Consider the following 143,807-nt stretch of genomic DNA (forward strand, 5'->3'; position numbering starts at 1 on the left):
CGTAAACTGCAACATAAACTACAAATACTGTAGAAATTTAGATATTAAGTACATAGATTACGCTCAATTTTCTATCTACACTAAATATCCTCTGATGCATGTTTATCCCAATTACTTTTCACTTTGCATAGTGATATCTCCAGAACCATGGGGACATTCCCTGAGCTCCTCAGGGATTTTTCGAGAATTCATGAAGTAATCTTAACCTGAAACAGACATACATTTCGCCCGCCTTAAAATTTGCAGGGAGACGTAAAGGCCGACACAGACCGGACGCGATGCGGCAACGCGACGCGAATTTTGATTTTTGATGGACGCTAGAGTAGTCAAAATGTTTTATTGTTATGTAATCTACAAGAATATTATGATAGTTTAAAGTTCAGTGTTTGCAAGGGGTAAGTCACAGGGTATTTATTCTTCATGTTATCTAATACATTTATTTGTTTTTACCTAAATGCCTTTTCAGAGTCATAATGAAAATATATTCGTCTCATTCGAGTCACCGACTTAAAAGTTACGAGACCATTGTCTTCACTCTTCACCACTGGACTAAGACTGATAGGACAAGCATTTGACCATTAAAACAGCGTGCAGATTAACAATATAACCAAAGCATGGTTATATTGTCAATGTTCGTATGTGGGCACGAAACATGCTTGCAACTTTACATAGGACAAGCATTTGATCTTTAAAACAGCGTGATCATAACCAAAGCATGGTTATATTGTTTAACGTTTTTATATGAGCGCCAAACATGCTGCAAACTTTACATAGGACCAGAATTTGACCATTTATAGCCTTCCACTGCGACCACCATTTCTAGTGGCGTATATTGAACTACAGTATTAAAACCGGTAATTAAAGAAACACAGAATGCGGCAGAGATTGCAGCACATAACTTACAACTTTGTATTATATTTTAAAAGTTTCTAAAAGTTTCAAAGTTTGTGGCCATTAGGCATTAGTATTGCTTAATTAAATATAAAATTCCAACCCTCCAAGATGAAACAGAAACAAACTTAACAAAGTAAATTGTAATCGCAATCCCAAAAAGTCTCGATCTTTATGTCTTGGTCTTCCCAAAAAGTCTCGATCTTTATGTCTGAGCTCTTCGCTCATGTGAGTCATGTCATAGCAATGTCGAGGTCATTCCGACTCTTCGATCACGTTATGAGTACAGTCTTAACAACAAGGTCTGTAAGAGCTTGCACACTCCCTATCACCATGGTAAAACAGAGTCTAAGGCTTTACAACCCAGAATTAACTTTTGATTAGGGGGCGTGTTCAATGTTCACGTCTTACCACGTGCTGGGCACAATCACGGGGATAAATGAGAGTATGATGTATACGTTAAGATAGCGCATGATCATTGTATACGCATACAGGATACATGTGGATGAGGAAACAATGTATACGTAGACGACGCTGATGTGATTTCTACGCTAACATATTGCGTCAGCTGAAGAAAATGTTGAAAGTTCTATTGAATAAGTTTTCATGAAGAATTTCCAAAAAAATTCCATTTCACTTGCCTTTATATCAAAATTTCCATAAAATCATAAAATATGGAAATTTCCATCAAAGTGGAAACCCTGTAAATATTTGCATATGACCCATTGACCCAGTGAAATATGACCTAATCTGTGATATGACTGTCCTCATAGGGGGATGGCAACATGACAATGACAAAACAACTTTTTAAAAGAATGCATAAAATATTCTATTAGGGTCTAATCCCACGTGCGCTTCTTCTTGGCGAAATGCGAAATATTTCGCCTGTTTCTTTTGAATTTCGACCACTTGAATAAATTAATTCTGCTTCATTGCTCACAATTCAAAAGAAGCAGGCGAAATATTTCGCATTTCGCTTGAAAATTTAGCCCGTGGAATTAGGGCTTTAGAACAGACTTCTCTCTCCGTCATGTCAGAGGCTAGACGTAGGCTACGCTCTGGGAGAGAGGCTTTGGGATAATGGAATTATCAATACCCAAACCGGAAAACCAGAAATTCTGGTTTCCTGTTGGTAACAGTTTTTATGATTCATGATTATCAGATTATTCATGATTCCAAGAATCACAACTTGCACTTCTTTGAATTCGTATGAAATTCAACAAAGAAAAACCGTTTGAACCAAAATAGGAAGGCGTGTTTAATAGTTGGACAGTCATAGAAGACCCATGCTGTCTGAATTTTAAAGTAAAAAGCATTGTCATTTCAATGGCAAGTGCTTCGACAGACAGCACAAGTGTTGTTGATCATGAAGTCAAAGATCTTCTCACTTGCACATTGTGCTCTAGATATTTAAATGATCCAAGGAGTTTGACTTGTCTTCATCATTTCTGTAAAGGATGTTTAGGTAGGTAATGTTAAGTGTTAACATGTTTGGTTTTGATTTACTAAGAATCATGTACAACCATAGGGGACGGAATAACGTAAAGCGTACATCTGCATAGTAAATTTTAAGCTCAAATTTTGGCTTTTTCCATCATGTTTATAACAACGTGCTAGAAATGGTTTCGACTTTCGATTTTAAATCGACAACAATACTAATGTGCAAGTTAGGCATAACACCTAGGGGGGGTGGGCTGTGGGACTCCAAATATTTTACTAGGTTAGTTTTATTGGGCAAAATTGGCCAAAGAAAAGTGATTAGATATTGAGTTCCAACCTTAATCAACAATAATTTGATGTAGCTTTTTTGGCTTGGATCCTAGGTTCCAGATATAATATGTATTAATCATCATGCACGAATTTATCAAATAGTTTTGTTGCTTTAAAACGAAGTATATGGCATGTAATTGCTTTATAGTACAACAGTATTAACATCAAATGTGGTATAACAACTGCCTAAAATAGACAAAACACTTCTCGATGTTTCGACCTGGGGGCCTTCGTCATGAGAGTTAGTTACCCTGCCACGCTGCTCCCTGGTTATATAATTGGAACTTATGTACAACAGTATTGTATTACTTTACCTGTGCAGCTAACTGCAAATATGCAGTGCAAAGGTTATTTTTGTTGAGCAAATTCAAATATGCCCCACATACATGTAATTTTACCATGCTAAGCCAATTGTTTTATAACCATATAATACATAGTACTTCCTGTTCCTCAAACTAGAACATAATTTTAAAGGTTTTTTGAAATTAATCTATTTGCCATCTACCTAATTTAATATACAATGTTGGTTAAGATGTAAATTGAAACTAAGATGCTGGAAAATGGATGATATTGCTAATAATTGATATTATATGCACAATGCATGCAATCACCTGCCAGTCTCTATTTTATCAAGTATCAATTTTACTTATTTTAGTTAATTATTTTACTAACAAGAAGAATAAATCTAAACCATGTAGATCGACTTCTTTAAAGCTTAATCTTTCTCCTGCAGTCAGCAAAATACTAACTGAAATGAATTTTATGTATTTTGTATTCTGTATTTTATTAGCTAATTGAAGGCAAAGAAGGATATGCCTCTTATGCTTTTCTTTGCAAGTTTAGAGAATATATTGTTTTTTCAACTATTTTTCACAAAATATCCTGCTTTAGATGCATGCTGTGTTTTTTATTGTTGTTCAGGAAAGTATGTTAAACGTCTACGTGGAGGTGACAAGAATATCGAAATATTCCCTTGCCCAACATGTCACTCAGAGTTTACACTTAAGCCAGATCAAGATGTCGCTGAGGTGCAAACTAATCAATTTCTAAAGAATATCCTGGAAATTATGGAAATTCAGCAAAAAGCTAAAGCGTCTACTGCATGTTCGCGCTGTCATAACCCTGCCATCAATCTCTGCGTGTCATGCGAAATACGCATGTGCAAAAAGTGCTCCGAGGCCCATGACAACTGGTTCACTAAGAAGAATCACGAGGTGTTGTCCATTCAGGAACTGAGCATGCCCGAGGGTCAGGCAAAGGTAAAAAGCAAGCCTTACTGCAAGCAACATAAGGAAAATGTACTCGAAGTTTATTGTGAAACGTGCAAGGAACTCTGTTGTATACACTGCATGTTGTTAAGTCATCAGAGGCCAGACCATTCCTGCGTGGCTGTGAGCGAGATTGCAAAGAGCCAAAGAGAAACTTTGCAATCGAACTGTGCAACACTGGTCGAGAAATTATCCGAAGGGAAAGTGGCATTGAAAAACATCGCTCAAGTGATGAAATCTCTCGGGGATAATGCTAAAACAGCGAAAGAACAAATCAGGGAACACAAGAAAAGTATCTTAAAAGTTGTGGCGGAGAAACTTGACGAGAGAGAAAAGAAAATGAACGAAGAAGTGGACAAGATTTATGATGAATTATGCAATGAACTGTGCGAACAAAATGATGAAATTAAAGGTTATCTTAGAAAAGTCCAGGTCTCAATCTCCTTTCCGAAAAAACTGCTGAAAGAGGGGTCTATCGAAGAAATTCTCTCAGCACGGAAACTGATTGATGAGAATATTGAGAAGCTACAGAAAGAGCAACCGTATGATCTCACCCCAGCGAATGATGGTGATATTCAGTATGTACCTGGGGATATTAGCCAAGTCAGTGCTGATGGAATTGTTGATAAATTTGGACAAGTAAAAGGTATGTGCGAACGACCCCAATAAGCTTGCGAGGTTTTCAATTTTAACTATCTCACTGAAAATTAAGCCTTTGCTGCATATAGAGTTATTACATCTTTTCACACTAAACAAATATATATTTCCCAGATGATGCCCTCATCCCCGCTAATCTAAAAACGTCCTCAAGTATTTTGGAAGGAAAGGTAGCCTTCATGAGACGGTTACACAAGTGGGTGGGAGATAAATGTAAATGGAATCTCTGTTACCGGGCTTCAAGAGATGGCTGGAGCGCCCAAACGTTTCATTCACGTTGTGACAATAAAGGACGGACTGTGGTTTTGGTGAAAGCCAATAATTGTATCTTTGGCGGATACACTGACCAAAGTTGGTCTACAGGTACGTATGACGAGATTTCTAAATGATGATTTTCCCTTATTGAATAAGCTATATAATAGTTCTTTTGTGCACTGTTATTCAAACTAAATATTTGTACTTTTTCCTTTTATAGGCGGTAATTGGAGAAACTCAAGTTCGTCATTTCTATTCTCACTACAGAACAAAGACAACCTTGCCCTTGGTCCATTCATTGCCAACATCAAACAAGGTCAGCAGCAGCATGCAATCTGCTGTTCGTCTTCATATGGGCCAAACTTTGGTTCAGGTCCTGACCTGCGCATTTGTGGCAGTCCTAACGTAAATCAGTCATCCAGCAATTTTGGAAACACCTACCAACTCCCTCCTGGCTATGATTGTGGCAGCGAACAAGCATATAAACTTCTCGCAGGTCAAAAGAGTTTTATAACAACAGAAATTGAAGTTTTCAACTGACTTTTACCTAATAAGGTAATGAAAACGGCATAAGAGTACATTATCAGAAATAATATTTGTAGTCATGAAAATATGGTCATAAAAGTGTGGCTCGAGGAAAGAGGAACGTGGTAAAAAGACAAGTTCCAACTTTACTGACTCTGTCAGACACAAGTGTAGAGCTTACACGTTTACTTTATGAATATTTACCAGGCCGGCCGTTATACTTATAGCTAGGCCATGCTAATTAATTTGTTAAATATTCTTTTACATATACTGTCATTTTAATACGTTCATTCTCTTTGAAAAAATCTATTATGTAATTTGCTTTATGTAATATTGTCATTGTTGTGCTGTCTTTCCTATCGATTCAGTAGCCATCAGATTTCAGGTCGACGACACAAGCCGGCCGAACGCGATATGTCAATGCGACGCGAATTTTCAGTCAGTTCTATATAGAAGCATAAAAATTTCGTTCAGGAAGCAAAATTTGGAATATACGGTACACCAGAACAGTCAAAAGTTAAGTAATCTATAAGAATATTATGATTGATTAAAATTAAAAAGCGTTAAAAATTCGCGCCGCGTTGCCAAATCGCGTCCTGTCTGTGTGGGCCTTTAGAAATACTTTCTAATTTAGGAATGCCGAGGTTTAATCTGGGTTATACCAAACAAAAGCCTAAAGGCAATTTGCATACAAATTTGTGTTCCGGTGGTCGGTGGATAGAGCGAGCGTGTGTTGTCGATGCAACCTTTCCACAACAGGTGTAATATCAGCCTTGTACCCCGGCGCTTTAATAGTAAAAAAATAATGTTGTGTTCAGTTATTGTATACAGGTCAGCTGAAAATGCGAGCGCGCGGAGGTGCTTGGGTGGCTGTGTATATTTCAAATCAACCCAGTGAACTCTAAAAAGACTGGAACGATAACTCAACAATAAAGACTAGTCATTGGATGAAGCCGATTTGAATATAATTTGCTGATTAAGGCGGGAGCCGCGCGACCAAATCAAGCCTTCAAAAGAACTGGGGAGAGTGAGAATTCCGTAAAAATCGTATTTTTTGGCAAAAAATTGCCAGAAAAGTGCAATTTTTATTTGACCACTTCAACTTTAAACAACGAATTTACCCTTTTTGGATAGACCTAAGTAATTCGCATCATCTTACTGTAAAAACCGGCGAGGTACCAGCTTTGTACTTGAAATATTTAAAGAATTTGAACGAGCCGAAAAAAACTTCGCCTTCAACTCGCAAAAAAAATAGCTTTGCACCTTCTCATGTTCGTAAAACTTGTTTTTTAGTAAAATCTAAGTGTCAATGCTTGTTTTAAGCTTTTCTTCATGATCAGATGAGATGGATTTGTGTATAAAAACCGGCGTTGTTTTGGTGGGGTAATTTCAACTCTTGGCCTTCATGGCGGCCATCAGTGCTGGCTTCAAAGATGGCGGCCAGGTTATCGTTCCAGTCTTTTTAGAGTTCACTGAATCAACCTTATCGCCTAATCGCAGGCTAAAATAGAGCTCCACTCTCCAGTCTCCACTCAGTCCATTGGAATCTGGATTCCAAGAATCAAATTTCCGTGAACAAACTCAACCACAACTTTATACTTTGATTTTATAATGCGATCGTTTCGTTGAATTTACTAAGCCAAGGTGCAAGTGAAGCTGAAGCGAGAAAGGCAATGGCGAATGTTTCACCTGACAGTGGTTCTTTTGATGAAATCAAAGATCTTCTCACTTGCTCGTTGTGCTCAAATATTTTACATGATCCAAAAAGCTTGACTTGTCTTCATAATTTCTGTAAAGGGTGCTTAGGTGCGTATATGATATTACTTTGAAATTATAGTTGTTGTATTACGACGCGTGGTTATAATGGTTATAAGTAGTACTCGCTCAAAATTTGTGTGTATAGCTTCGTCAACATGTAGTAATTTCTTCAGGGCAGCGTGGTTTCGATTTCGTGGTGACGCTTCTGACAATTATACTGCCAAAAGATATATTTAAGAATTGCTTAATTATGTCACTTGTCAGTTTTCATACACTACAAGGTAGCTTTGAGTGCAGTGTATTACAATGATATAAATGAATTCACCCACTAGGGGGCTTATATATACATACTCCCCTGCAATAAAACTAATAGTAACACAATGAAAAAATATAATTGAAACCTAGCTCCTTTTGCTTCAAATTACAGCAGGTCAGTCAATCTGCTGTGTGGCAGTAGAGTTGTTGTCTGTAAAATATCACTGTGAACTAATATGTTTTGGTAATTATACCCGACTTGTCTATTACAAATCCTACATTCTGATTGGCTACTGAACTATTGTCAATTTGTGATGGTGAACATTTGGGAAAAATTCGCTTGCTCTACCGTATAAAATTGAGTTAATTAAATTATTTTTCGGTGTAATTGCAGTGTATCGATTATTTTCTCGAAATTAATATATCTAGGTACAGGGTGTATACTAAAACAATTAGACAACTCGCCTCTGTTGTCTATGAGCGAATAGTCAACTCAGGCTTCGCCTTTGTTGACTATTCGCTCATAGACAACTTGGACTCATTGTCTAATTGTTAAATACTAGCTAGTTGACTAAATTAAAGGCGAGTAAGGGCTGTTTACATGATCAAAGTGTGAGATGACTTTGAGGTATTGAAAGAAGTCTTTATGACATCAAACAAGCACATGCTATTGTACATAGGGGTGATAAATTACACAAATAACATGATTGCCTGGATCGCAATGTTATATGCTCATATCAATACCTCAAAGACTTCATGTCGTGTGTTGTAATATTCATTTAGAAAAGTATGTTGAACGTCTTCGTGGTGGTGACCAAAACATTGAGACATTTCCATGCCCTAAATGTCGCCTAGAGTTTACCTTTAAATCACATCAAGATTTGGCTGAAATGTCAAGTAATTGCTTCATCAACAATATGCTGGAAATTATGGCGATTCAACAAAAGGCCAAATGTTCCACTGAATGTTTTCGCTGCAAAGATCCTGCCATCAAACACTGCTCATCATGCGAAATCTTCATGTGTGAGAAATGTTCACAATTGCATGACATCTGGCCAGCTCATAACAACCATGATGTCTTATCAGTACAACAACTAAGTGACCCTGAAAGTCAAATGAAAATGAGAAGGAAGCTTCACTGCATGAAACACAAGGACAAAGTGCTGGATTATTTCTGTGAAAATTGCAAGGAACTTTGCTGTATTGACTGTGTCGTGTTAAATCATCAGAAACCAGACCATTCATGCGTGGCTATGAGTGAAGTTGCGCAGAAACAAAAAGAAATATTGCAATCAAGCTGCTCAACGCTTGATAAGAAATTATCAGAAGCAACCGAAGCTTTGAATAATATTGAAAGTGTAATGAAGTCTCTTGAAGAGAATGCTAAAACTGCAAAAGATCAGATCAAAGAACAGAAGGAAAAAGTTTTGAAGATTGTGGCAAAAAAAGTTGATGAGAGAACAAAAGATTTGAATGAAGAAGTTGACAAGGCTTATGATGAATTACACAGTGAACTAAACAAACAACATGATGAAATTAAAGATTATCGTGACAAACTAAAAGCTTCAGTGACCTTACCTAAAAGTCTCCTGAAGAGGGGAAGCATTGAAGAAATTCTTTCCTTGCAAAAACAGATTGATGAAAGTATTAAAAAGTTGCAAAAAGAAAAGCCGGAGGATCTAACAGCAGTCAATGATGGCAATATTCAGCATGTACCTGGTGATATTCATAATATCAATGTTGATGAAGTTGTTGATAAATTGGGACATATTGAAGGTATTTTTCAGTATAATTAGCTTAGGCAGCATTTCTGCATCTTTAAAAAACTTCCTATATTTGAAATGTGGTATAATAATAGATCGACCTATTCAATAATTACATCACAACATTATAGTTTTAAATTTAGGACCACCTTAAATGAGATGAATTGCAAGTTTTACTCTTATGAGCCACAAGCAAAGATTCAAAGCACCCTCTTCTATACATACATGAAATAGAATTTTTTTAATTTTGACAAAAAAATGTGGAAATACGAGAATGAGGCTCAGGGGCATGACTGGGAGCCTCGTTCTCGTGTTATAGCTTATTTCTACACTTATTTGTCAAAATGTGTTGAAGTTAGAGTATTTTTGCACATGGTTTGTGCGAAATCCATTTCATTTAATTAAGGTGGTTCTAAATTTGGTGTGACATAATGGTGTGACATAATTATCGAAAATGTCTATTACTGCCTTTAGTATACCAAAAACCCTCTTGACTTGGCTTTGAGCTTGATCGGTCCTTTGTGAGGCCTTTCGTTATACCAAATTTCCTGGAAAGGCACTTAGGTAGAAACTCTGAGGCAGATATTTTTATCGGTTTAAGCAGTTGTTTTACTACGTACATTTCACAAGACGTTTATCATTATATGACAACAAATTTCACCAAATAAGGTCATCAGAAAACGTAAAAATATACTGTATTATGCGCGGGAAAATGCCGTATTACACCTTTCTGACCGTTTTCTAACTGATTTCCATGATTAATTTTTAGGACATAGTGGACATTTCAAATTACGAAATTCGTCCAGTATTTTGAAAGGAGAGATAGCCTTCATTAAACAACTTCAGGAATGGTTGGGAAAGAAATGTTATTGGAATCTTTGTTACCGTGCTTCAAGAGATGGTTGGAGAGCCCAAGATTTTCACAGCCTTTGTGACAATAAAGGACCGACCGTGGTTTTGGTGAAGGCCAATAATTGTATCTTTGGTGGATACACTGACGTAAGCTGGCAAGGTATGTGAAATTATAAAATAAGAATTACGGCGCTTAGTTAATTTTTTTCGATAAAATACAGGGGCCGGTTGTATAAAACCCTTTAACTACATTTTGCATAGTTAAATCCTGGTTGACTCAGAAATGCACGACTCTGATTGGTCAATTCTGCTCTTAACTATACAGTTAAGAATTAACTAGTCTTTTACAACTGGCCCCAGAACATCAAAAAGTCTGTAAAGTGTAAAAATTTTTGGAATCATGATCTGTCATGGTTATAGAACTTAAATACACTTATCATCATTAAATTACTTATGGTAGTTATATGTAATTCAGTCGACCAAGCCATAGACATGAATAATTTAGGCTCTATAAGAATTATCTACTCGCTGGACGAAGGATGGATGGTTTCGACATTGTTTAGATAGAAATCCCGACTTTGTTTGTTTGAGAACTGTTCTTATATGACCTTTATTTTATTTTCAATTAAGGTAATGTTGGGTGGAAAAATTCCATCTCTTCATTTATTTTTTCACTACGAAACAAGGACAATCTTGCTCCATTTATTGCTAACATCAAGCAAGGCGAGGAGTCGAATTCAATCTACTGTATGTCTAATTATGGACCAACCTTTGGCGGAGGTCATGATCTGCATATTAAGGACAATCCTCAAGTTAATCAGTCATACACCTATTTTGGATGCACGTATCAACTTCCTCCGGGCTATATCTATCCTAGTGAAGAAGCAAATAACTTTCTTGCTGGTCAGTACCAATTTTTAACCACAGAAATAGAAGTCTTTATCTGAGAACTGTCATGTATACTAGTGGCAGACTGCCCCACAGTCAATGATTAGAATTAGAAAGATCTGCAAAGAAATTAGGTACATATAGTAATGTGGATTAAACGGATTAAAATTAGTAGAGTTAGACACGTGTTAACATTGTTAGGATCAGGTGACTGAATTCTATTGTCAGAGTTGCAAAAAAGCTGCGGGTACGCGGGTACCACCCGTGTGGAAGGTTTGCTTTGAATGAGGTTTGTGAGGAAGGTTCAAAGTTGAAAACTCTAATTGATCGCATGCATGTACCAAAAAACCAAATATTTCTTTATGCTGGTTGCCACTTGACTCAGTGACGTAACGTCATTTTGAGGAAGGTTTCGCAATTTGAAATCCCACCTTTTTGCAACTGTTTCCTCACAACTCTAAAGTCTTCATACAGTAGTTGTATTTGAAATAAATTTCTCCCTCAATACTTCCACAATCACGAGACTTGTCCATTGTCGACGTGTTATTCAGGTTGATTTAGGCTGCGTGCCTGGCACTGGTACCAAAAGTCAAAGCTGCTTCATAAAACATGCTTTAATAGTAAAAGAATAATGTTGCGTTCAGTTATTCTATAGAGGTCAGCTGAAAAAAATGCGAGCGCACGGGGGTGCTTGGGTGGCTGTGAATATTTCAATTTTCAAATCAACCTTATCGCCTAATCGCAGGCTAAAATATAGCTCCACTCTCCAGTCTCCACTCAGTCCATTGGAATCTGGATTCCAAGAATCAAATTTCCGTGAACAAACTCAACCACAACTTTATACTTTAATTTTATAATGCGATCGTTTCGTTGAATTTACTAAGCCAAGGTGCAAGAGAAGCTGAAGCGAGAAAGGCAATGGCGAATTTTCCCCCCGACAGTGGTTCTGTTGATGAAATCACAGATCTTCTCACTTGCTCGTTGTGCTCAAATATTTTACATGATCCAAAAAGCTTGACTTGTCTTCATAATTTCTGTAAAGGATGCTTAGGTACGTATATGATATTACTTTGAAATTATAGTTGTTGTATTACGACGCGTGGTTATAATGGTTATAAGTGGTACCATAGGTAGCCCAACACTCGTGTTTCGCGCGCGTACACGCTACTCAGTGATTAGCATATTATTCTAATTTATCCTAAGGTTGGCAACTTTATCACCAATTATCAATAATATATCACATACATACATGTCAAACTTCGATAAAAACTGAAAAACTACCACAAAATACTGCAAAATTAATAAATATAAATGAACTTAGATATATTTTCTAAATTCCGACATAGTTTTTAGCTTCAAAATGTATTGGGAATACGGAAATTTGTTTATTTAAAATAAAGTTTTTGAAAATACATTGTCGAAATTTTCTTGTCGATAGGCGGGATCCAATTTACTAGACATACGTCACCTTCGGAGATATTCGGAGTCAATCCTATTGGCTGCTCCAGTGAACTATAATAAATAACTGGAGGTACTCGCTCGAAATTTGTGTGTATAGCATCGCCATTTGTAGTAATTTCATCAGGGCAGCGTGGTTTCGATTTCAAAATAAATTTAGGAACACTATTCTAAAGCTTTGATTGGCTAATCATAGCGAAGAACAAAATTCGTAGCCTTGTTGTCTTTACTTGTCTATTACGTGATTGAAATTGCTTAGATATTAGCAAGTTTCCATGGAATAGGTTTAATTTTCTTTGCATATTCGCTTTTATAAACTGGTTAGAAGTATATAATAAATTTACCGCCTGTTATCATTGTGAGGATGTCCAGAAAAACGCCGCTCGGAACGGAATGTGTAAACAAAATGAAATGCTGCTGCGACAAATATAACAATGGCTGGATTTCACTTCGAAAACAGTTTTAATAGTGAGTACAATCATGTACATTAGTTTGTTGAAACACAGTAATAGGAAACTTGCTTTTTTGTCCTCTTTCATCGTAAATGTTTACAGTTTTATCTTGTATCTTCGAGTTTATCCACTGGATAGTGGATTTAAACTACCTCCGGACCTTGGATAACTTTATCCAACGGATAGGGGTTTTTATCCGTTGGATAAATTTATCCAAGCTTCGTGCAACGCAAATTTCACGCTGGATAAAAGTTATCCGTTGGATAGCGACTTATCCGTTGGATAGCGACTTATCCACCTTTCGTACAACCGGCCCCAGAACATCAAAAAGTCCGTAGAATGTAAAAATTTTTGGTATCATGATTTCTCATGGTTATTGGAAAGTCTTGAAATTGTCACTTATCGTCATTAAATTACTGATAATAGTTATTACGTAGTTCAGTCGAACAAACCATAGACATTCAAAGGAATGAATACGCTCTCCCGTCGCGTCCTCCCCAAGCACCCCTGCGCGCTCGCACATCTCAGCCACAGATCTCTATAATACGCTTAATGCTGCCTTTATGTTTTCCAATAAAGCGCCTGGATACGAGGCTGTGTTTAAGGGCCTGTTTACATGGGGCGAGTTATCCCGGCTATAGCGGGCTAGGTCGAAACTGCATATAATAAAAGACTAATCAGGTAAGCCTTTGATCTGATGCGCTTTTTACCTCGCCTAGCCAGGATAACCCTACCTCCTCCGCAGCCATATTTGCCCGAAAAAAGCCTGCGGAGGAGGTTAACCCACTCCATTTAAACAGGCCTTAATAGACCCTTTGCATGTTAAACTACTTTTTGATCGGTGCAAAATAATCCAATCAAATCACCACAGCTAAAAAGAGCGTACCAAAATTAGTAAAAATGCAAAGTTTGGTTGCGAAATGTCGTAAAATACGGAAAATATAGCCTTGCAAAGTTTGCAAATTTGTATACTTTAGTTTAACGCACGCAAAAAGTTACCATTTTGGATTATTTTGCACAGATCAAAAAGTAGTCTAACATGCAAAGAGTCTATTAAATGCACTAATCTACGACGCGGACGTTGTAATATGCCTTGATCGCAATAAATTAACACAGATTGCTTTGGATTTAAAAGGTTTAATTTTTCTTGACACAACTATTCGCCATCATGGTTTTAGCACAGATTAACACCCAGATGTCTCACTTCTGACTCAAAAGCGTAAGGGATTCGTCACTGCGCATCGCTTTCTGCGCACGCTTAGCAAGTGACTAGAGGTATTCACCCCCCCGAAATAAAATTTCAAAATAGAAACGAACTGAATTGAAGTGAAAAACTGCACGATGTGTCAAATGAGTCGGAATATATTATGTACATTTATTGATTTGTACAGGAAGTTCCATTCAATGTAAAGATATTCAAACACTTTTTAAAAGAAATATGTTTGAAATTATGGAGGTTTCTACTGCTTATAATTTTCCGCTCCTACGACAATCGAAAAAAGATAAAACACTCGTACAATATTGAAAACGAGGTACTCTAAACTCACTTTTTCAAAGCGCGTATAGATGATGATGGATTCAGACACAAACTTAACTACACAGTCTCCTTCTTTAGCAAATGAGAGGAGGTTTTTTCCCATGTATAAAATAGTTCGGCTCCATTTTGAAATTTTCGGGGGGTGAATACCTCTAGTCACTTGCTGAGCAAGCGCTTACGTTTTTTTAATCAGAAGTGAGACATCTGTGTAATCTGCGGTTTTAGCTACTCCTCATTTAAAAACCATACATCAGAAGGTGCTAAATCACATACACTACAGACATGACATACACTACAGACGTACAAACTGCTACCAGTGTGAGGAGACCAGTAAAAATTTGTTTTACATCGCAGCTTTGACTTCGTTTATCAAAAGGAGTCAAATAGGAGTGATTTTTATCCCTGTTGGGAAACTGTGGAAATTAGAGCCGTTTTATTTTACGTCCGCGTCGTAGATTTGGTGAATCTTAATTTGGGATCAACTGACTGAACCCTATTGTTTGTGTTTCCTCACAACTCTAAAGTTCTTCTTACTTGTGTTTGAAATAACTTCCTACCTCCATACTTCCAAAATACTTCCACATTGTCGACGTATAATAGTTTAAAAAATATTTGGAGAAGACAAAGCGACTATCGCTATGAATAATCACATTAAATATGGTTTTCTGTACAAAATGTTATGATCGCCCCGTCATAAGATTGTTGCATATGGAAAAATTTTCGAACTGATTAGTCTCAGCGAATAATGCCTCTCACGGAATTCTGAGCATAAGCTATTGCTAATTGCATTATTTTCAAAATAGTTTTGTCTAGGTACAAGGCGTCCCATGCTATGGTCGATTTATTTATCAGAAGTGATCAGCTGAAAATGTATTTCATTTTGACCGAATTTAAGGCGGAAAGGCAAAAAATGCTAAAATTGTATGATAATGCTGAATCAACAAAAGGCCCGTGTGCTCGTTTGTGCTGCTGCGTTTAAACTTTTTTTTAATTTGCTGATTTGCACTCATCCGTCAGTCGACCTTTGACTTCTTTTCCGTTTTTTTTGTAACACCTAGTGCTAAGTTCTTATGCAAATTACAGTAGTTCCTTTCTCACTCAGCGACTACGTGCTAAGTCCTGATTTTAAACCACAGTGGATCAAATGTCAGGAAAGCAACAAAGTTTTGGAACTAGTCAAGCAGGGCCTCTCTTAACATATAGACTGGGGACCAGGCCCCAATTTTGGTCCCCCAGTTAGGTATTTTGCCCCCCAGTTACAAATGAAAAATCCCCTGTTTAAAGGAAACATTGATAAAAATAAGGATTGCATTAATAGTTCCCGACAATGTATTAGCATGGGATTCTGTAAGCCAACCTTTGCTGAATGTAATTTCACTAATATCATCTATCGAGTGTTAAAACATAATATTTTGCATCAGTATTATTTGAAAATCAGGCAACTGATGTCAAAAAATTTCCAAGCACCCCCTTCGGCCAAGATCAACCTTTATACTTTGCTGCGCCAGAGAGAGCTCCTTTTTTGCAATGCACCCTCCCCCAGTCGGTGAGTCTAGCAGCAAACTCCACGCTGTATTGATCAAGATATTGAAAATAACAGTAGAATGCTTCATATAATATTCGTGGGAATATTAATCAGAGGCAAATAGCATTCATAATAACCTGCTTGATGTCAACTAGGCACTCGTAATAAGGCGCATGAAGTCATCTATTCAGACAGCATTTGTCATTGTTACCCGCTACAACCCGCTACATGCGTCATGTTTACCGGTTCCTTTTAAACCATGACGTGTAAGGATCTTTATCCATGCTCAGCACTTCCGATCCGCGACTAGTAATTATGCATCATTCCATTATTAAATCTCTCAAAAACCGAATGCGCTGAAGCAAAGGAAAGCGCCATGCTTTTGTTTGTTTTGCGGTTAATTGACTCACCGTCATTGTTTAATTTGTTTTCAACTGACGAAGTCTCCGACCTACTTTTAACGTATGCAAAAGAATGTGTCTTGCTGTCTCGCGCTGGATTGTAGTATAAACAAAGTATAATGGCGGGGGTTTTGCTTTACGTAAATTAGAAAATTATACGTACATCCTTTATGTTTATTGTTACATTGTTACCATGCTGTATAAGAAAGGCTTCCATGTTTGAAATAGCATTTTCAAACACAGCTACAAACAAGTTTCATAAGTTCATATTCAAAGGAGTGGACGTCTGGTGGACTCGTCGAGTGATCTCGGCTGCGATCAGTGTAGACTGATTTTTTTGCATCATACATTTTCGGGGGGAGTATGCAAGGATTGAAAGCAATGACTATGGTTTTTATGTGCGTTTTTGCGGCATTTTTATTCGCTGTCCAAGGTATTGTTCCATGACGTTCTTCTCGAAGACGTTTGTTGATTTCTTACTATAATTTTATAATCATATGAACCATATTGAAACATAATAAACGCAATGAATATTGCATTTATTAATACCAAATTTCACATCAAATGTTAAAAATGTAAACACTTCAGTACATGTATTGACCTCGGAAGCACTCGCAGCACATAGCAGTAGGTATATGTGTAGTGGTTGTGATGTTTAAAACCTTGAAAATTGCTGTAGCTATTAGCTAGAGTAAGCTGGGCAAGGACAAGTGGAAAAGGCTTGAGTGTTTAGCTAATATGTAGACATATACCAAAGTATGATGACATACAATTTTTGACATACAAAGAAAGTATGATGGGTTTAACAACATGGTTTAACAATGCATTTTTTATGATTTAGCTGCAGCAAAGCCAGTTTCTCTTGATGCATTTTTCTTTGAACAAATACAAGATGATAAAAATGTTACTGGTGCTTCCAAAATTTACACCATTGAGGTATTTAAAAACTAAAAAGTCCTGCAATTGTAATCTGCGCTCCCTCTATTTAATTTCACTTAATATACCAGTGTTGCCAAAAAATCAGTCTGGCAATTTAGGCATGGCTATCACTGAAAACTGGTATATATTTTGCTCATCTGCTCCAGACCAGCTTATTCCTTAGTCATTTGGATGCCTATGTGCATATCAGATTTAAACCTTCACTCAGTCTATCTAATTATATAAGCCTATCATACATTATCTTGCCAATTATTTAAACCATATCCACTATCCCAATTAATGCTCACCTCAATTAATCCTCATAACCATGAGTCATGAAAATAGAAACTCTCTGTTGATGATGTCATGTTATATATGCAGTGTATATACTGAAGAACTTTGTGACCAGTAATGATGGCCATGCCCTAACATTAGTTAATTATGTGTAGTGAGTGACGTACATCCAATACATGGAATTGCAAAGCTTTTCTCTACCAATAATATAGGCAATACAATTAACCTAAAAAATATCACAAGAGTATCACAAGATTCTACATTCCTACCTGTAAATAACCTATTTTAATTGTTACTTCATCTTGCAGACTAGTGATTTAACAAATACAACAAGAAGTGATAATATACTTCAGCTCTCTTTTTTACAACATAATTTGTTTCCTGGAGACAAGGTGACCTTCTATGATGGCAACTTTACCAGTGTTCTGCAAGAGTACACATCATCAACAGAAACTCCTACACTGTCATTCTTTACAACCTCACCTGATGCACAAGTTGTGTTTACTGCAAACAAATATGATGTCACAACAAGCAGAAGTTTGATATTTCTCTACCGAACTTTCCCTAGAGGTGCAATGAAATTACTTTCACTAATATAAGGGCTGTGGGTATAAATGTATATTATTTAATTTCCTCTCTGCAAACCGTTTTTTACGTGATCAATTTCTATGTATAGTCAATCATCATATTCTTCTTTGCAGGGTATAAAATTTTGTGGCAACTGTATATACTGAAAATAACCTAGCTAGCTAGCATAATAAAGCTGTCCCTTTAGTTACAGTATATACTGCACATGCATATGTGATTATTAGATATCGAAATACATTTTTATCACCCTTCAGATGTTGATGGAGAATGTAATCAACTGTTTTATGGAAGATGGGGAAGTATAGACTCTAGTGAGGTAATTATAATCTAATAAAGTTTTAAAGCTTCTAAGAACACCAAGACATTTGGTATTCTCTATTTTATCTCAGTGCCAGGTAGATTAGGTTCATAGCACATTCGAAAAAGTTGATAAGTCAATTCAATACATGATCAACATTGACTTATCATTAAATGGTATTAATGAACAAAGCAATTTGACTTTATAGGATTGAAATTTTTGGGCTCCACTGCCCAAAGTGAAATCAATTTGGAGAGCCTTTTCCTTAAAACCACAGTAGTTGTATCTTGCATCTTATCAACCTTATCATTAATTTGCATGATCTGGCCAATAATATTGCAAAAGGTCTATTATTAGTACCCTTGTTTTAATTTTTAAGTAAGGAACATTCGATTCGTTTTAGCATGACCGACGTTCGAAGCACTGTAGGTATACAGTCACGCTTCCTACGTTGGGTGGAGGTACAATCTCAATTCTCTTTGACAATCTGACGATACCAGTAGGCGAGAAACTAACAATTTGGAAGGTCGCCGGTACAAAGAATTACTCTCGATATTTTGAACCACACGGCAGCCCTCTGAAGGTGTTCACTCATGCGGATAGCGGCAGCCGATTTCACTACATCGCGCCTGGAGTTTTGAGGACCCTCGTTTTGGATTTTAATTCAACAACACAGTTTAAAATCCGTTTCTACAAGTATAGCTATCAAAATGGTAATGATTTTTTTTTAAATTTTATGTTCTCATCTAGTTGGGCTGTTGGGCTAAATCGAAATATTGTGTATCACAAGTCACTATTTTTAACGACCGTTTTTTTAAATTCAACTAAATTTTTTGAACTGTGAGAATTCATTAGTAATACAGTATGAAGTTTGGCTGTAAAAGATTGTTAAATGTAATGAATATTGCTTATGGCCCAAGCGAACATACCACGTTCTTATATAGTAATGCTTATTTTGAATAAATCTTTAATTTCAATTACTATCCGGACTTCTGGTTTTTTAACTAGTTATCAACGAAATCGGCGAATCAGGAGAGATAAGCATTCCTATAACTCCATATCCAAACGATCTTTCCTTGATATACCGAATTACTGTACCAAGAGGATATGCAAAAATCACAGTCCATGGTAAGATTCGTTTGATTGCTACGGGCCCGGGATAAATTAGTGCCGTTATCGGGGGTGAAGTTACTTACTTTCGCATTCAAGATTGTCTGTAATGTTTTGCTGTTTTTCGCAATAGTTCTTGCACTTCACCCGCCTCCGCCCTCCGGGTATTTCCCCCGCGTTCCAGACCTCCCCACCGACCATAAATTATTAACCCAACAATTGGTACAATACGTAACTACCTTCGTGCTGTAACGGCCGGGGGAATTAAGAATAATGTCAAGTGTATATCAATGTACTATTTCAGACCTATATTTGCCTAAGTATGATAGACTCGACGTAGCTAGATTCAATGGAAAGTCATGGGACTTCGTAAGAAGCTTCAAAAACGACAGTGACCTAAGTAAAAACACTGTAGTGTCAGACAGCAGTTCAATCGAAGTAATCTACAACAAGCTGAGCGGAAATTCAGCCAGCAGATATAGGATCACGTATTCGATGATAGAAACTAGTAAGTTTGCATGTACGCATTTGCAGTACAATATATGAATACCTTTTAAAAGTATACCAATAACACAATATGTAACTGTTTATATTTAGTTATGGGTATGCATTTATTGTTAGTATATTCACGATTTTCGATCATACCACCAGATAATCTATTTCCCTTCCAGCACCGAAGACGTGCAAAACGTTCCAACACGTGAAAAAATCGCAGTTCACAAAATTTACAGAACTTTATGAAGGTATGTTGTAGCTAGCTTACAGTAATTCGTATGTATTAATAACTGTCTTTTTAACAAAATTGATAGACAGCAAATAGAGGTTACTATTCGTTTTCAGATAACCAGAACGAGTTGTGTAATTATTTTAGTATAATCTACTGGTAGGACAAAGGAATATTTGAAAAGAAACGAACAAATGAAATGTTAACAGTACCTGCACGTTTTATTCCTTGGCACTTTGCTTGTTGCGTTTTTAAAACGCGTTAACGATCGAATTTTATGCAAAAAAATTAAATAACTCTTTGTCAAAATCTTCTTTACCTTTAGTCTGCTCTATCTAAACCGATATAACCGATGACAGTTCATATGTTTATGGTTAAGGGCTTTACCTTAGGCTACTTTTTATAGGTTTTCAGATTAGAAACGAAGTTCGCTATTTTAAGAAATATTTTCGCGCCAGTTAGTCGTTGATATTTAAAAAACATACATCAAAAGGCTAAATCCGAGAATGGAATGGGTAGACTGACTGCATGGCGCAAAGTCCTTAATTTGAAGTTTATTTTCATCATGAAACTTCTCAAGGTTGGGAAGGGTCCTTCACTTGCGCTGATGGCTTTGGCAACAAAAGAGTTCTTAACCATGATGTCACCATATTATGCCAGGCCAATGGCGAATGGAAATATGGGAAAAAAAAACCGAAGAGTGTCGCAAATTATGCCCTCCGTTAGGTAGGACAACTTAATTCTTTTTTAGCCCAGTTGAACTATTAAGACGGGAGAGGGTGTGATACGGGGGGAGTATTTCTATACTTTCGATCAACATGTCAACTTTCATACTATTTTCAGTCATAATTTATTTATGATAGTATAGCATTAGAATTGCTTTTTGACTAGAGAAAACTGTTCTCCCCCCCCCGTTATCTTCAAAGGCTAAGGCGAAGTCGTATACTTTCTAGCTTCCCTTTACAATATATCTTCACGTGGTTTGTTTCGAACATTTGGTGTTACACAAGAGCACCTGAGTGGTGATAATGTGACATTTACATGCAAGGCAATATATACGAGGTTGACCTACAAGACTGTCACGTGTACATCAACTGGTGCCTACTCCGCACCTCCGCCGTTCTGCAAAGAGCTAGACAAATCCAGTATGTATCAAAATAGCCATATATAGCTATATAATAGCCGTGTTGATATTTTGACTTTTGTATGATATTTTGACTTTTGAGTTGTTCTGAATGCATTTCTTTGAATTTTAGATGGTTCAGATTTGGCTCTTGTGTTGTCCTTGTCGCTAAGCGTCCCACTTGTTTTTGTGATGATGCTTGGTCTGGGTTATATTATCTTGCGTTATACGACTTTCCTGAGTGCAGAATATCATAGAAAATTATTCGGTCCGTCGAACAGGCAAGAACAAAGACAGACAGTCCATCTGCAAGAAAACGTAGCGCTGGGCAATGGCGCAGGACTTTCAAACGATAACAGTCCTCAAAAAATGGCCGCGAATGAAGTTGGAATATGCTAATGGTAGTTGTGGCAATGTTGTAGGCCAATATTGCAATGTTAATCTCGATTGAACGCTGGTTTCGTTTTTACTCGATGTAAATAAAACAAATAAAGGAATATTTACCACTCGAAAAACTAATTTAATACCATTTCTTGTGTTCACTACTCTGTCTACTCCATGTAGGAAGTTCAGGCGTATTCCACTAACAGGAATTATATTCGCATAATGTTGCAGAAATTAAATTAGTTTTGTGTGACTGCATCAAAATATGCTTTGGATGAGTTAGGTCTTAGACTCAGCACATTGGCTGTATGAACGCAGACAAAATTTAACAAGACGCCTGTTCTGCCGTTAACTCCGGCGCACGTGCCAGTCTTTAATATAGAGCTTCTGAACATAAACAATACACCTGCAATACAGTTCATATTCGCATTGAACCTAAATGTTCGATCGCGAAATTCAGAAGCACATCGTACTTTAAAAAGTATAGTAGTTCAATTGTTCAAAAATGTAAATAAACCGCATGATACATTCGCTTTGTCTTACACTTTGCCTTTGGAATTCGCGCTTATATATTAAATCTTCAAACTACTTCTGTGCAAATTAACTACGACGTGTCAACGCGCCAATACACGACCACATCATCTTGTTAAACGGCGAAATAGCAGCGATATTTTTAAAATAGGACCAGAATCTACATGTATTGAATATATTCTTACCCCAATTCAATCTAAACTTAATCGAACAGCATGAAAAGAACGGTTTATTTGTTCCTCTTGGAGGAATTGCCGTATCATGCGAGCGAAATCGAATCGCGCATCGGAAAATTAAGCCAAAGCTGTGCACCACAACTCTTGGGAGATAAGACTGAGACCTAGATAAATACGGTCACATATACATTGTAAATACTAGAATTTTTCGCGCCATTTCAGACTTGCGACGACGAAAAGTAAAAAAAAAAACGACAAAACAAAACCGAGGCGAATTTTCAATTCCGTCGCTGGCGCCGGAGTAACTAGTGAACAAAAAGAGAGAGAAGAGGAAGTTTCAAATTCCACATTTAAGAACGATTTAATTATTTGTAATTCATGTAAATTTTTAACTCTAAAGAAGCGATATTACTCAGTAAATTTGGCATGTTGTAGAATGCGGACTGGACTGGTCAGGAAAAGTGTGGACTTGTAAATAACGGACTTGTAAATAACGGACTCAGTCCGTGATATAAAACGCGGACTTGTATAAACGCATCGTTATTATGTAACGCACACAAATTTGTGTTCCGGTGGATAGAGCGAGCGTGTGCTGTCGATGCAACCTTTCCACAACAGGTGTATATATCAGCCTTGTACCCCGGCGCTTTAATAGTAAAAAAATAATGTTGCGTTCAGTTATTGTATAGAGGTCAGCTGGAAAGAATGCGAGCGCGCGGGGGTGCTTGGGTGCCTTGGGTGGCTGTGAATATTTCCAGGCTGGAATATTTCAATTTTCAAATCAACCTTATCGCAGGCTAAAATAGAGCTCCACTCAGTCCACTGGAATCTGGATTCCAAGACTATGTGCACACGAGCGTCGTTTTCGCGCGTTTTCAAAATCGTTTTTATCTAGTCTATCGCTTTGACGCCCTGTCCACACTATCCAAAGGAAAATATTCTCAATATGTTAAATTAGCTTCAACTTCTATGGTTTTTTGACGATGTTTGAAACCGTTTTGGCATGAAAACGAAAATGAAAACGCTCGAAAACGTTACCGTGTGCACATAGTCCAAGAATCAAATTTCCGTGAACAAAGTGAACCACAGCTTAATACTTTAATTTTATAATGCGATCGTTTCGTTGAATTTATTAAGCCAAGGTGCAAGAGAAGCTGAAGCGAGAAAAGCAATGGCGAATGTTTCACCTGACAGTGGTTCTGTTGATGAAATCAAAGATCTTCTCACTTGCTCATTGTGCTCAAATATTTTACATGATCCAAAAAGCTTGACTTGTCTTCATAATTTCTGTAAAGGATGCTTAGGTGCGTATATGATATTACTTTGAAATTATAGTTGTTGTATTACGACGCGTGGTTATAATGGTTATAAGTGGTACTCGCTCGAAATTTGTGTGTATAGCACTATAGCTTCGCCAACTTTAGTAATTTAATCAGGGCAACGTGGTTTCGATTTCGTGGTGACGCTTCTGACACTTATACTGCTAAAAGATATATTTAAGAATTGCTTAATTATGTCACATGTCAGTTTTCATACACTACAGTACAAGGTAGCTTTGAGTGCAGTGTATTACAATGATATAAATGAATTCACCCACTAGGGGCCTTATATATACATACTCCCCTGCAATAAAACTAATAGTAACATAATAAAAAAATATAATTGAACCTAGCTCCTTTTGCTTCAAATCACAGTAGGTCAATCAATCTGCTGTGTGGCAGTAGAGTAGTTGTCTGTCAAATATCACTGTGAACTAATATGTTTTGGTATGTACCGACTATTGTCTATTACAAATCCTACATTCTGATTGGCTACTGAACCATTGTCTATTCGTGATGGTGAACATTTGGGAAAAATTCGCTCGCGCTACCGTATAAGATTGAATTAATTAAATTATTTTTCGGTGTAATTGCAGTGTATCGATTATTTTCTCGAAATTAATATATCTTGCCTTTGTTGTCTATAAGCGAATAGTCAACTCAGGCTTCGCCTTTGTTGACTATTCGCTCATAGACAACTTGGATTCTAATAGTCTAATTGTTAAATAGTAGCTAGTTGACTAAATTAAAGGCGAGTAAGGGCTGTTTACATGATCGAAGTGTGAGATATGACTTTGAGGTATTGAAAGAAGTCTTTATGACATCAAACAAGCACATGCTATTGTACATAGAGGTGATAAATTACACAAATAACATGATTGCCTGGATCCCAATGTTATATACTCATTTCAGTACCTCAAAGACTTCATGTCATGTGTTGTAATATTCATTTAGAAAAGTATGTTGAACGTCTTCGTGGTGGTGACCAAAACATTGAGACATTTCCATGCCCTAAATGTCGCTTAGAGTTTACCTTTAAATCACATCAAGATTTGGCTGAAATGACAAGTAATTGTTTCATCAAGAATTTGCTGGATATTTTGGAGATTCAACAGAGAGCCAAAAGTTCTACTGAATGTTTCCGCTGCAAAGATCCTGCCATCAAACACTGTTCATCATGCAAAATCTTCATGTGTGACAAATGTTCAGAATCGCATGACATATGGCCAGCTCATAAACACCACAATGTACTATCTGTAAAAGAACTAAGTTGTCCTAAAAGTCAAATAAAAATGAGAAGGAAGCCTCACTGCATAAAACATACAGATAAAGTGCTGGATTATTTCTGTAAAAGTTGTAAGGAACTTTGCTGTATTGACTGTGTTGTATTAAATCATCAGAAATCCAATCATTTGTGCGTGGCTATGAGTGAAGTTGCACAGAAACAAAAAGAAACATTGCAATCAAGCTGCTCGACGCTTGATAAGAAATTATCAGAAGCAACCGAAGCTTTGACTAATATTGAAAGTGCAATCAGGTCTCTTGAAGAAAATGCAAAAACTGCAAAAGATAAGATCAAAGAACAGAAGGAAAAAGTTTTGAAGATTGTGACCAAAAAAGTTGATGAGAGAACAAAGAAAATGAATGAAGAAGTGGACAAGACTTATGATGAATTACACAGTGAACTAAACAAACAACATGATGAAATTAAAGATTATCGTGACAAACTACAAGCTTCAATGCCCTTGCCTAAAAGTCTCCTGAAGAGGGGGAGTATTGAAGAAATTCTTTCCTTGCAAAAATTGATTGATGGAAGTATTGAAAAGTTGCGAAAAGAAAAGCCTGAGGATCTAACAGCAGTCAATGATGGCGATATTCAGCATGTACCTGGTGATATTAATAATATCAATGTTGATGAAGTTGTTGATAAGTTGGGACATATTGAAGGTATTTTTCAACATAATTCGCCTAGGTAGCATTTCAGTATCTTTATTTCAATGTCTTCCTATCAAATGTGGTATAACAATAGACCTATTCATTATTCAATGATTATGTCGCAGCATTATAGTTTTAGTTACATTAAAGTTTTATTCTTATGAACCATGAGCAAAGCTGCAAAGCATCTTCCTGAACAGTCAACACATGCATTAAATAAAAGTTTTAATTTTGGTCAAAAATGTGGAAATAAACTATAACACGAGAATGAAAGGCCAAGACCGGGAGCCTCTTTCTCGTGTGGCTTATATGAAGCCTTAAGGATGTTTTGTATCTTTGCATTAGCCTGTGCACAGACCTATATATCTGTGCACAGGCTATCTTTGCATGTGCCTCATTATTAATATATGATATGACGACAAATTTCACCTAATAAGATCACCAGAAAACGTAAAATACAAATACTATACTGTATTATGCGCGGGAAAATGCCGTATTATACCTTTTTAACCGGTTTTTCCCGTTTTCTGACCGATCTCCATGATTAATTTTTAGGATATACACGTAGTGTACATTTCAATTTAACAAATTCGTCCAGTATTTTGAAAGGAGAGATTGTCTGCATTAAACAACTTCAGAAATGGTTGGGAAAGAAATGCAACTGGAATCTTTGTTACCGTGCTTCAAGAGATGGTTGGAGAGCCAAAGATTTTCACAGTCATTGTGACAATAAAAGACGGACTGTGGTTTTGGTGAAGGCCAATAATTGTATCTTTGGTGGATACGCTGACGTAAGCTGGCAAGGTGTGTAAAATTATGTTTAATAAGAATTACGGCGTTTTTGTATTTTTTTCAATAAAATACAAGGCCCGATTGTATAAAACCCTTTAACTACATTTTGCATAGTTAAATCCTGGTTGACTCAGAAATGCACGTCTCTGATTGGCCAATTCTGTCCTTAACTACAGTTAAGAGTTCAGAACATCTGGCCATTAAGGCCCCAGAACATCAAAAAGTCCGCAGTGTAAAAATTTTTGGTATCATGATCTGTCATGGTTATTGGAAAGTCTTGAAATTGTCACTTATCATCATTAAACTACTGATAATAGTCATCACGTAGTTCAGTCGAACAAACCATAGGCATTCAAAGGAATGAATACCTTTGATTGTCTATGGTCCAACGTAGAAATTAATCTTCAAAAATGTTTACTTATTTCGGAGTTTCTATTGTTCTTTATGTAAGATAAGAAATTCTTCTTGACTCATCTGAATAATGTAGGTATCGATGGTTTTGATGTTATTTCGGTAAAAAATCCTGACTACATGACAAACTGTTCTTGTATGACTTTTATTTCATTTTTAATTAAGGTAATGTTGGGTGGAAAAATTCCCACTCTTCATTTATTTTTTCACTACGAAACAAAGACAACCTTGCTCCATTTATTGCTAACATCAAGCAAGGCCAGGAGGGAAGGGCAATCTACTGTGAGTCTAGTTATGGACCAACTTTTGGCGGGGGTTTTGATTTGCGCATTGTGAACAATCCTCAAGTTAATCAGTCATACAGTGATATTGGATGCTCATACCAACTTCCTTCTGGTTATATGGCTGGTAATGTACGAGCAAATAACCTTCTTGCTGGTCAGTACGAATTTTTAACCACAGAAATAGAAGTCTTTAACTGAGAACTGTCATACTGTATATACTGGTGGCAGCCGGCCCTGACAGTCGCTGATTACTATTGCAAAGATCTGGAAAGAAGTTAAGTAGTAATATGGATTGAACGGATTCAATTAGACACATGTTAACATTAACGTGTTTAAGGCAGCCTCGTACCCAGGCGCTTTATTGGAAAACATAAAGGCTGCATTCAGCGTAATATAGAGATCTGTGGCTTAGATGTGCGAGCGCGCAGGGGTGCGTGTAAGGGCCTGTTTACATGGAGCGAGTTATCCCGGCTATAGCGAGCTAGGTCAAAACTGCATATAATAAAAGACAAATCAGGTAAGCCTTTGATCTGATGCGCTTTTTACCTCGCCTAGCCAGGATAACCCTACCTCCTCCGCAGTCATATTTACCCGAAAAGGGCCTGCGGAGGAGGTAAGGGATAACCCACTCCATTTAAACAGGCCTTAATTAGATGCACTAATCTACGACGCGGACGTTGTAAATTGCCTTGCTCGCAATCAATTAACACAGATTGCCTTGGATTTAAAAGGTTTAATTTTTCTTGACACAACTATTCGTCATCATGGTTTTAGCTACTCCTCATTAAAAAACATACATCAGAAGGTGCTAAATCACATACACTACAGACGTACAAACTGCTACTAGTGTGAGGAGACCAGTAATAATTTGTTTTACATCGCAGCTTTGACTTCGTTTATCAAAAGGAGTCAAATAGGAGTAATTTTCATCCCTGTTGGGAAACTGTGGAAATTAGAGCCGTTTTATTTTACGTCCGCGTCGTAGATTTGGTGAATCTTAATTTGGGATCAACTGACTGAACCCTATTGTTAATTGTTTGTGTTTCCTCACAACTCTAAAGTTCTTCATAGTTGTGTTTGAAATAACTTTCTACCTCGATACTTCTAAAATACTTCCACATTGTCGACGTATAATAGTAAAAATTATTCCGAGAAGACGAAGCGACTATCGCTAAAACTAATCACATTAAATATGGTTTTCTCTACTAAAGGGCATAAAACTAGATCGCGCTGTCATAAGATTGTTGAATTTGGAAAAATTTTCAAACCGATTAGTCTCAGCGACTAATACCTCTCAGAATTCTTACAATAATGGAATTTGCTTAGTTGCATTATTTTCAAAATAGTTTTGTTTCGTTACAATGCGTCCTATGTCATGGTCGATTTATTTATCAGAAGTGTGATTAGCTGAAAATGTATTTCATTTTGACCGAATTTAAGGCGGACAGACAAAAAATGCTAAATTGTATGATAATCAACAAAAGGCCCGTGTACTCGTTTGTGCTGTTGCGTTTAAACTTTTCCCACAAATTTGCTGATTTGCATTCATCCGTCAGTCCTTTGATTTCTGTTCCGTTTTTTTTTGTAACATCTAGCGCTAAGTTCTTATGTCAATTACAGTAGTTCCTTTCTCACTCAACGACTTACGTTATGATTTTAAACTACAGTGGGTCAAATGTCAGCAAAGCAACAGAGTTTAGGGGTAAGTCAAGCAGGGCCTCTCTAATCATATAGACTGGGGATCCAGGCCCCAATGTTGGTCCCCCAGTTAAGTATTTTGCCCCTCAGTAAAGATCCTCTGTTTAAAGGAAACATTGATAAAAAGTAAAGATTGCATTAGTTCCCGACAATATACTAGCATTGTATTCTATAAGCTAACCTTTGCTGGATGTAATTACTCCGGCGTCAGCGACGGAGTTGAAAATTCGCCCTGGTTTTGTTTAGTTGTTTTTTTTTTTTTTTTTCGTCGTCGCAAGTCTGAATGGCGCGAAACATTGTAGTATTTAAAATGTGTATGTAACCGTATTTATCTACGTCCCAGTCTTATCTGCTAAGAGTTGTGGTGCACAGCTTTGGCTAATTTTCCGATGCGCGATTCGATTTCGCTCGCATGATACGGCAATTCCTCCAAGATGAACAAATAAACCGTTCTTTTCACGCTTTTCGACTAAGTTTAGATTGAATTGGGTTAAGAATATATTTAATACATGTAGATTTTGGTCCTATTTTAATAATATCGCTGCTATTTCGCCGTTTGACAAGATGATCAATGATGTGGTCGTGTATGGGCGCGTTGAACGTCGTAGTTTGCACAGGATTGAACATTTAATATAACTATATAAGCGCGAATTCCAAAGGCAAAGTGTAAGACAAAGCGAATATATCATGCGGTTTATTTACATTTTTGAACAATTGAACTTCTATACTTTTTAAAGTACGATGTGCTTCTGAATTTCGCAATCTAACATTTATAGGTTCGCAAGGTATCTAAATGCGAATATGAACTGTATTGTTTATGTTCAGAAGCTATTAAAGACTGGCACGTGCGCCGGAGTTAACGCCAGAACAGGCGTCTTGTTTCACTAATAGGGAGATTTAGCATGAAGACGTGAACGTCAAAGATGACGTGAAAATGGCGAGTAAATGGCGTGGCATGTTCATATTTGGGCGCATCACGCCATTTATTCGCCATTTTCACGTTGTCTTTGACGTTCACGTCCTCATGCTAAATCATCTATAGAGCGTGAAAGCATAATATTTTGCATATTATTTTAAAATCAGGCAACTGATGTCAAAAAATTTCCAAGTACCCCCGATCAACCTTTGTACTTTGCAATGCACCCTCCCCCATTCATAACAACCTGCTTGATGTCAAATAGGCGCTCGTAATAAGGCGCATGAAGTCATCTATTCGGACAGCATTCGTCATTGTTACCGGCTACAATCCGCTACATGCGTCATGTTTACCGGTTCCTTTTAAACCATGACGTGTAAGGATCTTTATCCATGCTCAGCACTTCCGCGACTAGTAATTATGCATCATTCCATTATTTGATTAAAATCTCTCGAAAACCGAATGCGCTCAAGCAAAGGAAAGCGCCATGCTTTTGTTTGTTTTTTTTTTGGTTAATTAATTGACACACCGTCATTGTTTTCAACTGACGAAGTCTCCGACCTACTTTTAACGTATGCAAAAGAATGTGTGTCTTGCTGTCTTGCGCTAGATTTGTAGGATAAATGGCGGGGGTTTTGATTTACGTCAATTAGAAAATTATACGTACATCCTTTATGTTTATTAATACATTGTTACCATGCTGTATAAGAAAGGCTTCCATGTTTGAATTTACATTTTCAAACACAGCTACAAACAAGTTTCATAAGTTCATATTCAAAGGAGTGGACGTCTGGTGGCTGCGATCAGTGTAGACTGATTTTTTTGCATCATACATTTTCGGGGGGAGTATGGAAATGTTGAAAGCAATGACTATGGTTTTTATGTGCGTTTTTGCGGCATTTTTATTCGCTGTTCAAGGTATTGTTCCATGACGTTCTTCTCGAAGACGTTTGTTGATTTCTTACTGTAATTTTATAATCATATGAACCATATTGCAACATAATAAACGCAATGAATATTGCATTTATTAATACCAAATTTCACATCAAATGTTAAAAATGTAAACACTTCAGTACATGTATTGATCTGGGAAGATCTGGGAAGCACTCGCAGCACAAAGCAGTAGGTATATGTGTAGTGGTTGTGATGTTTAAAACCTTGAAAATCGCTGTAGCTATTAGAGTAAGCTGGGCAAGAACAAGTGGAAATATTCTATACTATTAAACCTGACCTTAGACCTAATCTATATTAGGCCTAATCAAGACGAAGGCTTGAGTGTTTAGCTAATATGTAGACATATACCAAAGTATGATGACATACAATTTTTGACATACAAAGAAAGTATGATGGGTTTAACAACATGGTTTAACAATGCATTTTTTATGATTTAGCTGCAGCAAAGCCAGTTTCTCTTGATGCATTTTTCTTTGAACAAATACAAGATGATAAAAATGTTACTGGTGCTTCCAAAATTTACACCATTGAGGTATTTAAAAAGTCCTGCAATTGTAATCTGCGCTCCCGCTATTTAATTTCCCTTAATATACCAGTGTTGCCAAAAAATCAGCCTGGCAATTTAGGCATTGCTATCACTGAAAACTGGTATATATTTTGCTCATCTGCTCCAGACCAGCTTATTCCTTAGTCATTTGGATGCCTATGTGCATATCAGATTTAAACCTTCACCGTCTATCTAATTAAGCCTATCATACATGATCTTGCCAATTATTTAAACCATATCCACTATCCCAATTAATGCTCACCTCAATTAATCCTCATAACCATGAGTCATCAAAATAGAAACTCTCTGTTGATGATGTCATGTTATATATGCAGTGTATATACTGAAGAACTTTGTGACCAGTAATGATGACCATGCCCTAACATTAGTTAATTATGTGTAGTGAGTGACGTACATCCAATACATGGAATTGCAAAGCTTTTCTCTACCAATAATATAGGCAATACAACCTAGAAAATATCACAAGAAGCCAAGATTCTATATTCCTACCTGTAAATAACCTATTCTGTTACTTCATCTTGCAGACTAGTGATCTAACAAATACAACAAGAAGTGAAAATGTACTTCAGCTCTCTTTTTTACAACATAATTTGTTACCTGGAGACAAGGTGACCTTCTATGATGGCAACTTTACCAGTATCCTGCAAGAGTACACATCATCAACAGAAACTCCTACACTATCATTCTTTACAACATCACCTGATGCACAAGTTGTGTTTACTGCAAACAAATCTGATGTCACAACAAGCAGAAGTTTTATTTTTCTCTACCGAACTATCCCTAAAGGTATATATAAATATTGTTAATGATTTAAACATTCTCTCCTAGAGGTGCAATGAAATTACTTTCACTAATATAAGGGCTGCAGGTATTGTATGTGATTTAATATCCTCTATGTCAACAGTTTTTTATATGATCAATTCTATGTATTGTCATCATATTCTTCTTTGCAGGGTATAATAGAATTTTGTGACAACTGTATATACTGAAAATAACCTAGCTAGCTAGCAATAAAGCTGTCCCTTTAGTTACAGTATATACTGCACATGCATATGTGATTATTAGATATCGAAATACATTTTTATCACCCTTTAGATGTTGATAGAGAATGTAATCAACTGTTTTATGGAAGATGGGGAAGTATAGACTCTAGTGAGGTAATTATAATCTAATAAAGTTTAAAGCTTCTAAGAACACCAAGACATTTGGTATTCTCTATTTTATCTCAGTGCCAGGTAGATTAGGTTAACAGCACATTCGAAAAAGTTGATAAGTCAATTCTAGACATGATCAACATTGACTTATCATTAAATGGTTTTAATAAACAAAGAAATTTGACTTTATAGGATTGAAATTTTTGGGCTCCACTGCCCAAAGTGAAATCAATTTGGAGAGCCTTTTCCTTAAAAGCACAGTAGTTGTATATTGCATCTTATCAACCTTATCATTAATTTGCATGGTCTGGCTAATAATATTGCAAAAGGTCTATTATTAGTACCCTTGTTTTAATTTTTACTTAAGGAACATTCGATTCGTTTTAGTATGACCGACGTTCGAAGCACTGTAGGTATACAGTAACGCTTCCTACGTTGGGTGGAGGTACAGTCTCAATTCTCTTTGACAATCTGACGATACCAGTAGGCGAGAAACTAACAATTTGGAAGGTCGCCGGTACAAAGAATTACTCTCGATATTTTGAACCACACGGCAGCCCTCTAAAGGTGTTCACTCATGCGGATAGCGGCAGATTTCACTACATCGCGCCTGGAGTTTTGAGGACCCTCGTTTTGGATTTTAATTCAACAACACAGTTTAAAATCCGTTTCTACAAGTATAGCTACCAAAATGGTAATGATTTTTTTAAAATTTTATGTTCTCATCTAGTTGGGCTGTTGGGCTTAATCGAAATATTGTGTATCACAAGTCACTATTTTTAACGACCGTTTTTTTAAATTCGACTAAATTTTTTGAACTGTGAGAATTCATTAGTAATACAGTATGAAGTTTGGCTGTGAAAGATTGTGAAATGTAATGAATATTGCTGATGGACCAAGCGAACATACCACGTTCTTATATAGTAACGCTTATTTTGAATAAATCTTTAATTTCAATTACTATCCGGACTTCTGGTTTTTTAACTAGTTATCAACGAAATCGGCGAATCAGGAGAGATAAGCATTCCTATAACTCCATATCCAAACGATCTTTCCTTGATATACCGAATTACTGTACCAAGAGGATATGCAAAAATCACAGTCCATGGTAAGATTCGTTTGATTGCTACGGGCCCGGGATAAATTAGTGCCGTTATCGGGGGTGAAGTTACTTTCGCATTCAAGATTGTCTGTAATGTTTTGCTGTTTCTCGCAATAGTTCTTGCACTTCACCCGCCTCCGCCCTCCAGGTATTTCCCCCGCGTTCCAGACCTTCCCACCGACCATAAATTATTAACCCAACAATTGGTACAATACGTAACTACCTTCGACTTCGTGCTGTAACGGCCGGAGGAATTAAGAATGACGTCAAGTGTATATCAATGTACTATTTCAGACCTATATTTGCCTAAGTATGATAGACTCGACGTAGCCAGATTCAATGGAAAGTCATGGGACTTCGTACGAAGCTTCAAAAACGACAGTGACCTAAGTACAAACACTGTAGTGTCAGACAGCAGTTCAATCGAAGTAATCTACAACAAGCTTAGCGGAAATTCAGCCTGCAGATATAGGATCACGTATTCGATGATAGAAACTAGTAAGTTTGCATGTACGCATTTGCAGTACAATATATGAATACCTTTTAAAAGTATGCCAATAATACAATATGTAACTGTTTATATTTAGTTATGGGTATGCATTTATTATTAGTATATTCACGATTTTCGATCATACCACAAGCTTTTCTATTACCCTTCCAGCGCTTAAGACGTGCAAAACGTTCCAACACATGAAAAAATCGCAGTTCACAAAATTTACAGAACTTTATGAAGGTATGTTGTAGCTAGCTTACAGTAATTCATATGTATTAACTGTCTTTTTAACAAAATTGATAGACAGCAAATAGAGGTTACTATTCCGCGTTTTCAGATAACCAGAACGAGTTGTGTAATTATTTTAGTATAATCTACTGGTAGTACAAAGGAATATTTGAAAAGAAACGAACAAATGAAATGTTAACAGTACCTGCACGTTTTATTCCTTGGCACTTTGCTTCTTGCGTTTTTAAAACGCGTTGACGATCGAAATTTATGCAAAAATATTCAAATAACTCTTCGTCAAAATCTTTTTCACCTTTAGTCCGCTCTATCTTAGAATGTAACCGATAAGAGTTCATATGATTATTGTTAAAGGCTTTACTTTAGGCTACTTTTTACAGGTTTTCAGATTAGAAACGAAGTTCGCCATTTTAAGAAATATTTTCGCGCCAGCTAGTGGTTGATATTTAAAAAACATACATCAAAAGGCTAAATCCGAGAATGGAATGGGTAGACTGACTGCATGGCGCGAAGTCCTTAATTTGAAGTTTATTTTCATCATGAAACTTCTCAAGGTTGGGAAGAGTCCTTCACTTGCGCTGATGGCTTTGGCAACGAAAGAGTTCTTAACCATGATGTCACCATATTATGCCAGGCCAATGGCGAATGGAAATATGGGAAAAAAACCGAAGAGTGTCGCAAATTATGCCCTCCGTTAGGTAGGACAACTTAATTCTTTTTTAGCCCTGTTGAACTATTAAGACGGGAGAGGGTGTGATAAGGGGGGAGTATTTCTATACTTTCGATCAGCATGTCAACTTTCATACTTTTTCAGTCATAATTTATTTATGATAGTATAGCATTAGAATTGCTTTTTTTGACTAGAGAAAACTGTCCTCATTTGCAAGAAAACAAACGTATCTCTTCTTCCCCGTCAACCCCCCCCCCCCCGGAATGGTTATCTTCAAAGGCTAAGGCGAAGTCGTATACTTTCTAGCTTCCCTTTACAATATATCTTCACGTGGTTTGTTTCGAACATTTGGTGTTACACAAGAGCACCTCAGTGGCGATAATGTGACATTTACATGCAAGGCAATATATACGAGGTTGACCTACAAGACTGTCACGTGTACATCAACTGGTGCCTACTCCGCACCTCCGCCGTTCTGCGAAGAGCTAGATAAATCCAGTATGTGTAAAAAATAGCCATATATATAGCTATATAATAGCCGTGTTGATATTTTGACTTTTGTATGATATTTTGACTTTTGAGTTGTTCTGAATGCATTTATTCGAATTTTAGATGGTTCAGATTTGGCTCTTGTGTTGTCCTTGTCGCTAAGCGTCCCAATTGTTTTTGTTATGATGCTGGGTCTGGGTTATATTATCTTGCGTTATACGACTTTCCTTAGTGCAGAATATCATAGGAAATTATTCGGTCCGTCGAACAGGCAAGATCAAAGACAGACAGTCCATCTGCAAGAAAACGTAGCGCTAGGCAACGGCGCAGGACTTTCAAACGATAACAGTTCTCAAAAAATGGGCGCGAATGAAGTTGGAATATGCTAACGTGAAGTTGGCAATATTGCAGGCCAATATTGCACTGTTAATCTCGATTGAACGCTGGTTTCGTTTTTACTCGATGTAAATAGAACAAATAAAGGAATATTTACCACTCGAAAAACTAATTTAATACCATTTCTTGTGTCTACTACTCTGTCTACTCCATGCAGGAAGTTCAGGCGTATTCCACTAGCAGGAATTATATTCGCGTAATATTGCATAAATTAAATTAGTTCTTTGTGACTGCATCAAAATATGCTTTGGAAGAATTAGGTCTTAGATTCAGCACATTGGCTTATTGGCTGTATGTGCGCATACAAAATTTAACTAGTGAACTTTTTAACTCTAAAGAAGCGATATTACTCAGTAAATTTGGCATGTTGTAGAATGCGGACTGGACTGGTCAGGAAAAGTGCGGACTGTATAAACACATCGTTATTATGTAAACTGTAAAACTAGAGTTGAGAATTGTTCGGAAAATTTGAAGGATCGTGAGTATTAAATAAACCTTTTTTATTCAAATTTGTCATTGTCTCATTATCAATAAACTTTGGGAGTCTTGCCTTTTGGGAATTTTCTTCGAAAGGGAAAAGTAGTGGAGAGATTTAAGGAAAATATTATTATTCGTCCGTTATTTACAAGTCCGTCATTTGTGTCCGTGATTAACAAGTCAGCGCTTTTCCGATCCATCCAGTCCGCATACAAATTTCCGATGGATAAAACGAGCGTGTGCTGTCGATGCAACCTTTCCACAACAGGTGTACATATCAGCCTTGTACCCCGGCGCTTTAATAGTAAAAAAATAATGTTGCGCTCAGTTATTGTATAGAGGTCAGCTGAAAAAAATGCGAGCGCGCGGGGGTGCTTGGGTGGCTGGGTATATTTCAAATCAACCTTCTCGCAGGCCAGCCTCGTACCCAGGCGCTTTATTGGAAAACATAAAGGCTGCATTCGGCGTAATATAGAGATCTGTGGCTGAGATGTGCGAGCGCGCAGGGGTGCTTGGGGAGGACGCGACAAATGAAGCTTCGTTCTCCCGTCGCGTCCTCCCCAAGCACCCCTGCGCGCTCGCACATCTCAGCCACAGATCTCTATATTACGCTGAATGCAACCTTTATGTTTTCCAATAAAGCGCCTGGGTACGAGGCTGCTCGCAGGCTAAAATAGAGCTCCACTGGAATCTGGATTCCAAGAATCAAATTTTCGTGAACAAACTTTACCACAACTTTATACTTTAATTTTATAATGCGATCGTTTCGTTGAATTTATTTAGCCAAGGTGCAAGTGAAGCTGAAGCGAGAAAGGCAATGGCGAATGTTTCACCCGACAGTGGTTCTGTTGATGAAATCACAGATCTTCTCACTTGCTCATTGTGCTCAAATATTTTACATGATCCAAAAAGCTTGACTTGTCTTCATAATTTCTGTAAAGGATGCTTAGGTGCGTATATTATATTACTTTGAAATTATAGTTGTTGTATTACGACGCGTGGTTATAATGGTTATAAGCGGATACTCGCTCGAGATTTGTGTGTATAGCTTCGCCAACTTGTAGTAATTTAATCAGGGCAACGTGGTTTCGATTTCGTGGTGACGCTTCTGACAATTATACTGCCAAAAGATATATTTAAGAATTGCTTAATTATGTCACATGTCAGTTTTCATACACTACAAGGTAGCTTTGGGTGCAGTGTATTACAATGATGTAAATGAATTCACCCACTAGGGGCCTTATATATACATACTCCCCTGCAATAAAACTAATAGTAACATAATAAAAAAATATAATTGAAACCTAGCTTCTTTTCCTTCAAATTACAGCAGGTCAGTCAATCTGCTGTGTGGCAGTAGAGTAGTTGTCTGTCAAATATCACTGTGAACTAATATGTTTTGGTATATATACCCGTCTATTACAAATCCTACATTCTGATGGGCTACTGAACCATTGTCTATTTGTGATGGTGAACATTTAGGAAAAATTCGCTCGCGTGACCGTATAAAATTGAATTAATTAAATTATTTTTTGGTGTAATTGCAGTGTATCGATTATTTTCTCGAAATTAATATATCTAGGTACAGGGTGTATACTAAAACAATTAGACAACTCGCCTCTGTTGTCTATTAGTGAATAGTCAACTCAGGCTTCGCCTTTGTTGACTATTCCCTCATAGACAACTTGGACTCATTGTCTAATTGTTAAATACTAGCTAGTTGACTAAATTAAAGGTGAGTAAGGGCTGTTTACATGATCAAAGTGTGAGATATGACTTTGAGGTATTGAAAGAAGTCTTTATGACATCAAACAAGCACATGCTATTGTACATAGGGGTCATAAATTACACAAATAACATGATTGCCTGGATCGCAATGTTATATGCTCATATCGATACCTCAAAGACTTCATGTCGTGTGTTGTAATATTCATTTAGAAAAGTATGTTGAACGTCTTCATGGTGGTGACCAAAACATTGAGACATTTCCATGCCCTAAATGTCGCTTAGAGTTTACCTTTAAATCACATCAAGATTTGGCTGAAATGTCAAGTAATTGCTTCATCAAGAATTTGCTGGATATTTTGGAGATTCAACAGAGAGCCAAAAGTTCTACTGAATGTTTCCGCTGCAAAGATCCTGCCATCAAACACTGTTCATCATGTGAAATCTTCATGTGTGACAAATGTTCAGAATCGCATGACATATGGCCAGCTCATAAGAATCACAATGTTCTATCAGTACAACAACTAAGTGATCCTGAGAGTCAAATGAAAATGAGAAGGAAGCTTCACTGCATGAAACACAAGGACAAAGTGCTGGATTATTTCTGTGAAAGTTGCAAAGAACTTTGCTGTATTGACTGTGTTGTATTAAATCATCAGAAATCCAATCATTTGTGCATGGCTATGAGTGAAGTTGCACAGAAACAAAAAGAAACATTGCAATTAAGCTGCTCAACGCTTGATAAGAAATTATCGGAAGCAACTGAAGCTTTGACTAATATTGAAAGTGTAATGAAGTCTCTTGAAGAAAATGCCAAAACTGCAAAAGATCAGATCAAAGAACAGAAAGAAAAAGTTTTGAAGATTGGGAAAGTTGATGAGAGAACAAAGGAAATGAATGAAGAAGTGGACAAGGCTTATGATGAATTACACAGTGAACTAAACAAACAGCATGGTGAAATTAAAGATTATCGTGACAAACTAGAAGCTTCAAGGCTGTTGCCTAAAAGTCTCCTGAAGAGGGGAAGTATTGAAGAAATCCTTTCCTTGCAAAAACAGATTGATGAAAGTATTGAAAAGTTGCAGGAAGAAAAGCCAGAGGATCTAACAGCTGTCAATGATGGCAATATTCAGCATGTACCTGGTGATATTAATAATATCAATGTTGATGAAGTTGTTGATAAATTGGGACATATTGAAGGTATATTTTTCAACATAATTTGCCTAAGTAACATTTCGGCATTTTTAGAAAACTTCCTATCAAATGTGGTATAACAATAGACCAATTTAATAATTAAATCACAACATTATAGTTTTAAATTTAGGACCACCTTAAATTAGATCGATGGATTGCAGTTTTACTCTTATGAGCCAGGAGCAAAGATGCAAAGCATCTTTCTCAACACATGCATGAAATATAGATTTTAATTTTGGTAAAAAAAGATGTGGAAATAAGCTATAACATGATAATGATGCTCAGGGGCTAAGACCGAGAGCCTCGTTCTCATGTTATGGCTGATTGCCACACTTCAAAATGAAAAATTCTTTGCACATGGCTTGTGAGAGTAACTTTAAATCCATTGCATTTAAGGTGGTTCTGTAAATTAAAAGGACAACCTAATTATCGAAAAGGTCTATTACTTCCTTTAAGAGACCAAAAACCCTCTTGACTTGGCTTCAACCTTCATTAGTTCTTAGGCCTTTCGTTATAGTCAATATTTTTATTGTATGAAAGGGACTTGACCGGAGTGGCAATAACAGGCATTCATTCAATGATTCATGCTTATCTATATTGCACCCGGTTTTGCCAAAAAACAAACATACAGATACGTACCATTTCATAATTATAACTTTCAAATCCATAATAATTTACATTCCACAATTCCTATAAAGGAATCATATCAAATGTTACCAATCATCAACCCTGCCACATTGCCAATCATCTCATCTTCGAAAGGCACCCTTCAACACCCCTGCAATGAAGGCATAGCCATCTCTACAGGATCTGAATCCCTGCAGCCACATATAAAATAAGAATATTGACTAAAAACGTTGTATTCATAAGAAGTCTATTATCATATGATGACAAAAAAATTCACCAAATAAGGTCATGAGAAAACTTAAAATACTATACGGTATTATGCACAAGAAAATGCCGTATTACACCTTTTTAACAGTTTTTTCCCTTTTTTTGACTGATCTCCATGATTAATTTTTAGGACATGCATGTAGTGGACTTTTCAATTTAAGAAATTCGTCCAGTATTTTAAAAGGAGAAATTGCCTTCATTAAACAACTTCAGAAATGGTTGGGAAAGAAATGTAATTGGAATCTTTGTTACCGTGCTTCAAGAGATGGTTGGGGAGCCCAAGATTTTCACGCCAATTGTGACAATAAAGGACCGACCGTGGTTTTGGTGAAAGCCAATAATTGTATCTTTGGTGGATACACTGATCAAAACTGGCATTGCCAGGTTTATTGTTATGAGGAGGATGACTATTATGAGGAGGATGTCTATTATGAGGGGGATGACTATTATGAGGGGGATGTCTATTATGAGGAGGATGACTATTATGAGGAGGATGACTATTATGAGGAGGATGTCTATTATGAGGAGGATGACTATTATGAGGAGGATGACTATTATGAGGAGGATGACTATTATGAGGGGGATGACTATTATGAGGAGGATGACTATTATGAGGAGGAGTCTATTATGAGGGGGATGACTATTATGAGGGGGATGACTATTATGAGGAGGATGACTATTATGAGGGGATGACTATTATGAGGAGGATGACTATTATGAGGAGGATGACTATTATGAGGGGGATGACTATTATGAGGAGGATGACTATTATGAGGAGGATGACTATTATGAGGGGGATGACTATTATGAGGGGGATGACTATTATGAGGAGGATGACTATTATGAGGGGGATGACTATTATGAGGAGGACTATTATGAGGAGGATGACTATTATGAGGAGGATGACTATTATGAGGAGGATGACTATTATGAGGGGATGACTATTATGAGGAGGATGACTATTATGAGGAGGATGTCTATTATGAGGAGGATGACTATTATGAGGAGGATGACTATTATGAGGAGGATGACTATTATGAGGAGGATGACTATTATGAGGAGGATGACTATTATGAGAGGATGACTATTATGAGGAGGATGATATGAGGAGGATGAGATGACTATTATGAGGAGGATGACTATTATGAGGAGGATGACTATTATGAGGAGGATGACTATATGAGGGAGGATGACTATTATGAGGAGGATGACTATTATGAGGAGGATGACTATTATGAGGAGGATGACTATTATGAGGAGGATGACTATTATGAGGAGGATGACTATTATGAGGGATGACTATTATGAGGAGGATGACTATTATGAGGAGGATGACTATTATGAGGAGGATGACTATTATGAGGAGGATGACTATTATGAGGGGGATGACTATTATGAGGAGGATGACTATTATGAGGAGGATGACTATTATGAGGAGGATGACTATTAATGAGAGGATGACTATTATGAGGGGGATGTCTATTATGAGGGGGATGACTATTATGAGGGGGATGTCTATTATGAGGAGGATGACTATTATGAGGAGGATGACTATTATGAGGAGGATGACTATTATGAGGGGGATGACTATTATGAGGGGGATGACTATTATGAGGAGGATGTCTATTATGAGGGGGATGACTATTATGAGGAGGATGACTATTATGAGGGGGATGACTATTATGAGGAGGATGTCTATTATGAGGGGGATGACTATTATGAGGAGGATGACTATTATGAGGGGGATGTCTATTATATGAGGAGAATGACTATTATGAGGGGGATGACTATTATGGAGGTTATTATGATAGTAAAGTTAATTGCCTTTAATTGCCCAATTAAAACTCATTGAGTTACTGTTTATCAAATCATGGGTTGCTGTTTATCAATATCAAAGTTTCAGTTGAATAATAGTTTTTATTTTATGCTGTAGCCCCATCACCCATGGACTTAGAATCATCGTGACCATTCATTACCTACAGAGTAACGCAGACCATTACATTCAAATGATGAATTCGCCATGCAAAATTGCTACAAATAATAATTTTTAATGGTGTAGATTCCTCAATCCTTCTTTACTCCGGAAATTAATAAATTAACATAATATGTTCTCATTTTTCCAAGAAAATTACAGGTACTCGAACTGTTCATTTCTGTTCTCGCTACGAAACAAAGACAACCTTGGTCCATTTATTGCCAACATCAAACAAGGTCAGGAGCATAATGCAATTTACTCTTCCACTTCTTATGGGCCAGTCTTTGGTGGAGGTAATGATCTGATCATTTGTGCCAGTCCCAACGTTAATCAATCCTCCAGCAATTTTGGAAGCACCTATCAACTTCCTCCTGGTTATGCCTGTGGCAGTGAACAAGCAATGAAACTTCTTGCCGGTCAGTACCAATTCTTGACAACAGAAATTGAAGTCTTCTACTGACTGTTACCAAATGAACATACATCGATTGCCGTTAAAGTATCATGCATGAGTGAACCAGCTAACCAATATTATGGAATCTAGAAAGTTATTAAAAAAATATTTAACAAATAGATAACATTGATTATGATTTTTGGCACTTCACTCGATGTAGGTAAATTCTAGAGGTTGAAAGGGTCTTTATTTCGAGTGGAATTATAAGAATAAAACACAGTGGCCACGAGCCGCCGGGTCACATTTGTTCCTATCACAAATTACACGTCATCCGTGTATCTATAACTGAACAGACAACGGTTGAATGTTAACTATTTGTTTTATATAATAAAAAGGGAAAACATTCTGAAATTAAACAGGCAAATGATTTTCCAACACTTGAAAATTGTCAAAGAAGAAATTTTGCAGATATCACGCTTAACATTAGCGTGTTTAAAGGCCTGTTTACATGGAGCGAGTTATCCCGGCTATGGCGAGCTACAATCCTGGCCAAAACCATCGACTACACTCGGAATGATTTGTAGCTTTTTACGCAATACGTTATTATTTCTCTTACGTTTCCCCCCTCGCCCCCACTAATCAATGTTGAATCTATGCTAAATGCTTGAATGAGTTATGACACATCACTCAACATTGATTTGTGGGGGAAAGGGGGAGAATTTTGAAATAAATTCCGCGACTGCTGACTGTAGTGTCAATTAGCACAGAGTGTCGTCAATGTTTTGATCAGGATTGTAGGTGAAAACTGCATATAATGAAAGACTAATCAGGCAAGCCTTTGATCTGATGCGCTTTTTACCTCGCCTAGCTGGGATAACCCTACCTCCTCCGCAGCCATATTTGCCCGAAAAGGGCCTGCGGAGGAGGTTGGGGATAACCCACTCCATGTAAACAGGCCTTAATTAGATGCACGAAATCTACGACTTCGTGTTGGGAAACTGTGGAAATTAGAGCCGTTTTATTTCACGTCCGCGTCGTAGATTTGGTGAATCTCAAAAGGCTCGTGTGCTCGTTTGTGCTTCTGCGTTTAAACTTTTCCCTTTAATTCGCTGATTTGCACTCATCCGTCAGTCGGCCTTTGATTTCTGTTCCGTTTTATTTGTAGCACCTAGCGCTAAGTTCTTATGTCAATGACGGAAGTTCTTTTCTCACTCAGCGAGTACGTGCTACGTCATGATTTTACACTACAGCGGGTCAAATGTCAGCAAAGCAACAGAGTTTAGGAGTAAGTCAAGCAGGGCATCTTTAATCATATAGACTAGGGATCCAGGCCCCAATCATTGGTCCCCCAGTTAAGTATTACTCCCCTCAGTAAAAATCCCCTGTTTAAAGGAAACATTGATAAAAAATAAAGATTGCATTAGTCCCCTACAATGTATTAGCATTGGATTCTGTAAGCCAACCTTTGCTGAATGAAATTTCACTGAAATCATCTATCGAGCGTGAAAACATAATATTTTGCATATTATTTTTAAATCAACTGATATCAAAAAATTTCCAAGTACCCCCTTCGGCCAAGATCAACCTTTATACTTTGCTGTGCTAGAGAGAGGTCTTTTTTTTGCAATGCACCCTCCCCCATTCGAAATTTCTTAAAAGAGGTCCGTAAGTCTAGCAGCAAACTCCAGTGAGTCTCTGAGGAGTCAGTGAGTCTAGCAGCAAACTCCAGTGAGTCTCTGAAGAGTCAGTGAGTCTAGCAGCAAACTCCACGCTGTATTGAGATATTGAAAATAACAGTAGAAATGCTTCATATTAATCAGAGGCAAATAGCATTCATAACAACCTGCTTGATGTCAAATAGGCGCTCGTAATAAGACGCATGAAGTCATCTATTCAGACAGCATTTGTCATTGTTACCCGCTACAACCCGCTACATGCGTCATGTTTACCGGTTCCTTCAAACCATGACGTGTAAGGATCTTTATTTCGCGACTAGTAATTATGCATCATTGCATTATTTGAATAAAATCTCTCGAAAACCGAATGCGCTGAAGCAAAGGAAAGCGCCATGCTTTTTTTTTTTTTTGCGGTTAATTGACACAACGTCATTGTTTTCTATAACTGACGAAGTCTCCGACCTACTTTTAACGTATCCAAAAGAATGTGTGTCTTGCTGTCTTGCGCTAGATTTGTAGGATAAATGGCGGGGGTTTTGATTTACGTCAATTAGAAAATTATACGTACATCCTTTATGTTTATTGTTACATTGTTACCATGCTGTATAAGAAAGGCTTCCATGTTTGAAATAACATTTTCAAACACAGCTACAAACAAGTTTCATAAGTTCATATTCAAAGGAGTGGACGTCTGGTGGACTCGTCGAGCGATCTCGGCTGCGATCAGTGTAGACTGATTTTTTTGCATAATTGCATCATACATTTTCGGGGGGGAGTATGGAAGGATTGAAAGCAATGACTATGGTTTTTATGCGCGTTTTTGCGGCATTTTTATTCGCTGTCCAAGGTATTGTTCCATGACGTTCTTCTCTATCACGTTTGTTGATTTCTTACTGTAATTTTATAATCATATGAACCATATTGAAACTACAATGAATATTACATTTATTAATACTAAATTTCACATCAAATGTTAAAAATGTAAACACTTCAGTACATGTATTGACCTTGGAAGCACTCGCAGCACAAAGCAGTAGGTATATGTGTAGTGGTTGTGATGTTTAAAACCTTGAAAATCGCTGTAGCTATTAGAGTAAGCTGGGCAAGGACAAGTGGAAACATTCTAGACTATTAAACCTGACCTTAGACCTAATCTATATTAGGCCTAATCAAGACCAAGGCTTGAGTGTTTAGCTAATATGTAGACATATACCAAAGTATGATGACATACAATTTTTGACGTACAAAGAAAGTATGATGGGTTTAACAACATGGTTTAACAATGCATTTTTTATGATTTAGCTGGAGCAAAGCCAGTTTCTCTTGATGCATTTTTCTTTGAACAAATACAAGATGATAAAAATGTTACTGGTCCTTCCAAAATTTACACCATTGAGGTATTTAAAAAGTCCTGCAATTGTAATCTGCGCTCCCGCTATTTAATTTCCCTTAATATACCAGTGTTGCCAAAAAATCAGTCTGGCAATTTAGGCATTGCTATCACTGAAAACTGGTATATATTTTGCTCATCTGCTCCAGACCAGCTTATTCCTTAGTCATTTGGATGCCTATGTGCATATCAGATTTAAACCTTCACTCAGTCTATCTAATTAAGCCTATCATACATGATCTTGCCAATTATTTAAACCATATCCACTATCCCAATTAATGCTCACCTCAATTAATCCTCATAACCATGAGTCATCAAAATAGAAACTCTCTGTTGATGATGTCATGTTATATATGCAGTGTATATACTGAAGAACTTTGTGACCAGTAATGATGACCCTAACATTAGTTAATTATGTGTAGTGAGTGACATACATCCAATACAGGGAATTACAAAGCTTTTCTCTACCAATAATATAGGCAGTACAACCTAGAAAATATCACAAGAAGCCAAGATTCTTTTTTCCTACCTGTAAATAACCTATTCTGTTACTTCATCTTGCAGACTAGTAATTTAACAAATACAACAAGAAGTGATAATGTACTTCAGCTCTCGTTTTTACAACATAATTTGTTACCTGGAGACAAGGTGACCTTCTATGATGGCAACTTTACCAGTATCCTGCAAGAGTACACATCATCAACAGAAACTCCTACACTATCATTCTTTACAACATCACCTGATGCACAAGTTGTGTTTACTGCAAACAAATCTGATGTCACAACAAGCAGAAGTTTTATTTTTCTCTACCGAACTATCCCTAAAGGTATATATAAATATTGTTAATGATTTAAACATTCTCTCCTAGAGGTGCAATGAAATTACTTTCACTAATATAAGGGCTGCAGGTATTGTATGTGATTTAATATCCTCTCTGTCAACAGTTTTTTATGTGATCAATTCTATGTATTATTATCATATTCTTCTTTGCAGGGTATAATAAAATTTTGTGACAACTGTATATACTGAAAATAACCTAGCTAGCTAGCATAATAAAGCTGTCCCTTTAGTTACAGTATATACTGCACATGCATATGTGATTATTAGATATCGAAATACATTTCTATCACCCTTTAGATGTTGATAGAGAATGTAATCAACTGTTTTATGGAAGATGGGGAAGTATAGACTCTAGTGATGTAATTATAATCTAATAAAGTTTTAAAGCTTCTAAGAACACCAAGACATTTGGTATTCTCTATTCTATCTCAGTGCCAAGTAGATTAGGTTAATAGCACATTCGAAAAAGTTGATAAGTCAATTCAATACATGATCAACATTGACTTATCATTAAATGGTTTTAATGAACAAAGCAATTTGACTTTATAGGATTGAAATTTTTGGGCTCCACTGCCCAAAGTGAAATCAATTTGGAGAGCCTTTTCCTTAAAACCACAGTAGTTGTATCTTGCATCTTATCAACCTTATCATTAATCTGCATGATCTGGCCAATAATATTGCAAAAGGTCTATTATTAGTACCCTTGTTTTAATTTTTAATTAATTAAGGAACATTCGATTCGTTTTAGCATGACCGACGTTCGAAGCACTGTAGGTATACAGTAACGCTTCCGACGTTGGGTGGAGGTACAGTCTCAATTCTCTTTGACAATCTGACGATACCAGTAGGCGAGAAACTAACAATTTGGAAGGTCGCCGGTACAAAGAATTACTCTCGATATTTTGAACCACACGGCAGCCCTCTAAAGGTGTTCACTTATGCGGATAGCGGCAGATTTCACTACATCGCGCCTGGAGTTTTGAGGACCCTCGTTTTGGATTTTAATTCAACAACCCAGTTTAAAATCCGTTTCTACAAGTATAGCTATCAAAATGGTAATGATTTTTTTAGAATTTTATGTTCTCATCTAGTTGGGCTGTAGGGCTAAATCGAAATATTGTGTATCACAAGTCACTATTTTTAACGACAGTTAACAGACCGTTTTTTTAAATTCAACTAAATTTTTTGAACTGTGAAAATTCATTAGTAATACAGTATGAAGTTTGGCTGTGAAAGATTGTGAAATGTAATGAATATTGCTGATGGCCCAAGCGAACATACTACGTTCTTAGTAATGCTTATTTTGAATAAATCTTTAATTTCAATTACTATCCGGACTTCTGGTTTTTTAACTAGTTATCAACGAAATCGGCGAATCAGGAGAGATAAGCATTCCTATAACTCCATATCCAAACGATCTTTCCTTGATATACCGAATTACTGTACCAAGAGGATATGCAAAAATCACAGTCCATGGTAAGCTTCGTTTGATTGCTATGTGCCCTGGATAAATTAGTGAGAACCTGCAACAGCCCCCCCCCGTTATCGGGGGGGGAAGTTACTTACTTTCGCATTCTTATCTGTAATGTTTTGCTGTTTTTCGCAATAGTTCTTGCACTTCACCCGCCTCCGCCCTCCGGGTATTTCCCCCGCGTTCCAGACCTCCCCACCGACCATAAATTATTAACCCAACAATTGGTACAATACGTAACTACCTTCGTGCTGTAACGGTCGGAGGAATTAAGAATAACGTCAAGTGTATATCAATGTACTATTTCAGACCTATATTTGCCTAAGTATGATAGACTCGACGTAGCCAGATTCAATGGAAAGTCATGGGACTTCGTAAGAAGCTTCAAAAACGACAGTGACCTAAGTACAAACACTGTAGTGTCAGACAGCAGTTCAATCGAAGTAATCTACAACAAGCTTAGCGGAAATTCAGCCAGCAGATATAGGATCACGTATTCGATGATAGAAACTAGTAAGTTTGCATGTACGCATTTGCAGTACAATATATGAATACCTTTTAAAAGTATGCCAATAATACAATATGTAACTGTTTATATTTAGTTATGGGTATGCATTTATTATTAGTATATTCACGATTTTCGATCATACCACAAGCTTTTCTATTACCCTTCCAGCGCTTAAGACGTGCAAAACGTTCCAACACATGAAAAAATCGCAGTTCACAAAATTTACAGAACTTTATGAAGGTATGTTGTAGCTAGCTTACAGTAATTCATATGTATTAACTGTCTTTTTACCAAAATTGATAGACAGCAAATAGAGGTTACTATTCGTTTTCAGATAACCAGAACGAGTTGTGTAATTATTTTAGTATAATCTACTGGTAGTACAAAGGAATATTTGAAAAGAAACAAACAAATGAAATCTTAACAGTACCTGCACGTATTCCTTGGCACTTTGCTTCTTGCGTTTTCAAAACGCGTTCACAATCGAAATTTATGCAAAAATATTCAAATAACTCTTCGTCAAAATCTTTTTCACCTTTAGTCCGCTCTATCTTAGAATGTAACGGATGACAGTTCATATGTTTATGGTTAAAGGCTTTACTGTAGGCTACCTTTTACAGCTTTTCAGATTAGAAACGAAGTTCGCCATTTTAAGAAATATTTTCGCGCCAGCTAGTGGTTGATATTTAAAAAACATAAATCAAAAGGCTAAATCCGAGAATGGAATGGGTAGACTGACTGCATTGCGCAAAGTCCTTAATTTGAAGTTTATTTTCATCATGAAACTTCTCAAGGTTGGGAAGAGTCCTTCACTTGCGCTGATGGCTTTGGCAACAAAAGAGTTCTTAGCCATGATGTCACCATATTATGCAAGGCCCATGGCGAATGGAAATATGGGAAAAAAACCGAAGAGTGTCGCAAATTATGCCCTCCGTTAGGTAGGACAACTTAATTCTTTTCTTAGCCCTGTTGAACTATTTAGACGGGGGAGTGTTTCTATACTTTCGATCAGCATGACAACTTTCATACTATTTTCAGTCATAATTTATTAATTTTATGATAGTATAGCATTAGAATTGCTTTTTGACTAGAGAAAACTGTTCTCATTTGCAAGAAAACAAACGTATCTCTTCTTCCCCGTCACCCCCCCCCCGGAATGGTTATCTTCAAAGGCTAAGGCGAAGTCGTATACTTTCTAGCTTCCCTTTACAATATATCTTCGCGTGGTTTGTTTCGAACATTTGGTGTTACACAAGAGCACCTCAGCGGTGATAATGTGACATTTACATGCAAGGCAATATATACGAGGTTGACCTACAAGACTGTCACGTGTACATCAACTGGTGCGTACTCCGCACCTCCGCCGTTCTGCAAAGAACTAGACAAATCCAGTATGTATCAAAATAGCCATATATAGCTATATAATAGCCGTGTTGATATTTTGACTTTTGTATGATATTTTGACTTTTGAGTTGTTCTGAATGCATTTCTTTGAATTTTAGATGGTTCAGATTTGGCTCTTGTGTTGTCCTTGTCGCTAAGCGTCCCACTTGTTTTTGTGATGATGCTTGGTCTGGGTTATATTATCTTGCGTTATACGACTTTCCTGAGTGCAGAATATCATAGAAAATTATTCGGTCCGTCGAACAGGCAAGAACAAAGACAGACAGTCTATCTGCAAGAAAACGTAGCGCTGGGCAATGGCGCAGGACTTTCAAACGATAACAGTCCTCAAAAAATGGCCGCGAATGAAGTTGGAATATGCTAACGTGAAGTTGTGGCAATGTTGCAGGCCAATATTGCAATGTTAATCTCGATTGAACGCTGGTTTCGTTTTTACTCGATGTAAATGAAACAAATAAAGGAATATTTACCACTCGAAAAACTAATTTAATACCATTTCTTGTGTTTACTACTCTGTCTTCTCCATGTAGGAAGTTCAGGCGTATTCCACTAACAGGAATTATATTCGCATAATGTTGCAGAAATTAAATTAGTTTTGTGTGACTGCATCAAAATATGCTTTGGAAGAGTTAGGTCTTAGACTCAGCACATTGGCTGTATGAACGCAGACAAAATTTAACAAGACGCCTGTTCTGCCGTTAACTCCGGCGCACGTGCCAGTCTTTAATATAGAGCTTCTGGGGCCGGTTGTTCGAAAGGCGTTTAGCTTAAACGGTGGATAAGTCAAAAATAGAAAATCAAATGATCTATTTATTCAACAACTGAGCTGAAATATTTCGATGTAAATAGTTTAATTGTCAATGGAAGTACATATTAAATACATAAAATGCAGCTTCAGTCATTCACAAGATGTATGAGAGTATTTTTAAACTTTGGCTTATCCACCGTTTAAGCTAAACGCCTTTCGAACAACCGGCCCCTGAACATAAACAATACAGTTCATATTCGCATTTAGATGCCTTGAACCTAAATGTTCGATCGCGAAATTCAGAAGCACATCGTACTTTAAAAAGTATAGTAGTTCAATTGTTCAAAAATGTAAATAAACCGCATGATACATTCGCTTTGTCTTACACTTTGCCTTTGGAATTCGCGCTTATATATTAAATCTTCAAACTACTCCTGTGCAAATTAACTACGACGAGTCAACGCGCCAATACACGACCACATCATCTTGTTAAACGGCGAAATAGCAGCGATATTATTAAAATAGGACCAGAATGTACATGTATTGAATATATTCTTACCCCAATTCAATCTAAACTTAATCGAACAGCATGAAAAGAACGGTTTATTTGTTCCTCTTGGAGGAATTGCCGTATCATGCGAGCGAAATCGAATCGCGCATCGGAAAATTAAGCCAAAGCTGTGCACCACAACTCTTGGGAGATAAGACTGAGACCTAGATAAATACGGTCACATATACGTTGTAAATTCTAGAATTTTTCGCGCCATTTCAGACTTGCGACGACGAAAAGTAAAAAAAAAACGACAAAACAAAACCGAGGCGAATTTTCAATTCCGTCGCTGGCGCCGGAGTAACTAGTGAACTTTTTAAAACAAAAAGAGAGAGATGAGGAAGTTTCAAATTCCACATTTAAGAACGATTTAATTATTTGTAATTCATGTAAATTTTTAACTCTAAAGAAGCGATATTACTCAGTAAATTTGGCATGTTGTAGAATGCGGACTGGACTGGTCAGGAAAAGTGTGGCTAGTAAATAACGGACTTGTAAATAACGGACTCAGTCCGTGATATAAAACGCGGACTTGTATAAACGCATCGTTATTATGTAACGCACACAAATTTGTGTTCCGGTGGATAGAGCGAGCGTGTGCTGTCGATGCAACCTTTCCACAACAGGTGTATATATCAGCCTTGTACCCCGGCGCTTTAATAGTAAAAAAATAATGTTGCGTTCAGTTATTGTATAGAGGTCAACTAGAAAGAATGCGAGCGCGCGGGGGTGCTTGGGTGCCTTGGGTGGCTGTGAATATTTCCAGGCTGGAATATTTCAATTTTCAAATCAACCTTATCGCAGGCTAAAATAGAGCTCCACTCAGTCCACTGGAATCTGGATTCCAAGAATCAAATTTCCGTGAACAAAGTGAACCACAGCTTAATACTTTAATTTTATAATGCGATCGTTTCGTTGAATTTACTAAGCCAAGGTGCAAGTGAAGCTGAAGCGAGAAAAGCAATGGCGAATGTTTCACCTGACAGTGGTTCTGTTGATGAAATCAAAGATCTTCTCACTTGCTCATTGTGCTCAAATATTTTACATGATCCAAAAAGCTTGACTTGTCTTCATAATTTCTGTAAAGGATGCTTAGGTGCGTATATGATATTACTTTGAAATTATAGTTGTTGTATTACGACGCGTGGTTATAATGGTTATAAGTGGTACTCGCTCGAAATTTGTGTGTATAGCACTATAGCTTCGCCAACTTTAGTAATTTAATCAGGGCAGCGTGGTTTCGATTTCGTGGTGACGCTTCGATTTAAGAATTGCTTAATTATGTCACATGTCAGTTTTCATACACTACAGTACAAGGTAGCTTTGAGTGCAGTGTATTACAATGATATAAATAAATTCACCCACTAGGGGGCTTATATATACATACTCCCCTGCAATAAAACTAATAGTAACATAATAAAAAAATATAATTGAACCCAGCTCCTTTTGCTTCAAATCACAGTAGGTCAGTCAATCTGCTGTCTGGCAGTAGAGTAGTTGTCTGTCAAATATCACTGTGAACTAATATGTTTTGGTATGTACCGACTATTGTCTATTACAAATCCTACATTCTGATTGGCTACTGAACCATTGTCTATTCGTGATGGTGAACATTTGGGAAAAATTCGCTCGCGCTACCGTATAAGATTGAATTAATTAAATTATTTTTCGGTGTAATTGCAGTGTATCGATTATTTTCTCGAAATTAATATATCTTGCCTTTGTTGTCTATAAGCGAATAGTCAACTCAGGCTTCGCCTTTGTTGACTATTCCCTCATAGACAACTTGGACTCATTGTCTAATTGTTAAATACTAGCTAGTTGACTAAATTAAAGGTGAGTAAGGGCTGTTTACATGATCAAAGTGTGAGATATGACTTTGAGGTATTGAAAGAAGTCTTTATGACATCAAACAAGCACATGCTATTGTACATAGGGGTCATAAATTACACAAATAACATGATTGCCTGGATCGCAATGTTATATGCTCATATCAATACCTCAAAGACTTCATGTCGTGTGTTGTAATATTCATTTAGGAAAGTATGTTGAACGTCTTCGTGGTGGTGACCAAAACATTGAGACATTTCCATGCCCTAAATGTCGCTTAGAGTTTACCTTTAAATCACATCAAGATTTGGCTGAAATGACAAGTAATTGTTTCATCAAGAATTTGCTGGATATTTTGGAGATTCAACAGAGAGCCAAAAGTTCTACTGAATGTTTTCGCTGCAAAGATCCTGCCATCAAACACTGTTCATCATGCGAAATCTTCATGTGTGACAAATGTTCAGAATGGCATGACATATGGCCAGCTCATAAACACCACAATGTATTATCTGTGAAAGAACTAAGTTGCCCTAAAAGTCAAATAAAAATGAGAAGGAAGCCTCACTGCATAAAACATAAAGATAAAGTGCTGGATTATTTCTGTGAAAGTTGCAAGGAACTTTGCTGTATTGATTGTGTTGTATTAAATCATCAGAAATCCAATCATTTGTGCGTGGCTATGAGTGAAGTTGCGCAGAAACAAAAAGAAACATTGCAATCAAGCTGCTCGACGCTTGATAAGAAATTATCGGAAGCAACCGAAGCTTTGACTAATATTGAAAGTGTAATGAAGTCTCTTGAAGAAAATGCTAAAACTGCAAAAGATAAGATCAAAGAACAAAAGGAAAAAGTTTTGAAGATTGTGATCGAAAAAGTTGATGAGAGAACAAAGGAAATAAACGAAGAAGTGGACAAGGCTTATGATAAATTACAGAGTGAACTAAACAAACAACATGATGAAATTAAAGATTATCGTGACAAACTACAAGCTTCAGTGCCCTTGCCTAAAAGTCTCCTGAAGAGGGGAAGTATTGAAGAAATTCTTTCCTTGCAAAAACAGATTGATGAAAGTATTGAAATGTTGCAAAATGAAAAGCCAGAGGATCTAACAGCAGTCAATGATGGCAATATTCAGCATGTACCTGATGATATTAATAATATCAATGTTGATGAAGTTGTTGATAAATTGGGATATATTGAAGGTATTTTTCAAAATAATTAGCCAAGTTAGCATTTCAGCATCTTTAACTTCCTATCAAGTGTGGTATAACAATAGATCGACCTATTCAATAATCACATCACAACATTATAGTTTTAAATTTAGGACCACCTTAAATCTATAGGATGGATTGCAAGTTTTACTCTTATGAGCCACCAACAAAGATGCAAAACATTCCTTCAATACATGCATGAATAGAATTTTTTAATTTTGACAAAAAAAATGTGGAAATGTTCTAAATTTGAAATGATAATGTTGTGAAAAAATTATTGAAAAGGTCGTTTACTGCCTTTAATAGACCAAGAACCCTCTCGACTTGGCTTCAACCTTCATAAGTCGTTTGTTAGGACTTTTGTCATTAACTTTTGTGGAAAGGCACTTAGGTGAAACTCCAAGACTTTTTCTATCTGCCTTAGGCAGACTTTTTGCTATCTGGCTTAGGCAGACTTTTTTCTATCTGGCTTAGGCAGACTTTTTTCTATCTGGCGTAGGCAGTTGTTTTAGCTACCACATTTCTTAAGAAGTTTATTATTATATGATGACGACAAATTTCACCAAATAAGGTCATGAGAAAACGTACTATACGGTATTATGCACGGGAAAAGGCCGTATTACACCTTGTTACATGATTATTTTTTAGGACATGGTGGACATTTCAATTTAAGAAATTCGTCCAGTATTTTGAAAGGAGAGATTGCCTTCATTAAACAACTTCAGAAATGGTTGGGAAAGAAATGTAAATGGAATCTTTGTTACCGTGCTTCAAGAGATGGTTGGGGAACCCGCGATTTTCACAGCCATTGTGACAATAAAGGACCGACAGTGGTTTTGGTGAAGGCCAATAATTGTATCTTTGGTGGATACGCTGACGTAGGCTGGCAAGGTATGTAAGATAAGAATTACGGCGCAGCTACGAGGGATCATGATCCAAAAAATCCTTACGCTTTACGGACTTTTTCATGTTCTTCATTTTATGGAAAAAACTTAATTAATCTTCAAAAATGTTTACCTGTTACGGAATTCTTCTTGATTCGTCTGAATAATAATTTGATGTTATTTCGGTAAAAAATCCTGACTTTATTTCGTTTGAGGACTGTTCTTGTATGACTTTTATTTCATTTTTAATTAAGGTAATGTTGGGTGGACAAATTCCAAATCTTCATTTATTTTTTCACTACGAAACAAAGACAACCTTGCTCCTTTTATTACTAACATCAAGCAAAGCAGGAAAGGATATGCAATGTACTGTAAGTCTAGTTATGGACCAACCTTTGGCGGAGGTCATGATTTTTACATTGGGGACAATCCTCGAGCTAATAAGTCATCATACTGCGATTTTGGAAACACGTATCATCTTCCTCCTGGTTATATATATGGCAGTGAACAAGCAAAGAACCTTCTTGCTGGTCAGTACCAATTTTTAACCACAGAAATAGAAGTCTTTAACTGAGAACTGTCATATATACTAGTGGCAGCCGGCCCTGACCATGCAGTCAATCATTAGCATTGCAAAGATCTGCATACAAATTTAATAGTACCGGTACCATGCGTCCTATGTTATTCAGGTTGATTTAGGCTGCGTTCAGACTAAGAGTTCAGAGAGTGCCCGGCACTGCTGCCCAAAATCAAAAATGCTTCATAAAACATGCTGAGCACAGTGCCCTTGTTAAGCGCTACCTGTGAAGGATGTGCCCGTTCTTGAGAACCGTGCCCAATTTTATTTAGAAGCGTCAATGCGTCATGTTCAACTTAAGCGCCAGGGGCCGGTTGTATAAAACTCTTAACTACGTTTTAACTACTTTTTAACCACCCAACTGTAGTTAAAATGTAGTTAACTTTAATCACATAGTTAAGCCAGTTGTATAAAAACGTAGTTAGCGTTAACTGTAGTTAAAATCTAGTTAAAGTTAACTATCCTCAAGGGCATCGTTAACTTTTCAAAACATAGTTGAAAATGGCGTCTTGAGCTTTTGAGGAGTGAGAAAATATTAAAATCAACACATACCAAGGTTGTCAACCGTTATCCACTTAGAAAGGGCCCCGTCGAAGCTTGTAAGCTTTCAATATGCTTTTATTTTTTTCATTTGGGCAGCAACGGAGAATAATTCTGCATCGGGAAACGTGTCGATGCCAAGTTGCGATCCTAGCCAAGATTAGCTATCTCCATTTTCAATTGCAACCGGTATTTTGACTCAAAGGGACCTTTTTATATTAAGAGCCCCTTTTTCGTTTAATTATTTTGAAATTTTTCCTTGTTTTATTGCACTTTTTCCAATATTTTAGATCAAAATACTGTCATTTTTTGTAAATACGAGTTCACAGTCTTGTTCAAAATCAATAATAGCGGTCAATAATTTGGAGATACTTCATGCTATTTCTCTTTTTAACAACCCCACGCAAGCTCCACGCAAGTTAACTACGTGATTAGTTAATCATCCGACTAACTAATGCAACGCAGTTAAGTCGTGTAGTTAACTAATCATAGTTAAGGATTTAACTACAGTGATTAGCACTAATCATAGTTAAAGTTAACTACGTTTTTATACAACCGGCCCCAGAAAGAGTGACGGGCACCACTCACCAGTGCCGGAAACTCAGTCTGAACGCAGCGTTATTCATCAGGGGCCGGTTGTTCAAAAGCAGGTTAAATTTAACCCTGGATTAGTGCTAAACCTGGGGCCGGTTGTTCAAAAGCAGGTTAAATTTAACCCTGGATTAGTGCTAAACCTGGGTTAAAATCCTTAACCCTAGGTTAGCTAAACCTGGGTTAAAACTGTGTTGTTCAAAGCAGGGTTAGTGGTAGGGCTAGTTAACCCAGGGTTAAAATATTTAACCAAAGATTAAATGTATTTTAAGGACTAAATTGGATATAAGAACGTTTTTGATTGGTCAATAAACGAGCGTCAAAACTTTACCCGACGAGGATATATTGTCAGTCGAAAGATTATATGCCGTGAGGGCAGGGTCGCAGGGACGTTGTTTTGAACAGCAATTTCCGTGCATTGAATTTTGGAAAGATTCGAAATGAAAGACCATTCTGTATGTTGATGTGAAACAAAATTAAGCAAATTATAAACAATCTATTATAAAAATTTCAGGCATTCTTTGAATATTCAAAATTCAGGAACAAACGTAGCCTTACCACTTGCTGCCAATCAAAAGAATCGAATTTTGGCATCCGAAACAAATATTTCGATTACGATGTTTCAATTTGTACGGTTGTATTCATTTATCATGTATTGCATTGAAGCGAAGATAAATAAATCAATACATCAGCTGGAACCGAACGAAGTCAAACTTAAATAATTCTTTGCTGTCGAAATGTTTCGTAAAACCTTTCAAAAGTGTTTAATTCATGACGAATTATACGTGTTTACGTGTTTCAGCTGCTTATTCATCCATTTTGTTAACCCAGGATTAAAAAGTTAACCCACCTAGCTAGCAGGGTTGATTTTTTTATTAATTTTAACCCAGGGTTAACGCTAACCGAGCTTTGTGCAACGCAAATCAACCAAGGTTTAAAATTTAATCCTGGGTTAGGCATTTTTAACCCTGGGTTAGCGTTAACCGGCTTTTGAACAACCGGCCACAGAAGTGAACAGCTATAAATGATCGAATTTAAGGCGGGCAGACAAAAACTGTTAAAGTTTTATTATGATGTTGAAACAACAAAAGACCCGTGTGCTCGTTTGTGCAGCTGCGTTTAAACTCTTCCCTTGGCTTTTTACTTTAACTGTACCATTATAATTTCTGTCAGTCGGCCTTTGGATTCCTGTTCCGTTTTTTGGAACATCTAGTGTTAAGCTCTTGTGTCAATAACCTTCTGAAGTGCTTACGTCACACAGTTTTCTATCTATACAATTTTGTCCCACTTGTTTCCCAGATTGCATTGCGATTCATTGTTCGAGACCGACATGACGTAAGCACCTCAAAGGTCTATTACGGAAGTTCTTTTCTCACTCGGCGACTACGTGCTACGTCATCATTTTAAACTACAGCGAGTCAAATGTCAGTAAAGCAACAGAGTTCAGGAGGGCCTCTCTTAACATATAGATCCCCCATTCCCCGTGTTGACCCCCCTATAGTTAAGTATTCCCCCCCCCAGTAAAAATCCCCAGTTAAAAAAAAAATTATAAAAAAGATTGCTTTAGTGCCCAACAATATTTGGATTCTATAAGCCAACCTTTGCTGAATGTAAAGGAATGCTGTCGAGCGCAAAAAATATTTTGCATTTTATTTAAATTCAGGCAACTGATTTGAAAAAAATTCCAAGTACCCCATTCGGCCACGATCAACATTTATACTTATAGCTGCGCCTTTTTTCAATTTACGTCAATTCGGAAATTATACGTACATCCCCTATTAATACATTGTTACAATGGCTTCTATGGTTGAAATAACAATTTCATTAGTTAGTATTCAACTGTAAAATTTGCTTCCCATTTTGCAAGTAGTCGACAAGTGATCTCGGCCGCGGTGTAGTCTGATTTTTTCTTCATACTCATACATGTTTTGGGGCAGTATATATGGAAGGATTGAAAGCAATCACTATGGGTTTTATGTGCGTTTTTGCGGCATTTTTATTCGCTGTCGAAGGTACCTCTGTATACAGTTAATTATTATCATTATTACTTTTCTTCAACATCATAATCCAATCCCCTCATTGTATTGCATCATATAGTATTATATTGTATTGCGTTGTTACAGTATTGTATTGTTTGGCATAGTATGGAATGGTATCGTTCAGTATTGTATTGTATTGTGTTGTATATATGTGTTGCTGTAAATAATGCATGTTTCCTTCTGAAATCATGTAACATATAGATGCAGGACCCCACTGAAAAACACTTCGGTGACGTGGGTATCCTGGTTAAAGATGAAGTTAATAATAATAATAATTAATAAAACGTATTAAAGAAGGCCAGTTAATAAATTTATCTTAAAAACTGGACTTCTCTTATCAAAGCTTATGTATCTTCACGATCCAATTTTCGCATCAATGAAAAGTTGCCAAAAATATTGCAGCACATACTACTACTCTACTCACTGAGACTGCTACATAAATGCATTAGACGTTTAGACCGCTTAACTAGCAATAAAGTTGAATATGCATGATATTGAGTCACTTGATCGTCACGTGGTCAGACACTTCATAATTCGTTCTGTTCAGGAAGTGCAAGGCTATAATTATAATATGATCGCTTTCAACATTACATCAAAGGGCGGTTAGTCTGGTTATCCCGATTGTTTTTATCGACTGAACTTCGAGAGCATTTCGTATTAAAAGGGTATTACAATACGAGACGAGCTGGCTTGTTGACTTGGCTGCCTTTCAGACGCAGACACGCGTGAGAAGATGATAGCCACTTGTGGTTAGGTGCGAACATTCTTTTGTGATTGGCGAAAGACTACGTGAATAAAACGATTCAAATTGGCTCACGTAAAAAGCCCCTGTAGCTCTTGGTATTACTGGTTGCACAAATCAGATCTTTTCATAGGAAAATCCGATGGGTATGTCAATAAAAATAACAGGACTTGAAACTTGAGCCTCTTACATGCCAACCTTCTGTCATTTTCATAGCAAGTGATTTGCCTTTTCAAACCGTCGAGTGACTGACAATATTTATATTATATTCGAAGAAAGTAAAAAGAAAGGCTTTTTCGACGGTCAAACGAACTCAAGGAGATCGAGGTACTAATGAATAGTTATATATGTATCATAAACACTTTGTTTCTTTATCGCTTTTATGCTTTTGACAGCAGTGCATAAGTATAATGACATATCATTTGATTTGGAATGCAAACATATATTTGGAAGATTCATGGTACAGGTAACGCCAAACCGAATTTTGGCGCGAATAGAGTGGTATTGTTATTCAATTAATCTGTTCATTCATATGTTTTAAATAACACAACACTAATGTTTCCTCGCCTGTTGTTTGAAGAATCTATTTACATATATACATGAGCATTGTCTTACATCCGAAGCACGGTAAAGAACCGTCCGGTAAGCACGTCTAGAAGTGGCGAACTCAGATCACAATATATAGAAATATACATATGCGCTGGGTATCGGTGATCGAATAAAACTCTACTCTACCCGGTTGTCACGAGAAAGTCGAACCAAAGGTAAACAGCATTTAGTTTTCAAAGTGCTTTTTAAGATTAACGTGATGAATGATAATCTCATGCTGATAATCTCAGATGTCAATGTCAATGACTCACCCTGCAGCTATAGAAGCGCGCTTGCGATAATCCAGTTTGTCATTAGGATCTTAGAATCGACTAGTTTGTAGATTTCATAGCCACTCAAATTATAAGCGAGGAATCCTGTAGCTACAACATATATGGCAGTATGGCTACAAGTTATACGACAACTACCGGAAATGTTGGCATTATCGACAAAGCGCTCTTGTTTCCGATTTGTAACATAATTGAACTTTAATTATACTATTGTGATTATTGTATCGTCGTTTACTTTCTATGCTGCTATGCATGGTTTTAATATCAGTAAGAGTTACTAGAATTTTAAACGGGTGAAACGCTTCCTCAAGTCAACGAAAACGAACCATTTAAGTGTGTCAAAATTCCTGTAGCAGTATTACAGTGTGCTATTACATAGACTAAGTGGAAATCGAGAATGTTTTCTAGACGAAAAAATTTGTTTTACGTTTAAATATCACGCGACTGCTTTTGCAAATGTCAAATATTTTCGCAACCGCTCGGAATATTGAAAGCGAGCGCTGAAATTTTGTACCGGGATGACTGAAGTCATATATCGTACAATGATTATAGTGTTGACAACGTCAACGTCGTGTTAACTGAGTCTGAAGTCGAAATCTGCATTAGCTTGACTTCACAGCCGATAGGAAATGAACAGCAAGGATTCCGAACTGTTTCAGTGAATGAATAAAACGCCTTTTCTCGATACGATGCGATAATTACAAATACCAAAACAGTACTCAATGCATTTTTAAACACCGCCCTCGAACAGAATATTTTTGTTTTGTTTGCACGTGTTATTTAATTAGATACTCAAATAAGGGCACATCAAGTTTTTGGTATGAAAGGCATGTTTACCAAAACAGGGGCACATTTTCACAAGGTCCAGTATACCATATTCCGGCATATTTGACCCAACCAAGTTCGATCGAATGAATAATATATATAGTCCGATATATTCAAACATACCAATGTCGAGTATGCCAGATTCGACCCTATCAAGGTCCATCGAATGACCCGAGGTCGAATGATTCCGTATTCCGGTATATACGACCATGGTGGAATACCATATTCCAGTTTATGATATGTGTATACTGTATAGAGATTTATACTTATGAAATAAAAATCGTTCTTCATTGGTTAAATTAACTTCGTGCAATTGGATGTTAATTCTGTCGTCTAAATTTACCAAAGCTTTGTTCACAGGGAAACTACGTGTAAATCTCGGAAACACTGCTAGCGTGAATCTGTTTTTTGCCACCAAGGCCTGTTTATTTGTAGATTATTATTTGCTCGTCACCTCTTTGTAATATTGATTATTTCTGTTTTAGTTTCACTGGAACAAACATTCCCTAAATGGCGGATGTGTTTTCCGGAGATGCTCTACGAGCAAGTGCTTCATTTACGGCTGGTGGGAAATTCGTGATAGCCATTAGCACAGATAACGTAGAAGTGGCAAAAGAAGTGTGTAAAACTGTAACTAAACTTGGTTTGGGTCTTGGCGCTCTGTATGCTGGTTATAGTTTATTGAAACCAGTAATTGAGGGTGCGGTTGCAAAAGCTTTGGGAGGCAAACGTGATGATCAGGACCCTCGTGACATTCGACCAGGATGTTTGCATGTTGAGTTACATTGTTTCACAGACGAAAGGTTTCTGGAAGTCTTGGCGGATTACGAATCAGGAAGAATGAAGGAACGCTTTCAGGAAGAACTTTCTCTGGTTGGAATTAAAGTGGAAGGACTGAAGGTGAAGATTAAAAACACGGAGGAGGTGAATGAAACGAAAGAAGCGATTAGAACAAGGTACATGATAAGGCTCCATCTTAGGATAGGTGAATAGTTACAAGTTAACAGTTAATGCGCGTCCTTTGCAATATAATAAATCAAAATCAACGTTATATAAGTATTCTGAGAATGCTTTCACTGACCGGGATCAGGTTATAATGGCATAACGCTATACCTTAGCTATTCCAACTTTTCATAGGGAGAACAAGTGACTGTTAAGTAGGTCTCCTCTCCTTTGTGCATTTACGAGGTTTAAAACTCCTAGGAATTGTTCACTCTTTTTCTTCTTTAACTTTGGTATTAGCAGCTTTTTAACTTTGTTATATCTATTTCAGTAATATATGTAAGGTGACAGTTTTAACACGGCTTCTTATAAATATTTTTTTGACTTTTTCCAGCTCATTGAGTAAATCTTTAGCACATGCATTTAACAACAACCATGTATATTGGATAACGTCAATTTGTTGTCTAACACAGGTCTCATATCAACAAGGATCTTGGCGACAAGGTCAATAACTGTGAATTTAGTGCTGTTGTGAGTGAAAAATTGAAACGTGTTCAGGTAATTAAATATGATCGATCGTCATTTGTTAATGTCAGTGATCCTCAGCGAGGATCACTGAGTATTTGAAAAACTGAAAAAACAGGAAGGCATTTTACTCAAGTTCCTGAGCTTAGGAAGATTCCATTAGAGACTTTGTTAAGCTAAATCAATATATTTCCTTTCCTAAAGATGATTTCGTATATTTAACTGTCATTCCTAGATAACAGATAATGTCGACGCGATTGAAACACGCAACGACCTTGGAGCGAAAACACATGAAGTGAAGGACTACAAGTCAGCTTTAGAGTCCTATCAAAAAGCTCTTGGAGTGAAGTTGAAACTATACGGAGAAGATCATCTTTCCACAGCTGACACTTATTACAACATTGGAATCACACAACATCAGATGAATGATTACAAGTCAGCATTAGAATCGAATAAAAAAGCTCTTGATATCCGATTAAAACTGTATGGAGAAAATCATCCCGACTCCGCTCAATGTTATTTTAATATTGGATACATTCAACATGACATGAAGGATTATAAGTCCGCATTAAAGTCAAATCAAAAAGTCCTTGAAATTAGGTTAAAACTATACGGAGAAGATCACCCAGACGTGGCTAACAGTTATTACAACATGGGAATCACACAACATGAGATGAAAGATTACAAGTCAGCGTTGGAATCACATCAAAAAGCTCTTGACATTCGATTAAAGTTGCACGGAAAAGATCATCCTGCAACAGCTGACAGTTATTGCAACATTGGAATCGCACAACATGAGGTAAAAGATTACAAATCAGCGATAAAATCGCATCAAAAGGGCCTTGAAATTACAATAAAGCTGTTTGGAGAAAATCATCCTTTGACTGCAGACTGTTATCACAATATTGGAATCACACAACATGAGATGAAAGATTACAATTCAGCGTTAAAGTCGAATCAAAAAGCTCTTAAAATCAGGTTAGAACTTTATGGCGAAGATCATCCTACAATAGCTGACAGTTACTGCAACAATGCGATCACGTATCATGCGATGAAGGATTACAAATCGGCATTAGAATCGAGTAGAAAAGCTCTCGAAATCAGATTAAGTAATGGAGAGAATCATCCTGACACAGCGGACAGTTATTACAACATTGGAATCGCACAGAATGAGATGAAAGATTACAAATCAGCATTAGAATCGAATGAAAAGGCTCTTAACATCAGATTGAAAGTATGGAGAAAATCATTCTGAAACAGCTCAAAGTTATTTCAACATCGGATACACTCAAAATGATATGAAAGATTCAAAGTCAGCTTTAGAGTCGAATAAAAAAGCTTTTGAAATCAGATCAAAACTTTTTGGAGAAGATCATCCTTCCACTGCAGACAGTTATTACAACATTGGAGTTTCACAACACGCTTTGAAAGACTACAATTCAGCATTACAGTCGAATATAAATCAGAATCGTATTAAAATGTTTGGAGATGATCATCCTGACTCGCTAAGAATTTAACATTGGATACATTCAACATGATATGAGAGCTTACAAATCAGCATTGGAGTCGCATCAAAATGCTCTCAAAATTAGACTCAAACTATACGGAGAAAATGATCCTTCGACAGCTGACAGTTATTATAACATTGGGATCATACAACACGAGATGAAAGAATTTCAGTCAGCATTGGAATCGCATCAAAAAGCTTCAAAAATTAGAAGAATGCTCTATGGCGAAGATCCTCCTGGTTCGCCTAACATCGCACAACGTTACTACAGTACAACTCAGAGTTAAATTCGAAAGATCAGAAGCAGAAAGATCTTCAAATCGCTTTGGTATTGATTAATTTTTGGAGATTGACACCAGTCGACCCTAAAGTGAAAGTTGTTGTAATACATCGTTGGTACAAATTATTCGAGTCATAAACCGTGCAATGAAAAATTAACTGTTGTATTAAAAGCTACTGCATGACTATCAAATGAAAACTGCGTGCATAGAAGAGAGTATAGGGCTGGATCAATATTTAGGCCAGTGGCAGCAGCCATAATTAAATTGTCCAAAACCCATTTTTTTCGTGCAAAGTTTTCTGCAGAATGTGGTTATACATTCTAATTGTGAAAGAAAAAATATTTGAAAAAATTTCCCGGACACTAATTTATCATCATTTATTCTTCCTAAATTTGCAGGAAAATAACCCATTTAGCTTTACCAATTTTGCCAAAATTGACGACTTTCCAAAACTTTCTAAAATTTTGTTAACATTCCAAAAATGGCTTCCTAAGATTGAACTCTGGTTTTTGAGCATATTCGGTTTGTTTTGGAACATTGAAAAAGTCATCAAATCTGCGTAATTAAGTATAAAAACCCTTCGTTGCTTGCAGTGAACGTGTAATTAATCCCAAATCACCGCATTGAGCATCGTATAAAACTTATACTGAACCTGTGACTCTTGAAGTCACACACTGCGTTTTTTAGTCTCTGTCTTCTTCTAAACGGGGCGCTGTGGGATTTTCTATACTTATAGGTTGGTACGACACATGGCCCGGTGGCCTAGTGGTTTAAGCACTTAAGGCTACGACCTACCAGTTTGTAAGCGTAGGTTCGTATCCTGGTTGAAAGGTTCAATTTTTCCGGCTACCAAAATTACCATTTTATTTAAAATTCCTCGAAAAGGATTTAGTCAAATAAATGTTTACTTACATTACTCATTTGACAAAATTTGACAAAAATTTGGCATGGTGATTTTCTCGACGAGATGAAAAAAAATACATTTTTCACTTTTTGAAATTCTCTTAAATTTTTAATTTAAGGTGGCTCCCTAGAATTTTGTAAAAATTCTAGATAGTAGGTTTGTTGTGGCGAATTAAGCCCTAATATTGCAGACTAAAGATCAATAATACTTTTGATTATATTGTGGAGTACGTTAGAGATGAGAAACCGTTGACGGATTAACTATGAAGGCCGTTGCTATGGAAACAATGAGGTTTCAACATGGCTGCTAATTATAATTCAATTGCAATTATTTCGTGAATCCTTCGGTGAATTTTTTTTATTTTTCACCAAATGCTTTGAAGGTCATATAGTAAACGACCAGACAATTTTAAAAGAAAGTTATCGATAGGATTTTTTTAATTGCGTAAAACCATATTTTCCCCATTTAATTTTTTTGTATCGATAACTTTTTTCTTAAAATTGTCCTGTCAATGGACCACTTGCATAATAGACCAACTTCAGATCTAGGTGACAAGCAGGAAATATATCACAACAGCTAAAAAGAACATACCAAAATTAGTAAAATTGCCAAGTTTGGTTGCAAAATGTAAAGTAGTACGGAAGATATAGCCATGCGAAGTTGCCAATTTTGTATACTTTTTTATTACGGCTGGAAGCGTGTAACTAATTTAGTTACACGCGTCCGGCCGTAATACAAAAGTATACAAAATTCGCCAACTTCGCATGGCTATATCTGGGGCACTTTACAATATTTCACAGCAAAACTTGGCAATTTTACTAAGTTTTGTATGCTCTTTTAGGAAATTCCCTTTTGTCACCTGAATCAAAAGTTGGTCTATTATGCAAGTGGTCCATTACTAACCATCTGGAAAAATGTTCAGTGGAAAAAGAAGACATTTCACCGAAGGGTTTGTGAAATAATCGTAATTTAATGAAAATTGGTGGCCATATTGAAACGTCATTGTTCCCATGGAAACAGCTTCTATAATTGGTCAATCAATATTTTCTTATTTCGAACATGGTACTCAATACGTTAAAGCTAATTTCAATCTATAGTTTACAATGTTGGTGCTTAATTCTGCATCATCAAACCTACACTTAAAAAATTCTCAAAACCCTAGGGAGCCACCTTAAGGTAAAAAAATACATCTGTCTTGGACTCTGTGTTGCGGCACAGTAGCCGAATACTTCAGACTTATCCCGGTTTTCGCAGACGTTTGAAGGTTCAACTCACAGTTTATAGTGCAGTTAAAGTTTGAATGAATTAATTTATTGAGAAGGATTATAATGCTGTCAAATGAATGTTCAAACGATTTTACAAGTTCCTCTTCTGTAGAGGTTTTAACGCTGCAGACCTATTAAAAAAACAAACGCTAGTGATGTGTCAACTAAATAGTAATTTTTACATTACTTGTTTAAAATGCTTAAAAAAGAATTAAACTACAGAAACACGCATAAAACCCAAACTACAGGGGCCGGTTGTATAAAAACGTCGTTAACTTTTAACTATAGTTAGTAACAGAATTGACCAATTAGAGTCCTGTATTTCTGAGTTAACTACGATTTAACTACGCAAAATGTAGTTAAGAGTTTTATACAACTGGCCTCAGGCAATTTGCATACAAATCTGTGATCCGGTGGAGATGGTGGTTGCAACCTTCCCACAGGGATGGTTGTTGGAAAGGCGTTTAGCTTTAAAAGCGGGATAAGTTCAAAATGGAGAGCAAAATTATCCATTTACTGTAACTAAGAGCCGAAATATTTCGATGTTAAAAACTTCGAATACGGGCAAGAATGTTTTCATTATTGACATTGAAAAAGGATTAGGTGAAATAAAAATAAATAACTGTAGCCTTTAACATCGATATCATGCAGCCTTGATGGTCTTGTGGTGAAGCTAATGGCTTCGCAACCCAAGATACATATATATGGTTCAAATCCTTGGAAAACCTTTCTTCGATCATGCTAATTAGATCTTTGCAGAAATGCGTCATGCATGCAGGTATACTATTATTAATTATCTACGCTTGTGATGTGTGCACGCGGTCATTTGTGAATTATGTGCACAATTGCAAGAAGTTAATAAAATTTCAAACGTCCCTCATTCACCTCATTTCATAACTAAATCAACCTATTTTAGCTGGTAGTAAATGCAGTGAGTACCGAGCCATTTTTAACATTTTAAGACAGTTCTTGAACAGTTCAAAAAGTCGTCAAAATTGACTAAAATGGTAAGGGGTAAGCCTGACCATTTGGTCAATTTTGACGACTTTTTGAACTGTCCAAAACTGTTTTAAATTGCTAAAAATGGCATCCTAAGACTAATATCTTTCATTTTAAAGCATATTTGGTTGCTTTTTGGAACATTAAAAAGTCGTCAATTTTCACCAAAATGGTAAGGCTTACCCCTTACCATTTTTGGTCAATTTTGACGACTTTTTGAACTGTTCAAAAACTATCTTAAAATGCTAAAAATGGCTTCCTAAGACTAATATCTTTCATTTTAAAGCATATTTGCTTGGTTTTTGGAACATTGAAAAAGTCGTCAAAATTGACCAAAATGGTAAGGCTTATCCCTTACCATTTTGGTCAATTTTGACACTTTTTCAATTGTTCAAAAAGTGTCTTAAAATGCTAGAAATGGCTTACTAAGACTAATATCTTTCATTTTAGAGCATATTTGGTTGGTTTTTGGATTATTGAAAAAGTCGTCAAAATTGACCAAAATGGTAAGGGGTAAGCCTTACCATTTTGGTCAATTTTGACGACTTTTTCAATGATTCAAAAAGTGTCTTAAAATGCTAAAAATTGCTTCCTAAGAGTAATATCTTCATTTTAGAGCATATTTGGTTGCTTTTTGGAACATTGAAAAAGTCGTCAATTTTGTCTTCAAGTATTAAAATGTATTATTTTACGGTAAGTACCAACACGGATGCGGTGGCCTAGTGGTTAAGGCTACCGCCCTACCAGGTTGTGAGCGTAGGTTCGAATTCTGCCAGGGAGATGTGCATTTTTCCCACCTAATTTGCTATTTAATTTAAAATTCTGCGAATAGGATTAAGTCGAATAAAGAACAAGAGCTTTTGATTAATGATGAGGTGGCCCAGTGGGTTAAGGCTACGGCCTACTAGGTTGCATGCCTAGGTTCGAATCCTGCATGGGAAAGTTCGATTTTTCCACGGAAATTATTCTTTAATTTAAACTTCATCGAAAAGGATTAGGTCAAATAAAGAACAATAGCTTTCGACAAATGATGCGGTGGCCTAGTGGTTAAGACGTTCGTTTCTCAATCCGAGGACAGACGTATCAACTCCGGGCAATGCAAGAAACTTCGCCTTAAAAATTTCGGTGTGATTTGGAAGCCTTTAAAACTACTAAAAGACTCCTCGGCCTTTCGGAAAGACTGTAAATTGAAAAAAATTGAAATAAAAAAACTTTAAAAAATTTCTCGCGTTCAAAACTACCTAAAAATTGAAAGAAAGCACAAGTAAAAAAAGTGTTTAAAATCATGTGTCTTCTAATTAAGAAAGTTAGACACAAAACTATAAATTTAAAAATTTCCCGCTTTTAACAAACTTATGTTTAGTTACCTTAATTTTTTTTCACGAAAATTTGACAGGGTGATTTTCTCGAGACTGAAAAAATTTACATTTTTTCACTTTTTTGAAATTCTCTAAGATTTTTTTTACGACGAAGTATTTTGTCTTGGGCTACCTGTGTCTGTCTTGGGCTACTGTGTCCGGCTTGACACAGGTTACCCAAGACATGGTACTTCTTCATATAAAAATATCTCGGAGAATTTCAAAAAAGTGAAAAATCTTTTTGAGGAAGAAGTATTTTGTCTTGGGCTACTGTGTCAAGCCAGACACAGGTAGCCCAAGACAGATACAGGTAGCCCAAGACAAAATACTTCGTCGTAAAAAAAATCTTAGAGAATTTCAAAAAAGTGAAAAAAAGTAAATTTTTTCACTCTCGAGAAAATCACCCTGTCAAATTTTCGTAAAAAAAATTAAGGTAAGTAAACATGAATTTTTTAAAAGCGGGAAATTTTTAAATTTACAGTTTTGTTTCTGACTTTTTTAATTTTCAGTGTTTTAGAAGACACATGATTTTAAAGCTTTTTTTACTTGTGCTTTTTTCAATTTTTAGGCACTTTTAAACGTGAGAAATTTTTTTCAGTTTTTTTATTTCAATTTTTTTTCAATTTACGGTCTTTCCCAAAGGCCGAGGAATCTTTTAATGGCTTTGAAGCTTCCAAATCACACCGAAATTTTTCAGGCGAATTTTTTTGCATTGCCCGGAGTTGATACGTCTGTCCTCGGGTTTAGAAACGAACGTCTTAACCACTAGGCCACCGCATCATTTGTCGAAAGCTATTGTTCTTTATTTGACCTAATCCTTTTCGATGAAGTTTAAATTAAAGAATAATTTCCGTGGAAAAATCGAACTTTCCCATGCAGGATTCGAACCTAGACATGCAACCTGGTAGGCCGTAGCCTTAACCCACTGGGCCACAGAGCCATTTGTTAAAAGCACTTGTTCTTTATTCGACCTAATCCTATTCACAGAATTTTAAATTAAATAGCAATTAAGATGGGAAAAATTTCACTTCGCCCTTGCAGGATTTGATCCTGCGCTCCCTATGACGGTAGCCTTAACGACTACGCCACCGCATCTTCTGTTGCTACTAACCATAAAACAATACATTTTAATACTTGAAGGCAAAATTGACGACTCTTTCAATGTTCCAAAAACCAACCAAATATCATCTAAAATAAAAAGATATTAGTCTTAGTAAGCGATTTTTAGCATTTTAAGACAGTTTTTGAACAATTCAAAATGTCCTCAAAATTGACCAAAATGGTAAGGGTAAGCCACCATTTTGTGAAAATTGACGACTTTTTCAATGTTCCAAAAACCAACCAAATATGCTCTAAAATGAAAGATAATACTGGTAGGAAGCCATTTTTAACATTTTAAGACAGTTTTTGAACGGTTCAAAAAGTCATCAAAATTGACCAAAATGGTAAGGGGTAAGCCTTACCATTTTGCTCAAAATTGACGACTTTTTTAAATGTTCAAAAATGGTTTTAAAATGTTAAAAATGGCTTACTAAGACTAATATCTTTTATTTTAGAGCATACTTGGTTTGTTTTTGAAACATTGAAACATCGTCAAAATTGACAAAAATGGTAAGGGGTAATACGCCTTACCATTTTGCTCAATTTTGACGATTTTTTCAATATTCCAAAACCAACAAAATATGCTCTAAAACCAAAGCGATTAGTCTTAGTAAGCCATTTTTGGCATGTTAACACAGTTTTCGAAAATTTTGAAAAAAAGTCAACTTTGATAAGCTTTACCATTTTAATCAATTTTGACGACTTTTTCGATGCTCCAAAAGTCGACAGAATATGCTCTAAAACCAAAGAGATTAATCTTAGTGAGCTATTTTTGGCATGTTAACACAGTTTTAGAAAATTTTGAAAAAGTCCAAATTTTGATAAGCCATTTAGTCGAAATTGACGACTTTTTCAATGTTCCAAAAACCAACCAAATATGCTCTAAAATGAAAGATATTACTGGTAGGAAGCCATTTTTAACATTTTAAGACAGTTTTTGAACGGTTCAAAAAGTCATCAAAATTGACCAAAATGGTAAGGGGTAAGCCTTATACCGTTTTGGTCAATTTTGACGTTTTTTTCAATATTCCAAAAACCAACCGAATATGCTCTAAAACCAAAGCGATTAGTCTTAGTAAGCTATTTTTGGCATGTTAACACAGTTTTAGAAAATTTTGAAAAATAGTCCGAATTTTGATACGCCTTACCATTTTAGTCGAAATTGATGACTTTTTCGATGTTCTAAAAACCAACCAAATATGCTTTAAAATGAAAGATATTAGTAGTAGGAAGCCATTTTTAGCATTTTAAGACCGTTTTTGAACAGTTCAAAAGCTCGTCAAAATTGAGCAAAATAGTAAGTGGTAAGCCTTACCATTTTGGTCAATTTTGACGATTTTTCAATGTTCCAAAACCAACCAAATATGCTCTTAAATAAAAAATATTAGTCTTAGTAAGCTATTTTTAGCATTTTAAGACAGTTTTTGAACAATTTAAAATTTCGTCAAAATTGACCAAAATGGTAAGCGGTAAGCCTTACCAAATTGGTCAATTTTGACGACTTTTTGAAGTGTTCAAAAACTGTCTTAAAATGTTAAAAATGGCTTACTAAGACTAATATATTTTATTTTAGAGCATATTTGGCTCGTTTTTTGAACATTGAAAAGTCGTCAAAATTGAGCAAAATGGTAAGGTTTCAATGTTCCAAAAACAAACCAAATATGCTCTAAAATGAAAGATAGTAGTCTTAGGAATCCATTTTTAACATTTTAGACAGTTTTTGAAAATTTTGACCAAAATGGTAATGCTCAAAAACTAAAGAGATTTCGTTCGAACGTTCGATTTCAAAGATATATATATATATTGGGGTAACTCATCAATTTTGTTTCAGTATACCAAGGTTACCCGTAAAGAAGCACTGAGCTCTGTGGGTTTTACCATAATTGAAAAAGATTGTAAAATAAAATAAGATATAAAAATTAGTTTTGGTGAATATTTGAAGTAATTTTAAGCATCTTAGCATCAAATATGGTATAAAAATAGCCTGAAATAGACAAAACACTTCTCGACGTCTCAACCTGAGGGCCTTAGTCTGTCAGGAGAGTTATACCACAGTTGTTATGCCACATTTGATGCTAAGTTTTTTGAACACGCTGCTTTCTGGGTATAATTTTAGGCATACCATTTTATCGAGTATTGAGTACTTTTTCAATATTCCAAAATCAAACCAAATAAGGTTAAATAAAAAAAAGAAAAAGAGTGTAGTCTTTGTCTGTAGAAACCATTTTCAGCATGTTAACACACTTTGAGAAAGTTTGAGGACTTTTTAAATGTTCCGAGAACCAGCCAAATATGGTTCAAAACTAAAGAGATTAGTCTTAGCATCAAATGTGGTGTAACAACTGCGTAAAATAAACAAAACACTTTTCGACGTTTCAACCTGAGGGCCTTCGTCAGGAGAGTTAGTATGATAATACTTTAAGTACTTTTTTCGCATTGCTTAATACGAATAGAGAGAATATATAGATTATACTGCCCCGTCAAAACTCGAGAGCATGGTCAGAATAGGAAGCATGCTTCAAACTTGCGTCGTACGCCATCAAATCCCCTGTTTCTGTTTGGCTGCAGGGAGCAACGGAGTGCATTCTATTGTTTTTAACTGCACAAAACAGCATATTGGGGTTGCCAGATTACTGAATAAAAGTTAACCAAATATTACTATCATAGTCGTTGTTTTCTTTGTTAATATATGCTGAAAATGGCTTCAAATATTTATTAAGACTAATCTCTTTGGTTTTTGAGCAGATTTCGTTTGTTTTTGGAACATTGAAAATATAAAGGGTAGTGGTGTACCCTTACTATCTGGCCAAATTTGACGATTTTTGAAAATGTTTTAAAACTGTGTTACCATGCTGAAAATGGCTTCAGATATTTACTAAAGGCCCATTTACACCCTTTCTTGTCATAAAAAAGTAAAGTGGATTTTTTTAAAATGAAATTGTTGTGTAACATGTATGTTTTCGTTCTTATATAACAAAACACTTAATGTACACTATCTCGGGAAATAGTGAGTTTTGTTTTCCCTCGAGTCTCAATGTTTCCCTCGCCTCAGACTCTTGGGAAACATTCAGCCTCTTGGGAAAACAAAACTTACTATTTCCCTTGGGAGCATACCTTAAGTGTATATTGTATTGATGCATGTTCGCGCGACAATTAATCTCCTTTTAATTAATGAAGGAGGTTTTTAAAAACAGCAAAACGTTAACTAAAGTTAACTGAAATCCAATACGAAAGGAGATTCTATTGTATGGTAGATACGTTTCCGTAAAGACCAAAGATCATCAGAACGGCATTTTCTAGTGCTTTAATAAAATAACTTTACATGCATGAAAACTTGTAATATACATTCAACTAAAAATACATTATTCCACATTTTAGTATCTGTCTATGTTCATAGACTAGCTGTCGCGATATAGGTATATATTTCCAAATAATATACCTATATTACTCTGGTTTTAACGCCAATGATTATTCAATCATTTTACAACATCGAAATTTTTCGATATTGTTCAGCCAATTGCCTCCGGAACCACGATACAGCCCAACGATGTAAAATCCAGCTTTGGAACAGATTGACCAACCTTTTTTGTCGAACGATGTTCCAACATCTTCATCATAGCATGGTCCGTAGTGGTCAGGATGATTGTTGGGTTTGCAGCAATGGCCATATTCGATGTTATATAAATAATGAGCAACACTGCGTCCTAATCCGTTCAAAAAGTAGCCGACGGGGCACAAGTTCCAATTGTCGTTTCTAAATGTGTATAAAGATAGCCGAAATATATTAAGCTGAAAATCAATATTAGATAGTGATACAAAACTTGGGCCCAAATACAACACCGCAGAAATTGGTGTTTAATTTATAAAGTTTCGACCCAAAAATCTAATCACTACATGTTCACATGTACAGTTGGAAATTTAAAGTATGCGCAAGCTGATTATTTAAGAAGACAGGGCGCAACTTCATACTGGAAGGGGGTGCTGGGTAAAAAAAAATCACCCGAATTTTTGAATTATTACACAATGTGCCCTAATTTTAACTTTTACTAGATTTGTAACAAAATAAACTTCATTTTATTGAAAAGAAAACTGATTCCGCGGCAAAAGAAAAGAGATTTCGTGGCAAACGACGGATGTGCTTTCAGGAAAGTGTAACAAAAGTGACCAAATAGAATACACATATGTAATATTACTAATATATATTACAAAAATTCGGTTTCAAAAGTGCTGGTCATGTAACTCTTTTTCAGTTTGCCTAAGTTTTTGGCTGAACGTTGCCCGAGTTTCTTGATTCTCAAAATTTTGAGTGGGGGGACAGCTGCCCCCTTTCCCCGTGACCCGTACGCCTATGAGTCTATAAGTAATAAGAATTGCGGCGTATTAAGTATAAATTTATACCGATTTCCACGGTGTTGTCTTCTTCGCCTAGTTTAATCTTCGCCTAGTTTAATCTTCGCCTAGTTTAATCTTCGCCTAGTTTAATCTTCGCCTTGTTTAATCTTCGCCTAGTTTATTATTCACCTAGTTTAATCTCCGCCTAGTTTAATCTTCACCTAGTTTAATCAGTTTAATGGGACGGTAACTTATAGAAATACCGTTGATAAATCTGTATTATCAGTATTATTAACATAAAATTTGCATATAGCATGATCTCATTATTCTCATCACCCGGCAAATAACTCAGCAAATACATGCTTTTGTTTGAGAGTAAAGCTAACTTAGGTTGCGTTCAGAAAATCAGACTTGTGCCTAGTTCTGAACGCGACCTCAGACGCCAAACAATTCGGCTTTTAATATAGAAATAATATCAGTGAACTCAGTCGCGTAGCCAGCGACAATTTAGTCATGCTATGCTAATATTTTGGTGATCATTGATTGTGAAAACAATGAATTTCTAAAGAAATGAATCATGATAATAACATAAAATTTGCATAGCATGACTAAATCGTCAGGCTGGCTACGCCACTGAGTGAACTAATCGAAAAGAATGGCATGTGTGCATGAAGGCGCCCTCAGATTCACGAGTGAACAAGCATACTTATATTTATGAATATATCCTATTTTGATATATTGTTTTATAATCTACAAAGTGACTGGACAGAATGCATTGTTTATAATTAAAAAAGATCACTCACAAAGCTGCCCTCTTTGCAAATATTAAAGCAATCGTTCTTTTACAAATTATATACCAGTGGCCGGTTGTTCAAAAGGCGTTTAGCTTAAACGGTGGATAAGTTCAAAATGGAAAACAAAATTAATATCCATTTATGGAACAACCGAGCTGAAATATTTCGTTGTAAATAGTTTAATAATTTTCAATGGAAGTACATATTTTGCAATGCATATATAAGATGCAGGTTCAATCATTCTCAAGAGGTACGAGAGTATTTTGGCTTAACCACCGTTTTAGCTAAACGCCTTTTGAACAACCGGCCCCTTGCAGCATGATTGGTGGAAACGTTTTGTCTTGTATATCTTTTCAAGAACCTGACATTATTTTGAAATGTTATTCAAAGATACCAAGATACAAACCTATCGAAAGATGTCAACCAATTTGCTGTCTTACACACGCCACTCTGAGCGCTGAACGCTTCATTTGGAACACAACACTTTGCGGATTCAAGTAAGTAGAGTGGGTCTGAATTGGCAACATTGGGAGCATTTCGGTAGAACCCTGCGATAAAATGATTTTCCTCGCTACACTTTGACAGGCCCGCCTTGTCGAAACTGCTCCACCAGTTCGCATTCCAGCATGTTGGCTCACTTGGATGAACCTCTAAAAGGTGATTTTTATTGGCATTTTAAAAGTATTTCATATAGACTAAGCATGCAGTGGCATAGCCAGCCTGAAGATTTTGTTCCGCTATGTAAAATTCGTGCTATTATAATTATTCATTTCTTTAGAAATTCATTGTTTTCACAGTCAATTAACACCAAAATATCGTCAGGCTGGCTATATATGCTACTGGGACTAAGCGGACGCCAAGTATATTGCATGTGTGTGACAGGATTGCACGCAAACATCGTCTTCATATACAGACCGTAAGATAGCTCAATAGCTCATCCAAATATGGCCTAGGTTGAACGTCATATTTTGGTCACGTCAAATGCAATTCAAAAAATTGATAATAAGATGATAATAAAGCTTAATGAGGCTTCTTATCTTATTAGCTATTGTTTGAATTCGACGCGACCAAAATGAGACGTTTTAAAACCTAGGCCTAAATGTACTAACTACATGGTTTATATTGTTTAAAAGGCAAGAAAGATCGAATATTCACACATACATGTTATTCTTCGAAACAATTATAGTTATATAGTTTATAACTTGATTGACTTTTTGAAACAAATTTTTTAACAAGTATTTTGGACACTTAAAACCAATGGAAATATTTAATGCCAAAAAGTAAAAATTGGACCATAATTTTTTTCAAAGCCTCTACACAAAAAAAGCCCATAATTTTCACCCTTTGCTCTTTTCATGTATAGCCCAGCACAGCATAGGATTTTTTTATATATGACAATTTCATGATATATTATTATACACGGTATTTTTTTTTGTTTTGAAATTTTTAACTTACCCATTCTTGGCATGACGAGATAAAGATGGTTGAATTCAGGATTTGTTTTTTTATCATTTTCAGAAGTCTCTTGAAGCGTCTTATCGTTGAGTTCACATCGACCTTTACCAGTTCCAGACGTTTTGTAATTTGCAGATGTGCATGAACCATCCCTGACGCAATACACGCCACATTCGTGTTCGCTTCCCGCTAATTTTGTATCAATGACATGATTTGCCAAGTATCGCTTAGCGACTTTGCGAAACAGTAGCTCGTTAATCGAGCAATCGCCCGGGTGTGAGATTTTTAAAACCAGAAATAAAAGCAAAATACTTTCTGGGTTCGCCCTCATTCTTTAATTATTGAGATGGATTCTCCTTAATATATATAGCTTTACGACCAATCCTTATTTTTAAAAACTGAGCGCGAACAATTTCCGCTTGATCTTAATACATCTTTGCTAATGCGAGTAAAGTGCAAATGCAATTTATATTTGAACTGACAGTATATGCATATAGTTATTTGTAGACGGGCCATATCGTTTCAAGCTGGCCACAAGTAAAGGGGCTTTCCTTCATTAGCCTAATGTAATAAGACATATTATACATTTGTATATATATATATTCAACTGAATAACAAAACTAAATGTGCCTGACTTACACTATATAATTATATTCTCTAGGAAAATGCGCTCATTGGTGTAGTGAGCCTGGCGATTTTGTCCCGCTATGAAAATTTTAAGTTATTATAAATATTCATGTCTTTAGAAATATACATACTGTTTTCATGGTCAATGAACATGAAAATATTAGCATAGCGGGGACTAATCCTCGGGCTGCGTAGCTAGTTATAGATTGTGCTCAATTAATCTATAGTATATTTGATATGTTTCCAACGTAAAGTTTCGAGCCTTAGAAGACTTCATATAACCAAAAATTTAAATGCGTTGCATGTCTGCAATAAGCTTTAACACAATATCTTTCAGCAGGTTCCTAGCGCTCATCTTAGTAGTTTCATCTTTTTAAATCTATAATTGTGATTATAATCTACACATATCCAACCTACTTAGCATCTATCAATGTTCGTTTGCATGGGTTGTGGTTAAATGTAGCCCGTTTGTATTCCAATTTTATATATAATATTAACAGGTTCATGATTATTTAATCATTTTACAACATCGAAATTTTGCGATATTGTTCAGCCCATTGCCTCCGGAACCGCGATACAGCCCAACGATATAAAATCCAGCTTTGGAACAGATTGACCAACCTTTTTTGTCGAACGATGTTCCAACATCTTCATCATAGCATGGTCCGTAGTGGTCAGGATGATTGTTGGGTTTGCAGCAATTACCGTTTTCGAGATTATATAAATAATCCTCAGCATCACTGCGTCCTAATCCATTTAAAAAGTAACCGACGGGGCACACGTTCCATACGTTGTCCCTAGACAAAACATTAATCGTTACAATGTAAAAAACAGGTTCCCAAGAGACAAAACATCTAAAAAATTATATAATATTTCAGTCAAACAAGACATAGGTTGAAACTGGAAATTTTCGACTTTATTTAAAAGCCATTTCATCATCATCTGGATCAGGTCATCCAAACATGCACGGGAGACAATTAAGTAAATGTTTTATAAAATAACAACAACCATGTAGTTGTCCAAAGTTTGATTTCCAAAAGTGAGTTAAATGTCCGTGTTTGGATAGCCTGATCCAAATACAGACTTCGACCAATTAGGACACGCGTTATAATATACATGTTATTCTTCTAGTTATAATTCTAAACGTAATTAAAAATATACATACTTATCGAAAGAGAGCGACCATTCTGCTTTCTTACACACGCCTCCCTGAGCGGCGAACGCTGGAGTCGAAACGCAACACTTTGCGGATTCAAGTAAGGAGAGTGGGTCTGAAGCAGTGGGAGCACTGCGATAGAGCCCTGTGATGAAATGATTTTCTTCGCTACACTTTGACAGGCCCGCCTTGTCGAAGCTGCTCCACCATTTTGCATCCGAGCAAAATTGATGTAATCCTGAAAAGGTTTAAAACATTGATAAGGTCACGCGCATTTTTAAAAGCATTGCATCTTATACAGGACAACCTATCTGCATGCTATTATTACGTGCACATTTATTAGTTTTATTGCGCAAGCTAATAATCGAACGCGATTTCAAGCATTTAGACTAAGATGTACGCCTGTATTCTAAAAGCTCACTCACACTCAAACTCGTTGGGTGCCGGAGATCTTATATAATCTTATATATCATAACGTTTCCATGGTAGTATTTCCAGTCGAATAGGGGCATGATTTTCAGTGTTTCACCTGAATTTTTCCACCTATCAGAAAGAACTTTTCCCATTGCATTCCCCAGCATTAACAAAATTCATATGTCACACGCGTTAGTGTGCATGGTTTATTTTTTTCACTAAGACGAAAAAAGATAAATTAAACAGCCCTTTAAATAATTCGATAACACCCGAAATAATTAATTATTAATCGAAAATATTAATGTAGAAACAGTGGCAATACTTCGTGGACCAAGTCTATCCTTCATTTTCGTTCTTACCGCGATATACAATAAAAAATACGATCTATATATATATAGTATTTTAATTGTTTAAGCTTTAATTATGATCTTGCCCGATAGTTTTTTATATAATTATATAATACACCCAAGTTAACTGCAAAACGTTTATTCACGCAGATACATAACATGACTCTTTATATAGAAACAAGGGCGCATGTTTTCTTATTGTTCATTTAAAATGATTATTTACCTGGGACGTCATAATCTAGAACTTACCCATTGGCTTGACGAGATAAAGATGATTGAATTCAGGATTTGTTTTTTTATCATTTTCAGAAGTCTCTTCTAGTGTTTTATCGTTGAGTTCACATCGACCTTTTCCTGTTCCAGACGTTTTGTAATTTGCAGATGTGCATGAACCATCCCTGACGCAATACACACCACATTCGAGCTCGCTTCCCGCCAGTTTTGTATCAATGACATGATTTGCCAAGTATCGCTTGGCGATTTTACGAAACATCAATTCGTTTATTGAGGAATCACCCGGTTGTGACATTTTCAAAGCCAGAAATAGGGTCAAAATTTTTGCCACCCTTGAAGCCATTTTTAACCATATATAATGGCATTAAATAATTCTACACGATAATGAAACTTCTCGACATTGCGACAAAAGTGACAACAATTAAGTCCGGCAGGGTTTTAAATGCACTTTCAACTATGCCATTAATATATGCGATTTATAATTTAACAAGTGAAAAACATTATAAGCATTTATACTGATTGACAGAGTGAAAGTTGCATGCACTCAATGCTAGCGGGACACGAGTTAAAAAGCTTTTCTGCGTTAAGCATAAAAATTCGTAAATATTTTATTGCAAGCAAGTCTTGCTCTATGTACTTGTTTAACTATAGCTATATATATATATATATATATATAATATTATATATATATATATATATATATATATATATATATATATATATATATATACCTATAGCTATATATATATATATATATATATATACCTATAGCTATATATATATATATATATATAGCTACTCTCTATATATATATATAGCTACTCTCTATTTTTCGCGAGTTTTTGATAAAATCGGAATTAATGGTTAGATTTCTAGAAAGTTGTCTTGCTCGGACATTTCCTTCTAGTCCATTCGACGTCTATTAGGACATAATAGGGACCTTAAGCATGTAGGACGCGAACACGACGACGACGGCTATCAATACAATGGGTTATTGAAAAGAAATGAATAATTAAGGACCCATGCTGGGCTTTAGACGTCGTCTTCGTTCTTTTTACATCGGGAAGACGTCGTTTTTCACGTCTTGCCTAGAACGGTTGCATTTCAGGACCCAGCGAGCCCTACCTCGAATTAGGCTCTATAGAATTGTCCTTAATAAACATAAACACAATGTTTTTAACGCGTTATATCTCACTAAATCGGTACAATTAATAATATTCAACAACCACTTTGCCATAGCATTTATTTAAAGGAGAATTTCAGCCGCGTCGTCATCGTATTGCCGTCCAATATGCTTAAAGGCAATTCTCCATTACCGTCCGCTTCACCCGCGCGGGCAAATGGCCTTTGAATTTGTGGCCATGCGATCGTGACAGGTCTGAAAAACAAAGTGCGCTTCGCCCATGTGGGCGGAGCGGACGTAATGGAGAATCGCTTTGAGGTCCCTAATAATATATGCCGACGTGAAGTGACCTGCATACGCGCGTCGCTTACAAGACATGTAACATGAACGCCACAAGACATCGTCTCCAAGCAAATAGAACATGAAAATGCAAGAATAAAAGAAGTGGCATCTTCAAGTGAATCTATCATCATACTGGAGCCGGTTGTTCAAAGCTTTAGGTTAGCGCTAACTCTATGGGTTAAATTATATTCAAGAGTTTTTATTGGTTTATGCATGTGCTTTTGAACAACTGTGCGTTGTAAAGCGTTTAGAAAATATAACTTCTATCGGTCCTAAAAAATTGATGAAAAAATGATTATCAAAAAGAGGTTAGAAAAATTAATGTCAAGATTTGCTTTAACCCTGCATTGTTAAGCTAACCGGTTTTTAAATATATACAACCGGTCCCAGGTAGATGAATAATGCAGCAACTTGTTTCTTCTGAGAGCGCTTGAAAACATGTATTCCATATTTCCATATAATATATTCCATAAGGCTTTTTATATTCCATAATGCATGTATATATAAACTGTGCTGTGATATCCCAATCTAAAAGCGTTAAGATCTATATATTCTGCTATTTTTTTTGTATACATTCGTAATGTTAATGTGACGAATATACACCTCTATATATATAGCAGGGGACAATATTCTGCTTATAGGATCCTTGATTACTCGATCATTTCACAGCATCGAAATTTGTCTATATCGCCCAGCTTAATGCCAATTCCTCGATAGAGACCAGTAATGTAATGCAAAGCTTTTGAACAGTTTGACCATCCTTCTTTTCCAAAGGAGTCACTGACATCTTCATCATAACACGATCGAGATTTGTCAGGATAATTGTTGGGTTTGCAGCAATTACCTCCGTTGATATTATGTAAATAATTGCCAGAAGCGCGTCTTATTCCCTCCAAAAGTAACCGATTGGACAACGATTCCACTTTTTGTTACTATATGTGGGGAAAAAACCTAGAAAACTCAGAATTAATGAGTAATTTTTAGGAAATTTTTTTCAAGATCGCTTTGAATTGCTATAGCGTCACGAAACTCATATAATGCCCGCTTACACTTTTTGCGATTCTTTTGTATAAAGATCGTAGCATGCTTGTAAATAGTTATGTTTGACAATGACTTTGAAATATACAGTCGAAATATCACCTTGAATATATGGTGTCTTATTTTTTAACAACTCATATCTTGAGTTTACAAGATGTTTATTTTCGGAGTATGTTTTCCCTTATATTTCTTCTTTTAATACATGCGGACGAATTAATTAGTTACTGATGTTCAAATAACAGCTCTTATAGTATTACATCAGATAATTCTTAACAAATTATTCATTCAGATCTATCTAAAGAAGAAATCGCATGCACATGCATAAAATCGCAGCAAAAAGTGCATGTAAACGGACCTATACATATTTAGTCGTATATAATCGATGCATCTCTGGAACATATAATTTGTAAAATACAGCCGGTTATTTTAACATGCACATGCTGCATGAGCCAATAAGGTTATAAAGATTCCGCCAATGTTTAAACTTTCCTTGACAAGTTCCCGAATGGTTATCTTCGTGTTTGCATGCGAAAAATATCAAGATTTCCGTGAAAAGGATCGAGCCATTATGACTAAAAGTAAAATCTTTCAAACACGCAAACAGCTTCCTTGTAATTCATACAGCCCGCGGTCAGTTTTGTGAAGTGAAATTGCATGCAATATGTGAAGGATTTTTCCCTTTTATGCATTCTCTATACACACAACCCAATAATGAAAATAATGTTAAACAGTATGCATACTTAATTTTGGTGTGCAGGATAACCAATTTCTGCAGTGATAAAAGTAAAATGTGCAGTGATAAAATGAGAAATGTGCAGTGATAAATGGTATTTTCTCAACAGACCTCACTTTGCCGAGGTGGATTGTCCCCGAAAATGCTGAAAATCAAGTCATAGGAGCTCGCTCAAAAATACAGAAAATTTTCTGCAAGATGTCCTCCAGACCCCTACAATCCCCCCATTTTTAAATTACCAATTGCTCTTTGCACGATTTATACGTTATAATAATAAAGCTTTGAAATGTTTTAAACTGGTCGTACCTAATTTTATTGTGTTCAATGAAAACCAATTTCTGCAGTGATAAAAGTAGAATGTGCAGTGATAAAATGAGAAATGTACAGTGATAAATGGTATTTTCTCAGAAGACCTCACTCTGCCGAGATGGATTCACAAGTAGTTGTCCCCAAAAACGCTGGAAATGAAGTCATAGAGACTCAAAAATAAAGAAAATTTACTGGAAGAGATCCTGCAGACCCCTACAATTCCCCCATTTTTAAATTACCAGTTTCCAGTTAGGACCATTTTTATCATGTCCCATGTTTTATCAGAATATTGTGATGATATATGTGCAGTGCATAAAAAATGCTTAAAATTAGCTATGACAGTATATGTGTAAACAATACGTACCGATCAAAACTAGTGTGCCAGTCTGCTGTCACGCATACGCTACTCTGAGCGCAGAACGCTGGAGTCGAAGCGCAACATTTTGCAGCTTCAAGCAAGGAGATGGGATCTGGATTGGTACCGTTTGACGGAGACTTTCGATAAAGTCCTGAGATAAAATGATTTTCCTGGTCACATTTTGAGAAGCCCTGCTTGTTGAAACTCGTCGCCCAGTTCGCAATCGAACAAGTTTGTTGTATCTCTGAAAGTGTTTATATATATAGGCAAGGTTATATAGAAGTTTAATATAGTAATTTTAATAGTACACGACTATATATAGTACACGTTTCGTCATTCTCGCGTGTTTGCTTACGCCATCAGCCAAAACTCGTAGTCGTGGAGTTTTGAGAATTGTTGAATAACTGCGTATTCAACAGCGCAGCGACACGATCGTCAAATGGCGTAGGCAATCAGAGTTGGCGCGAAAATGCCAAATCAGATCTGTATATCGTAGTTATATCAGCTCAGTCACGCTTTGTTAATTAAAAGAAACAGGTCCATTATACAAATAGAAGGACGCCTATATAAATGGCAGGTATATAAGAGTATTCCTTGCTGATTTCAGCATTTATAAGTACGCGATAATAAGCGTATATAATTACACAAATAAATAATATAGAAGTAGTTTGGACCTGTTTCATACGACGAATTTTTTATTTGACGAATCGAATGTAAAAAACTTAAAGAGTGCATGTTACAGAGTTCGTTATTAGAATTTTAAAAGCTCGGTACATGAAAAGTATTTTTCTACAAACATTAGTAAATAAATTTACGCATTTGATTTTTTATGGTATTATAATTTCAGTTTCCTTGGGATAATCGAAAAACGAAAACATATAGACTGCTTTACACCATATATATAAGTAAAGTACATATGAATATATCAACAGGAAATACAGAATGCTTTACCCATCGTATAGTATATAGTTTATATCAACTTGAAAGTTATTTACTGGGATAATTTTAGAAACAGCCTACATCGACGATTTAGCCGGCCGGCATAAATACTCATGCCCACGAAATAGTGCGGAACCTTTAGTTAAGCCAGCCTTAATTCGCTTTTTCGCCCTTAGAATAGTCGAGAAAATATAACCCACTAAAGGCCCTGTTACACGGTGCAATTTTTCTTGCGACTTGCAATGCAATTCTTCTTTTAAGAGATGTAAATTTGGCAACTACCGAACTTTTGTCTTTATTAGACTCCTTGGCGCTTCTTACACTAACATTTTAAAGACTCTTCGCTAATCTACATCTCTTAGAAGTAGAATTGCATTGCAAGTTGCAAGAAAAATTGCACCGTGTAACATGGCCTTAAGTGGCACGTCATTATTATTTATACACAAGAGTTGGTGACTAATCGTTGATTGCATGACAGTATAGTCTATATAAGTCATAAGTATTTACTTGGGCTTCAATAATTAAAACTTACCCACAGGCCTGATGAGATAAAGATGGTTGAATTCAGGATTTGTTTTTTTATCGTTTTCAGAAGTCTCTTGAAGTGTTTTATCGTTGAGTTCACATCGACCTTTACCTGTTCCAGACGTTTTGTAATTTGCAGATGTGCATGAACCATCACTGACGCAATACACACCACATTCGAGCTCGCTTTCCGCCAGTTTTGTATCAATGACATGATTTGCCAAGTATCGCTTGGCGACTTTGCGAAACAGCGACTCCTTTATTAAGCAATATCCCGGTTGTGACATTATTGACACCAGAAATAGGACCCAACTGTTTACTACAAATGAAGCCATTTTCGGATTTAATTTATTGAATACAATTTTCTTTGTTAACTCTGTTTGCGAGAATCCTGAAAAACTGACGAGAAAAATTGCGTGTTTTTAACTTTATGCTTTAAGAATTAAGTGCGATTAAGACGATTAATAATTTACCAATTATGGTGGATTTCCACTTATAGAGAGATAGTTCGCTAGCGAAAAATTTGCATATTTTCTTTAGAATTTTAAAAGCATCAAAAGTTCAACATCACTGTTCTCGATTCAAATGAGAATATGCAAGTATTTCGCCAGCGAACTATTTCTCTGTAAGTGGAACTAGCCTTAATACGCATTAATTGTACAAATGTATATTATAGTGTGATTGACAAGCCATCAGTTAATACAGGCCACAAGCAAATGCTTTTTGTTAAATGCATGCAAACATTTCCATCGTTTACCGCAAGAATGAAACAATTATTACGTTTTTGCGCTTGCCAAAATGTAGCGGGGAGTAGCTGACTATATAGCTTGCTAAAAAAGTTTGATTATTTCCCGCCATTTCAGACCCCTTCTATTAAAAAAAGAGAAAGTGTAGTCAATGCACTTTATACAAACTCTTACGTCTATAATCCGCGTTTTAGAACCTGCACCCTAGCAGCAGGATATGATTCAAAAATGAATAACTAAAGGAATTGTTTTTGTTCTCGAGGATATGAACAAATATAATGGGAATAAAACTAAAAATGTAACAAGACGTACAACAATGAATTCAATGTAACTGCTCGACCCTGATATTTGTTTCAGAGAATTGGTTAGGATTTATCTGCGCAAAATTTCAAATGTGACTAAAGAAACTTGGACAGTTAAAACTTGAATGATGTATTGATTTGTGGGACTTGTTGCATCTTAAAAAAATTATTACGTTTCATTTTCGTCACGGTTTAATTCTTGGGAGATGCTGCAGAGGGACGGAAAATAGCTTATGCATATATTCAGTCATCTTCATCCTTCAGACATTTCCTGCGAAGTTCCGCGATGCGAGCCAATGAATTTCTTGGACGATCATGCGGTGGTATTATTTCGCGTAAACGTTCCAACCCTACACCATCAGAATTCTGAGAATTGATAATCGTGCTTTTCCCAATCTCAGAATTTTTATCAATGCCTTTAACAGTACTCTCGAAATTCTCGCCTGTGCTCTTTTGAGAATTTTGATCAGAGCTTTTCGCACTTAGTCCAGCTAAGCTCGTTGCATTTTGCGAAATATTTTCTGGGGGCTCGGTGTCTTGAGAAATTGTGTCCGAATTTCTAGCATTCGCGGAAATTTTGTCCACTTTGCCCTGCGGATTTTGAGAAATTCTGTCAGCAAGGTGTTCAACTTTTTCAATACTCAGGTTATTTGCGCCAGGACTCTCCGAGTATTCAGAATCTGTAGACTCTGGAGAACTCAATTCGTTGAGATATTCGTTTTCTCCTTCATCAGCAAAACCACCGACACGCCCTGCGGGTGACTCGTCAGATTCACTGTCATCTGACGGGGAATGGAATTCTTTTGAAAGTAACCATTGATCGACCATTGCCAGCATCTTCTCATCTTCCCCAGTTGACTCGTAATCACGTGGCCAATCTTCATTTAACATTCGCTCATATTCCTCGTTTGTGTACAGCCTCCTTTTTTCACAAACCTTATCGCCCGGGATTCCACCAGACATTTGAAATGGACTCCAAATCTGAATTAATATGGATATAATAAAATTTACAATAGATCTAGATAATAAAAATCTAGAAATTATACAATCGCATGCAAAATGTAGTAAAATATTTTTTGGTAAACTGTTTTTTAAAGTATGTATCATGTTATCATTAGGTATTCAACATATGGTGTGTTTTACTTTGTATTATTTTCTCAACGAATCATCATATGTAAAAACATAAATGAGCAGCATCTGTTGCCGCATACCTTGATGATTTTCTCGACTCCAGAAGAACATATCATGGCTGTGTCATGGTTGAAACAGACTTGGTTCACAATAGATCGATGTCCCTCCAGTGCAAGAGAGCTCTGTTCTACCTTCGCAACACCCACGTGATCTTTGCTTAGCTTCGGTACTTTCCAGAGGTATATATTAAAATCTTCCGAGCCTGTCATTATGAACTGTAGAGGTAAAAGTAGCTCTTTATTATTCGCTTTTGAACAATTATATAGTTCAAATAAGGCTGATATTTGTATAATATCGCTCTAAAACAAATAATGGTATGTTACTTCGCAAATTCTAGGCAAAAAATCATACTCCCGAAAACTTTTTTTGAATAATTTTTTTGTCAAATAAATATTAAACAATTAATACAATTGTAATAAAATGTACTACGAATTAATAATAAGAAGCTTGATTTCTGGGGGCACCAGCTTCCAGGGGCAATTTTGGGTAATATAGAAGGCAGCTTAAAATATGTATAGAGACGGTTTGATTGCCAAAGTTGCAAGGACACCACTAATGTGATTTATATTTATGTTCTACAATAAAATTTGGGCACGTGTAAGTGGGCATACGTAGGACACAAAAAGGGAACCTGTGCCCACCCGATTGGCACGTACCCCCCCCCCCCCTTGGTTCCTACGCCACTTACCAAGATTAATAAAATCAAACTTGCACAAGCAAGATACAGCACAATGCAGCACAGTATTTGTATATTAGTATCTTTAGTAGTATGTAGTATACATGAAAGTGTATAAAAATATTTTCATATTATTTTTTGTATTATAGTTTGATTGGATGTTATAAAAAATACTGATCTACAGAACTATTTATGACCACTATATACTGCACCCACCTCGTCTTTTAGACCAGCAAAACAGACCGACTTCCTGGTTACTTTGTTACCATAACCTTTCTCACAAAACTCCGCTAAACAGTATTCTCTGTCGATGTGGTACAACACCGGGGGGTCGGACTTTCTCACGGCAGCGATATAGCGTCCTGTCCAATCAAACGCCACGCTCATGGCAATCTGTGACCCACGCTTAGGGGAAGATGACTCGAAGTGTCTCAAACACCTTCAAACAAAAGTATGCAGCTGCTTTTACTTATCACTAATCGTCAAATTATTTAGTTTTTATGCTAAAGAGGATCAATAATTTCTTAGATGGTGGACTAAAAATTAAGATTAAGGTGGTAATACAATGCCATTATTTTACAATTTAATATTAAACAAAAACTATACATACATATATCAGAATTACCCTTTTAAGATTATTAAATTAAAAAATGTGGTACAATTAACACTAACTACCACAAATCTTGCTGTAATAAGCCAGCTCATACTTTCTGGAAAAACGCAGTTCAACAATAGAGTAAATAACATGGGCGAGAAAAGATAGCCTTGTTTAAACAGTATGAAATTGAAAATTGAACAGAAATAAAAAATTGACAGAATTTCAGGTTTTCCATTTGTAAACGCGTATGTACCGCACGTGTGTATTCGTTTAAAACTCTCTTTTTTGTAATGATTGATTCTACTTGTATCTAAGCACACAAAAAGTGAAAATTATGACTCCCAAACCTTCTCGGAAATCGGGTGTCCCATAATTGTACACCGTTTATCAAATTGGCGGTCACAATCAAGGATGGATCGACAGGGTTGAACTTTGCTGACGAAAAATTGGGTACGTTTGGGAAATACGAGAAGGTTGCTTTAATTGGCCATGGAACCGCAAGTGTTGTACGTTCTAGAAAAATAATAGAACATTAAGAAAAAATACAAGCATTTTTACAACTGTTATTAAGCCTATACCTACAACAGCTATTGGTTGAATGACTAGCATAAATTACATGAATAGTGGGATATCTTTTAACAACAGATTTACAGAGCTACTGTACAACAGAAACTCCCTGCGTTTGTTCTCGGGCAATTAAAACCAGCCCACTAAACAACAGATTTCATTGTCTGCCTCATTCCCAAGCTATTGTTTTGTGTGCACTTAGAAGTGTCTATTAATTGTGCATACCAGTTCTAGAAAAGAAAAAACATATTACCTGTTGGTGCTCGTATATCAAACAAAGTCAGTTCACCAAAGGTAGCCTCTGCAGCAATAAAGATGTTAGTGTCTTCTGGATGGAAACATATTTCATTTGTGTTTGCTTCAGCATCAAAACTCCTCACCAGCTCACCACTACATGGACATATTTGAACTGTCAACGCATACAAAGATGGCCAAGCAACATATAATTGAGAAACTAATTATACTTGGGAAATAAAAAAGTCACCTTCTAAATATACCCCACTGTATCATTTCCCTATTCATTCACTACATTGTATATTCCCCTAGGTTAATTAAATCTAAAACCTAATTTAAATTTGCTTTATATATGCAAAAAAGCTAACAAATGTGGTTTGTAGGAACTGCATGGGGAAAAAAGAGGATACATGTACACTAACATATACAGTATATGTACAAGAGTTGAATGAATTTTACCAATCAAACAAATTATTGACTTAATTATTTCAAATTGTAGAATATATGGTCTATTTAACAATTAGACAACGAGTCCGAGTTGTCTATGAGCGAATAGTCAACGAAGGCAAACCTGAGTTGACTATTCGCTCATAGACAACGAAGGCGGGTTGTCTAATTGTTTTAGTATACACCCTGTATCTAGATATATTAATTTCGAGAAAATAATCGATACACCGCAATTACACTGAAAAATAATTTAATTAATTCAATTTTAAACGGTCGCACAAGCGAATTTTTCCCAAACATTCACCATCACGAATAGCCAATGGTTGAGTATAGACAATGGTTGAGTAGACAATGGTTGAGTAGCCAATCAGAATGGAGGATTTGTAACAGACAATAGTCGGGTGTATACTAATAACATATATTATTCATGAGCTTAAAAGAAACTATTTTTGGGTAAAGCAATGATTTACGTCTATAGCACTGTTTTAGTACAAATTGAAACCCGGCTACTATTGTTAGATGAGATATATAATGGTTTAATTTAGATAAAAGATTAATACACCAACACTATAATAAATATGTATTCAGCTGTATGTACCTTTCAGAGTCGTGGCATAGAATAATCTCATCATTACCTAATACATAAAAGGCAAGGAAATCACAAACCTTACAATTAATATTGGACCTCCATTAGATCCAGTATTGGGTATAAGAATTATTAAGTTAATTTTTATGGCTCATTGATAACCAGTGATTATGGGATTTTCCATGCATTATTTCAGCTAATCAGAATGCAGGAAAATGGAAATTCCTTACAAAATCTGTAAAATATAACTTTTCCTTTCTTTACCTAATGAAAAATATTGTTCTAATTTTAATCTAGTTACTAGGGTTTTACTTGCACCTTCTATTAATTAAGTCTTGTTTGCTATAGATATATACTGTTTTATACTGATCATACCACCAGATAATTTTATACTCATTAGCGAGAGATTTATTGGCCCTTCAATTGAAATGCTATACAAAAATTATGTACACTAATTATCTATTATTGAAAATTATTACACTAGTTAAGAATTTTACTCACCAGCAGAAATGATCAGTCTATTATCATGATCAAAAGTGACACAAAATATGTTGGATTGATGCTGTTGTTTCATGCATCTTGGTGTTGTATTTCCCGTAATGGCTTCACTCAACTTCCACACCAACACTCTCCGGTCATCACCACCTAAATAATTCAACATGACATTATCAAATACCACTAACAAATTACCTAAAATACAGTATGATAAAGGCTAAATAGCTTGATTAACTGTTTACTGCATAATATATAAGATATTTTTCTTAATGTTCCCCCCTAACAGCTTTAACAAACTCTCCCTAATGAAGACTTTATTATTGGTGCATCAGCAAATTTTACCTCAGGCGACTGTGTTTAAAGATCAAGCACAACTGTCATTTTATGTGATACTGTATTTGTTCGTATTAGGGGTCTGTTCACACAAACCAATCTTGTTAGATCCAATTCGATCATTCTGAAGTATACTATTGATTGTTAATAAAGCAGTAATGCATTGGCGTCAGTAGATTTAGGGAAATTTTTTACTGGACTTGATTAATTGCATATATTAAGTATAAACCATCTATCCGCTCATTTAATAAATAATGATTTAACCCTAACCCTAATACTAACCATATATTAAACCACATAACTTGCTTTCAGTTTTTACACACCATTGTAAACCCCCCTAATGCATGCGATTACTGGGTACGGTAGAGTGTAAAGTACCCATATATATCAATTTATTCACTGCAGGTAGGTATACATTGAGTTAAGATGAACCCTAGCTGAGGTATACAAAACCAAGAGTCCAAGACCAAGTCAAGATCTGATGAACTGCCCGATTGTGTGCTAATGCTTTACCTGAAACCAGAAACTCTCCACCACGTTCTGAAAATGCAAGTGCATTCACACATTCAGTATGACCCACCAAGTTCTTGGAATAAAGCCATTTTGAAGAGGAAAATTTCTTAGACAAATACTTCTTTGAAGTATTTCCATAACTTGAACCATAGGTCTCGATTACTTTCTGATATTGAAAATACAGAGGTCCACTGCATAAATGTGATTTACCATGCATATTGCCATGTCGATTATTACTTTGGAATAAACAAGATTGCAAACTGTACAAAATTCGGGAATATTCGCAAATTCTTCAGGAAATACACTTCCATTTCCTCCTAATAGAAATCCAGGCTGAAACTTCATGTAGTTTGTAATATCGTGATTGGATTTAGGCAGTTGTTAGTGGCAGAATATAGGCCTGATTGCCCTCCGCCCGAATTGGCCAACCAGAATCTTCTATTTCCGAGCACAGTTAACTACCATTTAACTACTAACCTTGTAAAATCTAGTTAAGAAGTTTTATGCAACCGGACCCTGATATATTTACGCTAGTAAGTGACTGTGGTACCCACTATCCAGTCCCTAACACGAGGAAAAGTAAAGTTGCATCAACTCGGGTTTAGCAGATTGTAAATACTTTATTAACACATAATTCAATACAAAATTTTTAACTGTTACTGATTCCTTTGAGTAAACAACAAGTACAATCTAAACTTCATTTACGATTGCACAATACCTTTCAGCAAACTACCGAGCAAACCCAACCAACAAAGATATATAACTTTATCTTTATAAGGCGCTACAAAACATTTCATGCAAGTGATGCAACGATAAGCAAACTTGTAGTTTTACAAAATATATAATCACTGCCACTAGTTTTACTTGTTAGGACCGAAAATTAGCTACAACCAATGTAGTGGGCTATACGCAGCCTTTCCTAATGAGACTTCCAATAGTATTTTTCAATGGATCATATTTCTTAGCGTTACCAGCAGACAGTTTTTTTAAACTAAACACTTGCCATCCACTTTCTCTTTTCGTCAAACAACACATGACAATTGCCTGAGCATGGGCGGCACCGCTCATTTCATCGCTACACAATTGTTTTTTGGGGAATTTAGCATCGAAAAACTTGAGGCTTGGATTCGGATATTTAGAGATGTTTGGAGAATTCCAGGCGCTCAATGTAAACACCAGCTTGTTGATATGAGCTGGTATTGATTTTATTGACACATTTATGGTGTGATGACCCAATTGCTGGGCATCATCCATCACATCGCCGGAATGCCTGACTGCTGCCAAGCACGATTTGCTCTCAGTGTGGCTATAGTCAACCACTTCTATAAATTTTGCACCACTATAAAGAAAAACAGATGCATCCAGGTAGTCACGGCCTCTATGCGGATATCCCCAGAAAAGGTCGAAGATTACATGGTCAAATCCATCTGGTACTGCATACAATAGGACCAACAGGTATATTCTGCTGTTTGGCTGAACATTGTAATCCTCCAACGTAAGAATTTCGTTAGTTTCCCCTCGTGGCTATCGTGAATATAAAAATTTAAAGCCCACATGTAGTTACGGATGCAATTCATGAAAATCAATGATAAACATATTATTTTGTGTGTTAAATAAAAAAAAATTTGCATTGTACCTTCAGCTCAATTTCGTTGTACAACAAAGATTGCTTGTTGGATGGAGTTTTCAGTTCTTTCTCGATGTCTTTTTTCAGACTCAAAATTGTTTGGTCAGGATCAAATGGTAATGTTGTACTATCGCCAGAGAGCGTAGTTATAACTATGCGAGATTCCGAATCGTCGTATGTTGAATCCAGAGTTTCAATTGCTTCGTCGTTAGTAGCAACTGCTGGGAAAAGAGACTCCAAAGTCTCGACATATTTCCTGTAATGTTTGTTGTCTTCGTTGACTTGAGCATCACATTGTGAACACCGGTGATGAACTCGTACTGATGCCGTTAGACACTGTAAGGAACAATTTGGTGAGCAGATAACTTCACCGCACATATTTGGAATTATTAAATATATCAATGTGTAATCGAATATTATATAATCACTAACCCTAATAACATATCACTCGCTGATATTTAAATGAAATACATAGTATACTGCATACTTACTCTAAGGCAATGCAATAATGGATGTTCTGTACACTCCTCAGTGAGATGTTCATGTGGAAATTCTTTGGACAACTTATTGTTGCCACAAAGATGGCAAATCATGATTGTAGGCTTGCCGAACAGGATTTCTTTCGCTTTCACTTCCCGGAAGAACCTTGGATGATACTAGGAAATCACCGACCTCGCAGTACTATCGTAGCTTGTCAATATTCAATTTTGCCCCTTTCACTTCATACATTCACCAAAATGATTTGAAACTACAATGAAAAACAAATCTTATCACGGGGGAAATTTGTTTGCCCAATCTCCAGTAGCATTAATTTTGTAAACAGTAAGTAAGATCTGTTAAACCTGCCTCCCGACTCACGTGATTTTTTGCAATATTAATATGATATATGATTGGCTTGTTTGCCGAATTAAAATCGAAAGTTTAAAGACGCCCTGTTGAGTTCCGAGTTGAGTTGTTGATACCGCGTATTTCACCACAGCATATATAGTGATAAAATGCGTCTCCGCACAGAGTGAGGATCTTCGCGTCTACCAAATGATGGAATTGTAAATTCGTTCGAAATATATGCCGTGAAACTAAGTAAAGGTGTGTATTTGGCTTTATATTTATTTCAGGTTTGTTGAATGTATGAAGCAGCTGCTCAAGCAGCTGAAGCTGTGGCCACATGCAGGCTTCGTTGCACTTGATTTTGAACTGATGATAAAATTAAACTAATGTAATGCAAATGTGTAGTTTCGGTTGAAAAGTGGTTCTGAAGATTTATCATTTGAACAATTTTCTTTGCGTTAGACGATCTCGATTACGGCTGCAGGTAGTTGGTTTCGTTTTTGCCAATAAAGCAGTCTGGTTATCAGCATATCAGATAACTGCATGCTAATATATTACAGTAGAAAAAATAAAAGGAATACAGGCTAAACCATCATAGCGCGTACCTAGTTGGGAGGTGTGATAGAAGATATTATCAATTTAACTCGCTATGATCCGTACTTCGTTTTGTTTCGATGATGTAGTGATTGTTGCTATAAATATTTAGATTACTAGTTGGTCGCGTCGCGTAGTGACAGCGACCTATAGTTTCGGCTTGGTTTTTTTTTGGTCGCGTCGCGTAGCGACAGCGACCTATAGTTTCGGCACAAAGCATACAGAGGTTTGACTGCCATTAATTTTGCGTACCCCTGGCTTAGCCAGTGCGCTCAAGAGAGGCCTTCTCCCCCCGGGAAAGCATGCATATGGCGGCGGCTTGAACACATGTATAGTATAAACAGCCGAGACAGAACTATCTGGAGAAATCGTATTTTTGACAAAAACGTTGCTCAATTTTTTTCTCAAAACCAGATTTTGTTAGTACTTATCCTTTAGAAGAGTATAGAAGTGGGAGCGATCTGTTTAGTTATATAGCGATGGCTATTTATAATGTTTGGGGGGGGGGATAGGGCCTCTCTTTAGCGCAATTGCTAACAACATGGCCGCTAGGAACGCATTATTAATGCAAGGTCGAACTCTGTATGCTCTGTGGTTTCGGCTTGGTTTTTTTATTATTTTCCTCTCGGGTCGACCCCCAGCGTCGCTAGCTGCAGGCCATATCACCCTAATCGGGAACCTGCGCACAGGTAAGTTGCTAGTTATATCACGTCTTGTATTCACTTTGGGCATATTTCGTTTCACCTTCGAATTTCGAAGCAGTAAAGTAGAATCAAGAAAGCGATCAAAATGCTAGCAAACGCTTTCCTCATCTTTACGTTCATTACACATATATACAGCCGCACACGCCGAGCACATACAGTAAGCCTACACCGGCTACCCTAAGTAAAAGATGTAGAGCGGTTTTGAAATGGGCTGTTCTGTGTTTCTCCTGCTTTCAACATGTGACCCATATATAGTTCGGTATATTGTTCATTTTTATTACTAGAAATACATGCATGCAGCAACCCCTCGCTATTTCAAACTAAGTACACAATTTCCTGAGTTAACATGACCTAAACTTATATTATGAAATGACACAAAACTCAAATCAGTCTTATTATATTTATCGAGCATATTTATTATATAGCTAATGTTTCCATCATTCAATACAAAAATAATCATAAAGCTAGTGTAAACATTGCCCGTTCAATTTTGCTGCATTATACCTTGCCAGCAATTAAGTAACAGTTTAAAATCGAAGTCTCAAACGATTAAAACAGTACAAAATCTTTACAGACAAAGAAAAAATCTCAAATGTTATTTTATTCTGTAATTGCAGTCGACGCCGGCAGCTAAAAGTTTTATACTTTATAAATATAGTGTGTATTTTTTATACCAAAATTCAAATTACACTTTCAAAAACACTTTTTGAAGTTAAAGCAAAGGTGCAATAGCCTTTCAAAGGTTTATGCGTTCGCATAAAAAGCTGAAAATTTAACAAATAAACGGCATACAAAGCTGAAAAGTATACAAATACGGCTCATTCTTATCGCGAAACAAATACGAAATAAACAAAGGAAAAAACGTACCCTTTGTCTTTGAAAACATTTATAAGTATTCAGATTATGAATTATTCCTCTTACACGGCTTTGTCTTGACCGTATCCACGTTCATCTTTGCTAACTGTCATGCTTCATATATCTTGTTTCTTCTCGTTTTACTTTCTTTGCACAAAGTTTATGAAACGCTTTTACAAAAATGTTTACGAAATGACAGTTAATATAAATTGCTGACGTTCTCATTGAAATACAAACTTTCTGTCTTAGCCAATCAGAACGTTCGTTGATCACCAGACGTTACTCGCGCATGCGCATAACTTACAAAACCACCCAACGTCGACCGTCCATGACAAAGAATTTGGACAACTTTGGATTCGCCTATGTTCTACCGGGTGCCGGGTGTAATTCCTAATCTCCGAGCGGAATTAGTACCCTCGCAGGCGCTCCGCGCCCGCTCGGGGATTAAGAACATTTACGACACAAAATTTGCATAGCTGGGCTGGCTAATGGGCTGGCTACGCCGCTGTGAACGACGCGACCATAACGCCTAGTAGGCGTCTTGTTACTACTTAAAATACAAGACTGTGCAAGCGTAAATATAAACTACAATCCTTCACAAAAATTATGAGACCACTGTGGTGAAAATATGATTTTCGCTCCCCTCCCCCCTACAGAGCAGTGTTGCTGCCGTTTGAGTTAAAATTGTGTAGCACAATGCTTGTAATAACTGTCAACATTGTTTTGAAGGGGGAGGGGGGGAATGACGAGCTCCTGGTGGTATGAATTTGCTCATTTTATAGATAAATATGCAAGTCTCAATATATTTTGTGAAGGATTGTAGATAAATTGTTTCAAAATTTTCGTCTGAGCACCTGCATGGTTGTTCTCGTAAATCACTCTCAGTCGGCGATATGTAGTGGCAGTTGGTGGCGATGTGAACACTGAACCTACATGTTTTTTCGTCATAAAGACCGGACTTAATATCCATATAATTGAATTTTGTAAAATAGTAGCGTGGGAAACACGATTATTGGGGCGGGTACCCATACTCACATATTCATGTTAAGAGACTGTAAAGACAATCGATTTAAAAAGAAATTGATTATGCACAACATGAATATGAAATGTGGGGAAGCTGAAAATGCAAATAAGTCACTACGTTCTGCGAGACAAATGTACGAGGTGGTAAAATATTTTTGCGTTTATCGTTTCTCTCGCCAACCCAATATTTCACCCAATTAGGAGTCATATGGCTTTGATTGCAACAACAATTGAAAGTGTTGCAAAATGATATTTTGGCCTGAATAATGAGAAAAACAACATATTCGAAAATTTTTGTCCCAGACAGCGTGTAATTTACTACGATATCTGATAAAAGAAGTGAGTCCAGGTTGTTCACGTTTACAACAGAATATACACTCACAAAACACAAAATCAGAATATTATCCAATCTCAGTTTTTATAGGACAGATACACTCATGGTGTCATCCATAGGGAAACGAACTTACGAACGAGTTTAAAAAAATACAAACATTTGAAACTAATAAAATGAATTTTCGCGATGAAAAATATCTTTCAAAAAGAGCTCCATGCTCCAGGCTTCATGAAGACTGGGCAAAAAAAGAACTATCAGTGCCTCAAGACTGTGTCACATTCACAGAACAAAAAACAAAAATTTACTCGAACGCCAAAACAAAACTGCGTAGTTTAATTCACAGCGAATAATTAATATTTACTCACATGATGGTGGGTAACCAGATCGGATAGATGCAGAGCGACGCATTCGTATATTTACGAATAAACTTTATTTCCATCCTTAATTGCTCTTTTAAAATACAAAAATCCGAGGTTCGCGAGACTATCACCCCGATCAAAACAATGAGAAATTCCGTTTTGGCATTGGAAATTTTTTTGGTAGTTTATATATATATATATATATATATATATATATATATATATATATATATATATATATATATGTATTTATATATATATATATATATATATATATATATATATTAAGTAGATGAAATTAAGTCTTCAAATGAATTTATTTAGTTATCGCTACTCTGAGTTTCACGATTATCTCGATCTTCAGGCGATTAATTCAGTTCGTTCACAGGCAGCCCGGTCACTGCTGTACGTCATGCTATTATATACAGTAGGAGGCAAAAGTTTGAGTCCAGTGACTGTATTTCATTGTTTTAGCAGCATATATTAATATCCTACAGAAAACCTTACCGATAAGTGAACTAGAAAAAAGTAAATAAGTAAACAGAAAAATACATGCTGTACAACAACTATGAGATGTTATGATATTCATTTTTACGTATTTTAATGTGCAAACATGCATTTACAAGTCATTGCTTAGTTCCCTCTTTTTTGCTCTTGAAATGACCTTTATTCTTGCTCGCATAGATTCCATAGGTTTTTTAATGTCACACGTTCAATACCTTGCCAGCATTCGTTGACCACTTGCCTCAAGTCAGCCTGGCTGGCGGGTCTGTGCCTCGCCCTCTTCCGGTTAAAACGGTTCTACAAGTGCTCCATAGGTTTTAGATCTGGAATATGAGGTGGAAAGCCATGACAACGAGATCACCAGAATGAGTTTGCTTCTAAAAGATTTCTGGCACATAGAAGATGTGCATGTGCTTAGGGTGATTATCATGTATAGTTAGACGTGCGATCATCTTTGTACCAGATAAAATTCCATGTCCTTGAAGAATTGATACTTTTCTTTAATTAGGATCCTATTATATCTTTCAATATTGCCAAACCGAGCATGACCAAAGCAGCTAAAAGTTTGCTTGAGTAGGATTTAGTTTCTTCGAACCTCTCCAAGGTTAGTTGCATACCACCTTTTTAAATTCTCACTTTTTCTGCGACCTTACGAGGAAAGAATCCTTCAATACTTAATGCAACTATTTGCCCTTGTGCACCATCACTTTGCCCTTTTTCCCACCCATCTTGGACAGTGTAAAGGAATGAGAACTTTATTTTGTTATAATTTAGATCATTAGGACCAAAACAGTGTGCAATTAATATAGTTTACAGTACTGAAACACTAGCACGCATGTCTTAACTCGAATACGCTGCCAGGATTTAATACTGGAATTCTACAACGACTGGACTCAAACTTTTGCCTCCTACTGTATGTATATAATTACAATAAGGCTGGCAACTCTCTCGCAAAAAATGTAATACATACATTAATACCATCGCTTAAAACAAAAATACTACGCTAGTTTCTTAAAAAAAAACTAGATACAAAACACCTTGGATATATTGACTATATTTATCTGTCGTTTTTAGACTTGAAAAAACTCTAAAATGCTCAGCGACAGCTAAATATAACGACAGCTAAATATAGTCAATATATCCAAGGTGTTTTGTATCTAGTTTTTTTTTTTAAGAAACTAGCGTAGTATTTTTGTTTTAAGCGATGGTATATTAATGTATGTATTATATTTTTTGCGAGAGAGTTACCAGCCTTATTGTAATTATATACATATATAATAGCATGACGTACAGCAGTGACTGGACTGCCTGTGGTTCGTTGCATTGGATTGCGTGATTGGTGAACGGTCGGCTCACGCCCACTGTTAATGTTTGCGCGTGCGTTTGAAATTTCCAGCATAAAATTTATCGCGATGGCGGCATTTAGCATATAGTTCTGATCTTTTGTTTAAAAGTATATGCTCATTAGCTTTCATTAGGCAAAGTTTTTCTTCAATGCAGAGATTACAACGCTTTCCACCAGGTTTGTGAGGATAAGCATAAAATTAAATCTAATTGAATTAACTAACAAATTATTACTACCATATTATTATAATAATATAATAATATAATATTACTACTATAATTATTACTGTTATTGTTACTGAATTTAATCGCCTGAAGATCGAGAAAATCGTAAAGAAGAGCACGCCACAGCACGCCCGCACTAAATACTAGTCTTAGACACGCGCATTAATTAGAACTATTTCCTTTTCATAATTATTTGGTAAGTGAAACCGTTTAATTTATGAGGCAAGCTAACAGATTACGACTAACGGGATATTTAAGCGACGCGTGAATGTATATTCAGGTAATTGCACTGATGATGCCCGGGTTAACGGACCGAAAGCTTTGTAGTATTAAGTAATTACGTAAATACTTACGTGATGTATCTACAAGCTAAATTACTTATCGATTGTTACCATGCAAACATTCAAAAATATTATTAAGAAACCACGTGATTGATTTTAACCAGTCGCGTGAGTAGATTTAGGCCAATGCAAAATAATATTAATATTAATATAGTGAATATTAATACAAAATAACACGTAGATCTACGAAAATACATTAGACATATTTTAACAAATACCTATATAAAAGATTAGAGCTAAGTTTCTACTTTTATAATTCTCGCATACACACCGAGGTTTTTAGAAGAGCCTTAAACTTGTATAACGAGTTAGGGTTTCTGGTGTCAGCTTCAAGGTTTTTGAATTCCATAGTTGCTTGATAATTTGGTCTTTGTTTCCCCTTGTTTGTGTTCGCCTTTGTCGAAATATTTACTCATTGATCATTAGAACAATTTCTTGATTTAACAGTAAAACTGCTTCCTCAGCATTCTTTGCACTGTAAACATTACTCCAATCGTAAGCTTTTAATTTGTTCTCCATAGCGATCTTACGGAGAGGCCTAACATCTCTGTAATAAACATGCTTACGTTCAAGTTTCGCTTGTAATCTTGGGATAACCTGAACTGCCAGATAGTCAGATCTAACCAGGGGCCGGTTGTATGAAAGCCGGATAGCGCTATCCACCGGATAGTGGTTTTTTCAATCGCTTAAAAATCGCCCGTTGTTTGCTATAACTTTGATTAAATCTTAGTATTCCTAAATCGAGTATCCTCTTTAAAAATTGCTGGCTCCAAAAATGAAATTTTATCGCTTTTCGAGCATTTTTAGAACGGTTCAAAAAATCACTATCCTGTGGATAGCGCTATCCGGCTTTCATACAACCGGCCCCTGGCCTTTAAATACGGAGGGTTGTCTCCACAAATATGGGCAATTTGTCAGAAACAATATCCAATGTTCTTGAACACCTAGTAGACTTTTAAACCACTTGCTCTAGGTTATGCTGGTTACAGATTTCTTCCAACTTCAGTTGGTTTATATCACCTGCAATAATTAACCTTGCGTTAGGATCGGTTCATAAAATCTGCTTGCAACCATCAGACAGATATAGTCGCGAAAATCAGTTTCGGAGTACTCGGAGACAGGTGGATGATAAACTGCTGCAACATTATATATTTGCTGTTTTTGTTTGAATTTCGCAGCACAAGCATTCAAAGTCACTTTCCAAGGCAGGTTTTTTATAGCTTCCCAATCATTTTGGCAAACACCGGCAAACACCGCCACCATGTCTCGTTCTACCGTCTTTCCTCAAAAGATCATAGCCATCAGGACAAATTAGACTAGATTGTATTTCCTCTGCGTGCCACGTCAGCTATTATACAGATATTTACATCATTTGTACTCAGCTCAGCATTGAGTGCTGGCGCGGCATCAGGTTTTCCTAGAGATCTAGCATTAATTATCAAACATTTAGGTACAATCTTGGAAATGGGCGGACCAGATTTAAAATTTTTCACTGGTATCAAGTTACTAGTCGAGTCAAGTTACTGTCTGTTCCAGCGTTTATGAGACTTTAAGCGCATGGCTTTATTCTTTCGGTATGTCATATTCGTACTGGTAACGAATTAGCCATAACACGTGCTATAATTTTTTTCCCATCGATTTTTTCCCCAAGCAGAACCAATAGCTGCTATTATAAGGGATTGTGGCTAAAAAGGTATAAACAATTTCACACTAGACCTTAGGGTAGCAGAATTCCAATATCCTAATATCGCTATTAGGGCTGGTTTCCAGTAAGGAAAATTATCCTCCGGACCGTATAGGACACTATCCACGTGTTCGCAACTAAAACTAATTGTCTTAAACACAAAAGAAACGATACTGTCCATTCCGGTCGGGAGAATAATTTTTCTGACTGGAAACCAGCCTTTCGTAGCCTAGCCATATATATGCAATTGAAGGTGATCAATCAGTTAAGTTACGAGCTTTTTGTTCTTTGAACTTCACGTTGTTCCAAACTTGTGACAAAACTTGAAAAAGCGGTGCAAACACAATCCGTTGACAACTTGTTACAAATTGTGCATTTTTACGTGTGTACACCTAATTATTATTAACAATGACAGTATTATATCCATGGCAATGTCCTAGTTTCTGAATTTCTCCGCGATTTCCCGATCGCAAAAAAGTGAAAAATCGAACATTAATTGTTAATTTGGCAGTGCAGGTCAGCGTCTTTCCTCGTTTTTAGTAAGAATCCCTGCACGGAGTCGACATTATTCTCGATTGTATTAAAAGCTTCATTTAAACCAGCTTAAATGCAATTTAGATTGGATGGCTGACTTCCAAGACCCCATTCGTAAAGAGGTGGATGATAGGCAATCTAGACTTGGAGAAAAGACGGATGAAAACCAGGTAAAGGAGGGGCAGCAAGAAGAAAGTGAATGCGAGAATTCGGTTCAACAAAATCGTTCAACTGGGGAAGGCGAATGCAATGAGCCTCCATTTGGAGAGGAAGGTAACAAGAATGTAAGAAAAGAAGACCAAAAAGTTCGTAGTGCAACAGAATTAGAAAGACATGGCCCAGTTGAAACAGGCCACAAAATTGTCGTCCAGGAAACTATACAACGAAGCTATTCCGAGGTTGCAGGCACAAACATGCGTCACACACAATATAATTTACGATCGACAACGACGGAGAACACGATGAAGGTAGCTAGACAGTTTTCTATTACGTCCACTTCGCGGGCCAAGCGGGCCTTTTTAAAACCTTTCATGCTTAATGAACTCTAAAAAGACTGGAACGATAACCTGGCACCCATCTTTGAAACCAAATTGAAGGCCAACAGTTGAATTTACACCACTAAAAAACAGTGGCTTAAATAAAGCTACAACACGTAAATTTAATAGGAGACAAGTTTCATGGAAAGATTTAATTTTTTTGGCTAGCTGAAGGCAACGTTTCATTTTTCAACGTTTCAAAAAATTTGTTAAATATTTCGAATATAAAGCCGATTTTTACAGTTAGTTGTTGCGAAATTTTAAGAAAGGTTAAAATGAGTGTTCCAAGCTGAAGTCCTCAAGTAAAGGTTTATGGAAAGTTTTCCCCCTAAAAGTACGATAATTACGGAATTTCTCACTTATCGATGCTCCCACCAGTTCTTTTGAAGGCGTGTTTTGCGTGCACGGCTCCCGCCATAATCAGCAATTTTTTTTTAGATCGGCTTCATCCAATGACTGGACTTTGTTATGGAGTTATCGTTCCTGTTTTTAATTTGAGTTCACTGGTAACGCCCGCATGGGCAGAATTTTAAAGGCAGCTTCGCGCGGGCAGGCAAAGCGAGCATAAAGACCGTTTTCTATTAGAGTCGCTTTGCCCATGTGGCACAGCGTGCAATGTTTCTAAGCCCGTCACGCTTGCCTGACCAGATTTTCAAAGCTCGTCTCTCCCGTGTGGGCAAAGTGACCGTAATACTTAACTTTATCGACAGACGCATTGTAGGATGGGTTAAAACTGAAATGGTGAATTGATGTGTTTAGCTTGAACAAAACATAAGACTTGTGCTCCAATTTACTTACAACTCGCTAGTTTTGATGCTAAGAGTACACACTCAAGCCATACCTTAACATCGAAATTTGCAAGTAAAATGAGAAACAAGAAAAAAGTAGCAATTTACTCATATTATTTCAACTGCCAAGTTTAGATCGAAACCTTCGAATTTATTGTAGGTTGAGTTTTATCTCTTGATTCTTGGTGAACATGCTGTTGATCAGGCCTACATCCATCCCAGTTTCCATGAGGAAATTACATCAATGGAACCTGTTCATGGGTATCCTAATCTGTGGCGGTATGATGCAATGTTACCTGGTAACCCGTTCAATGACCGTTTCAAGTACAGATACGGCTTTTTAAAAAAGGGACATGAATTTAAGGTACCGATTTTTGGCCGGATTGGAATGTTCAGCAAGGATCCGTCATACTCTGAAGAAGTTGGCGAAAGGCGCGTCGATAAGCAATGTCAATTTGATGTATTTCATTTTCCAGAAGACAGGTTATATTTAAGCGAAACTACTTCTAAAGCAGTGATTTTTTACTTGCAGTGGTTGTTGCCGTTTGTTGGCCCAAACACTATTTCTGAAATGCTGGCCAAAATCGAATGCTTTAAATTCTGTTATTTCAACAAAAAGTATTCGAAAGAATGTGTGAATTGGATTGTTGCATGTGCCTTAAATTACACTGTTTCTGACATACAAAGATTGTATTTATGTTTTGTTCTTATCCACCTGAACAAATCTCAGTCCCCATTGTCGTTTCCGAACGAAAATACATCTGAAGCGTGTGATCGCTTGCTTCAATCGTTGAGCTCTTGTGTCTATTCCAACTTCCTTTCACAATCGAATTCCAAAAGTTTGCGGAATATTGCCAGTACTTTGGTAACTCATAGCAGCTGGCCAGGATGGCTTACTCTTGCAGCATACTTTTATCCCTACCTTGGGGTTGAATTTGTAATGGATAATAAAAGTGCAAAGGGACTTAACTATACATACGACGTCAAAGAATACCTGAAAATGGTCCGTGCACTTTTCATAAATATAAATATTAAGAATGAAAACGAACAAATCGCCCACCAGAGTTTATTACATGCTGTGCTCCACAGTGCGCCAGATTTAGACAGTGCCCTCCAGCTATTTGAAAACTCAGACGTGAGTCGACTCTTCCGCAGTGAAGATGATAAAGTTGATTTCTTTTTAAATTTCCACCAAGGCACCGCGGGAGGTGCCAGCGCACAGAAGAAAACTGCGGGTGTGAAGTTGCAGGAATTTTATAAAGTTCCAGAGAAACTTCGTTGTGAGATGCACACATTTCTGTTATCAACATTGCTCGAATACGCCAAGTCGGACGATGATGTGAACGAGGAACATGCAAACTTATTTCTCACAACGATAATTTCTGAGAAGGATTTAGGAATCGAGGATATTCTTAAAGTACTCACAGTGCTTTCCAAATCAAAGTCGGTTCCACTTCAGAAGTTACTATTAAAAGTTCTGAACAGTGAACTGTTTGAGAAAGACTGGCATTCCACGTCACTCGCACAAAAAACAGATATCTGTAAATCGTGGGTAATCACAAGACTGGTCAACAAGAAGTTTACAAGTAACACTGGAAGCGTGGAAAAGATTGTAACAGTTTATGGAACAATCAATGCTATAATGAAATGCCATCTTAATACTCCAAACAAAAGTCTCGCTCAAAACGTGTCTGCCCACGCTGTGGAAACCATGTTAGGAAATGAAGACGCCATTTCTGTTCTTAGAGCTTTTGCTAAAGTTGAAAAATTTTTGCCCGTTGTACAGGAGTGTTATAAATCCCATGTTAAGAAGGTATTGGAACAATCACCAAAGGTGGTAAAGAAGTCAAACGAATTTTTGAAAGGGTGTTTGAATAGCAGGTAAATGTTTCCACTTCTATATCTAAATTGTTGCAATTAATATAATTTCTGATTGAATATTTTTCTCTTTGCACGGGCTCAAGAAGTTTGATGATTTTGGTGATACGTACATTGTCGATAAAATTATTACTGACTATACCCAAATTGTTTTTTACATGCACGTTTGGTGTATGTTTTTTATACAGTCCTCTTTTAAATTCTTCACGATTTTTCATGCCTTACAGGCAGCGGCCAGTTGTTCAAATTTCAGAAGACGGTTAAATGAACCCAATGTTAACACAAATCTGTACAATCTGTTTTTTCATCGCTTGTTTATAAAAATGAATATTTTTCCCGTGATTATGTTCTGGTTCAAACGTTTTGAAACGAGCGGCGGTGCAGAAGCACATAAACTAAAACAGTGGATTAAATTAAACCCAGGATTAGTGATAACTTAGCTATGAACAACTGGACCCTGGATGGTAAACAGACAATACAGACATTTAATTAACCAATACGAGAAGCAACAAATCACATTTAGGTTTTTGGCACTTTCATGATTACAACAGCGGGTGTATAATATTAAGGTATACACTGTCCAATTTTCCCGTATTTATGGCCTATATTTTTTTAAACAAATTCGAAATTTTTCGTTTTTTTAAAGGTTGTGTTGTAAACGGCAATCTAAAAATCCTTGGGTACAAGGTTGGGCAAGGAGCCGTGTATGGAATTTTTTCACACCTGAAAAACATCATACGCCCAATCCAATAGACCTTTTCGGTAATTACGTCACAACGTTATCGTTTTAAATTTAGAACCACCTTAAATGAAATGGATTTCAACTCTCACACGCTAAGTGCAAAGATTCAAAACATCCGTGCATACATTTATTGGTCAAAGCAAAAAAATATTTTTCATGAATGTGTTGAAGAAGGATATTTTGCATCTTTGCACGTAGCTTGTGAGAGTAAAACTTGAATTCTATTTCATTTAGGGTAGTTCTAAATTTAAAACGTTGTGACGTAATTACCGAAAAAGTCTGTTGCATGAAGTTAATTTACCCAGTGAAGAACGATTTTTATTTCATCTTTCTACTGTGCATAAATCTCTACACTCATATAATAACTTAATTTACTCGTGTTTTAGTCTTGGCCAAGCAGTATTGTTGTGCATCTTGGACATTGTAGCTGTTCCAGAAAATTTCAAAGACAATGAAATTACTGAGGCTGATTTTAAGAACATCTTAGAGTGGGGCAACATTTGGATTATCTTACTCGAAACGACGGGTATGTATCAATCTTAACTAAAAGACTACCTAGATAATTTATATCAAATAGCTTAGCCAGTCATATCATATTTCTGCCGGGGGAAAGCAAAACGAGAACCCAGACAAATACGGTCACGTATTTACTGGGGTATTCATAATTTTTCAACAAGCTACGGTAAGAATACGATTGTCTGTTTCCTCCTACTTGCAGGACAGATTGAGAAAAAGAGGAAATATCAAATTGGTCAAAAAATTTGTCAAGGGCTGGTGAAGCGCATCAGAGATGGCGATATATCTTATAGTTTCCTAAAGGTTGTCACCAGAGAAAGGGAAAGAGTCTCAATGATATGTGCTAGTGTGCTGCTTAAATCAATGCCAATGACTGATTATAAAGATCACCAAACGCAAATCTTGGATGGTATTACTGAGTTGGTGCGTGTTGTAAAAGATTGTTCGAAAAAATTTGATTTGTTGGACTCGGCGATTAATCACGTGAAGAAAATACCAAGTGATGTTTGCGTCGTCCATGGCTTAGAAAATATCATACAGACGTTCAATGATCTCAAGGAATCTTTCGAAAGCAAGAATGTAGATAAATTACGTGTTGATACGTTTTGGGGAACATTACTCCCCTTTTTAAGACCTGCTGAAGCACTACAACCGTTAGTAAATTCGTGGTCTTTTTCAAGTGTGTCTAAGAGATGTTTAAAGGAATTACAGAACTCGAGTGGTGACGAAAGCGAAGCAGCACCGTCATGGGATTTCGAGTCGTTGATTACCTTTCTAACAACTACAGCAATCGAAGAGCTTCAATGTCAATGGAACCCTGTGTTGAATAATCCCGGATCGCTAAGTGTTGAGACCATAACGACGTTGCTTGGCACTTTGAAGCATCCAAACCGACTCGACGAAGAACTCGAGCTACTAGGAAAATACTTTAGGCGCCCGTTTTCCCCTTTGGTTAAAGTGTACATCGAAGACTTTATGAAGTATCCCATTGTCTTGAAACAAGTGCAGCACATCATTAGCACGCTGAAAATATTTGGATTAGCAGATCCTTTAAATGGCATGATTAAAACGCTTTCACAATTCCAAACAATTTTGGAGAACAGTGCAGCGCTCACCCTCACTGATTTGGACAAATCAATGACATATGTACATGGAATAGTTTCATCATTTTCAGGAGAAAACCTTGATTGTGTGATGGAGGAGCTGTCAAGATCCAGTGAACTACTTGGATTTGTCGAAGAAATAGTTGATGAAGATATTCGTTTTTTGATTGACGCTGTTGAAGAACATTCAGATCAGTTTTTATCTGAGTCATCAGTTTCGGACCTTATCGATGTCCATGGTTTCTTAGCACCACTGATTAAGATACGAAAGCAAAACAAATGCAGTCCTTTGAGTTTTCTCGAGATGTTAAAAGCATTCTGCATTGGTCATGAAGACATAGCAATGAAAATTCATCAGTGCAGTACAAACGTGAATAGCCTTCGTGGATTGTACACAAGTATTGCAAACCGCGGGGAGATGACTAAGGAAATCATTAGTAACTGCCTGAAGCGGGGAATATATTGGGTGTCGCAAAAAGATGAAAGATGTGAAACTAAGATTAGCTATGAGCTTCAGGGAAGCAGTGAAGTGAAAACGTGCAATTACACGTTGTCAGACCTACATGACTTACGGAGCCGTGCGCATCTCATTGTTACTTCCCACAAAAATGCTATCAAGGTACCGTTAGGCCCTTCTAAGGAAAGTAGCGACGATATTGATTTTGATAACTTTATTTATCAAGTTAATCTATTGACGGAAATTTCTACTCTTCTATCGGAATTACGTACATCTGGGTATGTGAAATATCGGGAATTCTGGAAACGAATAAAAACTACCAAAGAACTTAAAACTACCAGGGACACTCTTTTAACTGATCTGCAAGAATGGGAAAACATCCTCAAGAAAGAACGCGAAAACTTTCACTTTCTGAACTATTATCGTTCTGATCAACTATGCACGCTGTATGATTTTTTCATTAGTGAATCCGAGAATAATTTTGACGAAGTTCTTCCATTAATCCATTTCGTTGACCGCACGATCACTAAACCGCAGTTACAGAAATACCGAAAGCTACAGAAGAAGCAGACAACATCAGGCTCGGACGCTAGTGCCGACTTATTAGTAGCAACTGTTGGTCAAGCGTTAGAAAATATTTTCAGTAATTCACAACCAGTCATCAGATGGGTACCACTTGAAGAACAAACACAATCATACATTAAGCTGGACGCTACAGTCACACCAGGAGAAATTTTTGTCGCTTGTTTGGAGAAGAAAAGTCCCCAAACAGCCAACGTCGTCCTCACACTGTACGAGAACACGTCAAAAGCGTTTCCTGAACCGCATCAAATTGTTTTCTGCAGTTCCCAAACAACATGGCAAGAAATACACCTTTTACTCCAAAGATGCTTCGCGCATTCAAAATGCCCTCAACAAAATAGTCTCTATTGTATTGCAAACGTTGAATTGCTACCAAATGAATTGCAGTTTCAATTAGTAGACGCAATCAAAGCAAAGCAGAGATGCTACGAAAGTCACGAGATCATTAAGGAGAAGGCTGATTATCAACTAGCTGTAATATGCCGTGGTGGCGACCATCACCACATTGCCGAACAGTTTTCCCAGTATACACACCACATTGCGAGTATGAGTGATCAAGTCCTTGAGAGTCGCCTTCAATCCGGTTGGCCTGATATCAAAATGGTCACATCCACTCTTCCTGGTCTTGGTAAAACAGAACAAATAAAATACGAAGTTCTGAAAAAAGGTATGAATGTTGCTTCATTTTCCATCAGTGGCCCATTTGAGCCCAGCAAGCTCATCAAGCGTCTTAAAAAGCTCAAGCTTAAGAAGTACCATTGCCTGCATCTGGATATTGGAGAAGTTAGTGACCCACTGTCATTGGACACATTCTTATTTCAACTGATTGTCACAGGAATGGTTTCAGCTGGAAATCAGTTCTATCATCTACCTACAACACACATCTACATTGAAATAGCGAATACGCTGAACGATTTCCTTCGAGAGTCAATGATGATATCAAAGTACTTCACTCGCATTGACTTAAAATGGCAGAATTTCAAGGATCTTTTGGTCAGCCCTGAAATCACAAGTGATGTCCAAGTTGTTTGCCATCATTTAGATATCTTCGATCGCGCTCGTTTTGACTTGGAGGAAGTTTACTTCAGTGGACCAAAAAGAGCAAAGCCAATGGCAGAACATCGTTGCCAGGAGCTTTTGGCAAAATATTTCGCGTCAGATGCCGATATTACCTTTACAACGCTCCAAACATTCCTAAGCGTTCTGGCCGATCAACTTCTGAAGTTTTCTAAAAGTGCATTTTTCAGAATTCCACATCTCAAATCTATGTTGGGCAAAGGAAGCCAAGGTATCCGCAACAATCTTTTCAAAGCCTTGTTAGAGTTATCAAGGGAGTTCGCATCCCGAGCCATAACAACATGCCGTTCGAGTGAAAAGCGGAATCTTTCTCAGAAAGAATCTGCAATGGCTCTAGACAAAGCGTTGACGTTGAAAACCAAATCTGCCACCGATATGGTTGAACGGGTTGAAGGAATGATACAGTGGGAAGACAGCAACCATTTGTTGGTCGTGTTTCATGGTCTTAACTCGCAAGCCATCACTGCTGTGTATCGGAACAGATCATTGGTTCCTTTAAATGTTGAGAAATTGCTAATGAGCCAAGCGGTACGAAAAAATACCAAGCTCGACGACTTCAAGGTTTTTACCCAAGAACAACTACAAGAGAAGTTAGAGAAGATAGCTGGCGCAAAAATGGTTAAAAACCCCGAATTATTCCAAAGTTACGCATTAACACCGGATAATGTCTTGAAGATGATACTGATCATATTACGGGTTCGTGTGAATGCACCGGTGATTATCATGGGGGAGACAGGATGTGGAAAGACCAGCCTCGTCCGCTACTTAGCGAATACATGCGGTATTCATTTCTGTACATTCAATTTCCATGCAGGAATATCGGAAGAGGAGATAATCGCATTTATCAACACGAGCGAATGCCTTGCCGATAAAAAGAAAGAGCAAATCTGGATATTCTTGGACGAAATCAACACGTGTGACCATCTAGGCTTGATCAATGATATCATGTGTCATCATTCCATGCTCGGACGACGACTGTCCAACAATCTTGTTTTCCTAGCAGCTTGTAATCCGTACAAGTTACGTCCAGAAGAACACATCAAGACAGCTGGCCTTGAAGGCAAGAATATCGTGGATGAATATTCCGGACTTGTGTATCGTGTGCACGAACTGCCTGAAGCTATGGTTGACTATGTGTGGGATTATGGCTCCCTTGCCCCGGAAGATGAACGAGACTACATCCAAAGGATGGTGAGAGAGATTCCAAAAAAATATGAAGGTTTACTTGTTGATCTGCTTTCCGCATCTCAAAAGTTTATTCGGGAAGCCGAAAATAATTCTTTTTGTGTCAGTCTTCGCGATGTGCATCGCTGCATTCGGCTAATAAAATGGTTTCAGGACATGATAATAAAGCGCAAGGAGCTAAAATGTACCCTAGATGACGAATGTCCTCAGCACCTTCGAATTTACCATTCGATCTCAGAACGGTTCAACACGAAACCTATGATAAAAAGCATTGTTCTTACTCTCGCCCATTGCTACTTGTCCAGATTACCTACTTCAGAGTTGCGAAAGAGCTATCGAGCACATATGATGGAGCTGTTTCTTAGAAATGGAACTTCAATGAGTCGTGGAAATAATTCCGATGCTTTTGCCGCCATTGTACGTATGGAAGAAGAAGATTATTTAAATCGGATGGAACTCCCCCCTGGCACAGCAAAAAACGCCGCCCTGCGTGAGAATGTCTTTGTTATGTTGGTTTGCATCTTAAATCGTATTCCTATTTTCGTAGTTGGAAAGCCTGGTTGCAGCAAATCCTTATCCATTCAATTGATTCGAAGCAATTTACGAGGACGAGATTCGCGTGATCCATGGTTCAGAGAGTTACCACAACTTTATGTAGTCTCGTATCAAGGTTCAGAATCGTCAACTTCCGAAGGAATCAACAAAGTGTTTGAAAAGGCACACAAATACAAATCACACAACAAAGATGGAAATGTTTTGCCTGTTGTTCTGCTGGATGAAGTCGGATTGGCAGAAAATTCTAAATACAACCCACTCAAAGTCTTACACAGTTTACTAGAACCTGGAGATGGGGAATTGCCAGAGGTTGCAGTTGTGGGTATTTCAAATTGGTCGTTAGATGCAGCGAAGATGAACAGAGCAATTCATCTGTCCAGACCTGAGCCAACGAAAGAAGACTTGTATGAGACTGGCCATTCACTACATTACGCTGATGATGGTGATAGCAGCCAAAATTTGGGAGAGAAGGAGTTAATGTCCTTAGCAGAAGGCTATTTCGAATATGAAGGGAAACAAACCCATGCCAATTTTCACGGTCTGCGTGATTACTACTCTCTCATCAAAAGCTTAACAGGTCGCGGCAACTCCAAAGAAGTCAACATTTCACTACAGCGCAATTTTGGAGGCCTTCCTGGTGAAGTATCCAACATTCAAAAGATTTTTTTTGGAAAATTAAAGAAGTATATGACATCCAATGATCAAGAAATTGTCCAAGTTACCAAATTAATTCGAGAGAATCTTTCAGACCCCAAAGCACGTCACTTGATGCTGATAACAAATGGAGACTCAGCCATTGGAATTTTAAGACAAAGTCTTGCTCAGCTAGAAAAGGAAACTATCACAATTTACGGCAGTCGATTCGAAGAGGACTTGTCCGAAGAGTATAATTACAGAATCCTGAGTCGTATCATTCTTTGCATGGAACGGAATTGCATCCTGATATTAAAAGATCTTGAAAGCATTTATGGAAGTCTTTATGATATGTTAAACCAGAATTATGCCGTTGTTGGGAACAGGAAAAACTGTCGTGTGGCTCTTGGAGCACATAGCAACCCAATGTGTCAAGTAAACGATGGATTTCGCTGCATTGTTCTTATTGATCAGCATAAAGTAGATTATTCCGACCCCCCATTCCTTAACAGGTTTGAAAAGCAAGTCTTGCGCTATTCCGATGTGCTGTCGGAAGACCAAAAGAATGTGATCAACGAGCTTGAGAGCTGGGTTCAAGCGATCTCCACCGTACAGACTTTAGAGTCACATTTCAGGGAAACAGATACATTCATTGGTTTCCACGAAGACACCCTTCCATCACTGGTCTTGTCACACAGTCATGATGCAGACACCTCAAGCAGCCACGACGCCGATACCTCAGCAGGTGTTTTGAAAAAATGTAAAGATGACTTGATGTGGATTGCATCGCCTGATGGTATGTTGCGGACCCAGAAATGCAATCTTTTGAAGGAAGATTCGCACGAAGTGCATGAATTGAGAGATGAATATTTCAAGAAACCAGTTCACCAGGGTTTTGCTTCCTTCATGGACCACGTGGTGTCCAATGATCAGAATCTGACTTTCTTTGCTGGTGATGAGATTGGAACTAAAACGGTTATTATGACATTTTCCAACATTCACACGGATATTGGTCGATGTTTAGGCAGCGGTTTCAAATGTCAAGTTGAACGACTGAGTGCGTACAAGTCTGAGAAACAACTAACTGAAAAAATTAGCGAATTCTGGAATTCACCAGAAAAGAAATTGTTGGTTTTGCAGTGTAAACCAGATTTGGATGGTGCCCATTTACTCCTTGCCCGTTCCATTATTGAAGAAAAAAGAGATGCCTATAAGCGATTTGTGCAACAAACTGAGGAAGATCCACGAGGACGCAAGCATGTTTGTATCGTTGTTCACGTTCAACGTGGAGAAACAACAAATGATGTTTCCTGGCAGTTTAGCTTTTTGTGTGGTTGGAGACAGGTATTCCTCGATGTCCTTGAAGCTCCTCTTGTACCATTAAATGAATTACTCGGGAAAAGCGTTCAGAAACTTCTCACATCTCAAATATGGCCCATTCGCCTGATTGCAAAAAACGATCTTTTATGGTGCTTCACATGCATTAAATATACACAAAGCCAGCGACCTTTAGACATGGTCTTACGCATTTCCAAGAACCTTTTCGACTCGGAAGCAGTTTCAAAAGTCATAGAGGAACTCATCTTAAACTCGATTGACTATAAAGTTCTCCAACAAGATCAGGAAACATACTGTGAAGTAAATTGGCAAGTGAAGGTTGCTTGTGATCGCCAGTCGTTAATCAATTTCTCGACTCTTTACTGTGCAATGGAGCAGTTCGTCTCTAGATTAGTCCAAAATCCATTGGCTAAGATTGTTTACTTCCTAGAAAAGGAGAATGCTTGGCCACCTCACTTAGTCAAGTGGCAAACTTCTGATGAAACTATGTTGCCAGAGTTAGAAGAAATATGGTGCAAATGTATCAAGAATACTAGCATTTTCAAAATGTCAGACATACCTGAGCCACTTGGGGCGGAATCATATTTACTTAGCAGTACCAGCCTTGACCTTTGCCTACCATTCAGTCAAGTAATTATCAGGAAAGTTGAAGGCGTCAAGGAGTTGTTCTTAGAAGATTATACAACACTGATAGCAAATGATGACAATTTAGAAAAAAATGGACGACTAAAACGGGATGTTTGGCAAAAGCAACTCGAAAAATTTTCCAAGATGATAACAGACCAGGTTCCCGAACTCCTTTTCTTCTCTTCTGACTGTCACGATTTATACATGAAGGACATTTTTGATATGGTAACAGCCGATTTCAGCGAAACTTTAACTCGTCCCCAACGAACCTCAATAACGAAGGCAGTGTTCATTTCTGACGCTAAACAGAGCTTGCCAGCGAGTAATTTGCCCGAGTTTTGTACACTCCTGCACACTTTTATATGGATTCATCGCGAACAAATCCTTGATCTGCTGAAAATGGTTGATTGCTGCGGACCGTTTGTACCACTAACAGTTACCGAAAATGTGACAAATGACATGCTAAGCACATCTGAAGACATTGTGTTTGTGAAAACGCTGAAAAAGAGTGAAGGCTCTGAAGACGAGTCTTTGATCGGCACTCAATCAAATTCTTGCGCTGAACTCCAAGCAGATAAAGAAGAACAAAATGGAGTTCAGCCTGCCGACATAAAGCTCGAGTTTGACGAACAATCAACGAACGTTGAACCCATTAAAGAAGAGTCCAGTGAAGAAGAACTGATCGAAGAACTCAACAAGGAACAACTTTTTGAACAGGAACCAGATGAAGGAGAACCGATTGAAAACGGAATGGAGGACATAGAAGACTCAGAGAGATATGGAGATATCTTAGTCACTGCATACTGTGAAAAAATGTTTCCCTCGCAGGAAATTGTTAAAAACAACGGTGGTGTTGAACCTTGGAAACGAAATGCTAATTTGTTGCTTTCTCTTGCATTCAAAATTAGTGAACATTCACCAGCATTCCATTACCTACGATTGTGTGTTGATTTCTCAAGGATTGTCTTAAATCCAAAGATTTCATTGACCTTATCGTCGCTGCATGATCTATACGATATTGGCGTAAGTCTTAAATCCGGTTATCTTGACAACGAACAGGCATTCGAGACTATAACAGAACAACTTATCAAACCATTGGAAAAAAAACTAAAAAAACATAAGGATGGGCAAGAAGGTTTACAGAAGTTCTCAGCTCTATTTTATGGTCGTTGTATTGACACAAATGTTGACACCTGTGGTGCTCGCCCGATAATCGAACAAGTTCTGTCCTTGAAGAGACCAGAATTGGTAATGATGATGAGTCCTGTTGTCTTACGGCTACTCATGGTGGAGGAAATACAGTCGCCTGGCATATTTATGGATATAATCACGAATCCACGTACTATTGATAACTGTCCTTGTCTCGAGAATATTGACGAAGTATTCAAAGATCTTTACTCTGAGGGTTTGATACATCTTGACTCGTATCCTGCTGTGATGATCTGTGATCTAATTCAATTTTTGCTAAATTTTGACGAACATTTCACGATCGATGACATTGATAGTTCTGACTGTAAAGTTCTTACACTTGCTAAAGCTGCTTTGGCATTCATCTCACAAGATGAAATTGCTCGCGGTTTATCCGTTCTTTCAGCTGTTGCGTTCCTTCGTGGATTCTTCACAATGTTAGCAAACTTCGTTGCTGGAAATCCCAGTGCTGTGAAAGAAGATAGCCAATACATCCACGTAATGTCAGAAGTTAACTCACTACTTAAAGATCCAAAATCTTCGTTACAAGTATTTTTCATGAAACAACTTCACAAAACCACTAGTTTATTTGATTTACGAGTGTGGTTTGGCGAAAATAACATCCTTCCCACAATGCAGGAGCTATGGCGGAATGAAAAAAGTGAAGAAAAGGCTGTGTTTACATCTGTGTTAGGATACCCTGAATATGAAGAAGTCAAAGCTGCCTGTTGGAACTTACAATTAAATGATGACACACTAATGAAAGAATTTTTGAAGAAATGTAATCATTCCCCAGATCATGTATTTGCATTACTTGGATTTTTTATAAACATGGTCTACTTGAAACGGGCTGTGCGAAAGCTCACTGATAAAGAAGAACTGTTGGTGAAGTGGATAGCTGCGAATGTCGCTTCGTTTCCGTCACTATTTCAAGAACTTCTGTTGAGAGTTATTGGTCGTCACGATTTCAATTCTCCCCAACTTCAGCCATCGTCAGAGTCACCAGTGAAAGATGTTGAACTGGCGTTACTAGTTCTCCATTTTGCTTGTGTTGTTGCTACAGGTGCACTTCAAAAAACTTCGCCAATTTATCGATATTTCACTCTCACTGATGAATTTGAACCGCCTTGTGTTCTCGCCCACTGCGAAGAAGAGATACGTTCCGTGTTTGAATACATACAATCATCATCTACCAAAGCATCTGACTGTGTTACGTGTGCTTGTGGCTCAAGATTAGCTTTCAAGAGTGGAAGCAACGAAAAACTCTGTCCGCATTGTCCCGAAAACTTGAATGACAAGAAAAACTGCAGCACATCCTCGGAGAAATCTGCCACGTTGTCATTGCCCCCCGAGAATGACACATGCCATGAATGGGACCTTTGCGCACCACACATGAGTCCAGCCGTTTACCGTGCCTTGCATTTTATAGTGTATTCGTCATACTACACAGGAGTTGCTCTCGGAACTTCTTCTGAGGAGAAGTTGAGAAAAACCTTAAACGTTTTGCACGGACTTGAGCTTGACGATGAATCCACAACACCGGCAAATTTTTGCTTCCAGATTATGGAAAATGATCTATCATTTTTGATGAAAATTCTTAGTTGTCAGAGAAGTGCCGCAATCAAAACCCTGCATCTTGTGTTAGAGAGAGCTTCGGGTCTGCTGAGAAGTAACAACCTACTAAAAAAGAACGACTGCTCGCCACCGGAGGCGCGACGAAAATGGGAAACTATGTTCGCCCTGCTTACCGAACCGGTGTTTTTAAACGGACGAGAAACGTCCAAGGAAATTAAGGAGATGATAAAACTAGAGCACACAGAAGAAAGTCAAGAAACAGTCCAGCTTGAATGTCGCATTTTGGAACTTGATAATTATCCGGAGGATCCGGAAGAACAAAATCAGCAACTAAAGAGATTATTCCGTGTAACCAAAGAATCAAGTTTAGAAGACTTCAGGTCCACATTTCTCAACTCTCCAAATGATGTACGAGAAAAGCACAGTTTTTTGACTCTGTTCTTTGCAAAGTTTGACCAAATTTCGACAATTGACAACCTCCACCATCTCTTGAAATGGTCTCGCCTGGTATCGTCAGCATTAACCCATCGCATCAGTAGAAAAGACGCGCAGTCTAAGTTCACCATCAACGATTTCATCACTGGTCATATTCTACAACTAAAGCGAAACCCTGATGAAACTAAACGTTTGAGAGAATTGTTCAACAAATTCAAAGAAGCATGGAACAAAATGCTCCCCTTAGTAAAGAAAGAACCTGGTGATAATCACGACAACATGCCTCGAATAGGGGAGACTAATAGTGTAGCTCTCTGTCTGATGGAGAGTGATGATGGTATCTATCTTGAAACAGCCATTGGGATTCTGGTTTCTTATCAAAATTCAATTTTAGATACAATCATTTCCCTTTCTGCGCATCGCCACCCAGCTTTAAGTTTCCTGGAAAAAGAAAACTGTAGTGGAGTTCCGTGTATCTCTATTCAGAAGGTGGATGAAAAACAAGTTATAAATTTCCAATGGTCAGACGATTTATTCCAAGATGCACGAAACAATCCCGAGTATGGCAAGGGTCACGAAATCGCCTATGATTTCGAGAGAATAGAAATGGAGCTGGCAACAGAAATCGCATTTGGAAAGTGCTTCCTGACGGGGACCCTAAACAAGTTTATTTTCGCGAAAGAGTTGTTCCACTCGTGTGGTCCTTTGCTGACAGAGATCCGATCCCAAGTGACACAAAGCTCTAAACTGCCGGAAGATGTGCGTAAAGGTGTGTCGAACCTAAAAGAGGAGAGGATTAGAGAAGCTCAAGATCTTCTTCAACATATCGAGGTACTGATCTTCCTGCTTAAAAGAAAATTGAAGAAATTCAACGAGGATATGACCCTGGAAGAGCTCGCCGAAAAATGGTCACCGTTGTTACCAAGTCCCTTCCCAGTAAAACTGTTACCCAAACCACGTAGTTCGATCAAGATTAAACACGTTGCTGCCCTTTATGAAGCTCTTGAAGATGTGCTTGCCGATGGAGCCATCGAAGGACTGGCCGAGAAATTCCGAGATGAGTTGCCAGATGAGATGAAAGAAACCATTAAAGCTCTAGTTGGCGGGGAAGTTGAACAGTTCAAGCCACAAAACTTTTTGACAGCAGTACGTCGTTTCGTGTTTCGTTATCTCTCGTCAGAAACTGAAAGATATTGGCCAGACGAACATAACTCTTTGCAGTCTAGCTTGAAGGAACCATCATTGTGGTTCCCTCTGGGTCCACCGAACCTGGACGAGATCCCGCTAGAAATCACTCTCGAATACATTCACTCAATTGTGAAATATATAGAAAAATTGGAGAAGGTAAGTTACGACTTCTAACTATACAGAATTTAAAAATGCCTTTTCTATGATTGTATAAAGTCCTTATTATTGATATGGGTACACATGCGATTTATTTATTTTGGCATTGTCATGTTAAAATTTAGGTTGAGTTAGGCCTTTCAATGCCGCAAATTTTTGAGTTGCTGTTTTGAGTTGCCGTGCATATGTTGCATGTCAAGTCGTGAGGTAAAATTATCTGCAAGCCAGGGTATTTAATCCAGAATTAGCATGCATGCTCGCATCTTTGTCAAAATGAGCAGCATGCATAATTGGAGTATTGCACAATTGTAACAACAGGTTTTTTCAACAACAATAGAGTAAAAATGCTCATCTGGCATAAAATTAAAACCAAGACTGAATAATGATGTTCTTCTGAACCCCATGAACATTAATGTCGATAAGTTGCAACAACACAAGTTACCATAACGGTAAACAAAAATGTTCAAAAGTCAGTATCAGGGAAACCAAAAACCACTATACGTTTATAGGAAAGAAAGGGAAATAGCGGAAGACTGGGCCTGAGAAGTTCATCGCGTCAAACACAGGCAACCAAGCAATCCGGCCGACGTCGAATTCAAAAGTTCTCCCGCATATAGGCGGATATGGTGTGAAGTATTAATTCAGTTTACTGTTGATCTTTAATAAAGCCCCGTTTACACTACGCTCAATTTATTGGCACGGCACGGCTAAAATGGGTACCCGTACCCAATTTCATTAGTGTTCAGACTACCAAAACAAAGGCTGAGCACGAATGAGATGGGTACGGGTACCCATTTTAGCCGTGCCGTGCCAATAAATCGAGTGTAGTGTAAACGGGGCTTCAATAACAGATTTCAAATTAGCCCCAGCATAGAGTCAGAATAACGTTGCTGCTGTAATGACGTAATCAGATAAGTAAAAATTAAACATATAAACACTGGTAGTTATAGACACATTTTAAACATATATTCAATTTACTCGATATTATCTTTTGCATGCTTTATAGCTTGTGTACTTTTGTCTTGCTTGCCGTAATGTCTGCTTGCTTTAAAAATAGATATAGTGATGTTTGATTTGTTATATTAATCAACAAATATCGTATGTGGAACGTTTAAGTATATTCACTAAGCAAATATTATAATCTCATTATAGTTAACCGGCGTTAGGAACTGAACAGGTTTTGTAACTAGGTTCGGTTTCAAAAACAGCATAAACTGTATAAGTAAATAATCTGCACAGCCCAGGTATTCCAGAACTTTTTCAAAAAATCTTTTTCAATAGTAGAAAACTACTGGGAAAATTCGATATATATAAATAACAATTTGAGTCGAAAAACACCTGGAAGAAATCAGCTACAGAGCCTGTTTGTTCGGTTAAAATTTGTAATAATTTTCCAATAAAGTTAATTGCAATCAAATGGGTTTCAAATTATTAAAGTATTTGGTGATAGATTCAAGGAATTGTGACAAGTTTTAAAACTGAGGTTGGCACATGTTTGTGATGGTGGTCTGTGCCCCATTTCATAACTTGAATGTGTTGAATAGATAATATGGTTAAAACTGACAAAGGTTTGTATTCTATCTATCTACCGCAGGTATGCTATTGAGGTTTGATCGGACTCGCTGGTAGAGAGGTCGCAAGTGGCAGGCAGATATGCGAACAAGCCTTGAAAAATATAATTTAAAAAAAAGTTTTAAAATGGCAGTTAATCTGACGCGAACCAAAATTTTAATTTAGACAATCGCATGCGCATAAGTCACAAAAACGTCAAACGTCCATGACATAATAGCGGACAACTTCAATTTCGCATTTTCATTCCTGGGCGTAATTAAAATCTCCGGGCGGAATTAGTACCCTGCGCCGGCCATTGAACTGTAGGTAAACTGGAACGCTAACTCCTGACAAACATCGCCATATCAGCTTGAAACAAAAATAGTTTTTCTGAGTTATGAGACGAAATACTTGACGCCTGTATGGTCAAATTAAAGCTATAGAAAAGTTATATTTTATGAGGAAATTTCAAGACTTAAACTGCACAAGAAATGTATAAAAAAACAACAAAAACAATTACCGGCAAAAAAACCGGGGAATTTTTAAATATTTTTTTAGATTCAAATTTCTACACGAAATGTAACTTTTTAATAGCTTTAATTTCATGTGCCCAGCTCGGCGACAATAGTTAATAACCATTCGAAAGTTTAGAAAAAAAACTAAAAATGACAACAACCAATATCTTTTATAAACGATTTATTTTTGACACTCGTTTTAATCTGAGTGAAGTGTGAGTATGCCGATTTTTCATTGCATACAAATCATACTCGTATACATTACATAATTTGCATGAATGGTTTTTCTGGAGCTCAAATATTCTCATTCCGGGCTAGTGTCTTCAAAGTTTCAACATGAGATTAGCCCTGATGAAGACACTAGACCGGAGTGTCGAAACGTTGGGTCGTAAATGTACTCTTTGTGTGCTGATTACTTTCATTAATTAAACCAGAATAGCGATAATTGCGAAAGATTCCTGGTTGCCGTGAACCTACTAATATATTACAGATATTTGTATATATTCAGATTTTCACATTTGGACTGGATTAATAACTAGAGTGAAACGGTTTCTTGTAAATCAGCTTAGCGCTGAATGATAGCCCTTCTAAAAGTGTTTGTCAAATTGTAACAACTTTTATACCATAGCAGATTTTAAAAACTTTATTAAACCTTCAACAGTCCGACCAAGAAACGAAAATTGGAAGTGATCAATAGGTTCACGTTATACGTATTTACATTGGAATTAAATAAAACTAAATAGAATGATTGACAAGCATATGCTGCATGTACCGCTGATCAACGACAGCTGTGTGCACATTTCAGTTTAAACTTTACTGAAAAAATATATCTTAGAGTAATTGTATGAGATATGAATTACATAAACATAGATACGAAAACGACAATCGTTGTGTAATGATACTTGGACGTCGGAAAACTGTTTAAAATGCTTCGAGGTAAAACTCTTCCAGCCCCAATTGTGCAAATTTATATCACTGGACGCTGACAGCTGTCTTATTGTGTTTTAAAGAATCGCTTTGTTCCAGAACACGTCCAAGCCGTAAGAGGTAAAGTTTTGTGAACTAATTGTACCAAACTTATTTTAAGTACATCCTATTTTGCTGGTGATTTGACGACAAACAGCAAAATCGTCGACAAAATCTCCTTGGCACACTACCTAGAATTTTGTATTTGTAATAAAACTCGATGGCAATCTCGTTGAAGTGCAATATATTATAGTGATGAGGCCTATAACCAGTTTGCACGAATGTAGATTATCGCGGGCCGTGTAAAAATCAGTTGAAAGTTTCAATTCTGAAACATGCAGAAATATGAGAGCATTTTATTCCACAAGCAAAAACTAAATGTTTTCAACCTTGATACAAATATACAGTATACTGTTTACAACTACATATTCAGTACATCAGTACATAATATTCAAGTCGACTCATTCAAGAGAGATCTAAGAGTGTTATTTAATAAGAACTTACTGACTGAGAGTGAGGTCTGTACGGTAAAATATTAAACCGAGGTCGTGCCGTATTGACCGAGCGATAGCGAGGTCAATACGGCACGACCGAGGTTTGATATTTTACCGTACAGACCGAACAATCGAAGTCAGTAAGTTATTTATTATATGACTTAATTTGGGAAAACCATAAACACGAATAACAATTCATTTCGAATTGCTGTTGTTTTTCCCGAGGGCAATAAAAATTGAGCGTATTGCCCGTGGGCAATATGGGAAAATCCCGCCTCGTCAGCAGCCAATCAAATTGCAGGATTTACAAAAACAAACACTAGTCATATAATAATTTATACTTATTCACCGTTTAAGGTAAACGGGCTTGATACAACCGGTCCCAACTCCCAGAAGTGCCAACTGTCTATGTACACAATAAAGGACACGTGACTTCCACGAATTTAGACTGAGCTACCAGGAATTAAAATCGAAAGCCAGCTGAGACACAAAGCCGCCCCGTCGAGCCGCAAGGCAATTTAATTTTAATTGCAATTCAATTCAATTTGAACTAAACTCGAACAAGATTCACAATAATGAGAATGTTAAATTAAACTCACGGAGTAGGATTCACGAAAATAAAGATGTTCTGAGCGCTTAATAAACACCGTTGTCTCGTCGGAGTTGGCCGACTGAATCGGTATTCAAGGTATCTCGATCCTTAAATTGCCTTAACTTTTTTATGTCTAGATATAATTTTTTATTGTTATTATTGTGTGGCGAATTCGCGGTCATAATTTTGTCTTAGTTTTGGCAAACGTTGCCACCTGTTGCTGGTTTAATGCCCAACAAGTACCGCATTAGAATTTGTGGTTATGAAGACTGCAGAAGTTTTGTATCCTTACCGAATTCGAATTTTGTCAAAGTTCGATGGGTGTATCTAAAGCTAGACACTGAAATGCGATAAGATGCAAATAGCGGAAGTGCAAAAATTCTCAGCAGAAAACATTTACCTGTTGCATATATGCAAGTTGATCTTTATGTCTGGTGTCATATTATAAATGGATATAAGTGCTTTATATCAGTTTTTATGTGATGGAATCGGAGTGATTATTACTTTATATCGAAATATTTAATGGTATTTAATAAAAAATATATCTTAAAGTAATTGTATGAGATATGAATTACATAAACATAGATACGAAAACGACAATCGTTGTGTAATAATACTTGGACGTCGAAAAACTGTTTAAAATGCTTCGAGGTAAAACCCTTTAGAAATTCCCAGCCCCCAATTGTGTAATTCTATATCGCTGTCTCATTGTGTTTTAAAGAATCACTATAGTGTAACTCGGTGCGACCTCTGTTCCGTGGGAACCTTGTACTTTGTTGTCGCAGAACACGTACAAGCCGTTTTGTGAACTAATTGTACCAAACTTATTTTAAGTACATCCTATTTTGCTGGTGATTTGACACAACCAGCAAAATTGTCGACAAAATCTTTAGCACACTGCCTAGAATTTTGTAGTTGTAATAAAAGTCGATGGCAGTCTGGCAAATCGATGGGAATCACGTTGAAGTGCAATATATAGTGATGAGGTCTATAACCAGTTTACACGAATGTAGATGAATCGCGGGCCGTGTAAAAATCAGTTGAAAGTTTTAGTTCTGAAACATGCAGAAATGTCACAATGAGCACAAGCGAACATAATTAAATTATTCACCTCGCCGGCTGCAGAAGTGTCTGTTGTCTATGTCTATGGTCTATGTACACAATGAAGGTCACGTGACTCCCACGAATTCAGACCGAGCTACCAGGAATTAAAATCGAAAGCCAGCAGATATCACAAAGCCGCCCGTTGAGCCGATTTGAACTAAACTCAAACAAGATTCACAAGAATGAGAATGTTACATTAAACTCGCGGAATATAGGATTCACGAAAATAAAGATGCTCTGAGCGTAATAAACACCGAAGGTATCTCCTAAATTGCCTTAACTTTTTTATGCTTGGATATATTGTTATTGTATATATTCTATTTCTTTGGCCCTGTTCATATGATCCCGCTTACTGAGATGTCTCACCTAGCGAGATGAAAAGTTCCATGTGTTCATATGGTGTTTTCATCCCGCTTGCCGAGATAAAAATTCTTCGTTTCCATGGTAACTTTGTGGAAATAATTTTCATCGATACAGAATAAAACGATCGCTAACGCGATTTTTTTTGCCTTTAATGATTGTTTCGTTGACTTATAGGCGTATATAACATAAAGTAACGAGGGTACACAAGTGCGCCCGAAAACAAAATGCACGAACACGAGGAAACATTGCCAAAGAGACGAAGCGAAGTTAAATAATTTTGAGCTATAAAAGTAGCGAATTTAAGGGTTGTTTTGTTTGTTATGTTAATCTAAACAGTGGTTTGGACAAATGTAAGTACAGGAAACTAAGTAGAGAGGTTTAGTCAAAATAAATACTTATATATTTTCTTCCTTTTCTTTGTATTATATAGCTTCAGATTGTAATTATACTATGTATAATCAATTTTGAAACCCAAATCATTGTTGTTTTATTGTGTTGTGTACGCCATCGGTCCATTATCTGAAGATTTATCACCTGTTTGCTGATGGTGCTATGCGACTAAAGTTAATCGCGAAGTATAATGGAGAGAAATGAAAAGGATAAAGCTAAGAATGTGCGTCGAAGTGCAAAGGGCTCTCTTACGAGGGTTATCAAGGCAGCGAAGGAAATTATTGAGGCAAACCGGTCAAAGGATGAAGTAAGCGAAGCGTTTGAAGATGTAAAAAAGGTCCATAAAGTTTTGTTGACGAAGCATGAGGAATATGCTATTATGTTGAGCGATGAAGAGTTTGAAGAATCTGAAGCCTGGATGCAAGCCTGCACAAGTGAGTACATAGCCTGTTCCATTTTATGTCATGACTATGTTAATAAGAAAACTGATGGAAATGGTACGAACATTGTGAATGAGGAGGTCCAAAATGCAGAAAATATTGATGGAGTTAATGTAGCTGAAGGAAGCAATGGTGTTATAGAACAGCCTGGAACTGGAAGTAGTAGTGATAATGGGGAAAGTGAACTAAGCACAATCCCAAGTTCCGAAGCAGTAAAGCCCAGTACTAAGTCGCCAAAGTCCTTTACCGTTAAGCATGAAAAAGCCAAACTACCAGTATTTTCAGGTGATGTTCGACAATATTTCATATTCAAGTCGGATTTCAAGCACGCAGTTGAAGCACAGTATTCTGAAAGAGATACATTGACAGTACTACGTTCATGTTTAAGCTCTGAGCCAGCTAAGTTGATAGAAGGAATAAGTTCTGATCTAGCTGCTGCATGGAAGTATCTCGATCAAAATTATGGGGATCCTCGAGTTGTGTCAGATACGGTTACCCTTGATCTGGAAAGATTCAAAAGTATACAACTTGGAGAAGATAATCGTTTTTGCCATTTGGTAAATTTAGTGAGAAGGTCATACAACATCTTGAAAGAAATTAAACGCCCTCAAGATATGGATAACACACATGTGATATCTCTAATAGAAAGAAAGATGAGCGAAGATGACCTAAGAGTTTGGGCACGGCATCTGAACTCTGGAAGGCTTGAACCATCAATGGATAACCTTCTATCCTGGATGGAGGGGGAGATGACCGCTCGAATGCGCTCTGGGGCTCAAATCCGCAAAAATGTCAAATCAAGTCGTGTTTATGTGTTTGGCTCCAAGAATGAAAATGGTGATGGAAAACAAAGAGATCAACGACCAATGTGGAAACAGTGTTATGTGTGTCAAGGTCAACATTATGTGGATGAGTGCAAAAGATTTTGTGATATGACCCCAAACGAGCGATGGAAAATAGTGAAGGATCAACGAGCATGTTTCTGTTGTCTGAAGAAAGGCAAAGGACATACAGTTGCTAATTGCACACGAAAGAAAGATTGCGGGGAAAACAACAGTCGGGTATCGTCTGCAATAAGCCTCATCACAAGCTCCTCCATGTTGATGCAAATGAATCTGCTGCACACGTTGGCTCTACACAAGATGGTGGTGGTACCTTATTACCTGTTCTTCTTGGTCAAGTGAAGGGAGTACATGGAACCAAAGCAGCAAAGGTTTTCTACGATAGCGGTGCTCAAATATCAATGGTACGCAAAGATCTAGCTGAGGAAATGAAACTTGAAGGAAGACCATCTAAAATAGTCATAACCAAAGTTGGAGGCACTGAAGAAGAATTAGACACAAAGATCTACAAGGTTCCAATATCCACCTATGATGGAAGAAGAATCCAGGTAGTGCAAGCAGTTGGAATCTCACACATTTCAGATGATATGGCAGATGTCAATGTGAACAGGATCTCTGAGATCTTTGAATACCAACTCATCAATTGAAAAGAGAATCTGGCCCTGTGGATTTATTAGTCGGCATCAATCATCCGCAATTTCATGTTGGTGAAACTCGAATCAAGGACGGTTTAGCAGTCAGAAAGAGCCCTCTTGGATGGGTAGCCTTTGGAGTACATGAAGAGCCGACAAAGCAGAAATGCACTCGTGTCCTGAATGTTCGATTAGCCGCACCAGTTGACCTTTCTGAGTTTTGGAATACCGAGTCGATGGGAGTAGCAATATCTCCATGCCAATGCCCAACTACCAAGTTGTCACCGCAGGAACAAAAAGAATTAAAGCTCATTGAAGAGTCCTGCCATTTGGAAGAAAAGAAATGGACTATCAGTTATCCATGGAAAAAGAGCCCAGAAATGTTACCAGATAATTATACACAGGTATTGAAGAAGATGGAATCCACAGAACGTCGACTCGCTAAGACACCTGATCACGCCGAAAGCTATGATAAGCAGATGGAAGAAATGGAGAGCATGGGATTTTCTCGGAAATTAACGAAAGATGAAATTAAGGAATGGAAAGGACCCGTGCATTACGTAGCTCATCATGCTGTTGTCCGCCCAGAAAAGAAAAGTACTCCTGTTAGAATTGTCTTCAACAGCTCAGCATCCTACAATGGCCACAGTTTGAACGAGTATTGGTATAAAGGACCGGACTTGCTCAATAACCTCTTCGGGGTAGTGCTACGGTTTCGAGAAAGAGAGATAGCTGTTGTCGGTGACATCTCCAAGATGTATCATATGATTGCAATTCCGCTAGCAGACCAGCATGTCCATCGGTTTCTCTGGCGCAACTTGGAAACAGATCGAGAACCAGATGTGTTTGTTAAAACCGTCTTGACGTTTGGCGATCGTCCATCTCCGACTATGGCCACAGTTGCAATGCACAAAACCGCCGAGCTGAGAGAAGAAAACAAACCGAAAGCAGCAGAAGCAATTAAGAGAAATACCTACATGGATGACGTGTGTGATTCGCAAGCCTCAGTTGAAGAAGCTAGACAGCTAATTTCTGATATAGATGAAGTCCTTGATGCTGGTGGGTTTCGTATAAAAGAGTGGATTTCCAACGCCCCATTGACGGATAAAGAAAGCAAAGAGGAAGTAATTCTCGGAACAAATGAAGAGAACAACGTGCAAAAGGTTCTCGGAACAGTTTGGCATCCACAAGAAGATCAGTTTTCATTTGCAGTAAAGACAAATGATCCTGTTATTGAAACACCCCCTAATGGAACAAAGTCAACATCAGCAACGCCTACCAAGATGACGAAACGCGTTATCCTCAGCAAATTAGCTGGCATCTTTGATCCCATCGGGGCTGGAGCGGCGACGTTAGTGAAAGCGAAGATTGCTATGCAAGAGCTTTGGCAGCACGGTCTTACCTGGGATGAAGAAATATCGTCTGATTTAAAGAAAACGTGGACGGTGTTATTCAATGAAATGGCGCACTTAATGATGTCCGATTTCAACGATGTCTTACTCCGACTGGCGTCATTGGCAATCCAGAGCTAATCATATTCTGCGATGCATCCCGATTAGCCTTTGGGACTTGCTCCTATGTTAGATGGAAGTTGGCAGGTGGAACGTTCGGAGTTCGGTTCGTAGCGGCAAAGTCTCGGGTCGCCCCCTTAAAAGAGTTAACCATACCCCGTCTCGAATTGCAAGCTGCCGTACTGGCAAGTCGTCTGGCAAAGTCAATCCAAGAAGAAACGCGAATGAAGTTCATACGAACAATCTTTTTCTCCGACAGTAGAGTAACGTTAGCATGGATTCAAGGAATGCCACGTGCGTACAAGCCATTCGTCATGTCGAGTCAGTGAAATTCAGTCGAATTCCAATCCTGCAGATTGGCATCATTGTCCCACTGCTGAAAATGTCGCGGACGATCTTACGAAAGGTATTACACCAGAAGAGCTAAACGGCAGATGGTTCAATGGTCCGACATTCTTAATGCAACCAGAAGAAAATTGGCCAATGGAAACGGGTATGCCAAATAGAACAAAGTGAACGAAGAAAGAAGAAAGGTAACGATGCACAGCCAGATATTCGATTGTCAACGCTACGCCAGGTGGAAACGAGTCGTAAGAATTACCGCCTATGTCCAAAGATTCGGTCGAAATCTGCGTATAAAGAAAGGCAATGGGGACACTCCACGAGAGCTTGGACCCTTAACTGGTGAAGAGCTCCAAGCTGCCAAAGAATACTGGATCAAGCAAGCACAATCCAGTCTCTTCGAAAGAGTAAAGAAAGGGGAATTAAAAACCCTCTCTCCCTACGTTGATGACAACAAATTGATTCGAGTTGGAAGTCGCGTAGATCCATCTCTTGTTTCATACGAGAATGAACGACCACTCCTATTACCTTATGACCACCACATATCAAGAATCATCGTGATGCCCATGGAGTTGGCCACAACGGAGTCGCAGCCACGGTCGCAAGAACGAGAATAAAGTATTGGATCATTAAAGCCCACAGAATTGCGAAGGTTGTCAAGAGTCGTTGCACAGTTTGCCGGGAAATTGAAGCGAAGTTAGAAACGCAGTTAATGGCAAATCTACCAAAGTTTCGTTTACAGCCACACACGCCACCATTTCTCTACTCGTCAGTCGATTATTTCGGACCTGTTAAATTGGTCGTAATAAAACAACCAAACATTACGGCGTCATATTTACATGTCTCAATACGCGTGCGATACACTGTGAACTTGCAGTAGATGCTAGTGCCATGGAACTTATGCAAGTATTACGACGATTCTTCTCATACCGAGGGTATCCAAAGCTTCTTTTGTCCGACAATGGTACTCAAATGGTTGGAGCAAGTAATGAGTTACATGCTATGATTAAAGGATGGGATGCAAAGCAGCTTAAAGAGTTTTGCGCAGATCGCAGTATAAAATGGCAATTCACGACCCCGCTCGCTCCTCACCAAAATGGATGTACCGAGGCTATGGTCAAAACAGTTAAAACGCTCTCAAGAAAGCCATTGGTGATACAGTTCTGGCACCGTTCGAGTTATACACAGTCCTACTAGAGATTGCGAACCTAGTTAATCAAAGGCCCATTGGTCGCATTCCCACAGATCCGGATGATGGTCGTTTTTTGTGCCCTAACGATATCTTGCTGGCAGAGCAACTAGCACAGTTCCTCAAGGTCCATTTAGACAGACGAAGAACCCACGCCACAGATTCGAATTCTGTCAGCGAATCGTTGAAGCATTTTGGAAAAAATGGTCGAGAGATGTGTTACCTCAATTAACCCCGCGAAAAAAGTGGAATACAGAATCGCGAAACGTCCGAATTGATGATTACGTGGTCGTTGCAGATACCAACGCCGTGAGAGGAAAATGGGAAACTGGCAGAGTTATTCAGATGTTACCTGGACAAGACGATTTCGTAAGAAACGTTGTTGTAAAAACGAGCAAAGGAACTTATTCACGCCCAATCCATAAGATTGCCATCATATATCCAGCCGAAGGTTATGAAGACGAATGAAGAAAAATAATGGGAATTCTCCCATTGCCGGGGGGAATGTTTCGTTGACTTATAGACGTATATAACATAAAGTAACGAGGGTACACAAGTGCGCCCGAAAACAAAATGCACGAACACGAGGAAACATTGCCAAAGAGACGAAGCGAAGTTAAATAATTTTGAGCTATAAAAGTAGCGAATTTAAGGGTTGTTTTGTTTGTTATGTTAATCTAAACAGTGGTTTGGACAAATGTAAGTACAGGAAACTAAGTAGAGAGGTTTAGTCAAAATAAATACTTATATATTTTCTTCCTTTTCTTTGTATTATATAGCTTCAGATTGTAATTATACTATGTATAATCAATTTTGAAACCCAAATCATTGTTGTTTTATTGTGTTGTGTACGCCATCGGTCCAATGATTGTTTTGCATTGTAGGACATTAGTTAAGCAATATTTTTGATAATTTGTACTAACCCAAACGTAAAATTTGCTAAAAATCGTGAAAATTAGCGTTAAAATCGGGTATTTATAGTGTTTAGATTTCATCCCGCCAAGCGGGATAGCGCGTTCATATGGGAATCGATTTATCCCGTCTACCTATGATCTCGCCTCTCAAAGGCGAGATCCCGGCTAGCGGGACAATTCGTTTTCCCATATGAACGCGTTGTAAGTTTTACTAGTAAAAGTAACACACGACGAGATCATAGGTAAGCGAGACGTCCCGGTGAGCGGGGTCATATGAACAGGGCCTTTGTTTTGTGTATATTGTAGCTATTTCTTTGTTTTGGCAAACGTTGTCAACTGTTGCTGTTTATCCCCTACGGTATAATAGGCGCATTAGAGTTTGTGATTATAAAGTTTGGATGCGTTTTGTATCGTTACCGAATTCGAATTGTCAAAGTTCGCTGAGTGTATCCAGAGCTACACACTGAAATGCGATGAGATGATGAAGCGGAAGTGCAAAAAATTGTCTTAATGTCTTAAATATTTAAAAGCATTGCAGCAGAAAACATTTACCTGTACCGTATGCAAGGTGATGTTTACGTCTGGTGTCATATTATAATTTATAAATGCAAGTGCACGGATATAAGCGTTTTATATCAAATTTTTATGTGATCGAATCGGGGTGATTATTTTCATCGAAATATTTCGCGCCAAGAATATAGTAAGCATGCACGGCAGTAAATTCAGGCTTTGCAACAAAATATCTCCCTTCGTCAGCGTGTTGTTAAGTTCCACTCACTCTCCCACTGAGAGAAATGTAGGGAAATTCAATAGAATCCTATTTGTGTACACACACGTTCATGCGAAAATGATTTCAAATATTTCGCAACCAAGGTTTCTCCCACACAAATGCTCTTGTCGCTAAATTATAGTTGGGGAGATAGACGTCGAGTTGTACGTGATTTTCAGAAAAATTGCATTTTGCCTTTATCTTCTGCTACCTTTTAAAATGGCGTAGCCAGCCCGACAATTTAGTCATGCTATGCTAATATTTTGGTGTTCATTGACTGTCAAAACAATGAATTTCTAAAGAAATGAATAATGATAATAACATAAAATTAGTTGGATTTGTCGAAAATGTTCCCATTAATTAGACTTGTTTGCAAAGTCATAACGCGAGAGATATATAAGAAAACGCGACTTAAGGTTTTCCACTAGCGATATTTTTCGCGCGAAGCGACTTTATTCCTTTGTATTTGAGCAATTTGTTCCAGATGGTTGCAGTTGAGAGCTCTGAAACAAAAGTAAAATGTCGATTCGCGCGAAAAATATCGCTAGTGGAAAACCGGCTTTAGACCTGTTTTAGACGTCGAACTTTCATGTGCCGAACCTAATGCTAATATGAGCCAAAGTCTGTGTTAAAGTTCATTTGCATTCAATTCGAGATAATCTATTTTTCGCGCCTCGCGCCTTTTTTTTTCGCGCCTTTTTTTTCGCGCCTCGCGTCTTCTTCGCGCCAAAGTTATAACTAATAAAAAGTATATGTGTACTATGAATACTCAGGCAAATCGTTTCGAGAACACCGTATTCGGCCATAAAATATAAAAGCATATGTCCTCAAAAATATTTACTATCACCATCTACTTCCAACAACACATGCATGCAATGTATTTTTTACATATATATATATATATATATAATATATATATATAATATATAATATATAATATATATATATATATATATTTATCACATACTTGTGCCTTTATCAGGGCGATAACAGGGTGACATAAAAACGATATCGTCACTGATATCGCTTTTTGTCACTGATATCGCTTTTTGTCCCGCTGCATTTGCCGCTGTCAAAACAAAGATGGCTGACTCGAGCAGTTCGACGTTTGTTTCAGTCGATGTCGATTGCTTTATAGAAGAAAAAGAAATATCCTCGTTCGCTGCGCTCACTCGTGACATTTATGATATCGTCCCTCAAGCGATAAAACTGATATCACCTCGCCCCTCATGTGATAACCTATACTTATATATATATATATATATATAATATATATATATATATAATAATTATATATATAAATATATATATATATATATATATGTATATATAATAATAATATATATTAATATATATATATATATATATATACACAATATATATACCGCGATGATGGTTTGGCGCTAATTCCAGGCACTAATGGACGAGATGCTGATGTTGCAAGAAAGAATTTATTCGATGTTTTTGACAAAATCGGTCTAAAGATTACAGCGCAGGTTAACCACCAGATCGTCAATTTCTTAGACATTACCCTTAATTTGAACAACGGCAAATTCACGCCATACAGAAAACCAAACAATGACCCTCAGTATATTAAAGCAATCAATCACCACCGTCTATCATTAAGCAAATTCCTAAATCCATCAACCAACGTGTATCCTCCTTATCCTCCGATCAGCAATCCTTTGACGCTTGTAAACATGTCTACGAAAGCGCACTTAAAGAAAGCCACTTTAATGCCGAATTAAAATATTCCTCCGGTAATCCCCAAATCACCTCAATCCCTTCATGTAAAAGAACACGGCGGAGAAACGTAATCTGGTTCAATCCTCCGTTTAGTAAATCCGTGAAAACAAATGTTGCCAGAGACTTCCTGCGACTCATCGACAAGCATTTCCCAATTTCTAGCCCTCTGCACAAGCTGTTCAACCGAAACACAGTCAAGGTTAGCTACAGTTGCATGCCAAACGTGAAAAACATCATATCACGACACAACAACAAGATCTTGAACCAAGCTGCTGAGGAGCAACTACCCCGTTATTGTAACTGCAGAAATACCTCACAGTGTCCACTTGACCAAAAGTGCCTATATAAGAACGTGATTTATTCAGCCGAAATAGTATTAAATAGCGAAGATGAGACCAAGCAATACCTCGGAATGACCGCGAATTCGTTTAAATCAAGATTCAGCAACCATAAAAAGTCCTTTAACCACGCCAAGTACGAGAAGGAAACTGAACTTTCAAAGTATATTTGGAATTTGAAAAGAAATGATAAGAAGTTTACACTTTCCTGGTCCATCACAAAACGCGCGCCAGCATACTCGCCGGGTGCTAAACGATGCAACCTCTGTATCGCAGAGAAACTGTGTCTATTGCAGGGTGACGCAAACAAACTCCTCAACAAAAGATCAGGGATCTTCGCCAAGTGCCGCCACCGAGAAAAATTCTGGGCAGGAAATTTTCAACGCACGCGCAAACAAGAAAGTCGCACGTCATCAAACTTGTAACGAACTGAAATTTAGTCGCCTGATGATTGCCTCTGTGGCATGAAACTCAGAGTAGCGATGCCAATTTTTTAAGAATTATGTAAATGAATAAAAATATATATATATATATATATATATATATATATATATATATATATATATATATATATAATATATATATATATATATTATATATATATATATATATATATATATAGTTAAGTTATAAAATAAGGTTCACAGAAACAATGTTTGATAATTTTAATGCTTGTTGATGATAAATATTTTAAGTTGTGAACATTTGAAAGTATTGATCGATAGAGCTAAAGACCAACTCGACTAGTGCGTCAACGCCTTATACAAACAAGATATGAGAGCTGGAACGAGCTTCTAAGACCAACCCACATTTCTAACTAACAACGCTGATTGGTTGGATAAGGATCAGCCCACTCTGGTTGATGACGTTTACAGATGTCCCTCAACCGTTACTATAAAAGAGCGTGCACAACACCCCAACCGTCAGTGGACTAGCGGAGTAAAAAGCATATGAAACGTTAGGAAGCTCAACCTTTACAGAACCAACGACCGAAGACAAGAACGCAATTCAAAAACGACGAAGTTCAGAAAGGACGAAGATTTGAAGAAAAAAGAGAAGAAAAAATTTTATAACAATATATATATATATATATATATATATATATATATATATGTTTACTTGGAGTTGTATCTGGTTTAAAACAATTTATTAAAAAGATTCTAGATTAAAAAGTACTAAATTTTCGGTAGCTAACTGCTACCTTCATCAGAGTTCTAATGTTCAAGCAGTATAGACAGACTATTATATAGTGTCACTATCCTTGCATGATTGAATAATTGGTATGTAAATTTGAGGAAAATGTTTATGCTCATTCACTGATCTTTTGTCCAAAACCGAGTGCAATGACTCAAGGAAGAGTCTTTTGTTTGTGTTATGCACTTTCTTTTCCAAAATCCTAGCATTCTCCATTGACACTTCATGACCGGTACTTTCTGCATGGTCTTTAATCGCTGACTTAATCTCTCGTCGTACGCCAGGTTTATGCTCAGCCCATCTCGATTTCCATGATCTTTTACTCTCGCCGATATAAGTGAATTGACAATCTGGACATTCAAACTTATATACAATGCCTTTTATTTCAGAATCTAATTGTTTATCTTTAGGTTTCCCAAGTATATCACCCAAATTTTGCATAGGTTTATATGCCGTACGTAAACAACTCCAAGTAAACATGTTTTCAACTGGTTGCCTAAACAGTATATATATATATATATATATATATATATATATATATATATATATATATATATATATATATATGCAAGTGCACGGATATAAGCGTTTTATATCAGATTTTTATGTGATCGAATCTACTATCAGCTCGTTGATCGTGCTGGACATGACGTCTTGAATTTTTCCTTGAGACTCGAAGGGGTTCTGCTCGATTTGTAATGCGAACAGGGATAGTATTAATATGGTGGTTGCCGGTGACCTTTTGTTGCGGTGTTTGAGATTCGTTGTTCGGCTCTTTTGATTTATAGATGTTTTGGTTGTTTTAATTATATATAAATCGGCATTGTGATGCTGATCGTCGACATCGCTTGTTTGATTGCAATTTTCCCCCTCATTAGGGATTAACTCAACAATAGCGCTATTATTATTGCATGGCCTTTTGTTGCAGTGTCGGAGCTTCGTTGTTAGGGCTCTTTTGATTTATAGATGATTTGGTTGTATTAATTATATTCAAATCTGCATTGTGATGTTGGTCATTTGAATCTGAATGTAGATTGTTTAATTTTTTATTGCTATTTGGGAAATCATTGATTCCCACAATAGTCCTACGTTCGCTGCAATAATCTTCCTTGTTATCAGGGGTTTCAACTTTCAAGTATGACCTCGCTTATTTGTGGTGGATTCCCCTGCTTCTCCAACACTTTTAATTTTTGTTGGAGCTCTTCAATGTGACATCTTGATCATGTATTGCTTTATTTTTTCATCCAAAATAATAGCAAATTCATTCAGCATAGATTCCAATCTATGGTTCCACCGTTAACTAGTTGGTTACCATCAGTGAATGGTTGAATAGTGTCCTTACTGATATTATTTACATCAAAAATAACATTTATATCGGAGCTCGAAAGAACGTGACCGCTCGCCATGATTCACAGTATATATATTAATTAAAAGCGTGTCCGTACGAAGCGTACGTCGTTCAAACGATATGTTATAGTACGTCGTTCAAACGATATGTTATAGTACGTCGTTCAAGCGATATGTTATAGTACGTCGTTCAAACGATATGTTATAGTACGTCGTTCAAACGATATGTTATCGTCGTTCTAACGATATGTTATAGTACGTCGTTCAAACGATATGTTATATAGTAGCTACGTCGTTCAAACGATATGTTATAGTACGTCGTTCAAACGATATGTTATAGTACGTCGTTCAAACGATATGTTATAGTAGGTCGTTCAAACGATATGTTATAGTACGTCGTTCAAACGATATGTTATAGTACGTCGTTCAAACGATATGTTATAGTACGTCGTTCAAACGATATGTTATATTACGTCGTTCAAACGATATGTTATAGTACGTCGTTCAAACGATATGTTATAGTACGTCGTTCAAACGATATGTTATAGTACGTCGTTCAAACGATATGTTATAGTACGTCGTTCAAACGATATGTTATAGTACGTCGTTCAAACGATATGTTATAGTACGTCGTTCAAACGATCTATGCATAACGCTCTATTGCATAACTATATTGTATCTCAGTCCATAACTGTCAATCAATCCTCTCGTTATTATTGTCACATGCTAGATCAGCTAAATACACCTATTATTCTGATCACATATGAATACAGCTACTGACTACATAATGTCGTTTAAACTTGTTCATACGTGTTTTAGATTAAATGGCCGAGTGTCTTGGTGACCCAAATAAATCAAAGGGGAAAGAAGATAAGGGATCAATAGCAGACACACTTCACGATGTCATAGCCAGTGGGCGAGATAGCAATAACCCAAACACACCAAATCGGACGGGAGAAACTGACCAGGTGGAAGTTGATCTGCAAAAGGAGGGTCGTGATTCTCAATCTGATTTAAATCAAAACTTAAAGATAAATGAATATGAAAGCAATCAAGCAGGACCACTGATGAAAGATGGCCCACCTGCCACTTCCGCGAGGCAAGGTGAAAATGGGACTCACAATAGAGCGGGAATAATAATTCTTGGTCAGGTTGGTACTGAAAAAAAAGAAATTCCTGTAGAGACCACAAGCTACATTCAACCAGACAAAAGCTACTTATCCGCTGCAAAGAAATATTTACCTCTAAATCAACCACCGATACCGCCACAACCAACAACGGTAAGGATGAAGACAATATTTTTCCAATCAGCCAGGTCATCTAATTTTAGGTCTTCTGTTCCTAAGTACTTAAATGTTTAAGACGCTGGGCGTTTTATTCGTATAGGCCATAAACGGCCTTTTGCAAAAAACAGTACCCATCTGAAACACATTTCAATTACACCAAGTCAAACAAAGATACTGGTGCACACGTCGACCAATGCGAGATATTTAAAAGCTGGGCTTCCCACCATTTCTGTAACTGGAAAAGGTTTCCTTCCAGAATTTAAAATTAATTTTATCCATGCTCCGATGTTTTTATGAATTTCCAAGAATTTATTCACATCCCTTGAAGCTTTGTGTAATGATCGCTTACAATAAGTAGCCCGTTCAGCAGCATGGCAATACCACACTTCATACATCAACAAAAAAGCAAATTCTTTTCACAATCTTTAAGCTAAGCCAATCAGAATACCTAAATTTTTAATACTTCATGTAAAATGGTAAATGATGTTTCGTTTTCCAAAAGTATAGTGAAAATTTGTTAGTTTTTGTTAATCACGTCACGCGCGCATCTTTCTTTAAAGATGATGTAAAGTCCGTTCTGCGCATATATTCTGCGCATAACAATGTTTGTTTACGTTAGTTATATAGTCTTTAGATGACGTATGCGTCCGATTGTGTCGTTTTAATTTTCTTATTTTCTTCTCGCTTGACCGGCTGTTATCTGTGATGAATATGCTTATTTTATATTATACACTGGCGGTCAAAAAGAACTGCTCAAAACAAGTTACATGCTCTCGAATGAACGTATAACTGTCCCTCTAACAATATATACGAGTAAATATAGACTAGATTACATGCTAAGCTATATGGAATATTAATATTTTGTTGACCCTCCTTTGGCCTTATAATTGATAACGGCCTTACACCGGCGTGGCATACTTTCTGTTAAGGTGGTAATCTTAGTGGTCAAAAGAAATTCACCCTATGGACAGTCTTTACAGCAACCCATAAACCATGGACGCTTTATGAATTAATTCCTTTCTTGCACTATCCCCTTGACATTGTTCCGTAGATTTCCAATAGGGTTAAGGTCTTTTTAGTGTGCACGCCAATCCATTTTTGTCACTCCCTCTTCCTGAAACCATTATTTGACAAGTGTGGCAGGTTGCATATAATATTATTGAAATATTGCTTGGAATGAGAGAATTATCCAAAATGCCTATGAAGCTCTCTCCTATATTCGCTTCTTTTTTATGAATTTGTATCTAAACAGTTCTTTTTGACCGCTAGTGTACAATAAAAGATTGATTGTCACGATTCCTGTTACATACGACAATAGCAACGTTTGAGCAGTTCTTTTTGACCGCCAGTGTATTTTGAAGAAAATTTTATTATATCTTGAAGAAAATATAAAGCGAAGCTTTATAAAGCGAAGCTTGTAAATAAACCGGCCGTTATTTAAAACTTTATATATTTGTAATTGTAAAACAAGCGAGAAGGTAGCGTTTGTAGCGACGACAAATAGCCTCGCCATCTCGTGTCCTCATTCAACAAATAAATTCTTGGAGCATTCCTTTCAGCATAATATTGCTTTTTTCTAGCAGCCTTATCTTCGTCACTCGCAATTCGAGCCTCTTCGCCTTGCGACATAAAATAAAATAATTGTGCTCTTGAACTGTCCGTTTGTAATACAACGCGCTAATATCGCATATCATTAACATTCCAAAAGTCGCTCCCCCACTGATGGAATGTGTTGCTGCGCGGAATATATGCGCAGAACGGACTTTACCTCATTATTTTATTATTATTATTATTTAACCTTATTTACAAAACGGTAACCCTTCAGTACTAAAAACTGATTTTCAAGAGGCCGTTCACACGCTAGTAAAAATCAATCTATACATTATTTACAGAAATTAACACACACAATTATATAAATTTATGAAATTATAAGAAATAAAAGAAATTACTAATTATTATCTTTAATTAAGGTACTTTTTCAAACTCTCTATACACGTATTTCTAGTTTATTATACATTTCAGTGACCTCATTATCCGATATATCGGATCTAATCAGATTAATTTAGTCTGATTTATTTTATCGTCACATTTTGTAGGTTCAATTCTTTCTCTTGATAATTGGAAAAAATTGTGTTAATCAAGCGTATATCCATCCTTTTGGCTCTGGACCACTTCCTCTGGAACGCGATTCATATGTGCCCAATCTATTTAGGGGTACTTTAAGGTTACCGGATCACCCCATGAGACAACAGTTTAGATATAAGTACAGTTGCAATACAGAAGAAAATATTTTCAACAGACCAATATTTAAGAATATCGAAGTGCCAGACAAAAACTACCCATACCATTTCGAAGCGGATAACTTTCCAAAGCACGTAAGGTCAACAGTTCAGCTCGATGTGTTCAATTTTGAGGAAGACACATTATATATGAGAGATACTGTTCCCAGTTCTGTAGTCTTCTACCTGAAATGGATGCTGAATCATATCACTGTAGAAACCTTATCAAATATTCTTACGCAAATGCAATATTTGAATTTCAATTCGTTACTTTCGACGTTAAGTAAAAACCATCTGGAAGACTGTGTCTACTGGATAATAGAGCAGACTTTGAGCACATTGGTTACGGACATACAACGACTGTATTTATGTATCGCCTTAGGTCATCTTTGCATGAAATCAAATGTGCTACCTTATCCAAGAGATGAAAAAACGACCGCAATGTGCGATCGATTTCTTCAGATTTTAAATACCTGCCTCAATTCTCACCTCCTTCCACCTTCAAATTTGAAGACGTTGCGAAACGTTGCCACTATTTTGGTCGAAAACAGCAGCAGTCCAGGATGGCTTACCCTTGCAGCATATTTTCTTCCGTATCTTGGAATAGGGTTTATTCTTGGTGCGAAGTATAATTGTCAAAAACACACATATGGGACGACAGAATACAAGAAAATGGTAGACATGCTTTTTTGGCAAATTAAGGAGATAGGAGAAAAAGAGCAGAGCCCATATCAACATTTGCTAGAATTGGTACTGAAGAAAGCTCCAAGTTTTGGTGATGCTATGATGCTATTTGAACGTTCAGAATTAGTGCGCTTCTTTACAAACGTCGATGAAAAAATCGATTTCTTTGCCAAATTCTGTCTGGAAAAAATGCGGGGTGCTGGCACGCAGAAGATAGATGAAATATTAGATGAATTTTTTAACATTCCGAAGAAGATCCGTCCCAGGATGAAGAACGTTCTGTTTCAAACATTACTTGAATTCGCTAAATCAGATGACGAGTTTCATGACAAAGATGGAAAAATTCGCTCAATCATTTCAGAACAACATTTGGATTTGAATCAGGTTTTTGACGTGCTTAGGGAGCTATCTAAATCGAAGTCAACTCGTCGTCAATTGTTGGTACTTGATATCCTCAACAACGAGCGTTTTGAAGTGGATTGGCGTGATATTTACCTTGACGAAAAAGTGGAGCTCTGTAAAATGTGGGTAATCAACAGAGTTAAAACCAAATTGCCTGAAAGCAACTATAAAGGTAGCGGAAGCCGTGCCGGTGAGATAGAGAGGATTGGGGAGATTTATAGAGCATGTGATGTCATAATACGATGTCGTCTCAACATATCAAATAAATTACTTGCTCAAATTACTTCCCGAGTTGTGGGAAAACTGATAAAAAGTGAAGATGCTATCCCCTTTCTTAAAGCTTTGCCTAGCATAGAAAATCTTTCTTTGGTTGTCCAGGAGTGCTACAAATCCTTTGTAAAGAAGATACTAAAAAAGACCCATGTTGTAATGAAAAGGTCAAGCATACTTCTGAAAGAATATTCCGGAAGCAGGTATTAATCTACATTTCTATACCCGGCTTCGTTTGCGCAAAAGCATGTACTCGTGCATTGGAGTTTTAGACGCATTGCTATATTGAAATAAACCTAATAATTTTCATAGAGCCCAATTACCGCCTTTACGTCTAAGCATGAAGCGTGTAAATTATTTCGCATTTGATACATTTCGAACGTTTGCGTTTTAACTTAAACGCAGCGCAATTGAAAAAAATAAGACAACTTAGTTGTTTATTTCAAGAGATTTATTACGGCTCTGAAAGTGGATGCATGCATGTTATAGTAACTATTGTTATTGAAATGTCACTCTAAACATGGCGTTTTCTGCATGTGTTTTCAGTCTCGCTGAAGAGCTTCTGTCATATATTCTCGACATTATTGAAGTGCCAGAAATTAAGGACAGAGAAATTAACGAGGACGATTTCCATAAAATCATTGATTGGTGCGATGTTTGGGAGGTTTTCATCACATCACCGGGTAAGTGCTTATATGCCTTTGGGGCGCACACAGACGGGGCGCGATTTGGAAACGCGGCGCGATTTGGAAACGCGGCGCGATTTTTCAAAGCTTTTTATTTTTCAAAAGCAAATAAAGTTTGTTCAGACTAGGCTTAAGCTCTTTGATAAATAGCATTTCATAGAGTAGGCATTCAAATTTCCCCGACATTTTCTTAACACTTTGAAGCTTTTCTCGATGTTCTTTGTGTCCTTGCCGTGCTGTTCTGTCACATGTTCTCCGATAACTGACGACTTGTGTTCATCAATGCGTTGGTGTAAGTGTCGGCAAGTGTAACCGACATAATCTGCGTCGCACAGATCACATTTAAAGTGATAAACAACGCATTGCTGATTCACAAGAGGCGGCTTCGTTTCTGCAGCTGGAAAATCTGCGGCGATCTTCCTGCTTGTGTAGACTGGCTGTATTTGTTTTCCGATGGTCTGGCCGAGATTACGAAGTTGCCGTCTCACCGAGTCTGCCGATTTCTGGTCTTTAAACGGCAGTATAATACGCACAACATCTGGTTTGGTGATTCTTTCGTCGGCGAGACGATCGTCGCTTTCGCATTGCTGGGCAATGAACTTCGTTATGATGTTTTCAAGCAAGGATATAGGATACCGCAGACGAGTGAAGGTTTTCTTTAGGCGTTCGCATTCTTCGGTGAAGAACTTCCATGACGATGATAAACGGAAGACACGATTGAGCATGGTCAGGACGAGCGATTTCTTATACTTCACGTCTACATGACTATCATATTGGAGCATAAGGCCGGTGTTCGTTGGCTTGATATAGACTTTCGTTTCAAACCGACCGTTCTTATTTATAAGTGTCGTGCCCAAGTAAGGTAATATACCATCGCCCTCTAGTTCCATGGTGAATTGAAGGGATGGATGCAGACTGTTGAGGGTGCAAAGGAATGCTTCTGCGGAGGCAGTGCTGCTTTGCGATGCATGTGATTGAGTCATCAACAAACCGGTGGTATATTAAAAATTAATAATATAATTAATTTACTAATTTCAAAGTGTTGAGAAAATGTCGGGGAAAATTTGAATGCCTACTCTATGAAATGCTATTTATCAAATAAAGTTTAATCATATATATCCTTTTTGATTATTTAACGATAATACATTTTGACCACTCTAGCGTCTATAGATTCCAAATTTTGATCCCAGAATGTAATTTATAATGCTACTGAAAACTCAAAATTCGCGTCGCGTTGCCGCTTCGCGTCCGGTCTGTGTCGGCCTTAAGCCCGTGGCGAATTTGGCGAATTTGTTCGCCAGAACAGATAAAAAGTAGGAAGCGATCCTACTTTTTCGCAACGAATTTTTTCACAAGCCAATCACATCACTGGTTTTCATATATCGATTCGCGTCGCTTGAATAAATTCGCCTGGTGGAAAACGGGCTTTAGGGCTGCTTATACGCACGTATACGCACGTAAGGGCTGCTTTCCAGTCACGCGTTTTTTATACGTACGGAAAATTTGAAATGCTTCTAAATTTTTATTATCTAACACCAGGTCTACAAGTGCATACTAAAATATGCGGAAAACAAAGTTCTTTCGATTTATTCACTTAGTTTCTTCAAAGATAAGGATTAGGATTTACTATTTAACAATTAGACAACGAAGACGAGTTGTCTAATTGTTTTAGTATACACCCTGTACCTAGATAATTATATTAATTTCGAAAAAATAATCGATACACCGCAATTACACCGAAAAATAATTTAATCAATTCAATTTTATACGGTCGCGCGAGCGAATTTTTCCCAAACGTTCACCATCACGAATGGACAATGGTTGAGTAGCCAATCAGAATGTTAGATTTGTAATAGACAATAGTCGGGTGTATACTAAAAGGATTTAGACTTTATGTGCGCGTACGTGCGTATGAAAAACGCGTAACTGGAAAGCAGCCTTAAAAGTTTAAAATAATCATCA

The 143,807-nt window shown here is 37.0% G+C and overlaps 15 protein-coding genes across 15 annotated transcripts in view; 12 read left to right on the top strand and 3 right to left on the bottom strand.

Moving 5' to 3' along the window:
- Positions 1-2,217: 2,217 nt before the first annotated feature.
- On the top strand, positions 2,218-5,494 carry LOC114536676 (E3 ubiquitin-protein ligase TRIM33-like). Its single transcript, XM_028558026.1, has 4 exons — positions 2,218-2,356; positions 3,583-4,575; positions 4,701-4,949; positions 5,062-5,494. Exons 1-4 carry the CDS (start codon positions 2,218-2,220, stop codon positions 5,379-5,381), a joined length of 1,701 nt encoding a protein of 566 aa, XP_028413827.1. The 3' UTR covers positions 5,382-5,494.
- Positions 5,495-6,926: 1,432 nt separating this feature from the next.
- Positions 6,927-10,941, top strand: LOC114536666 (E3 ubiquitin-protein ligase TRIM56-like). Its single transcript, XM_028558018.1, has 4 exons — positions 6,927-7,172; positions 8,163-9,155; positions 9,912-10,154; positions 10,625-10,941. Exons 1-4 carry the CDS (start codon positions 7,040-7,042, stop codon positions 10,939-10,941), a joined length of 1,686 nt encoding a protein of 561 aa, XP_028413819.1. The 5' UTR covers positions 6,927-7,039.
- Positions 10,942-16,368: 5,427 nt separating this feature from the next.
- Positions 16,369-21,633, top strand: LOC114536679. Its single transcript, XM_028558030.1, has 11 exons — positions 16,369-16,688; positions 17,097-17,191; positions 17,776-18,037; positions 18,310-18,371; positions 18,757-19,066; positions 19,362-19,481; positions 19,768-19,971; positions 20,135-20,206; positions 20,768-20,913; positions 21,141-21,332; positions 21,444-21,633. The coding sequence occupies exons 1-9, from the start codon at positions 16,619-16,621 to the stop codon at positions 20,911-20,913; spliced, it is 1,341 nt and encodes a 446-aa protein (XP_028413831.1). The 5' UTR covers positions 16,369-16,618; the 3' UTR covers positions 21,141-21,332; positions 21,444-21,633.
- A 1,938-nt stretch (positions 21,634-23,571) lies between these two features.
- Positions 23,572-26,467, top strand: LOC114536667 (E3 ubiquitin-protein ligase TRIM56-like). Its single transcript, XM_028558019.1, has 3 exons — positions 23,572-23,705; positions 24,675-25,667; positions 26,211-26,467. The coding sequence occupies exons 1-3, from the start codon at positions 23,573-23,575 to the stop codon at positions 26,465-26,467; spliced, it is 1,383 nt and encodes a 460-aa protein (XP_028413820.1). The 5' UTR covers position 23,572.
- Positions 26,468-30,379: 3,912 nt separating this feature from the next.
- On the top strand, positions 30,380-36,283 carry LOC114536692. Its single transcript, XM_028558046.1, has 11 exons — positions 30,380-30,674; positions 31,148-31,242; positions 31,803-32,064; positions 32,374-32,435; positions 32,820-33,126; positions 33,421-33,540; positions 33,829-34,032; positions 34,196-34,267; positions 34,828-34,971; positions 35,250-35,441; positions 35,556-36,283. The coding sequence occupies exons 1-11, from the start codon at positions 30,605-30,607 to the stop codon at positions 35,819-35,821; spliced, it is 1,794 nt and encodes a 597-aa protein (XP_028413847.1). The 5' UTR covers positions 30,380-30,604; the 3' UTR covers positions 35,822-36,283.
- A 680-nt stretch (positions 36,284-36,963) lies between these two features.
- LOC114536668 (tripartite motif-containing protein 45-like) lies at positions 36,964-42,398 on the top strand. Its single transcript, XM_028558020.1, has 5 exons — positions 36,964-37,255; positions 38,244-39,230; positions 40,249-40,745; positions 41,590-41,916; positions 42,243-42,398. The coding sequence occupies exons 1-5, from the start codon at positions 37,123-37,125 to the stop codon at positions 42,396-42,398; spliced, it is 2,100 nt and encodes a 699-aa protein (XP_028413821.1). The 5' UTR covers positions 36,964-37,122.
- Positions 42,399-44,693: 2,295 nt separating this feature from the next.
- LOC114536677 lies at positions 44,694-50,191 on the top strand. Its single transcript, XM_028558028.1, has 11 exons — positions 44,694-45,007; positions 45,463-45,557; positions 46,115-46,376; positions 46,688-46,749; positions 47,139-47,445; positions 47,747-47,866; positions 48,171-48,374; positions 48,538-48,609; positions 49,164-49,307; positions 49,569-49,760; positions 49,872-50,191. The coding sequence occupies exons 1-11, from the start codon at positions 44,938-44,940 to the stop codon at positions 50,135-50,137; spliced, it is 1,794 nt and encodes a 597-aa protein (XP_028413829.1). The 5' UTR covers positions 44,694-44,937; the 3' UTR covers positions 50,138-50,191.
- Positions 50,192-51,950: 1,759 nt separating this feature from the next.
- Positions 51,951-61,868, top strand: LOC114536691 (E3 ubiquitin-protein ligase TRIM56-like). The gene is made up of 5 exons (XM_028558045.1): positions 51,951-52,167; positions 53,111-54,103; positions 54,761-55,003; positions 55,251-55,526; positions 61,674-61,868. The coding sequence occupies exons 1-5, from the start codon at positions 52,035-52,037 to the stop codon at positions 61,766-61,768; spliced, it is 1,740 nt and encodes a 579-aa protein (XP_028413846.1). The 5' UTR covers positions 51,951-52,034; the 3' UTR covers positions 61,769-61,868.
- A 160-nt stretch (positions 61,869-62,028) lies between these two features.
- On the top strand, positions 62,029-63,910 carry LOC114536669 (nephrocystin-3-like). Its single transcript, XM_028558021.1, has 3 exons — positions 62,029-62,144; positions 62,604-62,688; positions 62,891-63,910. The coding sequence occupies exons 1-3, from the start codon at positions 62,029-62,031 to the stop codon at positions 63,908-63,910; spliced, it is 1,221 nt and encodes a 406-aa protein (XP_028413822.1).
- A 21,596-nt stretch (positions 63,911-85,506) lies between these two features.
- LOC114536643 (DDB1- and CUL4-associated factor 5-like) lies at positions 85,507-91,805 on the bottom strand. Its single transcript, XM_028557996.1, has 8 exons — positions 91,485-91,805; positions 90,645-90,788; positions 90,156-90,192; positions 89,130-89,266; positions 88,657-88,822; positions 87,928-88,150; positions 87,056-87,250; positions 85,507-86,825 (listed from the first exon to the last, which is right to left on the bottom strand). The coding sequence occupies exons 1-8, from the start codon at positions 91,699-91,701 to the stop codon at positions 86,088-86,090; spliced, it is 1,857 nt and encodes a 618-aa protein (XP_028413797.1). The 5' UTR covers positions 91,702-91,805; the 3' UTR covers positions 85,507-86,087.
- A 536-nt stretch (positions 91,806-92,341) lies between these two features.
- Positions 92,342-93,704, bottom strand: LOC114536684. The gene is made up of 3 exons (XM_028558035.1): positions 93,603-93,704; positions 93,121-93,447; positions 92,342-93,008 (listed from the first exon to the last, which is right to left on the bottom strand). The coding sequence occupies exons 1-3, from the start codon at positions 93,702-93,704 to the stop codon at positions 92,388-92,390; spliced, it is 1,050 nt and encodes a 349-aa protein (XP_028413836.1). The 3' UTR covers positions 92,342-92,387.
- A 14,103-nt stretch (positions 93,705-107,807) lies between these two features.
- LOC114536639 lies at positions 107,808-119,689 on the top strand. Its single transcript, XM_028557992.1, has 2 exons — positions 107,808-118,999; positions 119,509-119,689. Exons 1-2 carry the CDS (start codon positions 107,876-107,878, stop codon positions 119,614-119,616), a joined length of 11,232 nt encoding a protein of 3,743 aa, XP_028413793.1. The 5' UTR covers positions 107,808-107,875; the 3' UTR covers positions 119,617-119,689.
- Positions 119,690-124,825: 5,136 nt separating this feature from the next.
- On the top strand, positions 124,826-126,598 carry LOC114536670. Its single transcript, XM_028558022.1, has 2 exons — positions 124,826-124,934; positions 125,015-126,598. Exon 2 carries the CDS (start codon positions 125,165-125,167, stop codon positions 126,596-126,598), a length of 1,434 nt encoding a protein of 477 aa, XP_028413823.1. The 5' UTR covers positions 124,826-124,934; positions 125,015-125,164.
- Positions 126,599-130,295: 3,697 nt separating this feature from the next.
- The window catches only part of LOC114536632, a 27,086-nt gene continuing 13,574 nt past the window's right edge, over positions 130,296-143,807 (top strand). Inside the window, exons 1-4 of the mRNA XM_028557984.1 lie at positions 130,296-130,629; positions 137,058-137,518; positions 139,621-141,362; positions 141,706-141,842. Of these exons, the coding sequence (XP_028413785.1) occupies positions 137,063-137,518; positions 139,621-141,362; positions 141,706-141,842 (2,335 nt within the window). The 5' untranslated portion in view covers positions 130,296-130,629; positions 137,058-137,062. The remainder of the gene's footprint in view (positions 130,630-137,057; positions 137,519-139,620; positions 141,363-141,705; positions 141,843-143,807) is intronic.
- LOC114536633 lies at positions 141,965-142,946 on the bottom strand. The gene has a single exon (XM_028557985.1). It carries the CDS (start codon positions 142,826-142,828, stop codon positions 141,965-141,967), a length of 864 nt encoding a protein of 287 aa, XP_028413786.1. The 5' UTR covers positions 142,829-142,946.

This window comes from Dendronephthya gigantea, unplaced genomic scaffold (assembly GCF_004324835.1).
Source record: "Dendronephthya gigantea isolate DGI-Jeju-01 unplaced genomic scaffold, DenGig_1.0 000142F, whole genome shotgun sequence".
NCBI lineage: Eukaryota > Metazoa > Cnidaria > Anthozoa > Malacalcyonacea > Nephtheidae > Dendronephthya > Dendronephthya gigantea.

Coding starts and splice junctions, on each gene's coding strand:
- LOC114536676 (XM_028558026.1), top strand. CDS start 2,218: ATGGCAAGTGCTTCGACAGACAGCACAAGTGTTGTTGATCATGAAGTC. Junction 2,357..3,582: donor TTTCTGTAAAGGATGTTTAG/GTAGGTAATGTT, acceptor ATTGTTGTTCAG/GAAAGTATGTTAAACGTCTA. Junction 4,950..5,061: donor TGACCAAAGTTGGTCTACAG/GTACGTATGACG, acceptor TTCCTTTTATAG/GCGGTAATTGGAGAAACTCA.
- LOC114536666 (XM_028558018.1), top strand. CDS start 7,040: ATGGCGAATGTTTCACCTGACAGTGGTTCTTTTGATGAAATCAAAGAT. Junction 7,173..8,162: donor TTTCTGTAAAGGGTGCTTAG/GTGCGTATATGA, acceptor ATATTCATTTAG/AAAAGTATGTTGAACGTCTT. Junction 9,156..9,911: donor TAAATTGGGACATATTGAAG/GTATTTTTCAGT, acceptor ATTAATTTTTAG/GACATAGTGGACATTTCAAA.
- LOC114536679 (XM_028558030.1), top strand. CDS start 16,619: ATGCAAGGATTGAAAGCAATGACTATGGTTTTTATGTGCGTTTTTGCG. Junction 17,192..17,775: donor CCAAAATTTACACCATTGAG/GTATTTAAAAAC, acceptor TTCATCTTGCAG/ACTAGTGATTTAACAAATAC. Junction 19,972..20,134: donor GTATTCGATGATAGAAACTA/GTAAGTTTGCAT, acceptor TTTCCCTTCCAG/CACCGAAGACGTGCAAAACG.
- LOC114536667 (XM_028558019.1), top strand. CDS start 23,573: ATGGCGAATGTTTCACCTGACAGTGGTTCTGTTGATGAAATCAAAGAT. Junction 23,706..24,674: donor TTTCTGTAAAGGATGCTTAG/GTGCGTATATGA, acceptor ATATTCATTTAG/AAAAGTATGTTGAACGTCTT. Junction 25,668..26,210: donor TAAGTTGGGACATATTGAAG/GTATTTTTCAAC, acceptor ATTAATTTTTAG/GATATACACGTAGTGTACAT.
- LOC114536692 (XM_028558046.1), top strand. CDS start 30,605: ATGGAAATGTTGAAAGCAATGACTATGGTTTTTATGTGCGTTTTTGCG. Junction 30,675..31,147: donor ATTTTTATTCGCTGTTCAAG/GTATTGTTCCAT, acceptor TTTATGATTTAG/CTGCAGCAAAGCCAGTTTCT. Junction 34,268..34,827: donor ATTTACAGAACTTTATGAAG/GTATGTTGTAGC, acceptor AAACTTCTCAAG/GTTGGGAAGAGTCCTTCACT.
- LOC114536668 (XM_028558020.1), top strand. CDS start 37,123: ATGGCGAATGTTTCACCCGACAGTGGTTCTGTTGATGAAATCACAGAT. Junction 37,256..38,243: donor TTTCTGTAAAGGATGCTTAG/GTGCGTATATTA, acceptor ATATTCATTTAG/AAAAGTATGTTGAACGTCTT. Junction 40,746..41,589: donor ATTATGAGGAGGAGTCTATT/ATGAGGGGGATG, acceptor GACTATTATGAG/GGGGATGTCTATTATGAGGG.
- LOC114536677 (XM_028558028.1), top strand. CDS start 44,938: ATGGAAGGATTGAAAGCAATGACTATGGTTTTTATGCGCGTTTTTGCG. Junction 45,008..45,462: donor ATTTTTATTCGCTGTCCAAG/GTATTGTTCCAT, acceptor TTTATGATTTAG/CTGGAGCAAAGCCAGTTTCT. Junction 49,308..49,568: donor CAAATTATGCCCTCCGTTAG/GTAGGACAACTT, acceptor TATACTTTCTAG/CTTCCCTTTACAATATATCT.
- LOC114536691 (XM_028558045.1), top strand. CDS start 52,035: ATGGCGAATGTTTCACCTGACAGTGGTTCTGTTGATGAAATCAAAGAT. Junction 52,168..53,110: donor TTTCTGTAAAGGATGCTTAG/GTGCGTATATGA, acceptor ATATTCATTTAG/GAAAGTATGTTGAACGTCTT. Junction 54,104..54,760: donor TAAATTGGGATATATTGAAG/GTATTTTTCAAA, acceptor ATTATTTTTTAG/GACATGGTGGACATTTCAAT.
- LOC114536669 (XM_028558021.1), top strand. CDS start 62,029: ATGAAGGAACGCTTTCAGGAAGAACTTTCTCTGGTTGGAATTAAAGTG. Junction 62,145..62,603: donor AAAGAAGCGATTAGAACAAG/GTACATGATAAG, acceptor TGTCTAACACAG/GTCTCATATCAACAAGGATC. Junction 62,689..62,890: donor AAAAATTGAAACGTGTTCAG/GTAATTAAATAT, acceptor TGTCATTCCTAG/ATAACAGATAATGTCGACGC.
- LOC114536643 (XM_028557996.1), bottom strand. CDS start 91,701: ATGCATGGTAAATCACATTTATGCAGTGGACCTCTGTATTTTCAATAT. Junction 88,151..88,656: donor GACACCCGATTTCCGAGAAG/GTTTGGGAGTCA, acceptor TTTTGTTTGAAG/GTGTTTGAGACACTTCGAGT. Junction 86,826..87,055: donor GAGTCGAGAAAATCATCAAG/GTATGCGGCAAC, acceptor ATATTAATTCAG/ATTTGGAGTCCATTTCAAAT.
- LOC114536684 (XM_028558035.1), bottom strand. CDS start 93,704: ATGATTTGCCATCTTTGTGGCAACAATAAGTTGTCCAAAGAATTTCCA. Junction 93,448..93,602: donor CATTATTGCATTGCCTTAGA/GTAAGTATGCAG, acceptor TGTTCCTTACAG/TGTCTAACGGCATCAGTACG. Junction 93,009..93,120: donor ACAACGAAATTGAGCTGAAG/GTACAATGCAAA, acceptor TATTCACGATAG/CCACGAGGGGAAACTAACGA.
- LOC114536639 (XM_028557992.1), top strand. CDS start 107,876: ATGAAGTATCCCATTGTCTTGAAACAAGTGCAGCACATCATTAGCACG. Junction 119,000..119,508: donor ATATAGAAAAATTGGAGAAG/GTAAGTTACGAC, acceptor ATACGTTTATAG/GAAAGAAAGGGAAATAGCGG.
- LOC114536670 (XM_028558022.1), top strand. CDS start 125,165: ATGGAGAGAAATGAAAAGGATAAAGCTAAGAATGTGCGTCGAAGTGCA.
- LOC114536633 (XM_028557985.1), bottom strand. CDS start 142,828: ATGACTCAATCACATGCATCGCAAAGCAGCACTGCCTCCGCAGAAGCA.